At 45.7% G+C, this 141,794-nt stretch overlaps 7 protein-coding genes across 9 annotated transcripts in view; 6 read left to right on the top strand and 1 right to left on the bottom strand.

Annotated features, from left to right (window-relative positions):
• LOC136652296 (up-regulator of cell proliferation-like) overlaps positions 1 to 4,140 on the top strand; it is a 15,671-nt gene extending 11,531 nt beyond the window's left edge. Inside the window, 1 exon segment of the mRNA XM_066629225.1 lies at positions 1 to 4,140. This exon segment is cut by the window's left edge and continues 501 nt beyond it. Within this exon segment, the coding sequence (XP_066485322.1) occupies positions 1 to 3,766 (3,766 nt within the window). The 3' untranslated portion in view covers positions 3,767 to 4,140.
• A 17,036-nt stretch (positions 4,141 to 21,176) lies between these two features.
• LOC136652297 (up-regulator of cell proliferation-like) lies at positions 21,177 to 53,110 on the top strand. Of its 2 annotated transcripts, none has more exons than XM_066629228.1 (3): positions 21,177 to 21,197; positions 45,800 to 45,946; positions 47,951 to 53,110. In XM_066629228.1, exons 2-3 carry the CDS (start codon positions 45,835 to 45,837, stop codon positions 52,636 to 52,638), a joined length of 4,800 nt encoding a protein of 1,599 aa, XP_066485325.1. In that variant the 5' UTR covers positions 21,177 to 21,197; positions 45,800 to 45,834; the 3' UTR covers positions 52,639 to 53,110. The 2 variants fall into 2 exon arrangements, with proteins under 2 accessions (XP_066485325.1, XP_066485323.1); XM_066629226.1 differs by lacking the exon at positions 21,177 to 21,197 and adding an exon at positions 31,391 to 31,496.
• Positions 53,111 to 57,483: 4,373 nt separating this feature from the next.
• On the top strand, positions 57,484 to 62,838 carry VKORC1 (vitamin K epoxide reductase complex subunit 1). The gene is made up of 3 exons (XM_066629238.1): positions 57,484 to 57,683; positions 58,740 to 58,849; positions 60,263 to 62,838. The coding sequence occupies exons 1-3, from the start codon at positions 57,514 to 57,516 to the stop codon at positions 60,490 to 60,492; spliced, it is 510 nt and encodes a 169-aa protein (XP_066485335.1). The 5' UTR covers positions 57,484 to 57,513; the 3' UTR covers positions 60,493 to 62,838.
• A 6,432-nt stretch (positions 62,839 to 69,270) lies between these two features.
• LOC136653491 (interferon-induced very large GTPase 1-like) lies at positions 69,271 to 77,447 on the bottom strand. The gene is made up of 3 exons (XM_066630388.1): positions 77,012 to 77,447; positions 75,324 to 75,530; positions 69,271 to 74,053 (listed from the first exon to the last, which is right to left on the bottom strand). The coding sequence occupies exons 1-3, from the start codon at positions 77,445 to 77,447 to the stop codon at positions 69,345 to 69,347; spliced, it is 5,352 nt and encodes a 1,783-aa protein (XP_066486485.1). The 3' UTR covers positions 69,271 to 69,344.
• Positions 77,448 to 83,980: 6,533 nt separating this feature from the next.
• BCKDK (branched chain keto acid dehydrogenase kinase) lies at positions 83,981 to 106,625 on the top strand. 2 transcript variants are annotated; one of them, XM_066629233.1, is made up of 14 exons: positions 83,981 to 84,066; positions 89,913 to 89,979; positions 90,891 to 90,970; positions 91,690 to 91,905; positions 93,353 to 93,421; positions 98,418 to 98,528; positions 99,176 to 99,223; positions 99,603 to 99,722; positions 100,201 to 100,299; positions 102,390 to 102,463; positions 103,060 to 103,188; positions 103,932 to 104,021; positions 104,757 to 104,918; positions 105,527 to 106,625. In XM_066629233.1, exons 4-14 carry the CDS (start codon positions 91,708 to 91,710, stop codon positions 105,669 to 105,671), a joined length of 1,245 nt encoding a protein of 414 aa, XP_066485330.1. In that variant the 5' UTR covers positions 83,981 to 84,066; positions 89,913 to 89,979; positions 90,891 to 90,970; positions 91,690 to 91,707; the 3' UTR covers positions 105,672 to 106,625. The 2 variants fall into 2 exon arrangements, with proteins under 2 accessions (XP_066485330.1, XP_066485331.1); XM_066629234.1 differs by lacking the exon at positions 83,981 to 84,066 and adding an exon at positions 88,164 to 88,300.
• A 6,128-nt stretch (positions 106,626 to 112,753) lies between these two features.
• Positions 112,754 to 127,348, top strand: LOC136653489 (natterin-1-like). Its single transcript, XM_066630387.1, is given in 7 exon segments — positions 112,754 to 113,277; positions 115,458 to 115,531; positions 116,909 to 117,053; positions 120,433 to 120,892; positions 120,894 to 121,134; positions 121,137 to 121,268; positions 127,289 to 127,348. Coding segments are annotated over 7 exon segments (1,389 nt in total). The 5' UTR covers positions 112,754 to 113,000.
• A 4,091-nt stretch (positions 127,349 to 131,439) lies between these two features.
• On the top strand, positions 131,440 to 139,256 carry LOC136652303 (sulfotransferase 1C2-like). The gene is made up of 8 exons (XM_066629235.1): positions 131,440 to 131,586; positions 132,103 to 132,269; positions 132,797 to 132,922; positions 133,240 to 133,337; positions 134,848 to 134,974; positions 136,334 to 136,428; positions 138,467 to 138,647; positions 139,021 to 139,256. The coding sequence occupies exons 2-8, from the start codon at positions 132,113 to 132,115 to the stop codon at positions 139,131 to 139,133; spliced, it is 897 nt and encodes a 298-aa protein (XP_066485332.1). The 5' UTR covers positions 131,440 to 131,586; positions 132,103 to 132,112; the 3' UTR covers positions 139,134 to 139,256.
• The last annotated feature ends 2,538 nt before the right edge of the window (positions 139,257 to 141,794 follow it).

Genomic DNA, 141,794 nt, shown 5'->3' with positions numbered 1-141,794 from the left:
ATCAAATGAAACACTGGGGTTCCTCAACCAATTAGCTCCAGTGCTGAACATGAACAAGTCACAGCTCCTGGTGAAAGGAAGAAGCCAAAATACCACAGAATTTGTGAAGACACTTCAGTCAACTGTAAAGAACATATTGAACTCCCATCAAAAGAAGGTCAGTATGGAAGAAATGGCCAAGGTAGGCCAAGAACTGGGGATGCAGGTAGATGAGGATACAACTGGCTGTCGCAATGGGATTTCACATGCTACAGAAATTGTTGAGGAAATAGTAGATGTTCCAAGGTACAAAGAGAAAATGCTGAGACTCCAAGGGGATTTGTGGAAAAGTGTGGCCAAAGTGGAGAAAGAGCTGTGCAGGATGAAAGACCAAGCAGATACCCCAACAGAAGATTACAGGTCACAGCTTAACAAGAAAAGGATGGATTTACGAGTACAGCAGAATCAATGTGACCTTACTAATGGGATCACAAAATTTATTAATGGAATACAGAATCTTCATCAAGAGGAGAAACATTACTTCCTAAAATGGATGAAGTTCCGCTTGGATTGTATCGCTCGGGAAAACCTGTCAAGATTACGGGAAGAATATAAAGAGAAAAACAGCTGTGCTGAAACAGATCCACAGCAATTAGCAGAGTTGGATAAATTAATTTCCACTAGTTCCCTGGGGGTGGAACACTTTATGCGGGAGTTGGGGCAGTTCTATGAGGCAGAATGTGCAATGGTAAAGGAAGGCAATATATCAGAGGAGCAAAGGCAATTTGTCCACCTGCCAGGAATAGCTGCTGACCTGATGCTGGAAGGGTTCCCAGTGGAGCTCATTGATGGAGATGCATCCAACATCCCTCTGAGCTGGATAATCGATGTTATGACTGAGCTCCATAAGAAACTAGGAGGTCAGTCCAAAATGATGGTGATCACTGTGCTGGGGGTGCAGAGCACTGGGAAGTCCACCCTTCTCAATACCATGTTTGGGCTGCAGTTTGCTGTGAGCAGCGGCCGATGCACACGAGGGGCATTCATGACCCTCCTTAGAGTCACAGGGAACTTGCAGGCAGAAACTGGCTGTGATTTCATCCTGGTGATAGACACAGAAGGCTTGAAGGCCCCTGAACTGGCCAAACTGGAGGACAGCTATGAACACGACAATGAACTGGCCACCCTGGTGATTGGACTGAGTGACATAACTATCGTGAACCTGGCTATGGAGAATGCCACAGAGATGAAGGACATCCTGCAGATCGTAGTCCATGCATTTCTGAGGATGGAGGACACGGGACACAGACAGAACTGCCAGTTTGTCCACCAGAATGTCAGTGATGTGTCTGCCCATGATCAGAATATGAGAGACAGGAAACGCCTCCTGGAGCAGCTCAATGAAATGACCAAAGCTGCAGCAAGAATGGAGAAACAAGGCCGGGAAGTGACCTTTTCAGACATTATGGACTATGTTCCAGAGAAACACAACTGGTACATCCCTGGCTTGTGGCATGGAGTCCCACCCATGGCACCAGTGAATATGGGATACAGTGAAACTGTATCTGAGTTTAAGAGGTACCTATTTGAATTCATGAGAAATTCCTCTCAAAACAGACCCTCTAAAGACATCCCTCAGTTTGTTGAATGGGTCAAGAGCCTGTGGAATGCCGTGAAACATGAAAACTTCATCTTCAGCTTCCGGAATAGCCTTGTCGTGGATGCCTATAATAAACTCTCAGTGAAATATTCAGAATGGGAGTGGGATTTTCGGAAGGAGATGCATCTCTGGGTGTCCAAGGCTGAAGCCAACATTCAGAATCATTCCCTAGAAGATTTAGAAGCTGGTGCATTTGATAAGTTAAGGTGTGAAGCACAACAGAAATTGTCCAATGGAGAGCAAAAGATGTTGGCGTGCATACAGAGTTATTTTGAGAGTGGTGAAGAGAGCTTACACCTTGTAGAAAAGTACAGAGAAGACTTTATCAGAAGTGCAAAGTTGCTCCGGGACCAGCTGGAGAGCTATTCAGTGAACAAGTGTCAGGAGACAATCCTTATAATGAAGGGACAAAGTAAGGTAGATAATCTGCAAGCCAGCTACTCCAAAATTGTGGAAGGAAAGGTGAACAAGCTCTTGAAAGAGTGTAAAGAGTGTAAATGCGAGCTTAACTCTGAGGAACTCAAACAGGAATTTGAGAACATGTGGAAAGTATCCTTACTGGAATTACCGCCAAACAGTTTAACTCGTCGTGACATTCGTAGAGATATCGGCTATCAGCTTAGAAGAGATTTGAAACGTCGGGGCAGTTTGGTCAATCAGGTGTTTCAGGATTTATCCTGCACTTCAGTCACTCACAGAACCCCATTCAAAATGAAAAAGAAATATTTAAACACATCATGGTTTAAAGGTTTGTTCACAGATTATGTAAGCGTTGCACAGGAATTTGCTAATATCCTGATAGAAATTTGTAGAAGTTACGTTGAAGAGAAATGTAGTACAAAAGGGGACTATGATGAAACATATTGCCAGGAATTGCTGAATATAATCAATGATAAGCTTCAAGGAAAGGATTTTCAGAAATTTCATTTTGCCCCACACTTTGAAGTGGAACTGAAATATTACATATTGGAAGAAGCAGCTGAGAGGTTTCAGAAGATGCACAATGACTTCTTCAAGGCAAACGACCCCCGCCAGCATCTGGAAAATGTCAAGCCTCACTATTTCTCCATCTTCAAAGACCTTTATTATGAGAAGGATGCTTGTCAGAAGAGAGCCAAGGATTTTTGTGATCTGTGTCTGAAACCAGCTCTGGTGGACCACCTCAACAAGAGGCTGGGGATAGAAATAGTGGATGATTTTCTCAGCAGTGGACAGTCCATTCAGTATGGGAGTCGGAGTTTCTTTCAGTTCACTGTGCAGAAGTCATTGCTAGAGAAGGGAAACTTTAAGGATTATGTGAAGTATATAAATCAATATACAGCTTTTGTGAATTCTTGGATCCAAACACACCTGCTTGAGCATTACAGGCAGAGAGAAGACTTGGCTGTTTTGGAGAGAAGAGTCTTATCCCCTGTGATAAAGAAGACAAGAGAGGCTTTGAAGAGCCATGCAGATCAAACTTTGGCTGAATTCTTGGAGTGTTTCAGGCATGAGATGCGTGAAGAACTTGTCATTTCCAAAGAGTCTCTGGATGTTGTTCTCTTCAACAATGATGCTAAAACTGAACCTTTCTCAGAGGAGGTGCAGGCTTGTATCCCTGAGGTGAATGAGGACATTCTTTCAGAACGGTCTGAGATGAATGTGGAGACAGTTTTTTCAAACATTTCATTTAAGCCCCAGGAGGAGATCTTCAAGCGTGTTTTTGGCTGTGGGGAGCAGTGCCCCTTCTGCAAGGTCCCCTGTGAAGCTGGAGGGGGCAGTCACCAGGAACACTTTGCATCAATCCATCGACCTCAAGGATTAGGATGGTTTAGATATGATGAAACCAACAAGCTTGTGTATTCGATATGCTCTTCTGATGTCTGCTCAAATACCAGTTTTAAAAATGTGGATACTGGTGGCGAATGGCATCCCTATAAAGAGTATCGTACTTACTACCCCAACTGGCGCATCCAGCCTGATTCCAGCATCTCAGCCTCGGATTACTGGAAGTTTGTGTTCAATGAGTTCAACCAACAGTTTGCTGACAAGTATGCTGCCAAATGTGCTGACCTCCCTGATGACTGGAAGAGAATAACCAAGGAGCAAGCACTGAAGAGCGTTCAAGAGGCCTTTAATGTGAAATAATGTAATATTAAAGCTGTGCTATATCCAGCTTGGCACCCAAGTGCCTGATCAGGTTATGGAAATTCTGTCTGCCCTTAGTAAACATCAGTGTTATTGGTTAACGGTCCTGTAGACTGCCACTTTATTGACCTTGTTCATTGTGGGCTATATATCTAAAGATTTTATGGGCTAACAGCTTTGCATACTGCTTTATTATCTGCATACTGCATGAAAACCTTAAATGCATTAAGAATATACACATTAAATGTAAACTCTGCTCTCCAAAGGTGGGATGTATCTATGTTGCAAAACTTAAACTAGTTCTTTTAGAGCATTTAGTTTACAAACGTGTTTCTATGTTTGTTCTTATTCAATAAATACTCATCTAATTTGTAGAGGCTAGTCTCTTGGAAGAAGTGGCTCACATGTAATAACCTTGAGTAACCTTCCACCCCCTGCACACACAAAGAGTGAGCATGTCACCTAATAAGAGTTGTAACTGACAGCTTCCTTTGTCCAAACCCTCCCTCCTTATATGACCCTCCCTCCTTATATGACAATTGCATTCATTTTAATGAAATCCTTGGCATTCCGGAGCCCCATAAGAACTTCCTAAACAAAGTATAAAACTTGTTAAAATAACTTTCTGGCATATATTTAAAAAATTGCGAGGAATAATATTCATTTTTAATGTATTCTCTTTTCCCCATAGAGACAGATTTAGGGATGCCCATTTATCAAGATCCAGTGAGATATCAAGTATTAGCTTATCAAGATTCAATTTAATCATCTGCCTGATATCTCTGGGAATAAGAATTCCCAAATACCTAATAAACTCAGGACACCACCTAAAGTTCCATTCGCTAAATATATCTTGCAAAATACTGTCCAACTTAATTGATTCAGAGCCCAATCCTGAGGTCTGCGGCACGGCCCTGCCCTAAGGCACGTTTGCAGGGCTCACCACTGAACTCCTGCTGGAGCTAGCCCAGCTCCAGCCAGAGCTGGGCTAGCGCGCAGCGGTCGCCCGGGTTCCTCAGCTCGGCGGTCTCCTGGACCACCGGGCTGCAGAATGGGAGGCAGGGCATGGGGGAGGTGTTCCGGGGAGGGGAGAGGTGTGGCCTTTAGATCCGACCTTTTGGTCACCGCTAAAGTGAGTAGCCCCATTGCGGGGCTGCTTCCCTTACTCGGGCGAAGGGGTTGAATGTCCCCTTCTCCCAAGGAACCTCCCGCGGTTGCGCTGGAAGTGCAGGATCTGGCGGCAGCTCTCCACGGAGCCGCCGGACCTGGGCGCTGCAGGAAGCCTGCCTGCCAAGACCTGTTGTTGGTCCACATTTAATCCAGGCAGCTTCACATCTTGAAAAAAAGATTCCATATCCTCATTTGAAGCTTCCCTGTCACATCCATATAACTTAAAATAAAATTTGAAGAATTGTTTATTTATTGCTTTAGGATTAAAGCAAAGATTACCAACCTCATCCTTTATAATAGGAATATGTTTATTAAGACCTTGCTGCTTTGGTCAATTAGATAAAATCTTACCTGATCTCTCAACACTCTCCCAATACGTCTGACATAAACAAATCGTTGCACTTTCCACCTTCTCAGAAATTATCTCTTCCAATTCAATTTTCACTTTTTGTAATTGAGCATAAGTATCAGGTGAAAGCAGTGTAGCCAACTGGCAAATTAGATATTGCAGTTTGCTTTTTAATGTCTCCTCTCGCATTGCCTTTAATTTTTTCTTATAGGAAGAGTAAGAAATAATTTTACCTCTCAATGTTATCTTATATGCCTCCCACAAAGAAACTTGTGAAGAGACACTTCCTTCATTAAATTAAAAAAATTCTTTAGTTTCATTATTTATCATATATTTGAAGCTTTCATCATTTAAGGAAGATATATTTAAATGACATGGTTTGAATACCTTAGTTTCACCCGAAATTGTGAAGGATATCGAATCTGGAGAGTGGTCTGATAAAACAGCAAGGTCAGTATCAGCTTGCGTAATCTGAGATAGAAAGAACTTGGATACAAAAAAATAATCTATTCTAGAACAGATATGGTGAACCAGGGAAACAAATGTATATTCTCTATCTCAAGGATGCAATGCACGCCATGGGTCAATCAGACCTAAATCTTCAATATATATTTTAAGTGTTGACCTAACTTTAGTATTTATTCTGGAAGGGGAGGAGCGGTCAAGATAAGGATCTGAAACTTCATTGTAATCACCAGTATCTGTAGAACAGATAATGATAATTAGTATAGTATCAGTTTTGGCAACCTTCACTCTCGAAAGACTATGGTATCGCGCTCTGAAAGATGGTTCTGGCACAGCGTCTAGTGTGGCTGAAAAGGCCAATCCGGGAGTGACAATCCCTTCCACACTGGGAGCAAGTGCAGTCTGTCCCTGGCCTGTCTCCCTGCCTGTGGGCCTTCCTTCTTTGCCTCTTAGCCTCAGACTGTTGGCCAAGTGTCTCTTCAAACTGGGAAAGGCCATGCTGCACAGCCTGCCTCCAAGCGGGCCGCTCAGAGACCAGGATTTCCCACTTGTTGAGGTCCACTCCTAAGGCCTTCAGATCCCTCTTGCAGATGTCCTTGAGAGACTTGAAGTGTTACACATCAATGAATCAAAATAGCCACACCTCTGAGCTTGTAGAGTCACCTGCAACTTAAGCCTCACCCACCCATTTGTGAGTTAAGAGGTTTTCCTCTCCAGACAAAAGATGTGTCTCTTGGAGTAACACAATTCCTGGTTTCATTTCCCCAAGCCTGGAAGGTACTTTCCAACATTTACGTGTATCTCTAATGCCCTTCACGTTCCATGAGATCATTTTAAACATAACTAAGTATTACAATATCATTGATATAACCTACCTTGGAGATGCCCCTAATATTATTGTATAATAATAATTAAGGGCGCAATCCTGTCAGTTAGGCCAGCCCAAGTCCCTTGAACCGGCCTGGGAGGGTCACAAACATGCCGTAAAGCACGTTTGCGCATCCTCGAGGGGAAGCCAGGCTGGTGCTCCGAGAAGCACCGCCCTGCGGAGGCTGACAGAAGTCTCTGCACCAGGTTCCCCTCTGGTGAGGGGCTGACACAAGCAAAAAAGGTAGATGTAGGGGGGGAGGAGGGGGGAGGGAGGCATTCCTGGGCAGGGGCAGGGAGGACGATCCTGGGCAGTTATGCCAGTTATTGCAGCCTGAACTTGTGGTTGTGGCTGGAGCTGAGCTAAGGGAACTGCATATGGCCTTAGAAACAAGCCCTTGAGAGTTGGGATGGCTGAGGCAGGAGATCTTAGTGCAGAGTGCAAAAGGACCTGTGTGCAAAAAGGCTGCAGTACCATTGAAGGAAAGCAGCTCCTCGAGAGAAGGAGATTTAGCCCCGCAATGGGGCTACTCGGTTCACTGCCATCCGAAAGGTCGGTGGTGAGCCCGACATAGAGGGTCTGGATCCGGTTTAGCTTCACTCCACCAGTTCAGAACACCATCTTCTCCCTGCCTTCCCCCTCCCCGGAACACCTCCTCTCCACCCTCCGCCCGCCTCCCCAGAACACCTCCTCCCTGCCTCCCCACGCCACCTCTCCGCTGCTTGCTGGTTCGCACAACTGACAAGCGTTGGAGCTCCGGTGGATGTCCAGTGGAAGCCCAGTACTGGGCTTTCAGTAGGGCTGCAAATGTGCCTTACAGCACGTTTGCAACAGGGCTGTTGGTAAGTCGGAATGCACTGTTCAGGATTGGGCCCTTTTTCCCTTATAGTTTCCCATCTAAGACTCAACTGTATCTCTCCTCTTACCAACTTACTCCACTTCTTATTTACTCTGTATCTCCTGCTCCTGCCCAGTTCAAAGTCTGCCCAATCCACTTGTAAATGCTGTCCACCCCCCAAAACATTGTGTCTCATTACTGTTTTCGTGCATATCTGCTCCTTGTCCTTTACCTGCAGGCTGGATCCATCTTGATTCTCTTCCTCTATTCTCACACAGACGTCCAATTGCCAGTCACCTTTTTCCTGCTTGGTTTCAATTCCTTGTGTCCCCAAAATGCCCAGCTTACAATACTAAGGTACCCACAATGCCTGGCTCCCAAACTTAGGCCATTCTCGTTTAGGCCCTTCTCTCTCCCTTGCTCAGGAATGCTACTAGTCAGCACCAACCACCCTCTTCTCAGAAAGGTCTGGCCAAACAAGATAAGCCAAATACGTAAAATATGGGCCTCCAAGGAAGGACAGATGGTAAAGAACGAAAGGGTGTGAAACAGGATAGTTGGGATAAAGTGGCAATTGATTGCCAAGCCCTCGATAATGGATATCTTGTACGTAAACACCCTGTCAATACACACTGCACTGTGCTTCCTACAGAACGTTCCAAACTGATACAGATGCTGACCATGTTCTCTATCTGATTACTTGGTAATTTTCCAAGAATGTTTACCCCTCTTTCTTTATGCTCTTTGTATCCCTCCCCTATTTAGAAAACCCTATAAAAACTGTAGCATTGTAACCCATTCTTGGTCCATCATTCCTTTGTGGTGGACCCGTTTCCAAAGGTAGTAAAAGCTTTTCCCAAAGCCCTCTGAATTCTCCTGTCCTGTTTGTTTGCCTCTCCATCATCCATCGTATACTGCGCCCATTCGGGAACACTTATATCCCCTCCTTCTTGAGCTTTTCGAACTTTGTGCTTTCCTTCTTCTAAGGATGATTCCGAGTGTCTTTCCAACTCAACACTGCTGTTTTGAAGATTTTGCAACATTCCTTCAATTTTTGCTTCTATTTTTTTTATCAAATTTTGTACAAAATTCTCCAACAGCTGTTGGAAAAGTTCAAAAGTGAGAGCTGACTCCGTGGCTTCTATGTTTTAACTGAAAACTGAATATGTTTTAACTGAATTCCTGCATTTCTTCTCTTGCACCACCAAATGTCACTCTCTTCACTGTTCACTGTCTTCATACTCTGATATTTTCTCACTGGATCTTTATTCCAGAAAAAATGTTTAACATTCTGCACATTCCAGAAAGCCACAATCTCTTTAAATGTTCAGTTTGGTTTCAAATAGAATCAAAATCTTTCTTTTTTAAATCCTTTTCATTCCACTTACTGCATGCAATTCAAATCCATTATTATTCAATCGTCTTCTTAACTTCTCTTATAAAGAAAATAGTCTCTTTGCAAACTCCCTAATTCCTCTTGGTCATTAATTTTTCTTATCTTTGGAGGTCAGTTTAAGTCCTCCCTTCGTAAAAATTGTAAATCTTATCTTCACCACTTGCCTTAGAAATGTGAAATAAAGTTTGGGGGAGCCTGTGTATTCACAAAAGAATGAGCTGGTGAACACCCCTTCAAAATCACCCATCTGTGTCTCTTTTTAACAGCCTTCACTGTCAAAAGTTGACGCAGGAGTGAAAAATGAAGATTGTGGGTTGCTGCCAATTCCCCTTTTAATTCCAGAGAACATGAATTCTCTTTGGCATGGGCTGATCCAGGAATTCCTGGTTCAACCCTGTCGACCCACCATCTTCCCCTCCCATCTCCTTAGATTCATTTTCCATTACAACTGAACGCATTTTCCAGCAAAGTTTTTAAATTATAAAAAGATAGTCAGCAAACAACATGTGAAACAATTGAGCATAGAGAAATGTGAATTATTTGTTCAGCATGTACAATTTTGGACTACTGTATATAAATATGTATGCTGTGTGAACATAAACACATTGCATGTGCGCACATGCTCAGGTGTGGGGGAGAGAGAGAGATGTGTAGATACATGGGCACAAAGCAAGTTTTCTCAGTGACCTATACAGGCAGGGAAATTCCTTGCCAGCTTTGCGAACAACCCTGCACTGACACTTGCCTTTGGTATGCTCTCAGGACATCACATTCCTCAGCTCTCCCGGACAATCTCTTGACACGGGGGGGCAGGGGCACACCATCCTCTTCACAAAGGTGGTTTGTGTATTCTGAGGGACATCATAAAATAAAAAAATTTAAAAATAATTTTTTAAAAACCTGAAGTGCAGCCTTAGGAAGCTGAAATGGGCAGCCCAGTCCTAACCAGCATGGCCAGCAAGGCCAGGCAGCCCATGTTGTACCTTATGCTGCGTAGCTGCAGGTGATTTGGGGCAAGAGTACATTTGTCCCCTTACCCCAGGAGAAGCCTCATCCTTCCTAATGGAACTTCTCAGATCTGTGCTAGCCAATCGCTGGTGCAAGTCTGAGAAGCCCCATGTCAAGGGAAAAGTCTTGGAAGGAGGGATAAGATGTGCCCATGGCTTCACTGACACTGCCCCCCCTCCTGGGCCTGTTTGCCCCCTCTCTGGCCCCCTCTGCCCAGCACTACCCCATCCCCACCCTCCCTGTGCTGCACAGAGCAACTCCTACCTTCTCTGGTGGCCACATCTTTGGATCCAGCACTAGCAGGATGGCACAGCCCTTTCAGCCAATGCTCTCTACTTCCAAGTCATCAAATTATGCTTTCCTGTACTTTTGTGATGGCTAGGCCTGGCACAGCAGCCACTGCACCAGTGCTAGCAATTATTAGGATTGCACCAAAACTCATCCTCAAGAGACTAATGAATCCTGATGTCTTCCTCACATCGCTAGGCAATCACTAACACAGGGTACTGGGGCTTCAGGGGTTGGCCAGGGGCCCCTCCAAGGATGTAGGCCCTTCACCAATGCCCCATTTTGCTGACCTTGAGCAGCAATGAAATTGCTTGGACAGTAGCTGGTGGATGTATTGGAATCGTGGAAGATCTGGCAAGCAGGTAGATGTGGTGTCAGCAGTGGCCCCTTTAAGGGTAAGGCCTGGGCTTCCAGGGAGTGTGCTGCACAGCTGCAGCCACTTGAAGGCAATAGGGCCCTCAGGGATATAAGGAACACCTGAGGCAGGAAAGGTTGGTGGGCAGCAGAAGGAGGAAAGCTTGAGGACAGACTGGATTCAGGGACTGAGGAATTGATGGGTGAATGGAGGCTGCTAGAGGCATTGGAGTTCGGTGTTTGGCTGCTGTGCCCAAGACCTGCTAAGGACCAAGGGGCTGCTGTAGTGGTGGGAGGCTGCTGGCAGGAGAGAGGACCTCTGCAGGTTGAACAGGCTAGCTACCCTGGAGGTGGGGTCCAGCAGGACTGCAGGGCAGAACCAGGGTCATTTTTGAGGAAAGAAGGGGAGCTAATTAGCTAAATGTGGGCATAATTCTCCAGGCAGAGCTTGGATTGGGATTTGGCAGAACAGTGGATAAAAACATGATGAATCCAACTGAACACAGGAGAAGTCATTTTACAGCCTACTTCTTGGCAGTGATTACACAGGTACGTCATCTTGTTTAACATCTCCACTGACATTCTTGGCAGAGACCTTCAGGAGATTGGGCTGAAGTGTCAACAGAATGCAGACAACATTCAGACCCATCTCTGATTTCCACCTGAGCCCATGGGAGCCAAGGAACTCCTAATTGTATGTGCTATTGTTATTACTATTCATACCAGTAGTAGGAGTATAAATAAGTTTCAGCTGGTTTGCTAGTCACACCTCTTCCTAAATGTGATAGACCAGGCAACAAAATGAACCTGGCAGGGGAGTGCTTGGTTTTTAAAATAAGGAACTCCAAGGGTCACACCTGCTGAGAAGCTGCTCCCTAGACCAGGTTTACTAAGTGATGATGGAAAAACCATCTGCAGATGACCAGAAGCACTCTCATCTTTGTGATTACTTTTGTGTCAGTGAGAGAAATAAAAATCTTTGTGAACCATGGGTCATACCAAAAACCTTAATCAGACATATAATATACAGAGTGGGTGATAAACTTTCACACCACGTTAGATGAGGATGGACAGTGCCATTGTCAGTGTCCCATTGTCAGGTGACATAAACAGGGTTTCCAAAATTGTACATATCTGTGCCATCATGCCATAACCCTTTCCATATGCTACCACCACCAATGGCTCTATGGTTATGATGCAAGAAAGCCTATAACATTAGAGGCAAAATCCATGGCTGCAGAGAAGGTCAAGGAGACTTGTCAGCAAGTTGCACTTCCCACTTCCTCTCCATCACCCAGGGCTTTTTTGCTAATAGAATGCACAGGGATGGCATTCCGGCACCTTCTTTATGCAGTCCCCCGCACGATGGGGTCTGATGCGGCAGAGCTTGCCAGGAAACGGCAGTGAGCCACGTGCCCTCCCTGAACTTCTTCCCTTGGATGGGCCAGCAGCCCAGGCAGAGTCCTGCTGCCCTTCTGTAGCCCCCTGACCAGAGGGGGGGAGGTGGGGAAAAGGGCTCTGCAAGGAGAGCCACTGAGCTCCTGGTTTGGCCGTAAGGAAGCAGAGATGGGCAGGGAGAGCCTCCTCCCCCCCACCCCCCACCGCTGCAAGCCACGCAGTTGTCGCCCTGGTCCTCCTCCTGCTCCTGGGCTCTCCCCTTGGGGGGCTGTGAAGGCGAGGCCTCTGCTTGGCACTCATGGCAGCTGCGGAAAGCCTAACGTGGTGCTGGTGGTGAGCGAGTAAGTATTTGGGAAGGAAACCCTGTCTTGCTTCCCGGTGCATTTTCCTTCCTTCGGGGAAGGAATGTGAGGCTTTGCGTTGTAGAAAAGACGTGCCTTTTCCAGCTGGACTCTACTCCTTGCCTTCTCTAACAGCCCAGTCCTATGCAGGCTTCCTCCCAAGTAAGCCTCACTGTATTCAGTGGGATTTACTTCTATGGATTGAAGCCCAACTGCCTGAGGCTACAATCCTATCCACACTTTCCTGGCAGTAAGCCCTATTGACTATAATGGGACCTACTTCTGAGTAGGCAGGCATAGGCTTGGGCTCTTGGGCTACAATCCTATCCACACTTTCCTGGGAGTAAGCCCCCATTGACTATAATGGGACCTACTTCTGAGTAGACATATGCATAGGATTGTGCTCTGAGCCTTCTTGTCTTTACCTGGAGGTGCTGCTTGCCTGGGAACCTTGAAATGCACTCTATCCTGTTGCATTTAAAATACAACATGGTTGCTAAACTTTTCCCATCAAGTCATTCTGGGACATGTTTACATCTGATACTGAATTTGCAAGACTATCCTGGATAGAAAAGTGGGGAGGAGGAATATGTTGTTGCCCAAATCCCTTAAAGCTGCTCTGTGTACACTAGGGGTCCCACCAGGACAGCTAAAAGAATAACAGATCTGATGTGAGTTATTTTGTAACATCTCTAGCCTCACATTCATATACAAAAGCAATGACCTTTAAGCATCTTGACCAGTACATTCCAGACTGGCATGGGGCTCTTTTAGATGAGATTGTTTTTACAATCGACTCTTGCTTGCATATAGAACAGATTCTTCCTTAGAAACCTACATTAAAAGACACAGAAACCTTCAATTGAATAGAATAGGACCCACTAGTAATCTGCACTGTACATCCCACCATCTTCTCCACCAGCATTGTCACCAACAGGCAGGTCCACAAAATGGTTTCTAAACTGCTGTCAGCTTGGAATTATTTTTAAGCATCTAGTCCCTAGATCTGGAATTGCTTATGAACACTTCAAACAACTCACAAAGTTGAACTGAATTCAGAATCAAGCTACAGAGTTAGGAGGGTCACATAACATACTTGTTGATTAATTGTATCCAGACTGCAGGTTGAGAATTGTGAGTTTGAATTCTCTCACACTCCCTGTGCATAGAAAACCAAGCTAGACTAGAACCTGCTTCCCTGATATGTCCAATTAAGATCCATTCATGTCCTCCTAACACCCACTTTGCCTTTCCATTCAACATCTGATCCAATTGGCTTGTTACCTGCAGTGCTTTGTACAACACAAGTGCGAACAGTGGAAGAATAATGGGGTACAGGAATCCTTTGTGGTGGCCAGTGGCACAGCTATGCAGCTGTGTGATTTAAGGTACATCTCTTGGAAATCCAGAACATTTGAAATGGAATGTTCCGTGTTCCAAAGCTTCCATGTTTTGGTGGAAACATGATTTGTAATATTACATAGATATGTCTCAACAGTGTTGAATGCCTTTTTGTTATCCCCTCTGTACGTGTTAATCACGTGTTCTCTAGTTGTATCTTATTATTTCTCCAATAAAAAAATGGTTTAATAATTAATTAATTAGAGATTAACAGGTTGTGAGTTCCTGCACCTTTTTTTTTTTAAACAAAAAAAGCACTGCCATCACCTACTCCATCACCTACTACACCACAGGTTGCCCTGCCCAGGCAATGGTTGCATAAGTATGAATAATGAGACGTGTATGACTGTAAGAGCTATAGATAGTTGGCAACCTTCAGTCTTGAAAGACTATGGTATCGCGCTCTGAAAGGTGGTTCTGGAACAGCGTCTAGTGTGGCTGAAAAGGCCGATTCGGGAGTGACAATCCCTTCCACACTGGGAGCAAGTGCAGTCTGTCCCTGGCCTGTCTCCCTGGCTATGGGCCTTCCTTCTTTGCCTCTTAGCCTCAGACTGTTGGCCAAGTGTCTCTTCAAACTGGGAAAGGCCATGCTGCACAGCCTGCCTCCAAGCAGGCCGCTCAGAGGCCAGGGTTTCCCACTTGTTGAGGTCCACTCCTAAGGCCTTCAGATCCCTCTTGCAGATGTCCTTGTATCACAGCTGTGGTCTACCTGTAGGGTGCTTTCCTTGCACGAGTTCTCCATAGAGGAGATCCTTTGGGATCCGCCCATCATCCATTCTCACGACATGACCGAGCCAACGCAGGCGTCTCTGTTTCAGTAGTGCATACATCCTAGGGATTCCAGCACGTTCCAGGACTGTGTTGTTTGGAACTTTGTCCTGCCAGGTGATGCCGAGAATACGTCTATAGCTATTTGATTATATAGCATTCAGTGTAATGTCTAGAATTATCCTGTTCCTCAGATGTAAAGTACATTTGCATGCATTCATGGCTCATCTTTATACTCTCCCCCCTCAGGCGCCTCTTTTAAGAACTGAAGAATCCCAAACAATGTAGCCTTTCCTCATGAGGGAGGTGCCCCAGCCCAGTAATCAAAGCAAACAAAGCAAGTTTTCTCAGTGACCTATAGGGGAAGGGAAATTCCTTGCCAGCTCTGCAAGTGACCCAGCACTGGCACTTGCCTTTATTATGCTCTCAAGATAACATGTTCCTCAGTAATCTCTTGACATGGGGGGCGGGACATCATTCTCTTCACGAAGATGGTTTGTGTATTCTGAGGGGCACACAACAAATTCTTTAAATATTTTTTTAAAACTGAAGTACAGCCTTAAGAAGCTGAAATGGGCAGCCCAGTACTAACCAGCACTGGTGCAGTGAGGCCAGGCAGCCCAAGCTGCGTAGTTGCAGGCTGGAGGTTTATGTGGGGCAAGGGTACTTTTGTCCCCTTACCCCAGTCTGCCCAATAGGGCTACTCAGATTTGTGCTAGCCAAATGCTGGTGCAAGTCAGAGAAGCCCCATCTCAGTGGAAAAGTCTTGGGAGGGGGGGATAGATACGCCCAGGGCATAAGCCAGCTTCACTGACACTGTCCCCCTCCCACCATGGGCTTGATCCATCCCCTCTATGCCCAGAACTACCCCATCCCCACCCTCCCAACACCCAGATAAAATCTCCCATTTCCCTTTCAAGTGGAAACTGTGTCCTTGAGAGAGGCATGTGTCTCTTCAGCCTAGAAAAGAGGTGCCTGAGGGGGAACATGATTAAGACATATAAAATTATGCACAGGAAGGATAGAGTGGATAGAGAGATGCTCTTTACACTCTCACATAACACCAGAACCAGGGGTCATCCACTAAACTTGAGTATTGGGAGAGTTAGAACAGACAAAAGAAAATATTTCTTTACTCAGCGTGTGGTTGGTCTGTGGAACTCCTTGCCACAGGATGTGGTGATGGCATCTGGCCTGGATGCCTTTAAAAGTGGATTGGACAAATTTCTGGAGGAAAACTCCATCATGGATTACAAGCCATGATGCGTATGTGCAACCTCCTGATTTTAGAAATGGGCTATGTCAGAATGCCAGATGCAAGGGAGGGCACCAGGATGCAGGTCTCCTGTTGTCTTGTGTGCTCCCTGGGGCATTTGGTGGACCGCTGTGAGGTACAGGAAGCTGGACTATATGGGCCTATGGCCTGATTCAGCAGGGCTGTTCTTATGCATGGCCCCAGCAGACCTGAAGGAAGCTGCTCTGAGACCCCGTAAGTGATTTACTGGGACCCCCCAATCTAAGTACATTATTGGCTCTATCTTGCCTGAACATAAGAACAGCCCCAACAGGATTTTTGTTATCTGTGTCTGAGACCGGCTCTGATGGACCACCTCAACAAGAGGCTTGGGATAGAAATAGTAGATGATATTCTCAGCAGTGGGCAATCTGTTCAGTATGGGAGTCGCAGCTTCTTCAGTTCACTGTGCTGAAGTCTTTGCTAGAGAAGGGAAGCTTTAAGGATTATGTGAAGTATATAATCATTATAAAGCTTTTGTGAATTCTTGGATCCAAACACACCTGCTTGAGCATTACAGGCAGAGAGAAGAATTGGTTGTTTTGGAGAGAAGAATCCTATCCGCCATGATAAATAAGACAAAAGAGGCTTTGGAGAGCCGTGCAGATCAAACTTTGGCTGAATTCCTAGAGTGTTTCAGACACGAGTTGCGTGAAGAGCTTGTCATTTCCAAAGAGTCTCTGGATGTTGTTCTGTTCAACAATGATGCCAATGCTGGACCTTTCTCAGGAGGTCCAGGCCTGTATCTCTGAGGTGAAGGAGGACATTCTTTCAGAACAGTCTCAGATGAATGTGGAGATGGTGTTTTCAAGCATTCCATTTAAGCCGCAAGAGGAGATCTTCAAGCGTGTGTTTGGCTGTGGGAAGCAATGCCAGATCCCGTGTGAAGCTGGAGGGGACAATCATCGGGAACACTTTGCATCAGTCCATTGACCTCAAGGGTTAGGTAGGGTTAGACATCATGTAACCAACAAGCTTTTCTATTCTTTGTGCTCTTCTGGCATTTGCTCAAATACCACTTTTAGGAATCTGGAAACTGGTTATGAATGGCATCCCTATAAAGACTATCTTACTTACTACCCTGACTGGCATATCCAGCCTGATCCCAGTATCTCGGCCTCAGATTACTGGAAGCTTGTGTTCAGTGAGTTCAACCAAGAGTTTGCAGAAGAGTATTCTGCCTTGCGTGCTGACCTCCCGGACGATTGGAAGAAAATAACCAAGCGACATGCACTGGAGAGCATTCAAGAAGCCTTTAATATGGAGTAATGGTGGCTTGCTGCAATTTTCAGCTTGGTATGCAAGTGCCTAATCCGGTTATGAAAACACTGCCTGTGACAAGTAGGTTGACAGAGACTAAAAGCCCCTTGGCTGATGCCTTATTGACCTAGTATATGGTAGGCTACATATAAAGAACAAGGGAAAATGCTAGAGTCTTTGCAGACTGCTTTGTTAGAATCCGAAGTAAACCTGTTAAGTGCATTTAGAATGTAAGTGTTAAATACAAACTGTCTTCCATGTGTAGGACATAGCAATGTCACAGAATTTACATTCATAGTTCTAGAATGTTTGTTTTATGTTTGCATATTCGATTCAAGTGTTCAGTAAATACTTTTCTCTTTCCTACAGGCTACACTGTTTTGCATAAGTTGCTCAGGTATAATGCCTTTCTTCGTCAGGGTTCTGCTTGTGTGCATGTACAGTGAGGTGGTCATCTAATAGCAGGTGTAGCCTAAGGTATGGGGGGAGAGGGAGAATTTAGGGTAGAACCCAATATATTTGCACCTTGCTGGTTTACAATAGCAGCCTGCCAGCCATTGGGATACTCCCACTCCCTAGCTATAAAGAAGAGAAGATTTACTGCAGGATAAATTTATGAGGGCTAGAGAGCTTCCTTTATCAGAAACATGAAGTGTTACTGTCAGGTATGCAGGTCATGTGTCTGTGCTCCAGGAAACTGAAAACCTGTTGAAGAGAAGCTGTGGTTTTATTTTCAGTGATCCGGAATTAAAATATCTTGGTTGCCTTGAACCTATGATACAAAGTGGTGACTCAGTAAATGGGCAGAAGATGTTCTGTTTCTGAGGTGGAATACCCAGTGCTGTGCCAGCACCTGCTCTTCTCACTTCTGGACTGGAAAAGGATGCTCTACTCCACCATCCTCCTCTCCCTCACACTTCCTCTTCCACTCTTCCCCCCCCCCTTAATTTTTCATTCCAGAGCTAGGAGGAAGAGAAGCAGTGTGGGCTGTGGGTTTTCCCTCCAAGTCTGCTGCCTGAGGCAACTGCCTCATTTCAGGGATAGAAGTGTTTCATTTTGCTGTGCCCTTTTTATCCTGTTGTATGTATTCGGTTTTGCTTTCTGAATTTTAAAAATAGTTCAATAAATGTTTCTTTCAAGTGAAATAATTCCAAGTGACAAAGTTATACAGGTATTGTAAGCAGGAGAGATTGAATGGTTTGGTAGGAAATGTCTTTAAAGTGGTTCAAACTGTCAGAATCTATTTCTTGAACCATATTTTCAGGCTGGTGTTTAAACTGGAGAAAGAAAATATTGATGAGCTGAAACCAAATTGGTCTTAGTTAGGCATGGACACAAGCATGCATGCAAATACCCAGTGGAATGCATAAAATTGAAACAATTAAATTACATTCAATTAAAATTAAAATGCCAGTCTATCGTTTCAGCCGTGAACAAAATGTCTTAAGGCCCCACTGAACAGTCTCCAAGCAGAAAGCAGTTGTTAACTACTATAAGGAGAGGGAATTCCGTAATTGGGCTGCCACCAAGAAGGCCCTGTTCCTCGCCACCATCCCCCTCACTTCCATCAAGCAGCATGGTTGAAAGGGCCACCTCAAAGAACTGGTCTGATTACATGGCAAGAGGGTATTCTATGCAAAGAATAAATGACACAAATCAGATATATACAGCATAAAACACGGCAATGTTTACAACCCAGTGAAGGAACACTTCACTCTCCCTGAACACTCTACAGCTGACTGGAAAACCAAGAAAAGGGAGAATTTGGTGCAAAACTGCTGAATTAGAATCTATCTGGAAATTTGTCTCTGTTCAATCTGACCTGAACAAAGCTCAAGGTTTCCTTGCTCACGGCATGAAGTGTACTGTCATTTTTATTTAGCTCATGCTTTTAACGTCCAGAAGTGGTTCCCCCTCTGCATTTCACAAGGAAGCAGTTCATGACATTGACCTCAAAATAGCTAGGGAGCACAGCCTTATCCAACATACTGTTGTGAAGCACCACCATGCTAAGTGAGGATTCCACTTCATGCACCGGGTGGATTGCAATCCACGGAAAGCTTAGGCTGAAGTAAAGTGGCTACGCTTTGGGGTGCAAAAAGATTTTCTACCGTTTGGGTATAATCAGAAACCTCCTGAGTAAATCCCACCTCTGCCACAGGTAGCTTAAATAAGCTACTCTCCAGTGCAGGGATGGGCAAACTTGCAACTTTAGGGATCCTGGACCTTTAACAATTGTGTAGGAGAGAATTTCAGCAGATGCAGCTTGTCATGGGTGAGATGAGAAGCTGCACCTGCTGAAATTCCCTCTTCTATGCAACTGTTAAAGGTCCAGGATCCCTGAAATTGAGAGTTTGCCCATCCCTGCTCCAGCAAGCAGTCTACCTCAGTGCTCCATCCAGTAATACAGCAATCATACTCTCCTTTCAGGGTTGCCAAGGTTTACAATGAGCTAATGCATTTCTGGTGCCCTACAACCTCTGGCTGTAACACAGTACATTCTTCGGGAACCTGTATCCAGCCTACTACAGCTCTCAGCATGCCCTGCAGTGTTACTTCCTGCCCACTGCTCCCTGAATGGCAAATCTTTCTGATAGGCAGGCTCTGATAGGCAGCCAGACCAGGCTGCTAGATGCCATTTACTCCTTCCACATGGTGACTTCCAAGGAGCGGGGTGCCTCCTAGTGGGCCATGTGCGATATTGGCCTGGCTGTCAGCTGCTCCTGGAGTTTTCACCTCCAGCCACTGCTGCATCCTCTCAGCTTTTTCAACAGGAATTTGAGCCAAGGGAAAGTTAGTTTTCCTGTATATACTTGTACTTTCTGCAGTGGCTTATTGGTTCTCTTGCATTTTTAATTCCTTTGTGATTGTTTCACTCGTAGCTAATACCTTACGTTGTTACCCACCTGGAGGGTCTTCAGGCTGAAAGGCAGGGTAGAAATATTTTCTTTAAAAGTACATATACATATTGGAGAGCCTTTAGGTTGAAAGGCAGGGGAGCATATCTGCATGAAACACAAACATACCCACAGAGCAATGGACAGGTGGGAGGTGGACAGGTAACCCTTTCTCCTTTTGCCATTTGTCTGCTCAAAATCATGCCCTCCATGTAAATCTACGTGCCCCTGTAGTGAGCTGTAGTAGCTCCAGTATTGGAAGTGGATTGGGGAGAGCAAGTGTGAATCTCTACCTGGACTATGAAGGCCACGGGGTCATCTTGAGCCTGCCCTGCCCCTTTGCCTGGCCTACCTCACAGGGCTGGAATGAATAAAACAGAGTGGGTAGCCCTAGCAAGGGACATGACCCTGGGAGTCTTGGAAGAGGAGTGAGATATACACGTGTTAATAACAATAATGTTCTCCTGCGGGGGGGGGGAAGGGGGGGTGATTTGGCATGGCAAATAGTGTTTCCAGAAAGGTTGTGAAGACCAGAATTTAAAAAGTTAAAGAATAAAATAAAGAATAAAAATGTATCTTATGATCTTTTACTGTATTTTTAAAAAGTTAGGCACTTTGCAGTTATTAGGTAACAATTACTGGTAGGTTATTTTTCTGGTCTTGGGTAAAATCAGACAAAATTAGTCAGGCACCACCCTAAGTTTAACCCCTGACTTATCTGAGGGCCATAGAAAATCCCATGATTTTCTGCTCAAAACCTGCCCTCAATTTATCCGTGAGGTCGACTCAAAGGCGAGCGTCTGCGGCAGGTATCGGTGCGGTATGTACCATGTTCCTAAAAGCGCCGTTTTTTGCAGATCTGATGGCATTACTTCAGAAAGCTGCAGTTGTTTAAAATAATTCACAAAACTTTTCAAGATTGTTCCAAGTGTCCTGTCGATAACGGGGATCACTTTGACATGTTTTGTCCATTGTTGTGTGATTTCAATGACAAGGACTCAGCATTGTGTCATTTTTTCTAGTTCTTTTTCATCGACTCTGGCGTCCCCAGGAATTGCAATATCAACCAGCCAGATGTTTCAATTTTCTATTTCAGGTGTGCGTCCCTTAACAACAGGAATGTACTCCTGCACCCCTGTCATCAAGTGATGCCTGGCGCTAAATGAAACCGCCAGAGCTGAGGGATACTGTGCTCCATTTTCTGAGCCCTGTAGAGGTAGCATGTGCCCACTTCCAGGAAAACCGGAAGTGACATTTTTCCGCCTTATAACGCATTTGGAGGTCCAGGGAAGCTTCCGACTGGTGTCGCACTGTGGGAAAAGCCCCCAGAGGCAAGGTGAGCAGAGGCCTCAGTGTCAGAACTTTGTGGGGGTAGAGTGACCAGCGACGGACTGTGGCATATGCAGAATCAGAATGTTGCAAAGTGATGTTCACCTGTATTATTGTATCAGGTATATTATGTTCAAGGTGTTGGTCCATTTGAATTTTAAAGTTCCACAGGATTGTGACTTGGTCTTTCTCCAGCATCTTCTCAACCTGATGTTCCCAAACATTTTTCAATGCTGGCAAATTATACCTTCTACATAATGACCAGTGGATTAATTTTGCAACTTTATGGTGCCTGACTTTCTAATCCATCTGTGCAATCTTACTGCATTCACATATCAGAGGAGACACTGTCTCATCTTCTTCCTGGCAAAGGTTGCAGTTAGGGTTTTCACCCACTTTCTGGATTTTAACCTTCATTTTTTGCAGAGCCTGTTCTTGCGCAGTGAAAATTAGACTTTCAGTTTCTTTCTTTATGGTTCTCAGTTTCAGCCACGCCTAAGTCTAGTTGTTATCACTTTTCCCTTCAATGTTTTACAGACGTTGTCCTTGCAATGGTTTATTTTTCCAGCTACTCAACCTATTTTCAAATTGCAGCTTTTTAGATTCAGCTTTCGTGTCTGCAGGTTTTTAAATATTCTCCATTTTTACAGCCTTCAATAGTTTTTCTCTGCTTTTATCACTCAGACCTCTTTTTTCTTTTTCCACTACCTGTTGTACCTTTAGAAGTCCATGATCTCCCATTTTACATGGTCAAAAGGCAGCCACAGTATCCTGCATGCCCTGGGCAGCTGCTGCCACCTCCTCAGGAGAAAGGGACTTTTGTCCACTTCCTCTGAGTAAGGGAAGTAGCCCCACAATGGGGCTACTCGAATCAAAGAGGCCTGTGTTGGGCCGTGTGGCCCAACACAGGGCTCAGGATCTGGTAGAGCTGAGCTCCACCGGTCCCGCCCCCTGCTCCCTTCACCCGCCACGCCTCCTTCCTACCCTGGAGTGCCTCCTCCCATCCCCACTCATCTCTCAGTGGTCCAGGCGATTGCCAGGTGGTGGGATGTTGGCCCAGCACGAACTCGTGCTGGGCTAATTCCAGCACTGGGCCCATGACAAGGGCTCTGAAATGTGCCACGTTAGCAACAATACATGCCAGTGGTAAACCGGCGTGCAGGACTCAGGATTGGGCCCTAACTCACTTTGAATCCAATCAGTTATTCCAGCTATCTAGTTACTGGGATGGCCCATGTATTTATGGCTTTGTTTATATTTCCATCCTTTGACTTTAAGATTTCTCACACTCTTTTGATGAATTCTCACTGCGTCAAATCTTTCACTTTTGTATTCAAGATGTTACCTGCTTCAAAGATTCCTAAAAACTTAAAATTTTCATTTTTTCACAATGCATCAATTTCCAAATTCTATTCCATCTAGGTTCTGTATTTTTCCATGCTGCATTTCAGCATTGCATTTTTCCACGTAGATAAAAGTGCACATTTGTCCAATCCAAACTTATATTGAATTTCCCTGCTAAATATTTGCACTGTATAATAATAATAATAATAATAATAATAATAATAATAATAGCCACCTTGAGTGCCCTTTGTTGGGATAGAAAGACGGGATATAAATTCTATAAATAATAATAATAATAATAATAATTATTATTATTATTATTATTATTATTATTATTATTATTATTATTATTATTACTACAAATAAGTTTCAGCTGGTTTGCTGGTCACACCTCTTCCTAGATCTGAAAGACCCGGCAAAGAACATAAGAACATAAGAACAGCCCCACTGGATCAGGCCATAGGCCCATCTAGTCCAGCTTCCTGTATCTCACAGCGGCCCACCAAATGCCCCAGGGAGCACACCAGATAACAAGAGACCTCATCCTGGTGCTCTCCCCTACATCTGGCATTCTGACTTAACCCATTCCTAAAATCAGGAGGTTGCGCATACACATCATGGCTTGTACCCCATAATGGATTTTTCCTCCAGAAACTTGTCCAATCCCCTTTTAAAGGCGTCTAGGCTAGACGCCAGCACCACATCCTGTGGCAAGGAGTTCCACAGACCGACCACGCGCTGAGTAAAGAAATATTTTCTTTTGTCTGTCCTAACCCGCCCAACACTCAATTTTAGTGGATGTCCCCTGGTTCTGGTATTATGTGAGAGTGTAAAGAGCATCTCCCTATCCACTCTGTCCATCCCCTGCATAATTTTGTATGTCTCAATCATGTCCCCCCTCAAGCGTCTCTTTTCTAGGCTGAAGAGGCCCAAACGCCGTAGCCTTTCCTCATAAGGAAGGTGCCCCAGCCCCGTAATCATCTTAGTCACTCTCTTTTGCACCTTTTCCATTTCCACTATGTCTTTTTTGAGATGCGGCGACCAGAACTGGACACAATACTCCAGGTGTGGCCTTACCATCGATTTGTACAACGGCATTATAATACTAACCGTTTTGTTCTCAATACCCTTCCTAATGATCCCAAGCATAGAATTGGCCTTCTTCACTGCCGCCGCACATTGGGTCGACACTTTCATCGACCTGTCCACCACCACCCCAAGATCTCTCTCCTGATCTGTCACAGACAGCTCAGAACCCATCAGCCTATATCTAAAGTTTTGATTTTTTGCCCCAATGTGCATGACTTTACACTTACTGACATTGAAGCGCATCTGCCATTTTGCTGCCCATTCTGCCAGTCTGGAGAGATCCTTCTGGAGCTCCTCACAATCACTTCTGGTCTTCACCACTCGGAAAAGTTTGGTGTCATCTGCAAACTTAGCCACTTCACTGCTCAACCCTGTCTCCAGGTCATTTATGAAGAGGTTGAAAAGCACTGGTCCCAGGACAGATCCTTGGGGGACACCGCTTTTCACCTCTCTCCATTGTGAAAATTGCCCATTGACACCCACTCTCTGCTTCCTGGCCTCCAACCAGTTCTCAATCCACGAGAGGACCTGTCCTCTAATTCCCTGACTGTGGAGTTTTTTCAGTAGCCTTTGGTGAGGGACCGTGTCAAACGCCTTCTGAAAGTCCAGATATATAATGTCCACGGGTTCTCCCGTATCCACATGCCTGAGTAGCATCCAGGTTAGATCACAGTAATATTTCATGTTTCACAGTAATCATTCATGCCTGAGTAGCATCCAGGTTAGATCACAGTAATATACTCAATGTGTACTACCTTTGAAAACATGTATTAACTTCAGAGGTTTCAGAATGCATTAGCCAAGTGTTTCTCAACCAGTGGTACAGGTACCACTGGTAGTACTTGAGGTGTTGTCTGGTGGTACTCACAGGGCCCCTGGACCAGAAATGCATCACAACAAACAGGGGTAGGAGGTTCAGCTTGGCAGGCAGAGCTCCAAAGCATGCTTTTCTGCATTTGAAAAAGCCCTCCTGTCCACCCTGAGCCTCTTACTGGTGTTGATTGTGTTGCATCTGGCCTCCCAATCCAGAAGTAACTAGAGATGATGATGTCATCGCCAGTTACTTCTGGTGGTACTTCGAATAGGTGGACCATGGGAAGTAGTGCAGCAGAGGAGAAATGTTGAGAGACACTGCAGTAGCCAAATCTTTGTCTGGTCTGGTTTGCTTCAGTTATACAGCTGATCCACCCATACTGGTGCTGCCTATTCATTTCTAAGCCAGGTACTGGTTTTGACTTTTGGCCCAGGACCAGGATCCCCTGAGGGCCGCCTTTTTCCATATGAACCTGCCTGTGCATTCAGTCCATCAAATCATTTTCATTTTCATGCACTTTCATGGGAAGTTTAAAAACTTGTGGACTTCTGCATATCTGCTAAAAGGGCAGGGTAGGCTTGTTTTCTGGGACTGGAAAAGAGATCAGTGCCCAAAGAATGGTTTCCTGTTTAAAATGAAAGTTTGTTTTCTCTGAAATGAACTAGATTCTTGGAAATGAGCTAGCTTGGTTTTGGTTTCAGACTTATCCACAATATATGTCCAGGTTGATTTGTCCTTTTTCTTATTCCTGCTTTGAATGACTTCTGTATCAGTTGTTCCAGCTTCCAGAGGAAAAGGACAGTGGGGAAGACAAAAGTCAGGGAATTGTAGTTTGGAGGGGTCAGTGTCTCAAAAAACAAAATCCTACTACTGCATTCTTTATTTTCTTTTCGGATGCAAAGGCTAAACTGGGGGAGGTCTGCTCACTATCTAGCGGATCTATAATTACCTATATAGATATACTTAATGATAATATCTCCCAAATAACTAAAATACCAGAGGTTTGCAAAGGGTATTTTTTCTGACCTCTAAAGACAGCAGTCTCCCTCTTTTGGAAATATAAGGCCTAGTCACTTGAGATTGACCATTTGATTTGTTACAGTGTGTTGTATGTGAATGGGTGTGTGGTGGCTGGAGAGAGATGTGCATTCTCTCCAGAGATGCAAGTGTAGTGGTCATCATACAAAAATAAGTACTTAAACATCAGGCCCAGTGATAATAATAATTTGTTAATAATAATGGATCATAATTCTTGATAATTATTACAGAAGGTCTCTGTTTTGGGAACAGCTCATTTCCTTCAATGAGCCATTCTAGCCAGCAGGTCCCAGTCAGGTAAAAGTCCAAGTTGGGGAGAGGTTTGGCAGCCTTCTCCCAGCTGCAGGTGCATTGAACACTTTCCCTTCCCTCGAGCTACAGAAGATCTCTATCATCCGTCACAGGGAGACTTGTTAAGGCAAATGCAAAATTGTTTGCGATTACTCCACTTTCACTGCTGCTGACCTGGGAAGCCCTGCAGACCCTCATACAGGGTTCCCCTCACCCCAGGACGGCTGCTGCAGGGACTGGTAAGTGCACCCCAGTCCCTGCAGCCCCATTAGAAGTGAAAGTGGAGCGATCATGCTCCACTGCCGATTTAGCGGAGGCGGGGCGCGATTGCTCTACTTTCACTTTGGAAGCACCGGGGAGCCCTGCGGATACTCACGCAGGGCTCCCCGCACCCCCAGGAGGCTACAGGAGGCTCTGGTAGGTACAGCCAAGCCCCTGCAGCCCCCTGAGTGGCATGATCCTGGGGATTGCACCCCTGCCTCCTGGCTGCCCCCGCCCCTTAAGGGGGCAGAGGCCAGGGCCCTCGGGCTGGGGCATCGTGACGCCCTAGTCTGAAAAACTCTGCCTTAAAGGGCATTAAAATGTCACTTCCAGTTTCCCTCGTGTATTTTGGCCAGAAACAGTCATTCTGAAGCCCACAGAGGTCACAAGCAGACATACCCGGCCTCTGCAGGCTCCAGAAAGCCCTCCGGAGCGGACTCTGGTCTCCTTTGGAGGGCTTAAGCGGCCAAAAATTGCAGATTTGCTTTTCTACGATTTTCTGTATCTGCAGGGGGAGGGTGGGTGATTGACTGAGAATGGATCACCTGCGGATACCGAGGTCTCAGCTGTATACAGTAGGCAAGAGACTTGCAGTCAAAATTTTGGCTGCTAGATTCCTAGCAGATGACCTACCTGTGCACTCGAATCATGAGAAGTAGAGGATGTGCAAAAAAATGGCCTTCTTGGGCATGGCACCTAGACTGCTGAATGCCCTTCCGACTGAAACCTGCCTTTGGTGGGTAGTAAAATCTTTGCTTTTTCAACAAGAATTTGGGCCAAGGAAAATTGGTTTTGCTATCTATATTAATGCTTGTTGTACTTTGTGCAGTGGCTTGCTGGTGTTTCACATTGTAAAGAACACCTTATGTTGTTACCCCACGGGAGGGTCTTCAGGCTGAAGGGCAGGGTAGAAATGTTTTCATTATATATATTGGAGAGCGAAGGACAGGTGACGGGCAAGGCTGCTGAACCCATTCTCCTTTTGCCATTTGTCTGCTCAAAATCGTGCCTTACTTGCTGATTCAGATCCACGTGTCCCCTGTGAGAATTGCAGTGGTCACAGTACTGGGATTGGGGAAAGCATGATTATATCTCTGCCTGCGCCATGAAGAGCAATGCGTGATCTTGAGCCTGTCCCCCTCTCTCAGCCTAGCCTACCTTACAGGGTTGAACTGAATCAGAGCAGGGTAGGCGGCTCCATCAATTGATATGACCCTGGGAGTCTTGGAGGCAGCAGTGAAATGTGCAAGTATTAATAATAATACTCTCCTGCAGAGAGGAAAGCAGCTGAGGGAAAGTAGGTGATTTGGCATGGCAAAACAGCCCACAAGGAACCTCCCATTTCCTTCTCCAGTCAAATTTATTGACTTTGCAAGTACCTTCCGGTTTTAACATAACCAAGACTGCAGGCAAGCAGAAAAGGAAGTGTGATAACAAAGGGTGCGGCTGCCCTGATAAATAACAATTATCTACAGGAATTACCATGGGATCACTGCCACCTCTCCATGCCATAAAAAACTTCAGTGGTTGATTTCTGCATACCAGATATCAATGAAAAGGGTAGCGCAGGCTTGTTTTCTGGGACTGGAAGTCATCTCTAGAAGAAAGATCCACACCCTGAGGGTGGATTCCTGTTTAAATTGAAAGGTTCTCTGTCAGTTCTCTGAAATGGGCTAGTTTAGTTTTGGCTTAAAAATTTATACAAAATATATGCCCAGATTGATTTCTCCTTTTTTCTTAGTCCTGCTTTGCAGTGGCATACTGGGGGGAAGGGGTGCAAATACCCTGGGTGCCAGGCTTCAGAGGGTGGCACCACATGCCATCCACTCCTCCAGCAGTGCCTCCCCCGCAGCACTCAGTCAGTGCGCCAATATTGGTGCGTCAATCTGAGGGCCACCCCTGAGGGCTGCTGTCTAGAGGCAGTCTGAGGGCCAGGGAATGGCTCTCAGCCTCCCTGGTGCTCAGAAGGCCTTCTGGAGGCCTAAAATCGACAGTTCCGGTTTTCTGCTAAAAACCAGAAATGACTGTTTTCAGCCTTCTGAATGCCAGGGAGGCTGTGTGTGGCTTTTCTGGCCCTCAGAATGCCTTCTGGGGGCTGAAAATTGACACTTTCAGTTTTTGGCTGAAACTGGAAGACATATTTTCAGCCTCCAGAAGACCTTACAAGAACACCTGGGGAAGGAGGCAGTGACAATTTTCAACCTCCAGAAGGCCTGGGGGGGGGGGGGAGCTGGTGAGGCTGTGCACAGCTTCCCCAGTCCTCAGAACACCTTCTGGGGGCTGAAAATTGATACTTGTGGTTTTTGACTGAAAACCAGAAGTGACTATTTTTGGCCCCCAGAAGGACTTACAAGACCTTCTGAGGGCTGTGAAATCTACACGCGGTCTCCCCAGCCCCCAGAACTGGGGGAGGACACAGTGGGCACAGGGGGGTGGCACCTCCAGGTGGGGGGTGGCATCCCTGGGGGTAAACCCCAGGCAGGGCACTGGCAGGAGCACCATTGCTGCTTTGAATGACATCTGGGTAAGTTGTTCCAGCTTCCAGAGAAAAAAGGACTGGGAACACAAAGGTCAGGGAAATGTTAATTGGAGGGGTGGGATGTGGGTCTCAAAGTAACAAGATCATCACGTCCTCTAACTGTATTTCCTTTTGGGATACAAAAGTTTAATTAGTGGTTCTATTAGGTATATAGTTATACTTAATGGCAATAGCTCCCAAATAGCTGGGATACCAGAGGTTTCCCAAGCTGTTTTTTCTGGTCTCTGAAAATGGCAACTTCTCTCTTGGAAAATAAGAGCTAGAAACTTGAGATTGACTATAGCATTTTGGTGCTACTTGAGGAGCAGCTTGAGATGCTGCATTGGTGTAGCAGAGAAGCCATAACAAGAATTAGACACAGGTTTCAGAGAGGTTGAAAGTGCTGAAAGCAGGAGCAGGAATGAAATCAAGGGAGAAGTGAAGTGCAGTCTCCCAGCTCCTGACCCAGCTTTTTATTAAGTCTCAAAACACATGATATAAGGTTACGTAGTTGGGAAATTTCCACAAAGATACTTCATACTAGCTGCCTACTAGCTATTTCTGGCTTAACCGCAAACACATTCCTAGATATGACTTCACAACATCTTCTGCTCACAGGCACAGAGTTCAATAACCCAACATATTTTCAAGGTTGGTTGAGTGTGCTCAACAGCGCAGGCGTGCCTGACTGTCCTTGATGCCAAATATGCTAAGACATCTTAAACTTTAGTGCCTGTGCATGTATATTTACTACAATTGACAGCTTGGTTTTTTTTTAAATGAAGAGTGGGTTATATGTGAATAGGCATATGCTGGCTGGAGAGAGGTTGTTACTTGTTAAGGCAAAGAAAGGTGTGCGTTCTTCACACACAACTTGTTCTGGGCATGTCACTTCAGGACACTGGTGCCAAATCCATATAGTAGCAGTACAGAGTGACCAGATACAATGGAGGACTGAGAGCCTCTACTTTTAACCATTGTATAGAAGAGGGAATTTGGGCAGGTGCAGCTTTTTAAACCCTTCCATGTTGCACTGCAGCTGCCAAAATTCCCTCTTATATACAGTGGTTAAAGGTAGAGGCTCTCTGTCCTCCATTGTGTCTGGTCACTCTGCCCTGGTGCCAAATCTGTACCAAGCTCGATGTACACCCTTGCACATGCATTCTTTCTCCCTCTCTGATATACACACATGTGCATGCGTCACAAAGAATCAAACCCATTCTTATAGAGAATGTATGTGTGACACCTAATAGTAGTAAGTGTTTATTATTAGGATTAGCTCACATAAGTAGTTAAACATCAGACCAGGCTTTCTTGAGTGTAATAGAAGGTCTCTATTTTGGGGACCAGCTTATTTCCTTCAAGGAGCCATTCTAGCCAGCTGGCCCAGTCAGGTAAAGGTCCAAACTGGGGAGTAGCTTACGACGCATTCTCAGCATCACCTGGCAGGACAAAGTTCCTAACAACACAGTCCTGGAACATGCTGGAATCCCTAGCATGTATGCACTGCTGAAACAGAGACGCCTGCGTTGGCTCGGTCATGTCATGAGAATGGATGATGGCCGGATCCCAAAGGATCTCCTCTATGGAGAACTCGTGCAAGGAAAGTGCCCTACAGGTAGACCACAGCTGCGATACAAGGACATCTGCAAGAGGGATCTGAAGCCTTAGAAATGGACCTCAACAAGTGGGAAACCCTGGCCTCTGAGCGGCCTGCTTGGAGGCAGGCTGTGCAGCATGGCCTTTCCCAATTTGAAGAGACACTTGGCCAACAGTCTGAGGCAAAGATGCAAAGAAGGAAGGCCCATAGCCAGGGAGACAGACCAGGGACAGACTGCACTTGCTCCCAGTGTGGAAGGGATTGTCACTCCCGAATCGGCCTTTTCAGCCACACTAGATGCTGTGCCAGAACCACCTTTCAGAGCGCGATACCATAGTCTCAATATATAAAGTGAGGATCAGGTTGCAGCCTGAGTTGTGCTCAGTAGCAGGAGCAAGCTCCAAGAGGTCTCTTCAGCTGCTGTGTGGGATGCAAATACCAGCCCCTTTGCTGGCTGCTCCCTTGCTTGGGCTGCCTGCCTCTTCTGATCCCAGGGCACACCTGAGGCAGATTTTCACACAGTGGTTGAAAACTGCTGCTCTAATCCAACACACCTGCTCCAGGCTCCTGACTACAAGATCATTCCAACTACATTCAGCTGTTCTGCAGATGCCCCAATAATTAACCCTTCGTACACAACACCAGTAGTAGTAGTAGTAGTAGTAGAAGTAGTATAAATAAGTTTCAGATGGTTTGCTAGTCACACCTCTTCCTAGACATGACACACCAGGCAACAGTTTGAGTAATACCCAGGTTAGATCACTGTAATAGGCTCAGTGTGGGTTACCTTGGAAAACATCTGGAAACATTTTACCTTGGAAAATAGTATCTTTGGAGGTTTCAGAATGCAGTTGCCAGATCTGGGCTGGTTTGCTCCAGTTATACAACTGTTCTCCTGCTGCCTATTCATTTCCAAGCCCGGCTGAAAGTGCTGGTTTTGGCCTTACGTGGGCCAGGACCAGGATCCCCTGAGGGCTGCCTTTTTCCCCATGAACCTGCCTGTGCACTCAGTTCATCTCATGCCATGGAAAGTTAAACAACTTGCTGATTTCTGCATAAAGGGCAGAACTGACTTGTTTTCTGGGACTGGGAACAATTCCTTAGAAAGACAACAATGTCTGAAGGGTGGTTGCCTGTTTAAACTGAAAGTTTCTGTTTTATTTGAAATGAACTAGATTCTTGGAAATGAGCTAGGCTGGTTTCAGTTTCAGATTTGTACACAATATATGCCCAGGTTGGTTTCTCTGTTTTCTTATTCCTGCTTTGAATGACATCCTGGTTGGTTGTTCCAGCTTCCAGAGGAAAAAGGACTGTGGGGAAGAGAGAGGTCAGGAAAGTGTTATTTGGAGGGGTGAGTGTCTCAAAAAACAAGATCCTACTACTGCAATCTCCAACTGTATTTCTTTTGGGAAAATTGGGGGAGGTCTCCCCACTATCAAGTGGATACATAATTAGCATATATAATTAATATATAAGTATGTGTATATGTTATATGCATAGATATACTTAATGACAATATCTCCCAAATGACTAAGATAGCAGAGGCTTGCCAAGGGTGTTTTTTTTTTTTTTTTTTACCCCTAAAGACAGCAGCCTCCCTCTTTTGGAATTTTAAGGGCTAGAAACTTGAGATTGACTATTCAATTTTTTTACAGAGTGTGTTGTATGCGAATGAGTGTGCACTGACTGGAGAGAGATGTGCATTCTTGACACAGAAAGTGTAGTGGTCATGTCACCACAGGACCCTGGTGACAAATCTAAACCAAGAGAAAGCATATGCGCTCGTGCTCTCTCTCTTTCTCTCTCTCTCTCTCTCTGCATATGCATGTTTGAGTGGGTCGGGAAACCTAAATTTGTGGTAGGAGGATCCCATTGTTTTGGTGAATGTAAGTATGACATTAATAGTACTGGGTGTTCATTATTATTAATACCAATACCAAGAAGTAGTGAAATATCAGGCCAGGCTTTCTTGAGTGTAATAATTACAGAAGATCTTTCTTTTGGGACTGGCTAATTTCCCTCAAGGAGCCATTCTAGCCAGTTGTCCATGTGCAGTAAATGTCCAAGTTGGGGAGTGGCTTGGCAGCCTTCTCAGAATTGCAGGTACATGGGTATCTGCTCCCTTTCCCTCCAACTTTTGAAGGTCTGCATCATCAACAGGGCGATGCTTTTAAGGCTAATGTATAACAGAACTGGGTTTATATAGCAGGTGAGAGACTTGCAGCCAACATTGTGGCTGCAAGATTCCCAGCATATGAACCTGCCTGTGCATTCTGACCAACGGAAGCAGAGGAGGTGGGGATAAAAACAAGGCCTTTTCAGCCATGGCACCTACACTGTGGAATGCCCTCCCAAGAGCCCCTTGCCCGGACTTTTGGTGGGTAGTAAAGCTTGAACTTTTTGAACAAGAATTAAGGGATAACAATTTTGCTCTATATATTTGTGCTTTTTTTACTCTGTGCAGTACTCCTTTTGCCATTTGGTCACAATCCTGCCCTCCTTGTTGACTGAGATCCGCATGCCTCCTATGTGAGCTGTAGTGGTTGCAGTACTGGAAGTGGATTGGGGAGAGCAGGACTGAATCTCTGCCTGGGCCATGAAGGGCACTGTGTGATCTTGAGCCTGTCCCCCTCTCTCAGTCTAGCCTACCTCACAGGGTTGAAATGAATAAAAGTGGGTAGCCCTATCAAAGGACATGAGCCTGGGAGTCTTGGTGGAAGAGTGTGATATTCAAGTATTAATAATAACTATATTCTCCTGCAGGGAAGAAAGCAGCAGAGCGAGGGGGGGTGATTTGGCAGAGCAAAACAGCCCACAGGGAGTTAAGCACCCCCTCCCCATTTTCTTCTCCAGTCAGATTGGCAGACCTTGCAAGTACCTTTCAGTTTTAACAAAACCAAGAGTGCAGATAGGCAGAGAAGGAAGCATGGTGACACAGGATGCAGCTGCCCTTTTGACAGCACTTTGATCAACAGCAATTAGCAGGGCATCATCCTCACCTCTCCATGCCATGAAAAACTTCACCGGTGGATTTCTGCATGCCAGAGATCTGTGAAAAGGGCAGCACAGGCTTGTTTCCTGGGACTGGGAGGGTAGAAGCTAGATCCATGTGCTAAGGGTGAATTCCTGCTTACATTGAAAGCTTCTGTTTCAGTTCTCTGAAACGGGCTAGATTGGTTCTGGCTTCATAAGAACATAAGAACAGCCCCACTGGATCAGGCCATAGACCCATCTAGTCCAGCTTCCTGTATCTCACAGCGGCCCACCAAATGCCCCAGGGAGCACACCAGATAGCAAGAGACCTCATCCTGGTGCCCTCCCTTGCATCTGGCATTCTGACATAACCCATTTCTAAAATCAGGAGGTTGCGCATACACATCATGGCTTGTACCCCGTAATGGATTTTTCCTCCAGAAACTTGTCCAATCCCCTTTTAAAGGCGTCTAGGGTAGACACCAGCACCACATCCTGTGGCAAGGAGTTCCACAGACCGACCACACGCTGAGTAAAGAAATATTTTCTTTTGTCTGTCCTAACCCGCCCAACACTCAATTTTAGTGGATGTCCCCTGGTTCTGGTATTATGTGAGAGTGTAAAGAGCATCTCCCTATCCACTCTATCCATCCCCTGCATAATTTTGTATGTCTCAATCATATCCCCCCTCAGGGGTCTCTTTTCTAGGCTGAAGAGGCCCAAACACCGTAGCCCTTCCTCATAATTTATGAGGATTTAATACGCTTTGGATAATACGCTTCGGATTTATGCGTAACATATGCCCAGGTTAATTCTCCTTTTTCTTAGTCCTGCTTTGAATTATCTCTGGGTAACTTGTACCAGCTTCCAGAGGAAAAAGGACTGTGGGAAAACAAAGGTCAGGGAAATGCTAATTGGAGCTGTGGGGGTGGAGTCTCAAATAACAAGATCCTACTATTGCAGTGTTTCTCAACCAGTTGTACAGGTACCACCAGTGGTACTTTAGGTAGTGTCTGGTGGTACTGGTGGGACCCCTGGACACCTGCTGCCTAGCAGTGAGACCAGGAAGCAGTACAACAAACAGCAGAAGGAGGCTCAGCTTGGCGGGCAGAGCTCCAAAGCAAGCTTTCCCATGCTCAAAAAAGCCCTCACGTCCACTCTGAACTTCTTATTGGTGTTTGTCACTTGCATCTGGCCTCCCATCCCTGAAGTAACTGGCAATGATGTGGAGGACAAATGTTGAGAAACTCTGTACTATCTCATCCTCTAAATCAGGGATCTCCAAACTTTTTGGCCAGAGGGTCACATCAAATATCTGGTGTGGTGTGGAGGGCTGGAAAAAAATTTAAATATAAAATTTAAATAAATAAATTAGAAATGGAACATAGATGAGTGAATAAATGAATGAATGGGCTCATTCATTCCACCTCTCTGGCCCTCAGAAGACCCTCCAGACACAATCAGAGCACAGTTCTGGTCATGTTCAGTTGAGTGGGACAGAGGCTGACAAGCTAAGGTTGGCTGCGGGCCAGAAAGAGGCTTGCTGCGGGCCTCATCTGGCCCGCGGGCCGGGGTTTGGAGACCCCTGCTCTAACTGTATTTTCTTTTGGGATACAATTGAGGAAGGTGTCCTCAATTGAGGGGGTGTCCTCAAGCACCCCCTTAATGGATCTGTTAGGTATACAGTTATTCTTAATATCTCCAAAATAGCTGGGATACCAGAGGTTTCCCAAGTTGTTTTTCTGACCTCTAAAAGTAGCCATTTCTCTCTCTCTCAGAAAATAAGATCTAGAAACTTGAAATTGATAGCTTGATTTAAAAAAAAAAATGAAGAGTGTGTAGTATGTGAAAAGGCATATGCTGACTGGAGAGTACATAAAATAAAAACATAAGAAGACCCTGCTGGACCATACCAAAGACCCATATAGTTCAGCTTCTAGTCCAGATTCAGCTTCCTGTATCCCACAGTGGCCCACCAGATGCTTCAGGGAGCACACACAACAACAAGATACTTGGATCCTGTTGCCTCTCCTTTGCCTCTGAGATTAAAGCTATTTCTGCCCACCATTGCATATATACAACAGGAATCAAATGTGTACACCTGTGGGCTGGACAGAAATGGGTTAAGAGTTAGCCTACTTCTATAATCAGGAGGGTGCATTTACACATTATGATCACTGTGATCAGTGGCGTCACTAGGATTTGCGTCACCCAGTGCGGGAGGCCTGCGTGTCACCCCATGCAGTGGGCAGGGCAATGCCCCAGGTGGTGGGCGTGGTGATGTACCATCACCCCACCCCCACTGGTTTTTTGTCTGTACCTTTTGTTAGAACACAGATATTTCAATGCGGTTTGTTTCATTGCATTCTGCATGAAATTACGCATTGATTGATATATAACATGATGGAATTATTCCTCCAAATTCTGATTTTAGTGATTTTGAAAACTTGTTGAGTCTCACACACACACACCACCACCACCCCGTGTCAACTTACTAACACCTTATTGCAGCAGTTCTCAAACTTTTAGCACTGGGGCCCACTTTTTAGAATGACAATCTGTCCAGGACCCACTGGAAGTGATGTCATGGCCAGAAGTGACATCATCAAGCAAATTAAAATAATTATAAATAATTAAATTAAAAGAAAAGAAATAATTAAATAAGGGGGAGCCAGTCCTGTTCCACCAAGTGAATCTACTCTGAAGAAAGTCCTATTGTGGTCAATGGGGCTTACTCTCAGGAAAGTGTGGGTAAGATTGCAACCTGTGAGCCCAATCCTATGCATGTCTGCTCTGAAGTAAGTCCCATAGTGATCAATGGAGCTTACTGTGTAGTCTGCCTGCAATAACAACCCCCCAAAAGAATCAGTGAGATTTCCAGACCTCCCCAGTGCCCAGTTTAAAGTTATTCTATTTCAGGCATATCAAGATAAAGACCCACCTGGCTTTACAAGTGCAAAATAGAAAACATGCCCCTTACCAGCTCAAGCCTCTTTTTTGTCCTTCTTAGTGGGGGGGGAGGCTGCCTTCTGGAGCATTTCTGCCTTTGTTGCACTCCAGCTCCATCAGATCGGGACTGTTTTGGTGTCCTTACATTCCGCTTTGCCTGGCCTGACCACCAGCCAAGGCTTGTCCGCCTACTCATGAGTAAACGCGACGGTGAGGCTGCTTTGCTTTCCATAGGGCGCAATAGACTGCAGCTGGGAGGGAGGGACCTCCTTCTGGGATGTTTTTGGGGGCTGCATTCATTGGGTGGGGACCATTCTGGTGTTGTTGGATTCCTCTCAGCCTGCCCTTTCCGACGGCCTATGGCAGGTGTGCTACTCACGAGTAAACGCGCGATATGGCTCACTTTCCATAGGGCTCTATGCATTTTTTCTTTCCGGTTTTTTGGCCATAACTTTTGAAGGAAAGGAGCCATTTCAATTATGTTTTTTGAATTGCATTCCACTGGGAATTCCACATCCAATGGTGTATGGCATGATGCCATACAAACAGCCCACTGGAAAGAGATTTTTTCATATTTCTCCTTTTTTCAGTCCTGCGTTGAATGACATCTCAGTAAATTGTTCCGGTTTCCAGAGGAAATAGAACTGTAGGAAAACAAAGGATAGGAACTATTGCAACAAGATCCTCTAACTGTATTTTTTTTGGAATACAAAATCTAAATTGGGGGAGGTCCCACTATTAAGCCCCCCCCCCCCGTGAGTCTATTTGGTATATATACTTAGTTATCTTATCTTAAGCAGGGCATGCTGGCTCACCACTGGCACGTACAGTTGCTAACATGCTGTAAGGAAATTTGTGGGCCCTGGCACCTGTGCTCTGCCAGGGGAAGAGACATTCCGGGGCAGGGCGAGAGGAGGCATTCTGGGGGGAGGGAGGCAGGACCAGTGGAGCTTTGCTACACCAGATCCAGAGCCTCCATGTCGGGCTGGCCGCCCAACATGGAGGTTCTTGATTCTACGCTGACCCTAGGGTCTCATAGAATCAAGTAGCCCCATTGCGAGGCTACTCATTTTACCCAGGGAAAAGGGATAAAAGTCCCCTTCTCCCGAGGAGGTGAAAAGTCCACCCAAGGTGGCTGCCTGGGGTGTACTGGATGCAGCAGCAGCCATTTTCAGCACCGCTGTAGCCCCACACGCTGGGCAACTCAGAATTGGGCTGCCTGATACCAGAGGTTTGCCAAGGGTATTTTTTTCTGACCTCTAAAGACAGCAGTCTCCCTATTTTGGAAATATAAGGGCTAGAAACTTGAGATTGACCATTTGACTTTTTTACAAAGGGTGTGTTTTATGTGAATGGACATGTTCCAGCTGGAGAGATCTGCATTCTTGACACAGATATGCTCCCTTGCGCATGTGCGCTCTCTCCTTCTCTCTCTTTCTCACATGCATGCTTGAGAGAAAATCATCAACTTTGGGGTAGGACCTCATTCATTTAAAGAAGGTTTATAGGACACCTAATCCTAAATAAGTAGTGAAACATCAGGCCAGACTTTCTTGGGTGTAATAATTACAGAAGGTCTCTGTTTTGGGGACTAGCTGATTTCCTTCAAACAGCCATTCTAGCCAGTTGGACTGGTCAGGACAAGATACAAGTTGGGGAGTGGCTGGGCAGCCTTCTCAGAATTGCAGGTCCTTTGAAACCCATTCCCTTCCCCTCCAGCTACAGACACTCTGCATCATCAACAGGGAGATGCTTATTAACGCAAATGTATGATGGAATTGTGTTTATATAGTAGGCGAGAGACTTGCAGCCAAAATTTTGTCTGGTGGTTTTTGGCACACACTCACCAGTGTCAACTTACTAGCACCATATTGCAGCAGTTCTCAAACTCTTAGCACTGGGACCCATTTTTTAGAATGGCAATCTGTCCAGGACCCACTGGAAGTGATGTCATGGCTGGAAGTGACATCATCAAGCAAATTAAAATAATTATAAATAAAGTAAAACAAATAATTAAATAAGGGGAAGACAGCCCTGTTCCACTATATGAATTTTCTCAGTAGCCTGCCTGCAATACACCCACCCCCCAAAATCAGGAAGGTTTTCAGCCCTGCCCAGTTCAATTAACTTCTGTTTCAACCATATCACTGTCAGCATCCACCTGGCTTTGCAACTTGAAGGGCGCAATCCTAACCCCTTATATCAGTGCTTTCCAGCACTGGCATAGCAGTGCCAATGGGACATGTGCTGCCTCCTGCAGTTGGGTGTCACAGTGCTGGAAAGCACTGACATAAGGGGTTAGGATTGCACCCTAAAAAAGAAAAAAGTTCACCTTACCAACTGAAGCCTCTGTTTTTATTCTTGGGGGGGGGGATGCCTTCTGGAGCACTTGTTGAGCTCCACTTTTATCAGATCAGGTCCATTCTGGTGGCCTCACATTCCCCTTTGCCTGACCGGACCACAAGCCAAGGCATGTTTGCTTACTCATGAGTAAATGTGACTGTGTGGCTTAGTTTCGCTTTCCATAGTGCTCAATACATTCACCAGCTTAGAGGGAGTGACCTCCTTCTTGGGTGTTCTTGGGGCGCTACATTCATTGGATCAGGACCATTCTGGTGTTGTTGGACTCCTCTCAGCCTGCCCTTTCCAACGAACTAAGACACGTTTGCCTACACACGAGTAAATGTGCAGTATGGCTCGGTTTCATTTTCCATAGGACTCCATGTATTTTTTGTTTACTAGTGTTTTGGCCATAACTTTTGAGAGAGAGGAGATATTTCACTCCAGTTTTTTCATTGCATTCTGCTGTAAATTCCGCATCAAACGGTGTATGATATGATTCCTAACCACTGGTTATTCCTAACCACTGCGATTTTAGTATGTCACCCCCCCCAGTGCGCATCACCCCCTCCTTATATGTCACCTGGTAGCAACACCACTGCCTGGAGTGGTGTCCCTTTCTTGCCGTTTTGTCCAACACTCCTCCCTCATGCAGGCTCCATTTGTGGCTAGATTTTACTGCCACAAGTGCAATGCAATAACAAATATTAATGACCCTGACTGTGTTTCAATAGAGCTGGGATCGCAGAAAGCAGCGTTTGCTCTTCACTCCCCCATTCTCTCTTTCATGAGAAGGTGCATTTCAACAGGGAAAGCTTTCCCACTAATATGGGCCCAACCCTACCCTGGTGTGTGCACCTGCACTGCGCAGTAGACACTGCACAGTGCTAGCAGCTGTAAAAGTGCCATAATGCACTTTGTGACTCAGTCCAGTGTACTGAGGGGAATGCACACACCAGTACAAGGAGCAGCATGCACTGGATGCAGGGAGTTCTGTGCCCAACTGGACAGGGGAAGAGCAGGAAGGGGAGTGGTTGAAGCAAGGCAGGAGGGCGGCAATTGGGGTGGGGGCGGGCAGATTAAGTTACCAAAAGGGCTATTTTGTTTAGGGGAGGTATTACACTGCCCTTATTGGAACATTAGGATCGTAGGCTGGATAACAAGACGGCATAATGCAGAGAAATTCCCTTTGCTTAAAGAGGAGTCTGAGAGAAAGAACTTTCAATTAAAAGATTATGGTTTTCTTATGAAAGAACAAAGATAAAAATAATGCACATGGAGAAATGATAAAGGTCCTAAAGCTTGAATACAGTGTTCCTAGCTTTCATGGTGGTTGCGTGTGAAGAGTATTGGGTGCATCCGAGGAAAACAGAAGAGGAAGGGGGTTGTAGGGAAGGATTTTAGGGGTCCCTGCTATGCCATCCCCAGCTGCTAACTAAAGATGGGGTGAGAAGAGGAGAAAAGGGAGGGAAGGGAAAGAGTTCCCAGGCGCAAGATAGTTACCTGTCCTGTAAAGCAATTGGAGGGGGGGGGGGTAGAGTCCTGTAGAGAGGACCCTCTGACACAACACAGATGTGTTGGTCCTTGGAGAGAGAGAGAGAGGGTGAGAGTGAGAGGAAGCCCTCTCTTATGAGGGGTTGGGAGACACTGCCTACGTGCTGAGCTGGAAGGTAGTTTGATTGCTAACAATGCTGGGTGCTTGGAGTACTGCTTTCATATATATGAGAATCAGGATGTAGGTATCAGTTGTCAGCAAAATTCAATCAGGGGCTTCCTTCCTTCCATTCAATTAAATGGCTGGCTTCCCAGAAGGGGAACTTAACAAAGACTGTGTGGAAAATAATACAGGATGTAGGTACAATACAATGAATCAGAAACCGAATTTTGACACCAAAATCATGGAAGGCAGTTAGAGTTTGCATACAGTAATGTAGGAGACGCTTAAATCCAGACGCTTAATCCAGACGGTGATTGGATTAAGACACAAGAATTCCTCCCATAAGGTGTTACTATGGGGGGGGGGGGGTGCGTAACAATTAGCTTGTGGCTTGACCAAAGTCCTGGAAATGTGGGCTGTATGCTGGGAGAACAGTTTGGCTTGCATGATATTATAGTCCATAATAGCATAACTAGATACAGGGAGAGAAAATCACCGCTAAAAGGCACAAAGGGGGAATTTTCTCCTAAGGATGAGACCCAGGAGGAGGTGGGATTGGCAGTGCTGGCAATTCTGGTGCATGCCTCTCCTATCCCTCTTCCCAGGCTCAATTCAGAGCAGTGTGGACTTGTGCCAGTATTTGAGCTCGTGCATGTCTGAGTTGCCGCATTGCGACTGCTGGGGCTTCTCCTTCTCCCTTAGTCCTTAGCTGGCACTTGGGGAGCAGGTTGTCCTCTCAACTAATATGCTGCTGTAGGTGCTGCTGGGATCTGTGTGTCATTGCAGAATGTCTCTGTTTGGGGGAATGGTCTCGCCTCCATTCTTTGCTATTGTTGGCAATATTTCTAGCCTAATCTATGGTCACTCACTGGTTCCTTAGATCTTTCGCAATGTATTTGAGCCGTGTTTTCTTCGGAGCTGCCTTCTGAACCTTCCAGTGGGGAGGCTTCATGCTGGGGATTACCCTGGAGCAAATGTCCCCTTACCTCTGGAAGACCTCTTGCTTGCTAAATTCCTGCAGGCCCCCAGGATGCAGTGCAACCCATCCTGGTGCTGCTGCATCTGAGAAGGGGAATTTGTGCTGTATTGGCCTGCCCATATCCCTGTCATTGGATGGGGAACTGCCCCTGCTAATGCCATGTTATCATGCAGCTTGCTTGGATCAGAAATAGCCCATTGACACCCAGATGTTACCATTTAATATGCAAAATCCCAAGATGTCCTGGGGAAAAGCTATAGTAAAAGTTTTTGCCCACCTAAGGGCCCATCCTATCCAACTTTCCAGCACTGATGCAGCTGTGCCAGTGGGGCGTGCACTGCATTCTGTGGAGGAGAGGCAGTCATGGAGGCCTCCTCAAGATAAGGGAACATTTGTCCCTTTATCTCGGGGCTGCACTGCACAGTGGCGGACCTAGGGGGCAGGGGGTGCAAATGCCAGGCACCAGGAATTTAGACACCTGGAGGGTTGGCACTGCAACCCTGCTGTTGGCTCCACCACCAGCTGTTGAGGTGGCCAGGAACTGTGCCAAAAGTAGCTGCACTCTCGCAGCCACTGTCAGTGCAGTTCCCTGCCAATCTGAGGGCCGCTTTCCTATCCTTCCCTTTCTTTCAAGGGGAGCAGTGAGTGGCCCTCCAGTCAGTGATGAACCGCGCCTAGAGTGGCAGCGCTTCTGCAGCCACTCTAGGTGCAGTTCCCAACTGCACCTGAGGGCCGGTTTCTCCTCCTTGGAGCTTTTCCACACTGTAGGAAGGTGCCCAGGAGGAAAGCAGCACTCACCTCCTGGAAGCCGTCCAGCAGCACAAAAAAGTTCCATCAGAGTCTGGACTGCCTCCTCCCTCCCCCCCTTTATTTCAAAGAGGTAATGGAGGAGGCACCTTGCTGGAGGTAATTGCAGTGACGATGATGTCACCGGAATTACTTCTGGGTTGCGGGCAGCAGGTGGAATCATGGCCCCTGCCTGGAAAACCACCGGGAATGCCACTTGCACTGTCACTGAAAAGTTGTATAGGATTGGACTCTAAAGGCCGAATCCTATCCAATTTTCCAATGCCGGCGCAACTGTGCTAATGGGGCATGCACTGCATCTTGTAGTGGGGCAGCAGTCACAGAGGCCTCCTTAAGGTATGGGAACATTTGTTCCCTGACTATGGGGCTGCATTGTAGTTGCACTGGGGCTGGAAAATTGGATAGGATTGGGCCCTAAATGGCTCATCAGAAGTTGTTAAAACTGCCTCTCATCACTGGCGTACGAATGGGGGGCCCCCCCCCCGAGGTGTTGGGGAATAGCAACATTAAGTAGTATCCACCAGTCAAGGGAGCATTTAGTTCTAGGGGCATCTTGAGGCATCTGGGGAGAGAGGTGGCCACAACTGCTCAGCTCAGCTGCACCTGATGCCTCCAACTTGCTGCTTTTCTGTGGCTGTGAACGAGGTGGGGAGGGCTGTGAAACATGGTGGGGGGAGGTGGGGGAGCCTCCCCGCCAAACCAAGAGAAGGCTGGCTGGAAGGTGCAGAGAGAAGGCTGACTGGGAGAAGCTGCAAGGTGTGCAGCACTTTCCTCCGCTTGGGAAGGAGGGAGCCCAGCCTGCTTTTAGTGGGGGGGGGGGTGTCCAAATGCCACAGCCTGCATTCCTCCATCTTGCCTGGGGGAACAGGGGTGGCATCTGCATGTTGGGGTGTATGTGTGTGAGCAGCCCCCATCTACTTTGGGGGTGAGTTGTAATCTTGCTCTGTGTGGCTGCAATCCTAGTCTCACTTTCCTGGGAGTAAGCCCCATTGACTCAAAGGGGACTTACTGCTGAGTAGACCTACATAGGCTTGGGGTCTGTGTCAGCTTAACCCAGGATCTTCACCTTTCTCTTTTTCCTCCCCCTTCAAAAAAGAAAAAAAAGCCACTCTTGATGGCTTTGTCTCCAAAAATTGATTAAAAAATAGAAATACCCATTCCTTTTCAGGCACCCCCCTTTTTCCTCCTGCCTCCTGGGGGGGGGGGTACTTCCCATGCTGGCTGCTATTATAAGACAAAAGGCACAATCCTAGCTAGGTCTACTCAAAAGTAAGTCCTATTGTCTTCAATGGGACTTACTCCCAGGAAAGTGAGGTTAGGATTGCAGCCAAACAATCTCTGTGTCTCAGTTTGCATCAGTTTGCAATTAGCAGATACACACAAAACAGTCTTCCCCTCCCCCAGCAAATTCATCATTTCCCTCCCTCCCTTTCCAAAACCCTCCAGGTGTGCTATTAATAAACTCAGGGCAGAATCCTAACCAGGTCTACTCAGAAGTAAGTCTTATTTTGTTCACTGGGGCTTACTCTCAGGTAAGTGTGGTTAGGATTGCAGCCTCAGAGTGCTGGCAGCTGTTTTTTTGTTTCTAGTGTATAATTATAACACCTTCATCCCCATTTTAGGGGTAACTGAGGTGAGGTGTTGTAATGGGGAGCCATGGCCAATGGCCACAAGGATCAGGGGAGCCGCAGGCCAGAAAAGTTTGAGAACCACTGCTTTAATGGTCATTGTAAAGGGTGTGTCCTTTGCTGATTTCCTCTTTGTGTATTTAGTTTCCTGTTTGCTGACCTTTGTATTACCTAAGAGTGTCTCCTAATCTCTGGTTTTAGTTATTGTTTTTATTATACCTGCTTCCACCCAGGGGCAGCTACTTAGGGCTCCTGGTCTTTCAGTGTTGAGAATCTTGACATGAGTGTCTGTATGAGCTTGCACCAGACTGGAAGTAAACTTCCTTTCAGTCTTAATCTTTGGCCTAAGTTACTTTTGTGCCTTGTTTGCAAGCAGCCTGGGTAGAAGAGCAATTCTTTTGGCTGATAACCTTTTGCCCTGTTCTAACAGAGGGGGTTATAGGCCCCCAGGTGCCACCCTCAGGAAGGCTGACATCACTAGTGACCAAAATAGCTAAAATTGTGATTTGTATAATACCATCATATTATATTATATACCATTTGATGTGTATTTTACAGCAGAATGAAATGAAAAAAGAGTGAAATACCTCAATTCTATCAAAAGTTATGGCCAAAAAACTATAAAATAAAAATGCAACTGTCTTATGTAACAAAAAGTACATTTCTGTAACTCAAAATGGATCAACGAGACTGAGTGTTTGAAGAGCTAACGAGATGTTATGATACAGCATAGAACCAATAAGATGTTATTATGCATCAACTTCCTTTTCCATGTATCAGGGCCAATACTAGAACTCCTATTCGGTGTCAATGACCACTGAATGACACTATTCAGAGTGTCAATGACCACTTTTTGAAAAGTTGACCACTTTTTGTCAATGACCACTTTTTTTGTTGGTTTAGTTGGGTAACCTATACTGCTCTATAATAAAATAAATAAATTTAATGGGTATGACATTATGAGTTATCAGACCAGGTGACACCAACCCTAGTGATGCCATTGGTGGGAAAGTTGGGTGTTGTTATACACTGGTTTAGCTGACTGTTGGATGCACAGGGTAAGCCATATTCTTACTCATATTCTCTGAGTAAGAATATGATGTTTCAAGTAACCTGCTGAACCCAAAGATGTGCAAACTCTAACTCCCTCCACCTCAACTCAAAACAAGTGGTTGCCTCAGGCAACTGATTAATGGGGGTGCACCCTTCTCTGTCTGCCGAGTTACCTCTGTTGTTCCTCTCCCTTGATTGGAAAAGAGGGGGACAGAAAGGAAGTGTGGAGGGAAGGGGAGGCCTGAGCTATAAAGGTAGAGAGTGGGAGGAGGCTGGCCCTTCTTTGGGTAAGGAGGGCAGCATTTGTTAGGCTGCCTCAGCGGGTCTTGAGTTGGCCCTGAATTAGATGAAATAATTAAAATATTTTGATCAATATAAAAGGCATCCACATATCAATTGGGCAGCAGGATTTTATATGTGTTAGTATAAATGCTTACAAAAAGTATGGGAGGCAAGCATCATTCAGCAAAGATATTCCCCACCTCTTTGAAGTACGAAGAGATGCCTCTACTGCAATGAGGCCTGTTGCAACAGGAACACACATACTCTAAAAACAAAGCAAGTCTCCCTTTTATACTTACTGATGTATCTGATCATCATGTGATCTGACAATTTCTTTAATGAGAGCAGTGGCGTACAAAGGTCATTTGGCACCTGGGGTCCATAAATTTTTGACATCCCACCATATGACAAAATTACTCTGGGCTGCAAGTCCAGGTGGGAGCCCAGGTCTACCTGCCCAGCAAACCTTGGCCATAGAGGCCAAAGTTCAACCCAGAGCCCAGGTCTACCCACCTGGAAGCGGCAACTCCAGAGGGCAGTCAGAGTGGGGGTCCAGGTCTATTCAGCAGGTAGATCTGGGCTCCAAGTTCAACCGGGAGCCCAGGTCTACCTGCCTGGTCGACCTGGGCTCGAAAGTTAACTCATGCCACCACCCCAACACAAATGCTGGATCTGTCCCTGACTCAGTGACATACTACTCCTGCATCTGGAGGCTCAATGTAACTATCATTGTTAATAATCACTGATAGACAATAATCTACCATCAATGTTAGAAGAGAAGGGTGTGCCCCCATTAATCATTTGCTTGAGGTGACTACCTGTTTTGTCATCATAGATGGGCTGGCCGTCTAATCTCCCTGTTACAACATTACAGTGCTTTAAAAAAAAAAATAGATCGCTTCCTGTCAATGTGCACACATGTGGCTTGTTCATGCAGGAAATTGGTGTTATGTGTTGGAATTTTAATATCTGTTATTGTGTTGAAGGCTTTTCTCCAGGATAGCTACGACTGTCTACACCCATGGCCTCTGATGCTTTCCAGTGGAGCGGTGGAAAGATAAAACCTCCTGATCCCAACTTGGATGATATGGCTGCCCAGGATGTCATCTTTGAGGAAGAAAATGATGCTTCAGGTAAGCTGCTGAACCCAAAGATGTGCAAATTCTTGGTAAAGATACAGGAACAGGAAAGCCAGCAGTTTTTGGAAAGTATAAGGAGCCTCCTCCAAGATTTGTCACTGGATTTTTTACGTCCAACAAGTGGTGAATTAGCAAGAATGCTACTGTTCAGGAGAATCTCTCCCCCCCCCCCCTTTTTAATGTACTATAGTTATCCAAGACCAGATTAAGCGGATGCAGGCCTGTAGCATTTAATAAAAACAAAAAATACATAAACACTCTTTGCTCAAGAACTGACTATAGTTCTCTATATATTTAAGCAACTGGCACTGCTCCCTGGAATTTAACAAAGAGCTCAGGTTTAGACTAAGGGTAAGGAATGCAGAAGAAAGAAAGGCTGCAGGAGCGTGAAAAATGCCACAAAATGCTTATTCTGGGTAGGATTTCAGTGGATTTGCCCCCCACCCCCCACCTTAAGGGTAAAGCACAGAAAAAGAGACCAAAGAAGGTGCAACTTATCATTTAATTGTGCAGAATTTAGAGATTTTGTGGGTGCAGAAGCCCCCCCCCGACTTAATTGTAGAGCCCCCTGCTGGTGACACCAATTAGTGTGGGGCCCTCAGAAATGTTGAGCCCATAGCATTTGCTACTTTCGCTATTATGTTAATCCAGCCTTGTCAAGCTCTCATGATTTACTGCCTCCCTTACAGGATCCATGTCCATAAATAATCTTTAAATCAATCAGTCCAAGTCGACAGTCTCCAAGCCATGGTCCAGTCTTCCCAATCCAGTCTTCTGCAGCAGTGTGTGTCCTCTAGCAGGGTCCTGGCAGTGCCCTCCTCTGTGTATCCTCCAGCAGACTCCTGGCAGTCATCTTCTCCCTATATGTGTCGGTCCATCTGTGTCCCATAGGTCTGGGGTCCTTGCGCCTTCTGAAGCTGCCTTTTATTACTTGTTTGTCCCTTTATCCAAAATGCAGCTCAGCTGTGAGCTATCTCCTTAGCCTATGCATAGCCCTATCAAGGTCAAATGAAGTTCAGGTGTCCATCAGTCTCCATTGGCCTTGATTGTTTACAGCTGTGGAGCCAGCCCTGCCCTTCCCAGAGTTGTCAACCAGCTGTCAAAAATGGGAATCACTGTCAACACCACATCATCCACCTGAAGATCTTCTGATCTTCCATTACACATGCCTCATGCACAGTACTACAAGTGCTTCTCTCACTACAGCTCTCTGGTGAGTGAGGGGGCTGGGGGAAGGGGGCCCCCACAGGAATTCCCTACATTGAGCCCCACTGCTTCTAGGGTCTGCCCAGGGTGCCAGTGCTAGAAGTCTTATTTGTTTGGAGCAGTGGTTCCCAACCTGTGGTCCGGGGATCACAGGTGGTCCGTGAGACCCTGAGAAGTGGTCCGCGAGGTCTCAGGAAAAAAAAAAAAGATGATCACCTTTGATGACTTCCAGTGTCTCTCCAAGTGAACACTCCCCCATGGACCACTTAAATGTCAGCTGTAGCTGTAGGTAGTCCATTCTCCTCCCTCTCTGGTGGTCCAGCACTTGCTGATATGCCAGCTGCAGGACAGTCCATTCTCCACCCTTTCTTGTCATTTGTGGAGGAGCACTCACTCAGTGAGATGCTTTCCCATGGACCACCAGATGGCGAATGGGCTCCCCATTTACAGCTGGCATTTACAGTGACTCACTGACCGCTCCCCCATGACCTACCAAACTGAATTGTAGTTTTCAGTGTGGTGGGGATGGAGGTGGTTGCTTGTGGTACTCAACAATTCCAATGTTGCCTCAGTGATCTGCGGGCTCCTAAAGGTAGGGAACCTCTGGTTTGGAGAAATGATGCACCCCATCTATGAAGACTCCTTGATCCTCGTCCCCAAATCCCACCAAGCTCTGCTTTGCCCTGGAGAAAGACTGTGGTTGTGGAAGGTCTCTCTCCTAGGAAACTTCCCTACTTCTTCCAACATTTGACACACTTCATGGGAGTGATTGTTTCCTTTTTTTTCCCACAGAAAGAGTTGCAAGATTCCTAATGAAGTTGGGTCTTAACAAGAGAAACAGCAAGAAACTCACTATGGGAGAAGTCCTGGAAATCAACTCGGAAACACTGAAGACTCTAGCCCCTCAGACATTACAAGATCTACCTTGGCACTTCTTGAGAAAAGTGATGGCCCTCAATAGCACAGCCAGAAACACTGGCGTGGTGCAGGAAGATTCATGTGGGGATGAGGAGGTTGAAGTGGAAAGTGAGATGTTTTGTCTGAAGGAAGAAGACTCAGCAGATTCTGTCAACCCCCTTGATGTCCTCTGTGCCATCCTGCTTTGCTCAGACAGCTTCCTTCAGCAGGAGATCTTCCTCAAAATGTCCATGTGCCAGTTTGCTTTACCATTGATTCTCCCCCCCCTTGATGTTCCCAAATGCACATTCATCCTATGGGGCATGAGGGACATAGTGAAAAAATGGAGGCCCCACTCCCTTGCAGAGAGCAGAGGCTTCCGAGAGGAGAGCCTGGTGCTGACCTCCATGCCAACCATTTCCTTTGTGCGAATGGGAAGCTGCAGTCTCTCCAAATCTAAACTCCTCAATGAGGTCCTCAGTCCCCCTCAACAGCACCATGATTTCTTTGTACACCGTGATATGGAGTGTGGGAATGTCCCTCGAGAGATCAGTGACGGCTTGGTAGAAATCTCCTGGTACTTTCCTGGTGGGAGGGAAATCTCAGATCTTTTTCCAGAGCCTGTTGCAGTTCTAAACCTCCGTGGAGATGCCGAGTCACATTGGACACAGTTTAGCTTTTTAACAGAAATATCTTCAGTTGTGTTTATTGTAATTGAGAATATTTGTGACAAAGAATATGAAACACTATTGAAATTTGGGAAATCGGCATGTAAATACTATTTTATCTTGAACGCTGAAGGTGGAAAATCAAAAGAAACAGTAGGCTTTCTTAACAAACTTGGTCCAGCGTTGAACATGAACAAGTCACAGCTGCTGGTGAAAGGAAGAAGTCAAAATATCACAGAATTTGTAAAGAAGCTTTGGTCAACTATGAAGAACATATTGAACTCCCATCAGAAGAAGGTCAGTATGGAAGAAATGGCCAAGGTAGGCCAAGAACTGGGGATGCAGGTAGATGAGGATACACCTGGCTGTCGCAATGGGATTTTTCATGCTAGACAAATTGTTGAAGAAATAGAGGATGTTCCAAGGTACAAAAAGGAAATGCTGAGACTCCAAGGGGATTTGTGGAAAAGTGTGGCCAAAGTGGAGAAAGAGCTGTGCAGGATGAAGGGGCAAGCAGATACCCCAACAGAAGATTACAAGTCACAACTTATTAAGAAAAGGATGGATTTACGAGTACAGCAGAATCACTGTGACATTACTGATGGAACAGAACAATTTATTAATGGAATAAAGAATCTGCACCAAGAGGAGAAACATTACTTTCTGAAATGGATGAAGTTCCACTTGGATTGTATTGCTAGGAAAAACCTGTCAAGATTACGGGAGGAATATAAAGAGAAAAACAGCATTGCTGGAACTGATCCACAGCAATTAGCAAAGCTGGATAAATTAATCTCCACTAGTTCCCTGGGGGTGGAGCACTTTATGCGGGAGTTGGGGCAGTTCTATGAGGCAGAATGTGCAATGGTAAAGGAAGGCAATATATCAGAAGAGCAAAGGCAATTTGTCCACCTGCCAGGGATAGCTGCTGACCTGATGCTGGAAGGCTTCCCAGTGGAGCTCATTGATGGAGATGCATCCAACATCCCTCTGAGCTGGATAATCGATGTTATGACTGAGCTCCATAAGAAACTAAGAGGCCACTCCATAATGATGGTGATCACTGTGCTGGGGGTGCAGAGCACTGGGAAGTCCACCCTTCTCAATACCATGTTTGGGCTGCAGTTTGCTGTGAGCAGCGGCCGATGCACACGAGGGGCATTCATGACCCTCCTTAGAGTCACAGGGAACTTGCAGGCAGAAACTGGCTGTGATTTCATCCTGGTGATAGACACAGAAGGCTTGAAGGCCCAAGAGCTGGCCAAACTGGAGGACAGCTATGAACACGACAATGAACTGGCCACCCTGGTGATTGGGCTGAGTGACATAACTATCGTGAACCTGGCTATGGAGAATGCCACAGAGATGAAGGACATCCTGCAGATTGTAGTCCATGCATTTCTGAGGATGCAGGACACAGGACACAGACCCAACTGCCAGTTTGTCCACCAGAATGTCAGTGATGTGTCTGCCCATGATCAGAATATGAGAGACAGGAAACGCCTCCTGGAGCAGCTCAATGAAATGACCAAAGCTGCAGCTAAAATGGAGAAACAACGCCAGGAAGTGACATTTTCAGACATTATGGACTATGATCCAGAGAAACACAACTGGTACATCCCTGGCTTGTGGCATGGAGTTCCACCCATGGCGCCAGTGAATCTGGGATACAGTGAATCTGTATCTGAGTTTAAGAGGTACCTATTTGAATTCATGAGAAACCGTTCTCAAAAAAGACCTTATAATGACATCCCTCGGTTTGTTGAATGGCTCAAGAACCTGTGGAATGCCATTAAACATGAAAACTTCATCTTCAGCTTCCGGAATAGCCTTGTCGTGGATGCCTATAATAAACTCTCAGTGAAATATTCAGAATGGGAGTGGGATTTTCGGAAGGAGATGCATCTCTGGGTGTCCAAGGCTGAAGCCAGCATTCAGAATCATTCTGTAGAAGATATAGAAGCTGGTGCTTTCGATAAGTTAAGGTGTGAAGCGCAACAGAAATTGTATAATGGAGAGCAAAAGATGTTGGCATGCATACAGAGCTATTTTGAGAGTGGTGAAGAGAGCTTACACCTTATAGAAAAGTACAGAGAAGACTTTATCAGAAGTGCAAAGTTGCTCCGGGACCAGCTGGAGAGCTATTCAATGAAAAAGTGTCAGGAGACAATCCTTATAAGGAAGGGGCAAAGTAAGGTGGATAATCTGCAAGCCAGATATTCAAAAACCATGGAAAGAAAGGTGAACAAGCTCTTGAAAGAGTGTAAAGAGCGGAAATGCCAGCTGAACTCCGAGGAACTCAAACAGGAATTTGAGAAAATGTGGAAAGAATCCTTATTGGAATTACCACCCAACAGTGTAACTCATCGTGACACTCGTAAAGATATTGACTATCAGCTTAGAAGAGATTTGGAACGTCGGGGCAGTTTGGTCAATCAGGTGTTCCAGGATTTATCCTGCACTTCAGTCACTCACAGAACCCCATTCAAAATGGAAAAGAAATATTTAGACACATCATGGATAAGAAAATTTACAGGTTTGTTCACAGATTATGTAAGAGGTGCACAGGAATTTGCTAATATCCTGATAGAAGCTTGTAGAAGTTACGTTGAAGAGAAATGTAGTACAAAAGGGGACTATGATGAAACATATTGCTGGGAATTGCTCAATATAATCAATGATAAGCTTCAAGGAAAGGATTTTCAGAAACTTCATTTTGCCCCACATTTTGAAGTGGAACTGAAATATTACATATTGGAAGAAGCAGCTGAGAGGTTTCAGAAGATGCATGATGACTTCCTTAAGGCAAATGACCCCCACCAGCATCTGGAAAACCTCAAACCTTGGTATTTCTCCATCTTCAAAGACCTTTATCACAAGAAGGATGCTTGTCAGAAGAGAGCTGAGGACTTTTGTGATCTGTGTCTGAAACCTGCTCTGTTGGATCACCTCAACAAGAGGCTGGGGATAGAAATAGTAGATGATTTTCTCAGCAGTGGACAGTACATTCAGTATGGGAGTCGGAGTTTCTTTCAGTTCACTGTGCAGAAGTTGTTGCTAGAGAAGGAAAAGTTTGATGATTATGTGAATTATATAGATCACTATAGAGATTTTGTGAATTCTTGGATCCAGACACAACTGCTTGAGCATTACAGGCAGAGAGAAGACTTGGCTGTTTTGGAGAGAAGAGTCTTATCCCCTGTGATAAAGAAGACAAGAGAGGCTTTGAAGAGCCGTGCAGATCAAACTTTGGCTGAATTCCTGGAGCGTTTCAGGCATGAGATGCGTGAAGAGCTTGTCATTTCCAAAGAGTCTCTGGATGTTGTTCTGTTCAACAATGATGCCAAAGCTGAACCTTTTTCAGTGGATGTCCAGGCCTGTATCTCTGAAGTGAATGAGGACATTCTTTCAGAATGGTCTCAGATGAATGTGGAGACAGTTCTTTCAAGCATTCCATTTAAGCCCCAGGAGGAGATCTTCAAGCGTGTGTTTGGCTGTGGGAAGCAGTGCCCCTTCTGCAAGGTCCCCTGTGAAGCCGGAGGGGGCAGTCACCGGGAACACTTTGCATCAGTTCATCGTCCTCAAGGGTTAGGAAGTTTTAGAGATGATGAAACAAACAAGCTTGTGTGTTCCATATGCTCCTCTGATGTCTGCTCAAATTCCACTTTTAAAAATGTGGATACTGGTGGCAAATGGCATCCCTATAAAGAGTATCGTACTTACTACCCCGACTGGCGCATCCAGCCTGATCCCAGCATCACAGCCTCTGATTACTGGAAGTTTGTGTTCAAAGAGTTCAACCAACAGTTTGCTGTCGAGTATGATGCCAAATGTGCTGACCTCCCTGACGCCTGGAAGAGAATAACCAAGCAGCAAGCACTGGAGAGCATCCAAGAAGCCTTTAATATGAAATAATGGCAGCTGTGTTATTTCCAGCTTGGCACCCAAGTGCCTGATCAGGTTATGGAAATTCTGTCTGCCTTAGTAAACATCAGTGTTATTTGTTAACGGTCCTGTAGACTGCCACTTTATTGACCTTGTTCATTGTGGGCTATATATCTAAAGACTTTATGGGCTAACAGCTTTGCACACTGCTTTGTTTATTATCTGCATACTGCATGTAAACCTTAAATGCAGTAAGAATATGCACATTAAATGTAAACTGTGCTCTCCAAAGGTGGGATGTACCAATGTTGCAAAATTCAGGGCATAACTCTGGAAATGATTTAGGCTGGCGCAAGTCCCTTAGGAGCAAGCCGTGTTGGCGCACTGAGATGCGCTGACACACAGAGGCTGAATCCAGCCTCCGTGGCTGTTTCCTCGCCAAGGTTTGCGTCGGTCCAGCTGAGCTGATGCAAGCAGAAAAGGTAGGTGGGGGGAGGCGGGAAGTGGGCGGGAGTGAAGCAGGGGGAGGGCAGGCTGTGGGCAGTCCTGGGGGCGGGTGGGAGGACGGGGAGTTATGCCGGATTCCAACCCCCATTTCTGGGGAGAACGGACTGGCTCCAAGCCACTCCACTCTCCTCAGTCTTGTGCCACCTCAAGAGGTGACACGAGTTTGAGGAGACCCATAGGGGCCAGCAGCCCTTACCCAGAGGTAAGGGGAATAGTTTCCCCTTGTCTCTGGCTGAGCCACATGGCCCCTATCCTGCGCTGGATACAGTGCAAGCCTCCTGGCTTGCCTGTTCCAACGCAGGATAGGATTGCACCCTTTAACTAGTACTTTCAGAGCATTTTGTTTATAAATGTGTTTATTCAATAAATACTCATCTAATCTGTAGAGGCTAGTCTGCTTGGAAGAAGTTGCTCACATGTCATAACCTTGAGTAAGCTTGCACCCCCTGCACACACAAAGAGTGAGCACACCATCAAGTAAGAGTTGTAAGTTTTTTCCTCGGGGATGGGGGTGGGCGACTTTAGGATACAACCCAAAGAATTTGTGCCTTGCTGGTTCACATTAACCAGCCTCTGTGATGGTTTCAATACCTATCTTTAAAGAAAAGTTCTTCTTCAGCATTTGTCCCATATGTTGGTGGTGTCAGCTATTCTGAATCAGAGTCACCATTTCTCTTAGTCACTGGCTTGGTCCAGGTGTAGGCAGGTGATTTTCATGTCGCCATGCAATGTGCATGCAAAGTCATGTGCCATGTAAAGTCAGCGCTGCTTCTGTTGACCACTTAGTCATTTGCCATTGACCTCCAACTGAAGGCCCTTCTGCACCAGTACTTACTTTATCAGAAACATGGAGCATTACCTGAACAGCCATATAAAAGGGGCTGCCTTTTTGTTTGCCTTGAATTGAACCTGTAGACACAAAATGGTAACTGGTTCACTAAGAAGACACTAAGATTCAGCAGGTCCAGGGCCTTATGTATCTGAGACAGTGTGCCAGATGTGCCCCCCTTACCCTATGAGGTGACAGCCTCTGCTCCTCCTGCTCCCTTGCTTGGAAAAGGATGCTAATTGACCTTCCTTGTGGTTGCTTTGTTAGAATCTGCATGCTGCATATACACCTTAACTGCATTTAGAATATACATGTTAAATGCAAACTGTTTTCCAGCAGTAGGACATACCAATGTTCCAAAACTTACAACAGTATTTCTAGACTGCTTGTTTTATAAATGTGTTTACCTGCTTGCTTCTATTCAATAAATACTTTTCGAATTCATACTGGCTACTATGTTTGCATAAGTTACTCACATACAATGCCTTCAGAATTCTTCCACGCCACATGCACACGCACAATGAACCTGACATTAAAAAAGAGTTGTGGCCTAAGGTTTCCTTAGTCCAAAGCACAGAATTCTTCCACAGAAGAAAGTTCTTTCCACATTTTTTTTTTTTTTGGGGGGGGGGGGGGAAGACGACTGAAGGATACCACACATTTGTGCCTTGCTGGTTCACGACAGCCTGCCAGTCCCTGGGATGCTCCCAATCCTTGCCTTTAAAGAATAGTAACATTGCTGGCAGGATAAATTTATGAGGGCTAGGGCTTCCTTTATCAGAAACATGACGTTTTACTCTCAGGTACGTGGGCATGCCCCAGGGAACTGAAAAGCAATTTAAGAAGGGATTTTTTCTTTCTTTCTTTTAAGTGATCCAGAGCTAAAATATCTTGGTGGCCTTAAACCTATAGATACAAAGTGGTAATTGTTTCAGTAATTAAGTACAAGTCCTTCTGCACCTGAGACATCAAACCAAATGCTGCTCCTCCCCCCCCTTACTCAGTGCTCTGCCAACACCTTCTCTTCCTGCTTCCTGGACTGGAAAAGGATGCTCTAGTACTGCCATTCTCTACTCCCCCTCACACTTCCTCTTCCACTCTGTCCCCCTCCTACTATTAAAAGCCAGAGCATGGAGGAAGAGGAAGAGAAGTACTGTGTTGGCAAGGTAGTCCATGCCAATCTGCTGCCTCAAGTCAGCCTCATGCCCCTGCACTTGAAAGCTAAGTGTTTCATGAGTGTTTCATTCTCCTATGCCTTTTTTTATCCTGGTGTGTGGATTTTCTTTGGAATTTTTAAAAAGGTTTTTTAAATGATTCCAAAAATGTTTATCTCAAGTTAAAAACAGTAGTTATCATTTATGGGTCTATTTGACAAAATTATTTTGTAACTGAGAATTTGAATGGCTGTAAATGTCTTTAAGCTGCCTCAAACTGTCCCAAACCAGTTCCTGAACTACTTTTTCAGGCTGGTAATTGAACTGGAGAGAGAAAATATTGATGGTTTGGTTGGCAACCTTCAGTCTCGAAAGACTATGGTATAACAAAATTTGTCATAGTTAGGCATGGATATGTGCATGTGTGCAGACAGTGGGTGTGTGTAAAGACCATAAACTGCCAGAAGTGACAAAAGAACTAGCAGACAGTCCAGGCTTCTGCCAACAGAGTCAGGATTTCTCTTTGCATACTGCCACCTACGGTCAGGCAGTGCTCCTTCCCATCTTGCCAGAGGGGATATGACTGCACTTGAATCATTTCACATGGGATATGCTATGGGCTCTATAAACCAGAAGGCTCCCTCAAATTAGGATCTCATACTAGAAATATTCCAAGATATTTTACCTGTTGCATTATGTAGAGTCAAAAAGTAGAAGAGTTCCTGGATCTAGATGCAGACCCAGCAATCACAGGGGTGGGTGCAGGGGTGAGGAGGGACCATTACTCTCCCCCTGCTAAATATAAGAGGAGTATCACTCAAAAAAGTTCCTCTTGTGCAGTTAGCAGGGCTTACATTCCATATTTGATGGGTCTTTAACCATAAAGATACCAGCATGCAAATATACTCATGAATTGTCCCATAGATTATAGTGAGTCTTACTGCTTGATCTGGGCCATGTGAGCAAGAGTCTCCTCCTGGTGACAAATTGCACCATACAGATTCCACTTGAAATATATTAAGGTACAACTCTGCATCTCAGTGGCGTCGCTAAGGGGGTGTGGGCCGCACCAGGTGACGCGCACATGGGGGGTGACGCACACGGGGAGGTTGACATGCTAAAATTGCGGTGGTTAGGAGTAACCCCATCATATTATATACCGTTGGATGTGGAATTTTGAGCGGAATGCAATGCAAAAATCCGGAGTGAAATATCTCCTTTCTATCAAAAGTTATGGCCAAAAACCTGGAGAATAAAAAATGCATGGATCCCTATGGAAAGTGAGCCGTATCATGTGTTTACTCAGTCTGTCGGAAAGGGCAGGCTGAGAGGAATCCAACAACACTGGAATGGTCCTTATCCAATGAATGCAGCCCCCAAAACCACCTGAGAAGGAAGTCCCTCCCGCCAAGCAGATGAATGTATTGAGCCCTATGGAAAGCGAAACTAAGCCTTGCGGTTGTGTCTACTCATGAGTAAGCAAACGTGTCTTGGCTGGTGCGGAAGATTGGGTGAAGGAGAGTCCAAGGCTACCAAAATGGTCCTGATCCTATGCACCTGGAGCTAAGTGCATTCCACTGTAAATTCTGCATCCAAAGGTATATAGCATGATGGGGTTATTCCTAACCTAGCCTTGGCTCCTGGTTGTATTAGCCTCCCCTCCTCATCCACCTTTCCTGTCGAATCATAGCACACCCCTCCTGGCTTCCTGAAACAGAACCAATGGGGGACCTCACCTGCTGTTCCTCAGTCACACACGCACTGGATGTGTGTGAACTTGAAGACAAGACGGCCTCTTCCCGGTGGGGTCCATATCCTCCTGCCATGCTCTGTGCGGTGGTGCCACAGGCCTTGGGCCCTCAGCGTGATTGTCTGCCCACCTCATCGACCCTTTCCTTCCCGGCGTATCATTTCAAATCATAGCACATCGATGGTAAGGCCACACCTGGAGCATTGTGTCCAGTTCTGGTCGATGCATCCCAAAAAAGGCATAGTGGAAATGGTAAAGTGCAAAAGAGAGCTCGCTGCTGTGTGAGCCCCACCTGTCCGGGACCCACTGGACCACTGCCTGTCAGCCTCTGGGCCACACCAGCTCCGGACCCTGGTGCAGCCCTTCCTTTGTAGCTGAGGTTGCAGCGGTAAGCAACCCTATCTGCAGGCATTTTGGAGTGGCTCATGAAAGTCAATGGAGTTTACTCCCAGGAAAGTGCGGGTGGCAGTGCAGTGTCAGATTCCAATCCTGTGCATGTCTACTCAGAAGCGAACTACAGCTCCCAGCACGCCCTGCCGCGCTTGCTCCCGCCCTCTGCTCGCTGAATGGCTGGCGACTCTGATTGGCAGCCTCCGCGCGCAATCAGGGGCGGCCTGGTGTCCGGAGCAGGCAGGAAGCGTCCGCGCTGCGCTGCTGGCTGCAGGATGGCAGTGCCCGGCTGGGAGCGCGGCGCGCGGCTGCTGCTGTGCGCCCTGGGCCTGGCGCTGTCCGTCTACGCCTTCCACGTGGAGACCTCCAAGGAGCGCGACGCCTCCTACCGCGCCGCCTGCGACATCAACTCGGCCGTCAGCTGCTCCCGGGTCTTCACCTCCAGGTGCGCGGGTGTCCTGGGTGGCCGCGCTGCAGCCTCTGCCCCGTTGCGCCTCCAAGCCTGATCCCATATGCATATACATGCCTGATCCTTTATGCATGGATCCTATATATGCCTGATGCTATATGCAGATACACAAAAGTCTGTCCTGTTGAGTGCAATGGGATTCCTGTTGAGTGTAATGGGCATTGCTGCCCAAGGCTGCAGTCCTATGCACACTTTCCTGAGAGTAAGTCCCACTGAAGACAATGGGACTTACTTCTGAGTAGACAAGCATAGAATTGAACGCTGAGCCTACTATGTATATTTACTCAGATGTAAGCCACCTTTACTTCCATGCAACATACTCATGGAAGCAAGTCCTCATTACATGCATTGTAATGCATTCTGTTACTCAGCACGTGCAAAGGATTGCAGCCATAAGCTCTCTTTTCACCAACAGACTTCGGGACTTGCATCCCTTGACAAGAATCTGGGCTTGGTTTTGGCCCAAGTTCAGGTGTAGAGCTTATTTGGAGCTCTGGGAATAAGTGAACTAACTGAGGACCATAAGCTTAGAAGGCATTAAAAAGCAAAGGGGGGAAGGACTGGGAAGAAATCCATGGAGGGGTAAATCTGTCACATGGCAGATAGCTGAATGGACCCACCAGGTAATTTGGCCTCCTGGTAATAATATACATCTCTGAGTCCTTGCCTAGGGACAGGCAAGAGGGGGAGGCTGTTCAAATCCTAATGTGAGGTTATCTGAGAGACATCTGGCTGCCCCCCCCGCCCAGTTGCACCCTCTCCCAGCCCTCCCCCCCACTCCAAAAAAAGCCTCCCCAGTGCTCAGCAGGCACACCTACCACCCGGCAGTCATCTGTGCCATCTTCCAAGCGCACTGGCCTTTCTGCTGGTGCTGTGTGTCAACTGCCAGCAAGAAACACACCCAGTGTTTGTGACACCCAGCGCTGGTGGTGCAAGCGCACTGCCAGTGCTGGGGGGGGAGGGTAGGTTCAGGTCCTATGTGTTTTGGTTGTTGTTATTCTCCAACCCCCCCTCCCAATTCTCTTCTTGCAGGTGGGGCTGTGGTTTTGGTTTAGTGGCAGGCCTCTTGGGACCTCACAGTGTGTTCAACCAGCCTAATAGTATCTTTGGGATTGCCTTCTACATCCTGCAAATCTTTCTGGGTAAGCAATTTACTATATTTATTTCTGTATTTATATACAGCCTTTCTCATCAGGTATTTCTCAGTTTATTTGGAAGATATATTTTAAATTATTATTTAAAAGAATGATTAAAACAGCAAAGAAACCACTTTCTGAGTTTGGGAGTATATAAAGTATTCACGTGGAACCATGAGGACAGTAGAGTAGGTGCCAGGTGAGCCTTTGCAAAGAGAATTCCATAGTCAAAGCACTGCAAAGGAGAATATCCTCTTTCCCTCATCATCCCTGCGGTGCTTCAGATTGCAGGTTCCCCCGTGGAGATCTTCCTGCACAGGAAAACTGAAGTGTGAGCAGGTGTTTCTTCAAGTACCAGGTCCCAAGCTATGCAGGGCTTGACAGTTAAACTCCAGCACATGGGATCATGCTTGGAAACTAAGAGCCAATGAAACTCTTTTTAAGCACCATCACCTTCGCAGTGTGTCCCAGGTGGTGACCTTGCTGCCGTATTTGGAACTAACTGATTTCCAAACAGGCTTCAAAGGCAGCTTGACTTGCAGCATGCTGAAGAAGCCTAACCTGGGGGTTCACAGGGCATGCACAAGTCAGGCCAAGGCATCTGTTCAGGAGACTCCAAAGCTGTCATGCTAGCCTTAGCTAATGAAAAGTGCTCCATGTAGCAGAGGCCATTTGGGCCCATGGTGCCAACACTGCACCACCTACCAGCAGCACTTCCATCATATCAGGACTGAGCTTCAGTTTGTTGGCTCCCATCTGGCCTTTTCCCCATTCAGTGGTTCTAACATCTCACCTGGTTCCAGTGTCAAGGAGAAACAGGATTTGGTTTCATCAACATTCTGATAACACCTTGCCCTTAAGGGAGTTGTAGGTAGTGGATTGTCATCTGTTGATGCTTCATCAGGGTCAGCTGGTTTAGTTCTTTGACAAGGTATGGAAGGAAATTTGATCATCCCTTGAAAGAGCTAAATGATTGTCAACATAACCAACAGTCAATAGACTTAAAACACATGACCAGTAATCCTTCTGCTGTTCATCTTTGAGTTCTCTCTCCATTCCTGCTCTTGATACCTTCCCATCTTTCCTAATCCATCTTTCCTAATCCAAGAATCAGTCTGACACTGATTCTTTAATTTTTCACTGCTTCTCAGTGCAGGAAGATTGTGTCCATTTTGCCCCTTCAGATGGCGTGTCCCACCATGGTTTTTTCATCAGGTATTAAGAGCATTGTATCGCCAAGTGCATTGTTCTCTGTGGAAAATTCAAACATGCCTCATATTCTTGGCTGGGGATTAGGAATTCATTGTGGGGGGTGCACAAGGGTAAGTTAGGGGGCTGTATGTGCTTCCATGAAATTTTAGCATCATTGCCCCTTCTGCAGTTGAACACAAGTTAACACAGTCCTCTTTTTCCTCACAGGCTTTTCCAGCAGTGGCCTGGCAGCCATTACTCTACTGGGCTCCTCCATGGTCTCCATTGTTGGTTCGCTTTACCTGGCCTACATCCTCTTCTCTGTGCTCCATGATTTCTGTGTGGTCTGTGTCAGCACCTACGTCCTCAACTTTGCCCTCTTATTTCTCAATTACAAGCGCCTTGGCTACCTTAACCAGTTCTGGCAGCGCCGTACAACCAAAGCCAAACAAAAGTGAGGAGAGGGCCTCTTGACCTGGACAGTCCTGAAGAGGCGAAGCTTCTCATGGGTCTTGTGGTCTTATAAGTGTCCTATGTTTCCTACAACACTAGCATTCTCATCCAGACTAGAAGACCCCTCCCTTACCTCAGATCATTGACAGGGGGTCACACTTTGCAGCATCCCTAATGCATGACCCTTTTGATTCCTGTCAGTACCAAGATCATGCAGCCTGCCCTCCATTTTGGACCTATAATGGATGCCCCTTTCATTTGTGGTAGCCTTTCTACCTGTGAATCAAGCTTGTCCCTTTTGTTTTGTTTTTCTTTTGTTTTTATAATGCTTAGCATTTAAAAAATGTTTTTATACAAACCAATTTTGTACAAGTGTAGCTCTTCTGATAACTTTTAAAATTTGTAAGGTGTTGAAGTGAGGGCTCTTCTTGCTATTTTTAGTTGTGGCTATAGATACAAAATAGCACATGCTATAACGCAGTTGTACTGAGGAACAATTGAGCTTTCCTTTCTCCTGGTTAACATTTACCTGAACTTCAGACCTGCTGTGCTATAGAGGGCTATAAAAACATAAGACGTAGATGGCTGCTGAATTGTCTTTTGCCTTGGCTAGTGATTGCTCAATACAGCTTTGGGGCCTGATGCAGAAAATTCAAGTCTCCTGTTAATTGATATAATAGCATCGGTATACATAACTGGAAGTCAGACTGATGCACCCTTGGGCAGACTAAGGGAACCAGCCTTGAGGCCAAATTGCACACCATATTTAAAGCTCTGCGTAGGCTTAGATTTTTTTTCTGTAAATAGCTAACTGCTTGGGGGTTTCCATTGATCATGACCATGGTTGTGGTATGATGGGTGCTTTAACATTGCCTCCCTCCACTGTTTGCATGATTCATGCAGGTTCCCAATGTGGGTGCTGTTGACCCCAGAAAAGAGCTTCAACTAGCAAAAATGAGAGCTTTTTTTGTTGATAAATAGTGGTTTGTTCAGATCTCCCCTCCCCATCAATCATAATGATAACAGTGGAGTAGGTTTCCCTGCCATGGTCACAGTCCAATTGATTTTAACCAGGGATGGGCCAAGACTCGGCTGACTCGGAGTCAAGTCACAAAAACACAAGTTTTTTGCTACTTGTATGGACTCCTGTCATGCGTGTCAAAACTTGGGCACTGACTCAGGGTTTTACACTAAAAATGAAAAGACTCAAATAGACTCAAGACTGGCTTTTGTGTGTGCTTGTGACTGTTTTGTGTGTGTGTACTTGCTTGCTTTTTTCCCCCCATCACTTCCACGACTCATTTCTCAAAATGACTAGAAAAAGGCTCTGGACAAGTCGCAACAGGCACTGTTGTGACTTTTGGGCAACTTGAGTCAAAAGGGCAGAGACTTGGAACCGTGAGGAAGTTGCTCTTGCACATCCCTGTTTTTAACTAACTAACTAACAGGAAGTGCTGCATGATATTTGGACCTCAGGCTGCATATCTTAGGATCTAATTTAAAGGCAGCAAATTATATTTCAGAGAAGTTCTGAGTGCAGCAAAAGTAGGACAGCTCTGCCTGCAGGCTCACCACCTAAATGGGGTTACTTTATAGTTATGGTTTCACCACAGCGGTGAGGTTAGAGATTTGCATTTTCTGCAGCAGGCACCAGAAGTTCTGACTTCAGCAAAAGACCCTGGAGCAACCATCAACCTGCTACCTTTGGGGGGGGGGGGGAGAGCAGAGTGGCAGGCTCTCTCTAGAACAGGTATTAATTGGGTATGCCTGAATTTGGAAGGGGAGGGCGGCAGGGGAAGGAGACAAACAATCCTAATTCCCGTTCTTTTTCAAGATGGAATGAAAGGCTCGTGTCTGGGCAAATGTTCCAAGTCACCAGCAGGGGCTGCCATTTATCCACCAGTTGAGTAGGCCAAGCACTGAAAGTGAGAAGTGATATTCTCTGTGGAAGACATGATGAAGGCAGAAATCGGGGCTTGTCCATAACATAGGAGACCATAGTGGATTGATTATATGAGCCTTAATCAATTTTTAATATCCATGTATCGTTTTTAATTCAGATACAGTTACTTTTGTTTAGAGATCCACACATCTCATTGAGTGGAATGACAAGGCATTCCCTCTTGTATGAGAGAGAAGGGGGAAAGCTGCCATCTGTATTTGTGCAGCCACCCCCAGTTTTGTAAGTACATGTACTTGTATTTTTTTAAATATAAGTGCCTGATTCCAGATTTATTAGGGACATTTAAAAAAAAAATCAAGTCAAAGGTCTTTAAATACTTAAAGTCATAGCTGCAGTAGACTGAAAAACATCTTTACCTAAAAGTAATCTGAAATAAATATTGTTTGGAGAAAGCACCACCTGGTATCCCTTTCTTAATTTTGGACCCTCTGCATTTACTTTAAGGTGGGGTACTGTTTTGCCAGATTCCAAGGCCAAGCTCTGCCTGGAGAATTATGCCCACTTTAAGCAAATTAGCTCCCTTTCTTTCCCCCAACAAATGACCCTGGTTCTGTCCTGCTGGACCCCACCTCCAGGGTAGCTCGCCTGTTCAACCTGCAGAGGTCCCCTCTCCTGCCAGCAGCCTCCCGCCACTACAGCAGACCTTGGTCCTCAGCAGGTCTTGGGCACAGCAGCCACACACCAAACTCGTGCCTCCAGCAGTCTGTTCCAGCAGTCCCTTAGTCACAAAGTCAGTCAGAGTATCCAGGGCAAAGTCAATAAACCAAGTCACAGTCCAAGGTCAGATTCCAAAGTAAGTCAATAAGCCAAGTCAGTCTCCTCTCCAACCTGCACTCCTTCTACAATCCACCAACCCTTCCTGCCTCAGCTGCTCTGTGACTGCTGCCCCATTACAAGATGCAGTGCATGCCCCATTGGCACAGCAGCACCAGTACTGGAAAATTGGATAGGATTGGGCCCTCAATCAGGCTTTGGGACTCTAAGGGCACAATCCTAACCCCTTATGTCAGTGCTTTCCAGCACTAACATAAGGCCAATGCAGCTCTGAGGTAAGGGAACAAACATTCCCTTATTTTGGGTGACACCCAACTTCAGGATGCAGCACACGTCCCATTGGCACCGCTATGCCAGTGCTGGAAAGTACTGACATAAGGGGTTAGGATTGCACCCTAAGTCTACAGAGGTGTGAAGTTCTAGTTTGTTGCTCACAGATCACTCACTCAGTTGGAGCCACTCAGAATTGTGGAGAAGCTGCAAGAACATAAAAGGGTAGAAAAATTTCTAAGGTTTTCCTGGTTGAACACTTGAGGCTTTGTACATCAGCCATAAATTCTGGTCCCCTCAGGGAGCAGCCTGACTTCCACCTTCCATTCCATCAGTTCTTATAAAGAAGAGGATTCTGATGGTTGGCCCTGTTGTAAAGAGGGTTAATCCTTTGAGTTGAGCCTGTCAGAAATGGAACAACACTACAGCAGAGGAAGGGTGACAAATAAATGCCCTTGGAATGTCCCAATTAGCCAGCATGGTAGGGGAGCCCCAATGTTCCTTTACAAGAACTTCTTCCCACCACTGAAAATGGTTGTCAAAGTATGTAGACTCCACTTAGGCATCTTGGGCCTCATTCACCTATTTTCCATATAGGAAGCACTTCTCCGGAGGATGAAACAGGCAGTCTGTAGGTTGATCACACCAATGCAGGAGTGTAGATGACTTCTTTGATTGCCCTATCATAGCCCAAAATGGTACTGTGATGACTCCGTATTTCTGCATTTCAGTAAGATAAAGCCCACAATCGTTGACTAATGTTGGTAACTAATTATGTCGGTGCAAACCACGATGCTTCAGTTGGCAACTTACAGCCCAATCCTGACTTGTGCTGGAACAGGCAGACCAAGTGGCCTGTGCTATATCCAGCACAAGGTGGGTACCAGGTAGAGTGCAACTCAAGTTCAGGGATATTTTTCTCCTTACCCCATGTCATGTACCAGCTACCCCTATGGGGATCTGCACCAGTGAATTTGCTGCACAAATCCAAGTGGCCCATGAAAGTCTGATTGGGCTGGGAGTGGCTGATCCCACCTCCTTCTCTGGCCTGATCTGCCTCCTGGGCTGCGCACTCCCTGCCCCAAAACACCCCCTCCTCACCCCTGGCACACCCTCCTGCTACCCTCTCCAACCCCCTGTGCTGGCCTGCTTCACCTGGTCCTGGTTGGAATCTGGCTCACATCTTCATGCTAGCATAGCCTGCTCTTAAGGAGGCTGAACATGCTTTACTTGCAACAACTCCTGTGCTGGCAGAGGGGATTTGCACCAGCTAAAATACATATAAGGATTGCACTCTTATCATGAGGGGGGGGGGCTATCAAGCTGTACTCCAAACTAGTTAATATGTTAAAGCTGGAGAGGGTAACAGAAAAGAGGTTCTCAGGGAGGCAATTTCACACCTACCCACATCCAAATTAAAAAGTTCAACTTATTTACTTCTCCGCCTTATATTTTATAGAAATAAGAAAGGCTAGGGTAGGAAAGGCAAGTAAAATACACAACCTTACTATGATCTCCGAGCTGATAAACTCTTAGATCAGATTTAGCAAGGAAGCTGGCTCTTTTCTACACCAATAGCTCTATTTCTTATATTACCATTGTTCTCACTCCCCAAATAACTTCACATCCATGTTTCATATGAGTTTTTATTAGACTTTACCATTGCCCCTGGGGGCTGGGGGCCAAGAATAGGCCCTCAGTTTGGCTGTACTTGTCGTAAGAGGCGACTAAACAGCCACCGGGTAGATGGGACTCGTCAGCCTAGGAAGGCAGCTCATCTAAGAGAAGGAAACTCTGATCCCAAACCTCCACTGCCTTGTGGCTACATCCAGTTCTGGAAAAGGCTTCAGGAGTCAACCTCGAGGCAAAATCAGGAGCCGGAGTCCCTTAGGCAGTTCATGGCTGAACATAGTCACGTTCTGGCAACTCCTGCGACGCCGCTGGAACCAACCGTATTGGCTTCTGCCTTTCCATTGGACCATTCCAGCGACGTGGAGAGGGGGGATTTGCTGCATGGGTAACAGCCTATCCTCCATACCTTCTTTACCCAGGCTTCGCGCACTGGAGAGGACACTCCAACTGCGTCATACGGCGTCGGCACAACACGGGAAGCAGCAGTTTACCGGTTATAAGTCTTTGCTCGATTGGCGTAGAGCATGACGCCAGGGGCTGCTTCCGACGGTGGGAGAGATCATTGCATCTCATTGGGCAGCTACCGCCCGCCTTAAGCTGGGCAGTCCCCAGCCAGTAAGGTGTTGCCTCGCCACGGTCCGTTAACCTCATGGGGTGCGTGGGGTTTAGGGTGAAAACCGACAAGCGGATCGACAACTCTGCACCATGCAACAGAAAACAGAAAACTACTGCCCTAAAGCTGGGCACCTGGAACGTTAGGACAATGACACCTGGCTTCTCTGATGACCTGCAAGAAATAGACGACGCACGCAAAACAGCTGTCATCGACATGGAGCTGAGCAGACTGCAGATGGACATCGTCGCCCTTCAAGAGACTAGGCTGCCAGATTCCGGATCTGTCAAGGAGAGAAATTTCTCATTTTTCTGGCAGGGAAAACCACCAAACGAAACCAGGGAACATGGCGTTGGCTTTGCGGTCAGAAATACCCTGCTGAAATCCATCATCCCACCTACTGTGGGAAGTGAAAGAATTTTGTCCCTGCAGCTCCAGTCATCAGCAGGACCTATCACTCTCATCAGTGCTTATGCACCGACTCTGTCGTCTCCAGCAGAAGCCAAAGACAAATTCTATGATGACCTGGCCACCACTGTCAAGAAAATCCCTGTAAAAGAGCCATTGTTCATCCTCGGCGATTTCAATGCTAGAGTTGGTGCTGATAACAGTTCATGGCCCACTTGCTTAGGTCAGTTTGGCACTGGGAGGATGAACGAAAATGGCCAACGCCTGCTAGAGTTTTGCTGTCATCACGGTCTCTGTGTCAGCAACACGTTCTTCAACACAAAGCCCCAACATAGAGTCTCTTGGAGACATCCAAGATCAAAGCACTGGCACCAGCTCGACCTGATCCTCACCAGACGCTCCAGCCTTCCCAGCATCAAGATCACACGCAGTTATCATGGTGCTGCCTGCGACACTGACCACTCTCTGGTGTGCAGCAGAGTGAAACTGCAAACAAAGCGACTGTATCACACGAAAAAGGAAGGAAGACCTCGCATTGATACCAGCAAGACCCGGGATCAGAGAAAAGTGGAGGAATTTGCACAAGCGCTTGAGGAATCTCTTCCAGGCCCGGCCGACGCAAACGCATCCAGCAGATGGGAACATTTCAAGAATACCGTTTACAACACCGCCTTGTCCATATTCGGCAAGAAGACCAACAAGGCGGCAGACTGGTTTGAAGCCCACTCTGAGGAGTTGACACCAGTCATTGAGGAAAAGAGGAGAGCTCAAGCAGCATACAAGGTCTGTCCCAGTGAGCGCAACCTGCAGGTCCTCCGAACTGCTCGCAGCAAAGTCCAACAGACTGCCAGGAGATGTGCTAACGACTACTGGCTCCAGCTCTGTTCCGAGATACAGATAGCAGCTGACACGGGCAACATCAAGGGGATGTATGATGGTATCAAGCAGGCCCTAGGTCCAACACAGAAGAAAATTGCCCCTCTGAAGTCTGCCACAGGCGAGGTCATCCAGGATCGGGCGCAGCAGATGGAACGCTGGGTGCAGCACTACTCTGAGCTATATTCCAGAGAAAATGTAGTCACCGAAGAAGCACTGAACAACATTGAGTGCCTGCCTGTGCTGGAAGAGCTTGACAGTGAACCAACCCTAGAAGAACTTCACGTGGCCCTGGACTCCCTTGCCTTTGGCAAGGCACCTGGAAAAGACAGCATCCCTGCTGAAGTCCTAAAATGCTGCAAAGAGATCATCGTCACTGAGCTGCATGAAATCCTCTGTCTCTGCTGGAGAGAAGGTGGAGTACCTCAAGACATGAGGGATGCAAACATCATCACGCTGTACAAGAACAAAGGTGACAGGGGTGACTGCAACAACTACCGCGGCATCTCTCTCCTTAGCGTTGTAGGAAAGCTGTTTGCCCGAGTTGTACTAAAGAGGCTCCAGGTACTTGCAGAGAGCGTCTATCCAGAATCGCAGTGTGGATTCCGAGCCAACAGGTCCACCACTGATATGGTATTCTCCCTTAGACAACTGCAGGAGAAATGCAGGGAACAACGACAGCCACTCTTTATAGCCTTCATAGATCTCACAAAGGCTTTCGACCTGGTCAGCAGAGACGGCCTCTTCAAGATTCTCCCCAAGATTGGATGTCCACCCAGGCTCCTCAGCATCATCAGATCCTTCCACAAGGACATGAAGGGCACTGTTGTCTTCGATGGCTCCACATCAGACCCTTTTGACATCCGAAGCGGAGTGAAGCAGGGCTGTGTTCTTGCACCAACCTTGTTTGGGATTTTCTTCGCTGTCCTGCTGAAGCAGGCCTTTGGAACTGCAACAGAAGGCATCTATCTCCGGACCAGATCAGACGGAAAGCTCTTCAACCTCTCCAGACTGAGAGCAAAATCCAAAGTCCAGCTGAAATGTCTGCGTGACTTCCTCTTTGCCGACGATGCAGCTGTCACTACCCACTCTGCCAAAGATCTCCAGCAGCTCATGGATCGTTTTAGCAAGGCCTGCCAAGATTTTGGACTGACAATCAGCCTGAAGAAAACACAGGTCATGGTTCAGGATGTGGACTCACCTCCCTGCATTACAATCTCTGAGCATGAACTGGAGGTTGTCCATGACTTTGTGTACCTTGGCTCAACGATCTCCGACACTCATTCTCTCGATGCCGAGCTAAACAGGCGCATCGGTAAAGCAGCTACCACGTTTTCCAGACTCACAAAGAGAGTCTGGTCCAACAAGAAGCTGACGGAACATACCAAGATCCAGGTCTACAGAGCTTGCGTCCTGAGTACACTTCTGTACTGCAGCGAGTCATGGACTCTTCGCCCACAACAGGAGAGGAAACTGAGCGCTTTCCACATGCGCTGCCTCCGACGCATCCTCGGCATCACCTGGCAGGACAAAGTTCCAAACAACACAGTCCTGGAACGTGCTGGAATCCCTAGCATGTATTCACTGCTGAAACAGAGACGCCTGCGTTGGCTTGGTCATGTCGTGAGAATGGATGATGGCCGGATCCCAAAGGATCTCCTCTATGGAGAACTCGTGCAAGGAAAGCGCCCTACAGGTAGACCACAGCTGCGATACAAGGACATCTGCAAGAGGGATCTGAAGGCCTTAGGGATGGACCTCAACAAGTGGGAAACCCTGGCCTCTGAGCGGCCCGCTTGGAGGCAGGCTGTGCAGCATGGCCTTTCCCAGTTTGAAGAGACACTTTGCCAACAGTCTGAGGCTAAGAGGCAAAGAAGGAAGGCCCATAGCCAGGGAGACAGACCAGGGACAGACTGCACTTGCTCCCGGTGTGGAAGGGATTGTCACTCGCGGATTGGCCTTTTCAGCCACACTAGACGCTGTGCCAGAACCACCTTTCAGAGCGCGATACCATAGTCTTTCGAGACTGAAGGTTGCCAATATAATATACCATTGAAAATGATACAAAGAACAACAAAACAGTCAGTGCCTGTATCAGTTCTTCTAAATGGCACATTCAGAACTGGTTATGTTTGCTTTCGAAGTGAAAGACAGAACAGAGGCAATTTTATGCTCATTCAACTCAAACAAGGAGAAAAATGTCCAACAGTAAACTAAAAAGAAAAGAACTGTAAGTAAGATGCTGTATTTCACCACGATCCCTCAGAGTCAATGACAAGGTTGTCAAGCACATTATAGAACAACTGGATCTTCCATGAAGTCTATTTCACATTGAAAACCTCCTGGATGCTAGCAAGTGCTTGCAGCTTGGATATCTCCTGCCAGTCAGAGGGCAGAGCAGCTGGGAGGACAGAATATTTATCTGCAAACTGCTGGTTGAACTCTTTGAAAATGAACTTCCAGTAGTCAGAGCTTCTGATGCTGGGGTCCGGTTGGATACACCAGTCTGGGTAAACTTGACGATAATCTTTGTAGAAAACCCATTGCCAGGCAGTGGTACGGTTTCGGAATTTCTTCTGTGAAGCTATAGCAGAGGAACACAGGGCGTATGAGAGTTTTTTTGATTCAGCCCATATCAGTTGACTTAGACCCTGAGGCCAGTGGACCGAGGCAAAATGTTTCTTATGGCTACCACCTCCAGCTTCACACGGAACCTTACAGAAAGGGCATTGCTGGCCACAGCCAAACACACGCTTGAAGATCTCATCCTGGGGGTGGACCTGCAAGTTGGAAAGAGTTGTTTCTATGTCCATTTCCACCATTCTTAGGATGTCTTCCTCTATTTTCAACAGGCAAGTTTGGATGTTCCTTACAAAATGTTCAACATTAGCCGTGTTTTTGAAGAGAATAACATCCAAGCCATCTTTGGAAATTGCCAGGTCTCCGTTTAGCTTTTGACAGAATGAATCTAAAAAATTTCGAACTGTGCTAGAATGTCCCTCTTGTAGAAGACTGAGCAAAGTGTCTTTCACTTTCTGCAGAATTGTTGAAAGAACCTCTCTCACCAGACCATCCAAATGCTTACCTTCCCTGCAGTAATCCAACAAATGTTTCTGGATCCAAGATTGTACAAAGCCTTTGTAGTTTGTGATATACTCCATATATGCATCAAAATTCATCTCCTCCAGCAATTTCTTCTGTACTGCAAACTGGAAGAAGGCCCGACTGCCATACTGCATGGACTGTTTACCACTGAGGAAGTCATCCGCTATTTTAATCCCAAGTCTCTTATTGATATAATCAACCAGTGCTGGTCTGAGACACTGATGGCAGAAATCCATGGCTCTCTTCTGACAGGCATCCTTCTCATAGTAAACAGCTTTGAAGCTGGAGAGATAATGAGGTTTCAGCTTCTCTAAGCACCGAGTAGGATCATTTGCCATGATGAAACTTTGGTGCATGTCCTGAAATGCGCCAATCGCCTTGCCCAAAATGTGCAGTTTCAGGTCTGTCTCGAAGCAAGCAGTGATTGGAAGGTGCTGGTCAGCTTGTTCTTGAAGTTTGTCATTGATGAACTGTAGCAATTCCCTGCAAAAGGTTTCATCATAATCACCTTCAGTTTGGACTTTCTTTGCAACATAACTCTCACACTCCTCCATCAGAGATGTGGCTAGTTCCTCCACTGCCTGCCAATATTCATTTTTAAAATAGTCCTTTTTTTCACAAGAGGGGGGCAAATCCAAGTACTCCTTTTTCATCTGGAAGGGATTGGTTTGGTAGCTCTGTAATGACTGGGCTTGCTGTAGCATTTGCTTGATGAAACTCCCCCTGGTCTCCAAATCCTTGTGCAACTGATAATGGACACTTTGAGCAATATTCTGCCAGGGTATGCTATTAAGAGGTAGCTCTGCAATCATTCTGGCCCACATTTTTTCAAATTCCTCCTCTAAATCTTCTTCACCCAGTTCTTGGGCTCTCTCTCTACAGTCTGCTAAGAGGTTATCCACCTTGTTTTTGATAGTTTTCATATACTCAGCCTGCAGGTGATTAATCTTGCTTCTGTTCTTCTGAATGAGAAGAAACTCCTCATACTTACCCATAACATAACATTCCAGCTCCATTCGGAGAGATGTGGTACTCCTGGCAAAATCCTCTCTGTATTTTTCTATCAAGTGTAGATTGTCTAGCCTGCTCTCAAAGTAGCTTTTTAAGGAAGACAACATCTTCTGTTCTCCGTCATAAAGCTTCTGGTGAGATTCCACCCTGAGTTTAATAGACAGGTCAGGACTAATCTCATCTGCCCAATTGTTCTTGATCATCATTTCAGCTTTGGATACCCACAAATGCATCTCTTTGCGGAAATCCCATTCCCACTCAGAATACTTTACAATCAGCTGGTTGTATGCCATGGCAACAAGGCTATTCCTGAAACTGAAGATGAAATGTTCGTGTTTCACAGCATTCCACAGACTCCGTACCCATTCAATAAAGTGGGGGATGTTCTTAGGAGCCCTGTTGTGGCAGTGAGACTTCATCCATTCAAAGAGATATTTCTTCAAGTCATACACACACTCACTGTATCCAGTGTTAACTGGAGCCATGGGTGGGATTCCGTGCCACAAGCCAGGGATGTACCAGTTGTGTTTCTCTGGATCATAGTCCATAATATCCGAAAAGGCCACTTCCCGGCCATGTTTCTCCATTCTTGCTGCAGCCTTGGTCATTTCATTGAGCTGTTCCAGGAGGCGTTTCCTGTCTCTCATATTCTGATCATGGGCAGACACATCACCAACATTCTGGTGGACAAACTGGCAGTTGGGTTTGTGCCCTGTTTCCTCCATCCTCAGAAATGCATGGACTACAATTTGCAAAATGTCCTTCATTTCAGTGATGTTCTCCACAGCCAGGTTCACAATAGTTATGTCACTCAGGCCAATCACCAGGGTGGCCAGTTCATTGTCGTGTTCATAGCTGTCCTCCAGTTTGGCCAGTTCCGGGGCTTTCAAGCCTTCTGTGTCTATCACCAGAATGAAATCACAACCAAGTTCTTGTTGGAAGCCCTTTGCAACTCTTAGGAGTGTCATGAAAGCACCTCGTGTACATCGGCCACTGCCAACAGCATACTGTAGCCCAAACATGGTATTGAGAAGAGTGGATTTCCCAGTGCTCTGTATTCCCAGAACAGTAATAACCTGCATCCTGGATTTGCCTCCTAGCTTGGAATGGAGCTCAGTCAGAACATCGGTGACCCACTGTAATGGGATATTGGATGCATCTCCATCCACCAACTCTATTGGAAAGCCCCCGAGCATCAGGTCAGCAGCTAGCCCTGGGAGAAGAGTGAACTGTCGCTTGCTCTTTGCCATTTTGCCTTCTTTAATCAAGGAACTCTCTGCCTCATAGAACTGGCCCATCTCACGCATGAAGTGCTCAACTCCTAAGGAGCTGGCAGGGATCAGTTTGTCTAGCTTTCTGAGCCTCTCCGCATCTTCTCCAGCAGTGTGGCATTTTGCCTTATACTCATCTCGGAGCTTAGAAAGGCTCCCCCTTGCCACATGATCAAGACGGTATTTCAGCCATTTCAGGAAATAACGTTTCTCAGCTTGGGGCAACTGGGATATTGCGCTAATGAATTTAACCATCCCATCTGACAGATCACATGTGTACTGCTCCTGTCGCAGCTGAAAGAGTTTCTTCTTCAGCTGAGATTTATAGTCCTCTGCAGGAGCATCTCCCTGGTCTTTCATTCTGCACAGTTCCTTCTCAGTCTTCCCGATGCTCTTCCAGAGGTCCCCCTGCAGTCTCAGAACATTCCTTTTGTAATTTACCACTTCTTTTATTTCTGCAGTAATTGCCATGGCCTGCCTGCTTCCAACACAGCATTCTTCCTCATCCTCATCTACACAGATTCCTAAGAATCGAGACTTCACAGCCATGTCTACCACATCTACCATTCTATGATGCAAATTCATGATGTTCCCCATGGCCAAACGAAGTTTTTTCACCAGTTCTGCATTATTTTGACTCTTTTCTTTTACCAGCAGCTGTGATTTGTTCATATTCAACATTGGAGCTAGCTTATTAAGGAACCCCAGTGTTTCCCTTGACTTCCTGCCTTCATTATTCAAGATAATGTAATATTTAAGTGCTGCACCTTGGAGAGTCAACATCTTACTGTATTCTTTCTCATGGAGGCATTCCACAAAGATGAAAATAGCCGAGGAGACCTCTAATAAAAACCGAAACTGCATCCAATGTGATACAGTATCTCCACGGAGGTTTAGAACTGCAACTGGGTCTGGAAAAAGATCTGAATTTTCCCTCCCACCAGGAAAGTACCAGGAGATTTCTACCAAGCCATCACTGATCTCTCGAGGGACATTCCCACACTCCATATCACGGTGTACAAAGAAATCATGGTGCTGTTGAGGGGGGCTGAGGACTTCATTGAGGAGTTTAGATTTGGAGAGACTGCAGCTTCCCATTCGCACAAAGGAAATGGTCAGCATGGAGGTCTGTACCAGGCTCTCCTCTTGGAAGCCTCTGCTCTCAGAAAGGGAGTGGGGTCTCCATTTTTTCACTATGTCCCTCATGGCCCAGAGGATGAAAGTGCACTTGGGAGCATCAAGGGGAGGGAGGATCAAAGGAAGTGCAAATTGGCACATGGACATTTTGAGCAGGATCTCCTGCTGAAGGAAGCTGTCTGAGCAAATCAGGATGGCACAGAGGACATCGAGGGGGTTGACAGAAACTGCCGAGTCCATTTCCCACAGACAAAACATCTCGCTTTCCACATCAGCCTCCTCATCACCACATGAATTTTCCTCAGTCTTGAGCACCAGGCCAGTGTTCCTGGCTGTGCCATTGAGGGCCATCAGTTTTCTCAAGAAGTACCAAGGTAGATCTTGTAATGTTCGAGCAGCTTCACTCTTCAGCATTTCCAGGTTGACTTCCAGGACTTCCTCCAGGGTAAGTTTATTGCTCTTTCGTCCATTGAGCCCCAGCTGCATCAAAATCCTCTTAACTCTGTCTGTAGAAAAAAAAGGAAACAATTTTTTTTTAATGAAATGTGGAAAGGATTGAAGAACTAGACATATTTGTCTAGGATGTAATGGGAAGGCAAGACACAGGGGACACTACTAGTAACATCTTCCAAATATGACCAAGGGAATCTGGTATTAAGTCAACAAAGAATTTGCCTAAAGTTAAACGTTTGGCTACCCCTGACTTAGATGGATTACCAACTTCAGCAGTTTTGTAAGCCACTCTCCTATTAAGACAACTATTTGGAATTAGGAAGTGGTCAGCTCCAAAACAAACTGAAAAACCAGAAAAATAGGGGAAAAGGTAAATAACCCTGACTAGTGCTATAAAAAATTCAGTGCTTCAGTGTGCCTAACATAAACCAATGAAAAAAATATAAAAGACTAATACTCAAGCACTTTGTGGATCTCATCACAACTCATTGTCTTAGTAAAGTAACATTTCAGATCTTTATTGTTTGATAAACTCACAAATAAGAAACAGATGCAATAGCCCTCCATTGAGGACTTCTAGTTCAAAATAACTTGGAACTTGTACTACACTCAGGCCCAAATCCTAACCAACTTTCCAGCACTGGCAATGGGGCATGTGCTGCGTCCTGCAGTTGGGTGGCACTCATGGAAGCCTCTTCAAAGTAAGGGAATGTTAGTTCCCTTCCCTATGAGCTGCATTGCCCTTATGTCAGTGCTGGAAAGCCAGTTAGAATTGCACCCTCATTCACATCTTACAACATTTACTCCAAACAAGAATAATTGCTAACCTTGAATATTTCTGGAATATAAACTTCATGGAAATGATTGTCTGAGCTGTGTAGATCTACCTGTGGTCCAGTGGAATGAGTGTAGAATCTGCTTTTATTGCTCAAAATTCAGGAATGCTTTCCGAAATTAATTAGCATCATAGGGAATTATATTACAGCACATGAAAATTTTGTATTAGATATTCATGCATTTTGTTTCACTCTCACAGGTATTCTTGTATGCATGCATCTGTCCTACATCATGCTTTATGTTTCATTTTTAATTGGTTTCTGATATCTGCCCCATAGTCTGTCTTGTTGCACCAGCTCTGTTACAAATTCTGGGACTTCCCAGTCATAAAGCTTTGCAGTTATGCAACCCATGTGCTCAGGCACAACACTCACATACAGCATTTGAAAGAGAGAGAGTGCACACATACAGAATCTCTTTTTCTCACAAAGTGAAAGGAGTCTGAGAGGTCAACCAGGCCTGATCATTTCCTGGCTGACAAGTTACCTGGATTGCCATTTGCAAGTGCTGCTCCAGATTCTTGAGGCCCATTTTCTTCCTCATCATCTTCAATCACAATTACAACATCCTCTGATCTCCCTCTATTGTGGTTCAGGGAATTGGCAGCTTTTGTGCCCAAGACTTCAGCTGATGGAATCTGAACCCCACTATCTTCCAGAGAGATGGTATATTTGTCTACGTCTATTACAGACTCTGTAGGGGAAGATATTGAGGTTGTGGAAGAAACAAAAGAAAAAGAAAAAAGAACCACACTGCTTAAGACTTCACAAATGCCTGTATCCTAAGAAAGTCCGTTATGACTAACAATGCTATTCAGTGCATATCTGCTCAGAAGTAAACCTAACTGAGTTTAATGGGGCTTACTCTCAGATAAGCATGTTTAGGGTTGCAGCCCTAGTCCCTGTAAAATTAATGGGACTTAAATAAGTCCCAACTAACTTAACTCCCATTGATTTCAAGAGGATTACTCATTAGTAATCTTTGAATATAACCCACTATATTCAATTGATATGGACATAAGAAAGCCCTGCTGGATTAGATCAAGTACACGTAACTGGATTATACGTAGCCCAGTATTCTACATCCAACAATGACTATACCCTCCTGAAATCCAACATCCAGAGCTATTGGAAACTGAATAGAATAACTGATGTTCAAGAGCTCAGGTAAACAGAACCAATTGCTTCAGTCTTTCTGACCACTTAGTTTCTCAGCTGAGACGGTACCAAGATTCAAAACTGCCCGAAAGTCCTTTCTATGTCTGTGCATCAGAAGAAAAGTAAAGACACTCCATACATACTGAGAGGCATGTATTCAAAGACTGGTCTTTGGAATCAGAGAGGGGCGGGAGAACCAAGGCAAACTCCAGGCAAAAATAATTGCACGCCAACTCCAATTTCCCCCTGAATCCTCCATATTTGGCTAATGGCCTTCTTAAATCCCCATACCAAAAATAACATGCCAATGAAAACCTAGCAACAGCAGCAGTAAATTTCTTTCTCTATAATTCACTAAGCAAAGCAAAGTTCTTAGAATAACTTGCTTGTTCAATATTCTCTGTTTATTTGTAACAAAATATTTCTCTTGAATTTTAAGATATCACAGTGAAGGTTGGAATGTATATTTGTGAAATAACTCTTTGCCTGAAATTTGAATATTGTACAAGTTTGACACCCCCACCCACTTGGTTTTAAGAGGCCTGAGGAAAGAAAGTCACAGAACATATATTAGTGCAATGTCTGACTTGAAGATGGGATTAGCAGAACAAAAGTTGGTGTGTATGTTGAAGTCCCAATTCTGTGCATGAAGTTCAAATATTACCTCCACTCACACACTTGTGTTTCCTAAGTGGGCAGGGGGGAAAAGATGCATATGCATTGCCATGTGATACATGTGAGGCTATTGAGCAATGTGATTTATTCGTTATGGGGGAGAGCATTTCCCAATGTAGCACAGAGAAACACGGGTTATAGTTATAGACTGGTGTACAGCACAAGCTGTGAATGTAGAAGTTCTCATGTTCAGTTGCTAGCATCTCCAGTTAAAATGGTAGCAAAGTCTGCCATTGACCCTGGAGAGATACCTTTGGTCTGCAATTGTTTGATGGTCTTCATTAAAGGAAGAGCAGAAAATATGAGTAACCAAGGCTCCAACCCATTATTCCCACTGCTCACCTCTCACTGTTGTCTCCTCTGTGTTGCATCTCATGCGCTTCCGTCCACGTTCATATGTAGAAGGGCTCATACGCTTTGTCTCACACTTTCTGAGGTTCTTGAGAGACGGAGGTTGACAAACCACTGATATGTTGGCACACTGAGACATATGGTGTCTCCCTTGTGGTATCACCATCTCTTTTTCCTCCTCTTTCTTAATCACCATCTCTTTTTCCTCCTCTTTCTTAATTACAACAGGGGAAATAAGAGTTCCATCACACTTATGCTTGATTCTGTCCACCCCTGGGTTGAGAGGATGAAAGCCACAAAGCTGGGAGTTGTGATTACTGTTATGGACCAATTGTTCCTCTCCCAATATCATCATTTCCTCTTTCTCTACCTTCATCATCACATCAGAAGGTGCAGGAGCTTGCTGCAAGGGTCTCCTCTCTGTCATAGTGCAGGGTAGACTGGCAGAAGTTCTTTGGGATTTTGGCATCTTAGTTCTCAGCTATGTGAATTTTAGAGGGAAGATCACAATGCAAATTAAAGTCAAAGTCAAGTTGAGTTTAGAGCATTTACCAACAAGGATTGGAGGGCATTTTCATGAACAAGTGCATTCAGGTGGCATTAGTTTGTATGTGTGAATCAGAACTGGCATCTTATGCCAATCTGTGGCATAAGATGGGGGGGACAAGGCCATCAAACATGGATGGTAGCTGTACATGTGGTTACAGGACAGTCACATCTCATAGAAGTCAATGGAACACACTAGTATTTTGCTGGTCACATTATATCTTGCTGGTGGCCACATTTAAGAAGCCTGCCATATGGCATCACAAGATGAGGGCCTGTAAAATATTGTGGTATGCACCAGCGTGGCACTGTAAGGTACGCTGGGTTTGCCTTAAAGTATTCTTGCTAAAAAAGGGTTGGCAACCACTGCCAAAAAGGAACTGGAGACAAAACCCAGGAATCTGAATGTCCAAGTTGCTGCTGGCGAAATACCAAACTAGTATCCTAGCGTTTAATATTCTATTGCAGAGGTGCCCAAACCCCAGCCCGGGGGCCACTTGCAGCCCTCGAGGACTCCCAACGTGGCCCTCAGGGAGCTCCAAGTCTCTAATGAGCCTCTGGCCCTCCAGAGACTTGCTGGAGCCCACACTGGCCCGACGCAACTGCTTTCAGCATGAGGGCGACTGTTTGTCCTCTCGTGTGAGCTGTGGGATGAGAGATCCCTCCACTGCTTGCTGTTTCACGTCTGTGATGCAGCAGCGGCAGCGAAGTGCAAGCCCTTTTATAGGCCTTGAGCTATTGCAAGACCATCATTCATTCATATAAGTTCATCTTTAGTATATTCATATATGTAAATTTATTCAAATTTTAAATGAAAAGTTATTCTTTTTTTTCTCCGGCCCCCAACACAGTGTCTGAGAGATGATGTGGCCCTCCTGCCAAAAACTTTGGACACCCCTGTTCTACAGCAGTGATTCTCACACATTTAGAACCAGGACCCACTTTTTAGAATGAGAATCTTGTCAGAAACCCACTGGAAGTGATATAATGACTGGAAGACATCATCAAGCAGGAACTTTTTTAACAACCCTAGGCTGCAATCCTACCCACACTTACCCAGGAGTAAGTCCCATTGACTATCATTGTTAAGAGAATATACATAGTAGCTTGTTAAAAGTACAGGTCTGTAACATTTCCCCAAATGCAGTCACAAACCATGGTAGCATCAAGTCTAATATATTGAAAATAAAATATTGAAATGAATGGGGACCCACCTGAAATTGGCTCGCGACCCACCTAGATGGTCCTGACCCACAGTTTGAGAAACACTGTTCTACAGTCACTGACAAGAGTTTCAGTCTCAAGAACCACATGTTCCCAACCTCCCCCACAATTAACCTCCTTTTCAGGTTTTGGGACTAGACTTTCCTCAACTCATCACAGACAGCAAGATCTCAAACCCAGCCTTTAAAGCAGTAAATACCAAACTGTAAGCTTGAGAGAACTGGTAGCATGATTATGAAAATAGTTTAACATTGCTAAACTATTGTTAGGGGTTTAATGTTATTAAACTATGTTAGGGGTGACCAATGCATGGCACAGTTACCACTAGTGGCATGCGGACACTTTCCAAGTGGCGCATGCAGCAAAGCCTGCCCCCCACCCGCCATTCAGCAATCTGGGTGAAGCCTCTGGTGGGGTCCCAGCTGCTTGTGGTTTGGCCAGGATGCCCTGCACTGCTGAGAGGGGATAGGAACTGATGCTGCTTGCCTACAGCAGCAGTCAGGCAGCAGCAGTCAGTGTGCTTCATCGTGCCATGCTAAACACTTGCTGCATCAAAGGCCCTGTCAGTGACCTGGGTGAAGCCTCCAAGCCTGACCACATAGACTGGCTCAGCGCAAAGGCCGCCACTGAGCACAGGCTGCTCCACCACCAATTGCTCATGCATGCTGGGGTACTAACTCCTGGCTTGGTGTTTGGCAGACAACTGGTGGCCAAATGACCTGGACTAGCCCCAGCTTGGCAGCAGCCTTTGCATTGAGCTGGTCTATGCAGTCAGGCACAGAGGCTTTGCCCAGGTTGCTGACTGGGCCTTTGGCACAGCAGGGCAAGATGAGATGCAGCAGGTTGGGATGCTGCTGGAGGCAGAGTCGGTTGCTAGCCCCCTCAACAGCATGATACGTCCTGCATAAGCCACGCACAGCTGGGATGCCACCAGAGGCAGGTATTGTGGCACATTCAAAGATCCTGTGCATTAAAAGTGCCATATTGCATGCTGCAGGTTGGCCACCCCTGCTATAAACCAAAGAACCCACTCACAAAAAAGCATAATTCCTTAGTCTTCCCTTGCCTTTTCCTTGTCAGACTGTTGGGGCAGGGGAATTCCAGTGCAGTGCATATAATCAGATCATTCAGTTAACCAAAATTTAGGTTGCACACCTAGTGTGTGTTTTTGCCTGGTGTCCCGTCCAATAAACACGAAGGAGGAGTATCAACACAACTGGAATTCTATTGATCAATAAAGAGAACAGCATGTGTGGTTAATGCCTTGAACAGCGCAATTACTCTGCCATTACAGTCTCTGACCACCCCTTATATACTTACTGTGTTACAGAACATTCTATGCTTATGCCCAGAGATGGATACAGTGTTGCTTGGCCCAGGTGTTCACCTCAGGCTCAACTGTCATAACTGTCACTTAGGGCGCAATCCTATCCTGCGCTAGAACAGGCAAGCCAAGAGGCTTGCGCTGTATCCAGCGCAGGATAGGGGCCATAAGCGGAACAGCCAGAGGCAAGGGGAAACATTTCCCCTTACCTCCAGGTAAGGGCCGCTGGCCCCTATGGGTCTCCTCAGACTTGCGCACCTCTTGAAGTGGCACAAGTCCAAGGAGAGCGGAGCAGCTTGAAGCCGCTTCGTTCTCCCAGGGAATGGGGGTTGGCCACCTCCCGCTCCCGGGGCCGCCCACCGCCCACCCTCCCCCCGCCCAGGAAACTCTCCCTCCCGCCCCGCCTACCTCAGAGCCTTGCATCAGCACAGCCATGCCAACGCAAGGCACTTGGAGGAAGCCAGCACAGAGGCTTCCATCAGCCTCTGCAGGCTGGCACTTCTCTGAGCGTTGGCGCAGCTTCCTCCCGAGGAGGCACAAACATGTCTTACAGCATGTTTATGACCCTCCTGGGCTGCCGCAAGGGACTTGTGCCAGCCCAAGTCAAGGGCAGGATTGTGCCCTTAGTGTCTTTCCTGCCAAAATACATTGTACCTGTTAACATCCTTTAAGGCAGTGTTTCTCAAACTGTGGGTCGAAACCCAGTAAGTGGGTCATGTAGCACCTAGCTCAGCCACCACTGAAAATATAGAGCTGCTGAGCAGGGTGGGCTCCTGGTGGGAGAGAGGCATGGTGTTTTTACCCTGAATAGGTGGGAAGATGAGAGGCTGGATGGGGGGAGCACTGTGTGGTTGGAGAAGGATCCAAGTCTGCTTTGACTTCCAAGCTGGAAGTTAGAATTCTGAGGTAAGCAAAATAACAGCATGTAAAATGGGACCTTTGGCTGATTGTGACTTTGGTTTGAAGCCTAAATTGATTATGCCACTTCGGACCATAACATCACTTCCAGATAAATGACATCACTTCCTGTGGGTACCAACAGACTATAATTCTAAAAAGTGGGTCCAGTGCTAAGATGTTTGAGAACCATTGCTTTAAGGTATGCTGTAACCATCAATATATTCACATAGTTTATATCCCTCAAGATGTTTTTAGCCACTAATAATATCCTTTTAAATGTATACTGTTTAAGATGGAAAAAACTTTGTTTATAATTCAATCATGACATAATCTACTGCCCCTATAGGGAGCTGCCTGTGGTCTCTCTGCATGATTCTTTCCCTCAGCTTGCCTCCTTGCAGACTAGAGGTATGCCCAGCTGAGCAATTCACACAGTTGCGTTTCTCAGAGAGTCAGTCATTCTTACTCTCATGTTCTAATAAAGTCTCCCATGTTAATTCAGAAAGTATGAAGTTTGAGAAGCATTGCTTGAAAGCAGAGTTTATACCTATCCCCTGAAATCTGTCCAGAAGCTATCACCACATGGCAAGGGATGGACCATCAGCTTCCTGGCCTGCTTCTGACTTTCCAGAGCCATGTATCCAGTTCAGAGCCACATGAAAGAGAACACTGAACCAGTGAAACCTTTGGTCTGATGCACCAAAACCATTCCTACATCCTTACACATCCAACACTATCACGAGAGGAGTATCTGTTGGGGCAATATGAAATTTGTTGATGCTCCCTGTTGGTGTGAGGTGAATTGTGACACAGCCCCTTGAGGCAAAGGACCTACTTGGTGTGGCTTCTCTTTTTGCTCTTGGCAGCACTTGGCCAGGAAAAAGTGTGATAACTTATGAATGTTTGTATTAGTTTACCTCAGAAGTTCAAAAAGGGGAGGTAATTGGTTGGGAAAGGGTTGAATTCCCGCCAAAATGCCCTATCCGAGGGAAGACTTCCCTCCTGAGGGAGGACAGGACAGGACTGCATGCCACATAAGGAGTCAGTTCTAAAAACTTCTCCCTCTCTGGTATATAAGGAGAAAGGAATTGTGGCTCCGGGCTCAGTCCCATGGACAAGCCTATTGAGGAAGCTTGGGTCCAAATGGAGACACACACAGACCATTATACTGCTCCACAGCTTGTTTATGGTTCTAGAAAGATGATTGAATGGAGTGAGGCTGCAATCCTATGTACACTAACCTGGGTGTAAGCACCACTGAACACAGTGGGACTAAAATCTGAGTAGACATGCATAGGATTGGGCTCTAAGGCTGTAACTCACCATATTCAGTCATATCTTACTAATATTCTGTTTATATGAGGATAAATGTTGCTAGTTTCTACTGAAGCTGGTCCTGGTCTAAGTGCTATTCCTTCTGAGCCCCCCTCCCCCCTCCTCACTGAGGGGAAACCTACCTGTGAGGTCATTTTTCCAACAGGGGTCAAGAAAAGCCCTGTTTGGGGTTCCCTCACCTAGTCATACCTGTGGAATTAGTGCTATGTTTCCTTGGCAAGCAAAACAAATGCCCTGCGGTGCACCACCCCCAGGTTGGCCAGTCTGACCAAGACCTTCCTTGCTGGAGCAGGGTCAGCTACACCACCAGCTCAGAGCACCCACCTGGGGCACAGGGAGGAAAACCCTTTGTGGTGGTGGGGGAGGGAGAAGGGAAGGACATTTCCCAGTGCTGCTATCACATGCCCTTCACCACCACACCCCCTAGTGGTGCAGGAACACCAGGCCTGAGCCAAACCATTAAAGGGGCAACGGCCTGGCTCTCTGTTAACAGTCAGGCCAAAGCAGGAGGGGGATTTGGGAAGGAAAACGCATTCTGGTTGTGGCACAAGGCGTGACAGTCTGCAAACATTTCCTCTGGCACTGGCTTTCTCTAAGGGCTGGATATGGTGTCCTTGGCCATGGGGGGGAAGCCAGGGCATGTGGCAGGCAGCTTGCTGGTGGTGCAGATACCGATATCCTGAGATGTAAACGTGGGACAGAAAAACAGCAACTTTGCGCCACCCTCACTGCATTCTGGAGTTCCACAGCCCAATCTTAGGCATGTCTACTCAGAAGTGAGTCTCACTATAGTCTATAGTCCCAGAAAAGTGTGAATGGGATTGCAGCCTCTGAACCCAATCCTATGCATGTCTACTCAGAAGTCCCATTATAGCCAATGGGTCTCACTCCCAGGAAAGTGTGGATGGGATTGCAGCCTCTGAACCCAATCCTATGCATGTCTACTCAGAAGTCCCATTATAGCCAATGGGTCTCACTCCCAGGAAAGTGTGGATGGGATTGCCTTAGAGCCCAATCCTAGGCATATCTACTCAGAAGTAAGTCCCATTATAGTCTATGGGGTTTACTCTCAGGAAAGTGTGGATGGGATTGCAGCCTCAAAGCCCAATCCTATGCATGTCTACTCAGAAGTCACTCCCATTAGAGTGAGTGGGGCTCGCTCCCAGGAAAGTGGCTGTGCTTGCAGTCTCAATCCGTAGTAGTGAAAACTAACCAGGAGTCTTGTGGCACCTTGTGAAGCCACGTGTGTTGCAACGCCTGCTTTCCTGGGCACCTGCAAGCCTCCTGGGGCACACTTTGCCCACGTGGAAATTAAACTGTGCCTCAATTACTGCCCTTTCCCACGTGCAATGCCTCTCATGTCTCTCCCTGAACCCCAGAGCCTGTCTTCAGAGCAACACACTGCTCTGACTTTCCCCCCACCCTGACTGCCATGCATGAAGCATCTTCTCCTTTAAACTCATTTATCATCTGAAGACTACATTTCCCATGCAACGCGCTCCGGAGCCGCTCCACCGTCCCGCGGTGCCTTCTGGGCATGGTAGTTCTTCCAACGCGCTTTATGCTGGGAAAGCACCTTGGTGGGACTACATTTCCCATGCGACACCGCTCTGTCATTTTGTCTGTCGTCAGCGCCTGCTCCCACCCCCCAACTGAAGAAGCAGCTGGTTTAGTCCGGTCCCCGAGCGTGGAACCTGCAGCGGTGGTTGACTTGGCGGTAAGGCCCCCCCCCCACCTCCGTCCCCTGTACTGTTGTGTGTCAGGGGTGAGATGCTGTACGCCTGGGTTCTCTAGCAAGGGAGCAGTGGGCAGAGGAGGGGGCTGGGGGAGCCAGGACTCCTGGGTTCCCCTCTCAGCGCAGGGAGGAGTCTGCTGGGTTGAAGGCGGGAGGGGTCAGAGCAGGGAACCCTGCAGGGAGCCAGAACTCCTGGGTCCCCTGCAAGAGAAGGTTGTGTGAAGAGTACATGGGGTCTGGGTTCCCTGTTTGTCTCCCTTGATGAACAGGGAGGAGAGGACTGTGTTGTGATGGGGAGGGACTGCAGCAGGAGTTGAAGCTCATAGAGCCCAATCCTGTGCATGTCTACTCAGAAGTAAGCCCCATTACAGTCAATGGGGCTTACTCCCAGGTAAGTAGGGATAGGATTGCAGCTTCAGAGTCCAATCCTTTGCATGTCTACTCAGAAGTAACCCCCTTGGTGTCAATGGGGCTTACTTCCAGGAAAGTGTCTATAGGATTGCACCCTCAGAGCCCAAACCTATGTATGTTTACTCAGAAGTGCATCCCATTAGAGTGGGGGCTTACTCCAGGAAAGTGTGGCTAGGATTGCTGCCTCAGAGCCCAAGCCTAGGCATGTCTACTCAGAAGTAAGCCCCATTATAGTCAATTGGGCTTACTCCCAGGAAAGTGTGAATAGGCTTGGGCTGTGAGGTCCATTGAGGTAAAGCAGTAGAACAAATGGTCAGAATTTTTGGGCTTCTAGCAACCCAAGTGTGTCAGGTATCCTCCAGCTGTTTTTCCTACCCCATACTCACCTACCCTATCAAAGACTGTCAGCTCTTTTGGAAAACATCTGGAGTTTTGTTGCTCAGGTGGCTCTGTGGAGTTGTTCAGTTACAGCTATAGAAATAACATTTTCCTAACTGCAAGGAGGATAAATGTGGGTTAGAACTGAGGCTTGGGCATTAGTACCGGTTTTCAGAAGGAGCTAAGTAGGTTAAAGCAACAAAACTCCAGGGCCCTTGAAGGATAGGGCAGCCAGTGGCAGAGACTGATCCTGTTCTTTGTTCAGGCTGTTAGGCAAGGTAGACTCAGGCTGTAGCTGAAAATGGCCTGTGCTGTTCCTTTCCCCTTAGCTTGCTGTAACCTGGGGGAATGTAAACAACTGGACTTGGCAAGGAAGATGTAATTATTGTGAAACTCTTGGCAGGAGGCAGCAGTTCCTCTAAATGCGCATTTGAAGAAGGCATAAAACTGAGCTGTGGTGTGGAGTTACTACTGAGGAGAGCTGTTAGCCCTGCTCTTCACTCCACAGCTGGGGATTTGCTTTTCATGTGGATGTTCTGCAAAGCGAGTGCACATTGATGGCAGTGTATGAAGATTCCAACAAATGATAACTGCTGAGAGAGCTCTGGTGTCCTTGGATCTGTTTTGAGGCTAGTAACTTGAAAATATTACATGATAGGATTGCAGTGTATTTGTTTAAAAAAATGTTTTGCACTGAGATCTGTTATTTTACATTTGTGTAAGAAGTCAGATGTGTCTACAAAATTATGTAATGCCAATGAACAGAACTATAAACAAAGCACTCAAAAAAAACCAGTAAATGATACTGAACTTTTACCGGAATTGGTTCTGTTTAAGAATCACTGAACTAACGCAATGGCCTTAGAACTGTTTTCCAAAGGACGTTAGGAGCTTAGTCTTCAACTCAGGAGCAATAAACAATTGCCCAGCACAACTGGACTTTGTTGAAAATGTGTAGTAATAATAATAATAATAATAGGTATTTATATACCACCTTTCTTGGTCTTTATTCAAGGTGGTTTACATAGGCAGGCTTTTATTAAATCCCTATTAAATAGGGATTTTTACAATTTCAAAGAAGGTTCTTTCTTTCAAGAATGACTACATTCAAGGTGTTTCATTCCAATCTGGCTTCACATTCTGGCCTCCATCCTCCCACGCTCAGAGCAGATGGAATTGCTCGGCTTCAGCTTGTAAGCTGCTCCAAGGTCGCACGGTGCCGGTAGCCTCGAACTGGCGACCTTGTGGGTGTTATCTTCAGACAGAGGAGGCTCTACCCTCTAGACCAGACCTCCTGCCCAGTTTACCCAGTTTGGGGCATGCACTCAGCTCACAATGGCCAAGGATGAGGCCCAACAAAGTGCTCCCAGAATCCTTTACAATACACTAAGGTTTCCTGGTTTGTTATGAAGATGAAAAAGAGAATGGGTTTTAAAATATTCTGCACACTGAGAGTAATCACTTGTTAAACAGTAACCATCATGTAAACCATCTGCTTCTTAATCTGTTATCAAAAGTTGACCTGTTAGCCTTTCTTTAACAGCCTTTCAGGTGTTAGCAAATACCTGACTTGTATAGTAAAGTGGCTTAAAACAAACTTTGAAGATCAGGGTGAACTTCTCTGCTAAAGGGTATTTTGCATGTGAGACTTAATGGAGGTTGGAAGTCAGATTAGAGGTACAACAAGCCCAAGGGCCCCCATACCCTGGGGAATTCCACAAGCAAGCAAAGATAATGATGACCATCCTCTGTCATAGACCAAACATATTGAAATTGGAAACATATTCTGAACACTGGAAGCGTAAGGCTCTTTTAATAATAACTTAGCATTTATTTAGTGTTTTTTTTTTCTCCAAAGCAGTGAGAAATGTGATCTCAGTAACCCAAACAACAACCCTATGAGGTAGGCCAGTGTTGTTTTCTGATTATAGGTAGGGCTTGGGGCTTGTGTAGGCAGTCTGGTGCATTCATGCCCAAACTGAGATTTGAACCAGTTACTTTCCAGCTAGTTGCTTATTCCCCAATCCTCCCCATATCCCTATAATCCTGTTGTGTTGAGCACGGTAGTGTTAAGTGGCAATAAGCAACAGTTTACACAGTACTGTTACAAGAGTAACTCCTGCTAATTGGGTAAGAGGCACTTTTTCAAGTGGGTGCTCCTTTTTTTAGCAGGGGGAGAGTAACTGGCCCACCTCACCCCAGCACTGTCTGCTCTAGTGGCTGTCTACTGGTATTCATTTGCATCTTTTTAGATTGTGAGCCCTTTTGGGACAGGGAGCCATTTAGTTATTTGATTTTTCTCTGTAAACCGCTTTGTGAACTTTTAGTTGAAAAGAGGTATATAAATACTGTTAATAATAATAATTAATAATTATTATTACAAGAGTAATACATGGACTGCATGTCTTAGAGTTAGTTGTTGCCTGCTTTGAGTGTTTGTGAGGGGACAAATATATCTGAATATTTTTGTGCGGAAGCTGGCTGAAATCATTGTGGGGTGGGGGTACAGTACTGCCTGACCTGGCAAGGCTGCTCTGATGTTCTTAAGGAAGGTCAGTTGTAAACTTTAAGAAGGGAGATATGCTCTGGTAGTTTGGGAATAACAGAAGTGTGCTTGAAGGTGAACTTTTGTTTTTTTCTTATGTGAAAGAAAACCTTACATGGCTATGAACCTTCAGGAAAATGGGAAATGTCATATGTTAGGAACATGCAAAAAAACCTTTAGAAACAAAATATAGAAAGATAAAAAATATACACATGAAAGCTCAGAATAGTTCTGATCCTACCTATGCATGTGTACTTTGGTCCTGCTGCTTTCAGTGAGGCTTACTCTTCAGTGAGTGTGTTTAGGATTCCTGCCTTAATGTCTGTCTTGAAGTTGCATTGTTTTTACAACCTGCTTTTGAAAAAGAAACTTCTGGCCTGTGCTCTTCTCTTCCTGGATTTGTTTGCATCGAGGTCTGGATTCTTGCAGTTTCTTGAGTTATGACTTGTTTGTTTTTTCCCTGCCCCTTTTCTGTGCACCTTTCAAATTGCTGATTGGCTATAATCTCAAAGGAGCTTGAAGCCAAGTTTCCAGGGATGCATAGATAAATGTAGGTTCAGTGCCTCTGCCCTTATCTTTGAATCTCTAAAAGGTGCCTGGCTGTTCCAGAGCCTCTCAGGCCAGTTCTCCAGGCTCAGTCTTGCCTCTGCTCCCAGTTCCCCCTCCCGGCAGGTTTCAGTTGCTCAGGGTGAAATGAGGTTGCAAGCTTAGGGAGGGGCCAGCCAGGCTGCTGCGTCTGGCTATGTACACAGTGCCAAGAGTCTTTGACTCTGAGCAGAAAACGACTGACAAACAGGGCTGTGGCGTCTTTATTCTTGTGGCATCGCCTGTGTGGAATCGGTGAACTGCGTGGGAAGGAACTGCAAATTGCTTGGGCAAGAGGTGGGTGAATTGTTTTCAGGACTTCTAAGAGACCCCACTGCCCCCTCCCTGCTGAAATTGCCCTTGGGAACTCTGGTTTCTAGTTCTCACCAAGTCACAAGGCCTTGCTCTGCTACCAGAGCTGGAAATCAAACCAGGTTCCTGGCTCTCAGGCTCCCTTGCTTTAGCCCCTAGAGAGGACCCAGGAGCCATGGCTTTCAGCCCCCCCCCCTTTTTAATAAAGAACATCGGGCTCCTGGTTCTTAGCATTTTTGTGCCATTAACCTCCGAGGCATGCCTGCCCTTCCAGTCTAAGGAAGCAGGTGGGAGTCCTTACTTGCACAGGTCTCTCTGCCTGGATTCACTAGGGCCTATTTATCACTGAAGTGATAAACCTGTGTTTGGGCTGTATATTGTCAGCCCTCAGGTGGGCACTCCCAAGATTTAAGGCTTCTCTGTAAGGAAAAAAAAAAAAAGTTACTTGCACATGGAAACCAGCATGTCCAAGAGAAGACCAGATGGGAGTCTCCAGTGTTGTTGCTTTCCCCTCCTCACCTTCCTTGTTTTCCTATCATATGTATACCTTTTCCCCTGTCATATGAAGGATGTAGAAGGCCTGACCTGAGGCTCCTATTTTTCCCCACATGCTTCTCATGAGTTAGAAGTCTTACTGGCCGAAGGAATGGCTGCACAAAAGGGAGAACTTTCCTGGCAAAGCAGGCAACATCCCTGGCAGTGGCTGTTTTGATGTGGTGTGTACTGGAAGGAATGCTGGGTGTCTGGGTTTTATCCCAAGCTGTGGGAGGGTAATGAAACATAGTAGTTAAGGTGGGGAGTTTGGAAGCCAAGGCTTTTGGAGGAGAGAAGGGCCATGGATCATGGTGCCACACATCCCTTGCTGGTCACTCTTTTTTTCACAAACTTAGCTGTGCTGCTTTTCTGGTGGTGATGCTGCAAGTGGAATCCATTAATAAGCCAGGAAAGGTTTGCTTATAAAAACTTGGAGAAAGAGGGGAGGTGCAGACATTTTAGACAATTACATAACATTTCAGGTACCTGAACTTGCACCCATGCTTGCTTCTGTAGTGCTGTTGAGAGTGGAGGGAGAACAAGTGGGTTGGTTGGGTTCTAAGGGAGGAAGTGTGACTTCTTGAAACAGTGGGGAGAGGGAACTCATGGATATTGCCCTCTAAGAAAATTTGTGAACTAGAAGTTAGTATGTGTGATGCATCAAATACATAGGAAGGAGGTGGTATCTTTGGGAAGCTTCCAGAGTGCAAGTGAGAAGAACATTGTCTAAGCAATGAAGCTCAGTTCTACGGAAAGTGGAATGGGTAGTACTTGTTTTATCATGCTGTCAATTTTCATAATCTGGAGGAAAAACACAGTTAATATTCATATTGACATTATTTCTGTAACTTTTTCCATGTTTTCCTGACTGTGGTTAGCAGTTTGTTAAGGAATACAGTAACGTCAGGGTAAGCAGCAGAATAATAGTTAACAACACTCCTGCATTTGAAATATGTGACATCTGAATCAAGTGCTTTATCTTGGCATTGGGTAAATTGAAAACTTCCCCTCTGTATTCCAACATCTTTAGATTAACTGGATTTTTTTTCCACTTCTGTTCTAGATGGAAACAGAGCTACGTCTCTTTGTTGATCCAGGAAGTTGGCATACGATAACCAAGTTCACTTGAGGTAAGTAGGCTTTTGTTGGAGTTGACTGAGACCTTCCTTCTCAGTTTTTCCTCTTGCTGCCAAATCATGCAAAGTTGATTCTCCTAAATTTATGCTCTTATCCCCAAGTTAGCAAAGAGTTGTTAACCTGGCACATATAACTGTTGGTTCAAAAGCAAGAGACAGTACTGTGGTATCTGTAAATTTGCTTTGTCCACTGCTCACCAGTTAAAATATTTACAGGGAATTTACAAGTTAAAAGAATAAAACACAATAAAAGCAATGAGATATCTTTACCACCTTGAGAAGGTGATGTAATTGATATAATTGTAATTGTAATATATCAGTTGTGTAATTGATATAATTACAGCTACTCCATTTGGTTGACAGACCTGCTGTAGCAAGTGTGATTGTCTTGGCTCACAATCTGAAGGCCTCTTGGCATGTTCAGGCATTCCACGTGGCTTTTGCTGTGAGGTGATTGAAGGGAGGAAAAAAGTCTCAGTTTTTCTCTCACTATCACCTTAGTGAATGTTGCTGTGTTTCAAATCTATGGGGTTTGAAGGAGGCATTGTATCCCTGCTCCTTCATTCCACATGGCTGGGATGAAAATGCATTAGGTCTCTTCTGTGAGTTGGAACTTCTTTTAGGCTGCAAACCTATCCACACTTACCTGGGAGTAAACCCCATGGACTATACTATGACTTACTTCTGAGTAGACATACATAGGATTGAGCTTTTAGTTGTTTCACCTGTGTATGATGTTCCTGTAACAATTTGCTTGTTAAACGGACTGTCACAGTTATAACACCTGAGACAGAATTTTTCGATTATCTCACATCACTTGGAGTGCAGTGGTGTTTGATGCATCTGTTTTCATGTTCACCAGCATGCTAAGTGTGTGAACAAGGTGTGTGTTCTTCTCCTATTAGGGAATGTATGAGGGCTTTGCCCAAAGCGATAGTGCCCAAACCTGGGGGAAGTGGACGCATCCCTGTAACTTATCTTAGGGGTAAGTATAAGATCTTGCAATCAGAGGGTGGGCAGGGTGGAGAGGGTTAGGTGTCCCTCTTCTGCTAATCCATTGTAAGTATGAACCCAGACACTTTGAGAGAATCTGCCCTCAGCCCTAACTTGGCTGGATTACTTTAATTTCTTGCCCTATTTATGTGTGCCTTGTTTGTCTCATCTAACTGCCCTGCTAGCTATATATGTGCCATTTAGGGCCCAATCCTGTCCAACTTTCCAGTGCCACTGCAATGCAGCCCTGAGGTACAGATGTTCCCTTACCTTGAGGAGGCCTCCGTGACTGCTCCCCCACCACAGGATGTCGTGCATGCCCTGTTGGCACTGCTGCATCAGTGCTAGAAAGTTGGATTGGGCCCTTACTTTGTATCTACTGATTTGTATCTATATGTATGCCTTACCCCAAAGCTACTCGCAGCCTACTACCCTTGACTGCAAAGTCGAGAAAGGAGCTGTGACGATGAAGCCACTGCCCGTCAGTGTAGGTGATTCTGACCTAGATGATAGCACGAGGTGGGATGTGCACTTGGACTTAAAGAACTGCCCTGCTGGGTAACTGCAGTGCTGTCTCAGTATCAGTTCATTGTTTGGACACAGCCAGATGCCCCTTGAAGATCTTCCGATGCAGGGTGGAACTGCATTCAGATAGAGCCATCCTTGGTATAGCACTGCTGTCCTAGTATCATCCTTCTGTCTTGACTCCAGGTGTCTCTGGAAGAGAGAATGATGTGGAAAAAACTGCTGATGGTGGAACTGGGAGGAGCAGGGGGCCGGACTCCCTTGGTGCTCCCTCTCTTCCCCCCGGCCCTCCGGTACCGGTCCTCTTCAGCTATCGATCAACACCATGAGCTGGCCCGGGAGCGATCCAAGACGGTTACTTCCTTCTACAACCAGTCGGCCATTGATGTAGCAGCTGAGAAGGTGAGCAGCAGCTTCTGCAGCCTCGCGTCCCTTCGTGGCTCAAATTTAACATGCTGTATGCATAACAGTGTAGAGCAACATTCCTATTTCTCAACCTTCCCCTTGGCAGGTTTCACCTTGCCTGTAATGAATCTGTAGGAAAAGAGCCAGGAGCAGGTCTAGGCTCTCCCAACTTCTGCTCCTTGGCAGCAAGAGGAGCGTTCTTCTTGCAGCTCTCTGTCTGGAAACATGATGGAAAGGCAGGTCTGAGCAGGCAGGTTGTATTCCTTGGTGCTGGTTTCTGACCTTGCTGCAAAACAGATAGATTGCTTCCGTTAGGCCCATGTCTGTTGCCTTTGACATGGCCTGTGCTACTTCAGTGCTTGTGGCAGGTGGGAACACGAATTTCTCCTTCCAGAAATTGCCCCTTCTTCTGTTCCTTCGAACAGAACTATCACTCAGCCCTTTGGTCCCAGTCTGCTAATCACCGCAGTTTAATAAGCTCCCTTAACAACTTGGCATGATCTCTGGGGAGACAGGAGTCTCGCTTCCACCATCTGGAACTGCCCTTGGGGAAACACTGGTTAATTAAATAAACCATCCATCCACCATTATGCAGAGGCCTTTCAAGAGAGGTTCCTGTAATCCCTTGCAATGTTAACACGTTATCTGCTTTCATTTTTGACAAACCACATATGAGCATAGCATGTGGTTGCTTTTACAGGGTTGTGTGGCCACAGTTTTTCTCCTCCATGCCTATATCACTGCAGGCATAATTTGTCTGGGGTTCCCAGGAATAAACACATCTTATTCCTGTGCCTTGTAGATGTGTTTCAGATACAGCTTTTCCCATCACATTGACTCTGTGCTGTGGAAAAGTGGCAATTGTGACATTTCTTGCTGGATGTTCAGCTCTTAAAGACAAAAGACACCTGGTAGAAAATAAGGCATTAACTTATTAACAGAAACCACTTGCTACCAGACAAATAAGAAAAACCCATTCCATAAGTCTGCTTACATTGTGTGTACTTTTATGCTGTCACTTGCTGTCAGGGATAGGGACAAAGATCAATGTGGGGCGCTGGCCCCTGATAGCTGGAAATCTTGTTCCCCTTGTTCTGGTTCCTGAGATATTATCAGCTGCATCTTCTAAGCAGTGTGCGGGGAAGGGCTATGAAGGTGAGAAGGACACACAGCAGTATTGGCTACCTTTATTTTTTCCTGCAGGAGGTTTGTTGGACCTGACTCCTCGTAATCTCCTTTCAGGAGAGTGTCTATGGAAACCATCCTTGAGGAGTTGTGTGTTTCGGAAGGGCTGGCCTTCTCACCATAGGGAAGAGAGGCAGACATTAAGTAATTCTAAAGGAGATGGTTTTATGATTGGGAATGCTCAGGGCTTGTTCTCTATGTTGCTCTTCTTCAGGTGTCCTGGAGGCTTGTTAACCTTTGTCCTCTGTTCTCTTCCCAGCCCTCTGTGAGGTTGACTCCCACCACCATGTTGTATTCTGGACGTTCTCAGGATGGGAGCCACCTACTGGTAGGTCTGGGACTAACATCATCTCTCAAATGGCTGGGGTTGCAAATAGAACCCTGGAGTCCAAACTCTCAACCTTCTGTTTCTGTATATTAATTTCTGTTAATTAACAGACCTGATTATTGTTGTTGCACCATTCCTTTTTCAGAGCTGAGAGCAGAATCCAGAAGTCTCCAGTTCTAGACTTCCAGCTTTCTAAGTGCAGGAAAGCTTTTTGTTTGTTTTTTAGGGGAAAGGGAAGGCAGCCATTCAAACATGAAATCCTTTCTTGCAGTCTGCAGTGGTACAGTCTGGAAAAGCTGGCACCACACAATTCAGCTGAATGTAGTTGATGCAAATATGCCGTGTTGGATTTGGTACGGTGGTCTGATGAGACTGTGCAATTTCAGAATTGACATGACAAGTTTATTGGAAAGCAGACAGCCTTGCAAAAAGAACTTACCCTGTGCCAGAGCTGCAAGAGACTTGGCTTTTGTGCAAGAGCCGTCACCTCTGGTTCTGTACATTGCATAGCATTGGGTAACCTTGAGCCAGTCATGACCCCTGGCTACAGTGCTGGGTCATGTGAGAATAAACTGGGTGGTATACCTTCTTCCTTTGAAGAACCTGGATGACTAGTGTGTATGTAGTAAAAGTAATAAAATTTTTGCTAGAGTGGGAAGTTTGTTAATGTTTACCCCACTGTGTACTATCCCATTTGTCCTCCCCCTGTTTTTAGTATCTTTTTTTAATTCAGAGCGCAATTCTAACCCCTTATGTCAGTGCTTTCCAGCACTGACATAAGGGCAATGAAGCTCCGGGGTAAGGGAACAAACATTCCCTTACTTTGAGGAAGCCTCTGTGAGTGACACCCTACTGCAGGATGCAGCACACGTTCCATTGGCACCACTATGCCAGTGCTGGAAAGCACTGACATAAGGGGTTAGGATTGCACCCTTAGTTAAGTTGGCCAGGTTTTGTTTTAATTATGTTTTATAATTGCATTCTACTTTTTAAAAATGGCACACCGCAGATATGTGCCTATAAGTCGATCTCACAGATAGACGAGGGCAGATTTTGAGCCAAAATCATGGAATTTTCTATGGCCCTTGGTTAAGTTGGGTTAGGGAGGGGTATCTGACCATAGTTTTGTCTGATTTTAGCTGAGACCAGATCCTGAAAAAAACCTACAAGTAATTGTTACCTAAGAACTGTACAGTCTCTAATTTACTAAAAATATAGTAAAATACCCTAAGATACATTATATTCATTAACTTCTTAAATTCTGATTGTCACAACTTTTTTGTAAACACTACCAGAGTAAGTGCACTGTAAACAACATACCAGTAGAACCATTAATCAAATCCTTCTTTAAGGTGCCTGGTGTGTTAAGCCAGAGGTTCTGCATATAACACCTAACTGGGAATATGCAATTCAATTCACAGCAGAGAGACAAGCAACAAGGAATGGCTGTGAGCAAGTGCATCTGCGCATAGTTACAACCCTATTTACTCAGAAGTAGACCCATAGCTTTCCATGGGTGTTATTCTTAAGTAATGGTGCCCTGAATTGTAGCCTGGGACTTTGTTTCAGATGGAAACGAGGATTATATCCTGATGTTTAAAAAAACAGACCCCTAAACTTAGGGGTGTGCGACATTCTTTGAAAATGGCTTGCCAGGAATTGTTCTGAGGCAGCAGCAAAAAGAAAAAAGAGGCAGTTTACCATCTTCTCCAAACTGGAAGGGAGTTGAAGGTGCTTATGTCAGTTGTAAGTTTTGTGGGGAGAACAGTGCTGCACTTCCATATCTGCAACCCTCATACAATTCCCATAAGCGTCTTCACTTCTCTTCCACTTTGGCTGCCTCTGAATACCGTATCTAGTAGTAAAGTTTCTTCTTTTTTCTCCACCCCTTGTGTCCTTCTCAGCCCAAACCCTCCTGCCCCCACTTCACCAGACAGCCACTAAGCTTCTCAGAAGCTTCGCAAAAACTCCAATTTACTTCACTGACCCATGTATAAGTTGACTCAGGTTTTTAGGGTCAATTGTTAGACATAAATTTTTTGACTTATTCACAAGTATATATGGTGAGCTGCCTTGAAGGCCTTTTCAGAAGCAAAAGGGCACAATATAAATGCCTAGATAAATAAAAAATACACAGCCCTGAGCTCCTTTGAGGAAGAGCAAGAAAAAAAATAATATTTCTTCTAAGAAACCCTAGGAATTGCAGAATCATATTGGTGACGAGCAGAGAGAATCCATCTACTCCGGACTCCTTTATGAGGCTGGTTTGTTTGCACATGAGATTCTTGCAGATCTATCTATAGTGCCATGAGAAGGATTCTGAAACAAGTTTACAAAACTACAATGGTTAGTTTCTTGTTCCATGATATTTAAACTAGTTTCAAACAAATTCGGGGTGTTGCTGTATAGGAGTCCAAGAATCCAGCATCCTAATGTCCCCAGTTCCATTTGCATGTCATAGTAATCTTCCTGTGTCAAAGTTGGTCATAATATAAATTCAGAGGTGGGTAGCCTGTTCATCTTCCCCTTTCCAGTCCAATACAGAATTCACTATATGAACATAAGAAGAGCCTTGCTGGAACAGGCCAAAGGCCCATCTAGTCCAGCTTCCTGTGTCGTAAAATGGCCCACCAGATGCATCTGGTAGCACACAAGACAACAGTTACCCTGCTGCCACTCTGTTGCATCTGGCATTCAGAGACAGGCAATCTCTAAAACTTGGAGGTTGCATTCAGTCATCATGACTTCCTCGATGAATCTGTCTAATCCCCTTTTAAAAGCATCTAGGCAAGGTGCCATCACAACATCCAGTGGGAAGGAGTTCCAGAGATTAATTACACACTGAGTAAAGCAATATTTTCTTTTGTTTTTTTATTTGCCCATAAGCCAGCTTTCATGGCTGTACCACAGTTCTTGTACTGTGCAAGAGGGAAAAGAACTTCCCTCTATCTGTCCCAGTCATAATTTTATGCCTTATTCATGTTTGCCTTCAGGCACCTTTTTCTTCCATTGAAGAGTACAAATGCTGTAGTCTTTTCTTGTAAGGGAGGTGCCCTAGCCCTCTAATCATTCTGTTTGTTCTCTTTGGCATCTCTTCCAGTTACACCTTATGTCCTTTTGAGATGTAGCAACCAGAACTGGGCACAGTTTTTCAGGTGTGGCCTTGCCATTGACTTATACAATGGCATAATAATGTTGGCTGTTTTATTCTCAGTCCATTTCCTAATGATCCCCAGCATGGAACTGGGTGCCTTCATGGCTGCAGCACACAGGGCTGGCACTCCAAGTGTCCAGGCTGGTTCCTCCCTGTAAGGTCTTGTTAATCTGCAGATTTTGCTGATGGCAGGCCCTTTTGTCATGCCCTTTGATTTGCCACCTCATCTTGCCTTTTCAGAGGCACAACCACTAATATACATTAGCCTTGGAATTCATTACTTTTCTGAAAATGGGAGACTCCACCCTTGTTGTAAGTATTCTGCAGCAAGAACAGCAAATCCAGACAAGTGGCCCAAGCATTCATCTTGCCAGTAATAGCTTCAGGGCCCCACCATACAGTTCCATTCCTGGTTCAGAGCTGAATTTCTTTCCCTGCTGCTCCTTGAGATTGGCATCTGTATCCACAGCAATCTCCTCTTAATTGCAATCTTGATCTTAATTGCTTCGCCAAATACCCACCCTTTGAGAAGGTGTGGTTTCTTTCCAGGTGCCATCCTAGCCTGCCTGGCCAGCACCAGCTTCATCTTTGCATGATGCTGCAGCCTTAAAAATAAAGACTCAAAAGTTCTTGCTTGCTTACCTGGCTGCTGCTATTTGCCTCAGAAGACAAACATAGAGACTCTTCTAGTTCACAGAAGCATCTCATGGAAGAGACTCTTTCACTCAGGGCAGGTGGTCATGTAAATATAATCGTAGTTACAAGCATGAAATAAGAATGGGAAAGCTTCCCCCCACCTTAATCACAATGCAGTGCTGATCTTACTGGGTGCCACTGTCTGTCCGCCCTCCTTCCCAGTCAATAATGGGTGGTGATGGTAATACCTGCCAACATTATGGAGCCATTGTATTTATGGGATAGTATATGCATGTGCAAAGCTCTGTACATGTAGTTTTTCCTGGTGGTTATGTTGTTGGTACCTTGCTAAGTGGGAAGGAGGCAAAAGGCTATGGGTTGTATGCAAATGAAGTCATTATGATTAATGAAGCCCCACTGAAATTAAAGGGGCTCAAATTAGTCATAACCAGCTTGTATTATTTTCAGGGGTATATAGTCATTGACAAACTAGCCTCTACAGAAGCCATCCTACCCTTTTCTCTTTACCAAACCCCTCAAAAGCCACTGCTCAGCCAAACCTTCTGCAGCAACTTTTAAGGGGATTTGATAAGGACGAGAGGCTTTAAGCACTGTGCTCTGAATGTTATTTGGATACAAGGCTATAGCTTTATTTATTCCCTCCCTCTTTCTGGGAATTTCAGGATGCTTATATCTAGTTCTCAAGTGGTGTCTCATCCAGGCAGAGACCCAACCCAGACCTGCTTAGCCTTAGTAAGTTTGCAATATTAGATGCCTTCATGCCTTTTAGTTCAAGGCAATGCTATCCTTCCTATTGACCCATGTGATGTATGGTACAGATACAGGCCTAAAGTAAGTACCTTACTGAAGTTGTAACTTAGTAAATGGGTGCTCTTGAGGCCAAACCACATGTGGAAGAAAATAAGGAAAACTTCTCAAGGAGGCTAGTAGCCACTTTAACCTTGGAGAGGGGTGGGGGTTTGAATTCCTCCTTTAACCCAAGTCATTCGGACCTCTCAGACTCAGTTATGCAGCAAGACTTTATTTTTCTCCAAGAACTGAGGACAAGCCGAGTAGCACCATTACGTTCCTGTTAAGATCCACAGCACTTGGATGCTTCAAAAACTCAGGACAGTATCCAGTCGTGCCTACTTCTTAACCTTCAAGGCTATACAGTAAATGTCAACTGCTTGTGCTTTGTTACAGAAAAGTGCCCGCTACCTGCACCATGAACTGCCTGTCCGCATTGCTCACCGGATCAAAGGATTTCGGAGCCTACCCTTTATTATCGGCTGCAATCCCACCATTCTTCATGTGGTATGTGTGCTGAAGCACCCATCAATGAGACTGCCAAGGGTTTTCAAGGCAGCATGCATTTAAATAATGCAACAAAAAGGCAGAATAATCAGTGCCTTTACAGTGGACGGAGACTGTATCATATGATGCTGGCAAGAATCATAATTCTTGCCAGCAAAAGTAGGTGTCATTTCAGAACTAACCACTAGTTCCCGCTGTCCTCCCATAATAGAAATTAGAATCAGGAATCTTGACTTGAAGTTGCCTTTTCTTTAATACACCAGATCCCACGACTGTTTCTTAGTGGTTAAGAGAATGAGCTGTGAGCCCAGATGTTACTGGTTCAAATCTCAACTTGATCTTAGGCAAGCCACCATATCAGCCCCTATAATGGTGTTGATAATACTTTATGACTATCTTGTAATGTAGGCCACGAAGAATTGCTGAGATCTTCTTGTGGAATAATTAGAAAAAGTTTTCTGTATATCCTATTCTGGGATTATTAGAATTTAGGAGTTCTGACTCCCACTGTCTCTTGTTAAAGCCCATTAGATCCACCTTTCCCTGAAGCTAGTAAGAGGGTCCAAGAATTTGGTGGCTTAGCTACCTAATGGTTTTGCAGCCTACACCTCTGTTTTAGTCAATTCTTTTCTCTTTGCTTCATTCAGCATGAGCTTTACATCCGAGCCTTCCAGAAACTGAGTGAATTTCCCCCGGTAAGTATGCGTTGAATCTTGGAACATGAAAAGATTAAAAGCATCTTGACAGGTTTGAAAGGGGTCACAGGATCCAGTTCCAAGGGAATGAAGGGCTGCGCATGGAGCTGTGATAGCACAACACAATGCTCTTTCTGGCCTGGGCCTATTGCACCAGGGCAAAGGGAGCAGCGATGTGTGGAGCTCAGATCAGGTGGGCATGATGAGATTTTTCTTGCTGTGCTGGAGCTCTGTAGGTTAAATTGTGAGACTGCTACAGAATGTAATGCTCTCCTAATTTGTATGCTCCTAATTTGTAAGCTCTTTCCATCCCCACCTCCTACTGCCCCACATGCCTCCCTTTTTAATGTGCCTTTCCATTTTCCATCCCTGTTCAAAGATCAAGGACCAAGATCAAGAGGCCCAGTACTGCAAACTGGTCCGTCAGCTCCTAGATGACCATAAGGATGTGGTGACCCTTTTGGCTGAGGGCTTACGGGAATGTCGCAAGCACATACAGGTATGCAGTCCCCTTGGGCAAGCTGTGGGATGGGATTTACAAGCTCTGGTGGTTTAAGGCCCACTGTAGGTCTGAGAAGGAGAGGCTACTGGAACAGGGTAGGTGAGCAAAGCTGCTAGGAAAGGATTTTGAGAGCCTGGGATCCCTGAACTCTTAGGTTGTTTTCCCATCCCTGCCACCACTTCTGAGTCCAACCTTGTCCAAGAGGTGTCCCTTCACCTCTGCTACCTTCAGTATACTTCCCAGATTCCTGTCCCTGCGCTTTTTTGGGGCTAACATGACATGGGGAGATGACATGGGGAGGTCAATCCATCTTCACATCCAGGCTGGGAGAGGACAAAATTACATCCCCATTGCTTGTAAAGTTTCACCTTCTTCCAGTCCCACTTCACCTGTTAGTATTCATTTCTAAGTGGCTATTGGCAGCTGTATGTGGATCCCTGAGTTTGTTCTGCAGCTTTTCTTATTGCTTTTCCAGGATGAGAAGCTGATTCGATCTTTTCTGGACAAGACCCTCACTTCCCGCTTGGGTATCCGGATGCTGGCTACTCACCACCTTGCCTTGCACGAGGACAAGGTACAATTTTTCTTTAACTGGGCTGAAATTTGGTGACTGGTGTTGTGATCCAGCAATAGGGTGTAGATTTTATTTTTGTTCGCCATTTGGTTTTCTCTACAGAGAGCGAGCAAGTGCGTGTGTTTATATATGAAGCTTTCTTATGCTGTGTCAGACCACATACAGTGTTCCTGTAAGACAACCCTCTTGCAAATTTAACATGTAAGGGGCTCAGCTGAGTCATTCTAGGCCCTCTACCTTTCAAGCTGGCTTCATGGTCAGTCTCTGCTAGCTATTTTGCATGTTATTATTTTGATTATTTTTATTATAATATAATTATAATTTGATTACTGTATTATTATTAACAGTATTTATATATTGCTTTTCAACAAAAAAGTTCACAAAGTGGTTTACAGAGAAAAATCAAATAACTAATAGCTCCCTGTCCCAAAAGGCTTACAATCTTAAAAAAAAAAAAAAAAAGTATTAGTCATCTTTTACAGCTTACCTGGTTGTGGTTCTGACATGGAGCATTATTGTCAAATACGTACAAGGAACAGCGTTATAACATGAAGAACAGTATGTGCCAGCCTAGTCAATGTTTTATAGTTTTTTTAAGTTCTGTTTCATAACAGCAGCAAAATAAACAAATCACTTTTTTCCCTCAGGTACCCATTTGTACCCATTTTTATTTTATACCTGCGCTTCTATTTAAAAAATGTTAATGGTAGCTTTCAAAAACCAACCAATTAAAACAGTAAAATAGCAATAGAAATTGAATTATAAGCCATATGAAAAACCAGAGACAAGCAGCAGATAAAGGGTTTCAAATTTCAGTCCAACACACTGCCCATCAGGGTGAAATTCTGATTAAAGCCATATGGCAGAAAGCCAGCAAAGAGGCACAACAGGCCTTCCTAGCTAAGGAGTTCCAAAGACAAGGTACAAACCAGTGTGCCTAAGTTGTCAGTGGGACATAAAGAAAGATCTGTATAAAATAATTCTATGCATGAAAGGCACAGCTTGCAAAACAAACTTAACAAATGAAGCCAGCACAAAATTTACATTAACATCAGTTCAGTCTGTCAGTCAGTTAAAAGGTAGTTTTAGAAGTTTTTGAAATTAGCCAAATTCGTGGGGGGGGGGGAGAGAGAGAGAGAGATTTGATGAGTTCCCAAGGTAGGGCATTCCTCTGCTGCAACACCACCACAGACAGAGACCTTGTTCCTGGTTATTGCCAACTGAGGGCCCAATCCTATCCAATTTGCAGCCCCGCGGTAAAGGAACAAATGTTCCCATACCTTAAGGAGGCCTTCGTGACGTGACTGCTGCCCCACCACAAGATGCAGTGCATGCCCCATTGGCATAGCTGCACTGGCACTGGAAAATTGTGTAGGATTGGGTCCTGAGTTTGTACAAGGGACATGTCAGAGAGCATGGGGTTGTGCATGTGTGTCATTTACATAAGAACCTTGATGGATCAAGCCAAAGGCCCATCTAGTCCAGCTTCCTGTATCTCATAGTTGCCTACCAGATGCCTCTGGGAGCACATGAGACAACAAGAGACCTGCATCCTGTTGCCACTCCCTTGCATCTGGCATTCAGAGATGGAATACCTCTAAAACCCAGAGTTGTATACAGTCATCATGACTGTGATGGAGTTTTCCTCCATAAATCTGTACATACTCCTTTTAAAGGCAAGGAGGCCAGGTGCCATCACAACATTCTGTGGCAGAGAGTTTTGCATATTAATTACACACTGCGTAAAGAAACACTTCCTTTTGTCAGTTCTGACTCTCCCACCAATCTAGTGGCTGTCCCTGGTTCTGGTAGAGCCAGTTTACATTTTAATATGCAACTCATAGCTGAAAGATTTTGCACCTTTCACTGAGCTTTGCTGTAATGTGTACTTTTTTGAGTGGTCTAAGAGTAACCAGCCAAAATTAATTGATCAGCTGAAATGATATTTAATTGATGGTTAGTTCTGTGAGTGGGTGGAGAGGAGAAGGTGATGTAAAGAATACCCTTAGTTTGTGTGGAACAGGAGCGAGCAGGCTCTAGCCCTACACTGACATTTTAATCTCTCTTTTTTGTAATGCATTATTCTGCAGCCAGACTTTGTTGGGATCATCTGCACTCGCCTGTCCCCAAAGAAAATAATCGAGAAATGGGTGGATTTCGCCAGGTATTTCTTGTGGGGAAAGGGATCTGTTGTCATGCACAGGCTGTGAAATCTGTTATAGTCTGTGAGCTCCCCTTTGGGGCCATGTTGTGCAGTTGCACCTTTTTTCATTCTGCTAAATTTTTGGAGTGGTGATGCCATATTCATTTTTAATAACCACTGTTTTATTGTCTGGTACATCCATTGGAGTCATGCCAGTGAGGTACAACATTAAATACATTTTATAAATGGTTATTAAATATGTATTTAGAAGACCAACTCTTAGCTTTGCTGCAGTAAATATGTATTGTAAGACTGTAGCTGAGAAGTCTTGCTAAATAAGGCCTTGTCTCTGAATAACTGTAAGTCTGCCCTTTGAGAGAGGTTCAGTCGAGGAGTTGTGCTTATGCTAAAGTAACTATACAGCTTAGAGTTTTCCCAGTGTCATTTCTGCACTTCCAATTAATGCCTACATACGAATTTGGAGCAAATCAACCAAGCTCAGGTGGGTGAGGCTGTGCTTCACACTGCAGTTTCTGACTAAGGCAGCCTGTTCCTGAGTAAGTTACCCAGAGTGGAACTGGGTCCATACTTCATCCTGTTGCCTTGTTGCCCTATAGACGCCTTTGTGAACATAAGTACGGGAACGCCCCTCGGGTGCGGATTAATGGGCACGTGGCTGCCCGCTTTCCTTTCATCCCCATGCCTCTCGACTACATCCTTCCAGAACTCCTCAAGAACGCCATGCGGTGAGCACCCCTTTTCCTCTCTGAAATGGTGAACCACAAGCAGGATCCATGGATACAATGGGATATGGTACAGTTCCCTCTGAAGATCCATAGCTCCACCCCAATCTTAATGTGTTCAAAGGAGCAACTGGGAACCAAGTTTTCCAGCTTTGCGGGTCATGTGTGGGAGAGAGTGTGTGCTTCCCACTGAATTTGCTCTGACAGAATAGACAATCCTGAAGCAGGGAAACAGTTGTCTTATTGAAAAGAAGGGGCCACCCTGCTGAGTTAGGTATTCTGTCCTGATTGCAAAATTGATTGTAAAGTCAATACTGTAATGTGCTAAAGGGATTTGGTGGTGGTGGTGATGACTGGTTTGGCTGCCCCCTGTCACAGAAGGGGCTCTCATTGCTGTTGACCGAGCTGCTTAGATCCTGCATGGGGGCCAGGCACAGCACAACTGGCAGTGCTCCAGGAGAATGTGGGAAGGAGGAAGGGAGGTGAAGACAAAAGCCACTGGTATGAGAGAAAAGAAGACTGGGGAAGGGAGTGATACATGTAACCGGGATCTTGCAGAGTTTAAGGAGTACAGAAGTTGGCATGCTAACTTGAATGAATCTTCCTGAACTTTGGTTTCAGGCTTCTGGTGTAGAATAATAGGCTGCATAATGGGTGGGGGTTAGAATAACACCAAGTAGAGAGGTGTTGAGATGCTGCTGAGAACAGGGTTCACCTTTATCCCTTTGCTGTTCCCTTTGTTTCAGAGCCACTATGGAGTCTCACTTGGATACACCCTACAATGTGCCAGACATTGTCATCACCATCGCCAACAATGATATTGATCTGATCATAAGGTACAACCGGACATCAGCTTCTTTAGATACACCAGTTGTATCTTGGCTATAGGGTTAGGGCTGCTACCACTGCTGTTTTCTTGCCACTGCTTGCCTGAATTTTATTCCTTCAAGTTTTCCTCATATTTCTTATGTTTTTAAAAGCCTCTATTTCACTTTTCTCTAAGAAGACACAAAGAGAACAAGTTTTATTATAATTGAGAAAAACACATCATACAGTACAATGTTCTGCAGTTCTAGTTGGTCTTAGTGGGAATTTGGTTTCTATTTTCACCACCTGCTCTCCTGCTCCTTCAGCCTTGCAGCCTCTTGTGCTTGGAACACCTATGGGATACTTTCCTCAAATCCCTTCTGAAAACCCACTTTTCCCACGAAGCCTTTGGCACTGTGCCTTAATCCCTATTTCCATACTGTAACTAACAGCATAAACTATTCAGAAGTAAGCCCTGTTGAGTAAGTAGTATTATCCCCATATTGGGAGCTGAGGCAAGGTTTGCCTATTGACCTGCTGGGGTCAATAGCAGAGGTTGACATTCAGGCTAGGGAGACCCTGATTTGCAGTTGTCTCTTGGCCGCTATGCCACCCCAGCTCTCTGTGGTAGCCTCTGTCCTGCTTGGGTAGAACACCAGAGATGTCCTTCCTCTGGTGGGAGAGGGATGTGATGGAAAGTGGGAAGGAAAGAAATGAATTGTCATGTGTGGGTCTTTGTGTTACGCATTTCTATCTCCCAACAGGATTTCAGACCGAGGTGCTGGAATCCCTCATGACCATGTTGACAAGGTGACTGATTATCACTTTACCACAGCTGAGGCAAGCACCCAGGACCCTCGCATGAACACCCTCTTTGGGAACATGGTGGAAATGGGGAACAGTGCCCAGTCGGGGCCCATGCATGGGTGAGAATGAATTTCCCAGCGGCCACTGCTCAGAGGGTGTGGGTGTACTGAGGAAAGAAATAGCTGAAATTCTCATGACTTTTAAAAGCATCAGGAAGCAAGATGGAGGGAATCACTGATGTTCCCACAATATTAGTGGTTCCAGCTGAACCAGCTTCTCATTTCACCAGGCATTGTTTACATGCTCTGCATCCTTAAAGGGTAAAATTTGCCTTTTAAAAAAATGTCAAACATTTTAAGCAGATTCTGTTCTTACACTGCAATAACAGATCACATACTCCTCTGGCTAAGTCTTTTAAAATTGCCAGTGTACATTGGGTTAACTTGCAATTATTCTTTGATCACCAGGTGACTGAGCCTTCTTCAGGCAGTGGCCCTCCATGTGGCATCCCATATTCTTGTTTTGTTTATTCCCATTACATGGCAATAGCAGTCTGTCCATGGAGCAAATGCCCAAAAGTAATGAGTGAAAATCCACAAATAGTGAGGTTGTCCCCATAAGAATATGTGTTTACTCGCTTAGAACCTCACTCCTCTGTGCTGCCTGTTTCCAGTTTAGCTGTAACAATTCCCACCTTCTGTCCCTTTTTTATCTTTCTCTTCCCCAGGTTTGGATTTGGATTGCCCACCTCCCGTGCCTATGCCGAATATCTGGGTGGCTCCCTGACTCTCCAGTCCCTGCAGGGTATAGGCACAGATGTTTACCTCCGCCTCAAGCACATTGATGGCAAAGAAGAGAGTTTCCGTGTCTAGAAAGGTCTCTTATGGTCTGAGTGCTTCTTGGCTGCTGGAGGAAGCTTAATACATTCTCAGCTCAGTTCTGCATGGATACACACTCATTTACCTATGGATTCCTAAAGATGTGCTTTGTTATCCTACTGAAGCTCCTCTCCTCCCCTGGATGCAGTGAGAATGGAGTAGGGAGGTTTCTCTTTTTCTTGTGCAATTGCTGATGGGACATTGTCTCCTCTTGGTTATTCCAGTACTTTCTTTGGTCATGCTCTGTGGTTAATAACTCCAGATTACTGAGAGGGCCTGTGAACAAATCCATTCCCTCTCCTAAATGGGAGTTTTTAAACCTCAAAATGGCACTGGGAAAAGCAGTCATTGTTTTGATTTCCCCTCCTGTACACTGCCAGCCACACCAGACTCTCTTTCAGCCTACATCTTGTTCCTTTCTGCAAACGGATACAAAGACATCAGGTGAGGGGAAAGATTTCGCTGTCACATGAACTGGTCCCAACTGGCCTTCCCAGGCACTCTTGATCTGAAAGGAAAGACTTTCATTGCAGCATGTGGCACCAAAACTGTCCCCCTTGCTACCTAACTTTCAGGGAAGAACTTCTTGCACCCTGTTTAGGGAACCAAAATCAACACAACAGTCTTCAGCAAGGGAAGACTTTTTTGTGTCTTACACACAGTATCCAAATGCCCTCGTCTTGAGAAGAGAAGCTGTTGCAATACCAGTGTGGCATGTGTGCTGCACATGGTGTGAATTCCAAAACTTGCTCCCTTTTCCCTACGTTATCTATTTTATTTCCGCCCTCCCTCTCTCCACCAAATCTTTCTGTCACCATTAATTGATATATTTTTTATTTCAAGAAACGGGATGAGGGTTTGCCCCACCCCCAGAGGGCAGGGAAAACAGACATTCAGGTGTTTTTCTTTTGCTGTGGTACTCCAATAAACAACGCATAGGTTCCAGCATCTGTTTACCTGTCTCGTGGGAGGGAAATATGTGGAATGGGATGGTAACAGCTCAGCAAATAGGGTGTGTGTGTGTGTGTGTTACGGAATGCAGACTTGTGTGTGGTGTGAATGTCTGCTGATGGGTGTGTAGGTGGAACTACTCAGGTGGAAGAAACCTGAGTAATGATTTGTGTTTCCTGAAAGACATGTACATAGGAGACGGGTCTTTTTGTCCCTCTTAAATGGTGAGGGGAGCAATGCAGTGCAGCGCAGCTTTGGTGAAATGGGTATTGTGTTGCACTGCTTCTGTGAGCAAGTATTTGGAACAATTTGTTTTGTTTCTAAGTGAAACTGCACCCAAACGGTGTCACCGTATGTCTTAATATTGGTGGGGCCATTGTGGGGCTGGGTGAAGTTGGTACCAGACCTGCTTTCACAAATAATTCAGGAAGGATTCAGATTGGACAGTGGATCTCTCCATGGCTTCAAATATTGAGTGACCAAGCAAAATTTGTATTAATCAGTGCCTCTGAACCTTAATGAACAATAATCCATAACAGAGAAGGCTCTTTATATTTTTACACACACACACAGAGACACGTGTTTGCTGAACTGTTGCAACACATTTTGTTTGCAGGCAGGTGTCTCCTTATGAATGCCCCTTTTTACGACCTTGCCAATTCATACAAGGCATATGAAGAAACCTGGGTATGAAACCCAGCCCCACAATGGCCCCACCAACAGTGACACCATTTGGGTGCAGTTTCACTTAGAAACAAAAATTGTTTCAAATACCTGCTCACAGAAGCAGTGCAACACCACACCCATTTCACCAAAGTTGCACTGCATTGCTCCCCTCACCATTTAAGAGGGACAAAAAGACCCGTCTCTCTCCTGCGTAACTCTTTCAGGAAACACAAATCATTACTCAGGTTTCTTCCACCTACACACCCATCAGCAGACATTCAGATTATCAACAGATTATAACTCAGCATTGTGTGGCCATGCATCTCCTTCTGTGTACCTGTGTCATAAAGCACAGATTGAGAGAGGTGACTGCTAATGGCTGTCTTCCTAGAAAGAACTGTGAGGCTACCTAACCTGCATTCCATTTGCTAGAGGTATGCCCGACAGCAAGTGTTGCTAAATGACTAAGGCTGCAATCCTAACCACACTTTCCTGAGTCAGCCCCATTGAACAAAATAGGATTTTCTTCTGAGTAGACATGGTTAGGATTGTGCCCTAAGTGTCAGCTGCAAATCAGGCCTTCTTTGCTTCAAATTTTGCCTCTCCCATGAATTCATTTACCCTGAGCACCCAGTAAGAGTAAGACTCGCCTCCTTACTCAGTAACCCTGAGCACCTCCGCTAACCAAGCACTTCTCAACCATCCCATTCAGAAAGAGCTGGCTGTTCTGCCATGATGCATGGGAGGAGCTGGAGAAAATGGTCTGTTTACAAAGAATTCCACATATGGTTGTGTTTCCTGACACACGTATTGCGATTTGTCACTTTAAAAAAAGTTCTCTCTTTCTGCACGTTTATTGTCACTTTCATATTTGATCACCCCCTCACTTCTGAACCATGAGCTTCTACAACTGCCTTTTTATTCTTGTAACCAAGTCACCTATCTGAAATCCAGGTCCTATCCAGTGGTTCTGAAAAGTTTTGGCACCGAGACTTACTTTTTAAAATGACACACTGTCAGGATCCACCTAGCTTTACAAGACTTTTAAAAAAGGTGGTCTAGAAAGAAATAATTTATAAGTAGTAATTTATTTGCAAAAAAACCTGTCCATTTCTTGCAATGAGGCAGCCCTAATGAACAGCCTTAAGCCTTGAGGGGTGGGGCAACACAATCCTAACTTGTGCTGGAACAGGCTGGCTGGTGGGCCTGCACTATATCCAGCGCAAGTTTGGGGTTGATTGTGGGCCAGCCTAGGGCAAGGTCACAACCTACAGTTTGAGAAACACTGTCTTATATTAATAGATCACAACTTGGAACACACTGTTTAATACTAGTAATGTTAACAGCCCAATCCTATCCTTCTCCCCCCCCCCCATTGTGCCAAGAAGGCACACGCTGTATCCATTGGGGGGGGGGGGTAGGCTTCAGAAAGTAAAGGGAATTTTCCTTACCTCTTTGTAAGCCTACCATTGTGCAGTGGGTCTTCTCAAACCTGAACCTGTGATTTTGCTAGCGCAAGTTCAAGGACAGAAAAGTGGTAGTGAGGCTGCTGCAGAAGGGGATAGGATCCAATCTTTGCCACTGCCGCTTAATCCACCCCTTCTGCCGCCTCCCCAGCCATTTGCCCCCTTCCAATCCCCATTCTGCCCTCTACACACCCTCTCCTGCTTTCTTACCTGCTCCAGCAGGGGGCCAGTGATGTGCATGGGAAGGCTCCAGCCTTCCCTCCAGCACCTGGCAGTGCACTACTCTGCAAGCTGTCAGAGCATGCTTTATGGCTGCAGCTATCAGTACTGGCAGAACACGTGTTCTGCCAGAGGGGCTGTCTAATAGGTTTGGGCTGTAAGATTAATTAATTCCTTTAGCATGTCTGCTCAGAACTAAATCCCACTCAATTCAATGGAACTCACACCCAGGTAATGTGCCTTGTAGGTTCAGATGTCTTGGACTATCACTGCCAGAAATTAAGTGCAAATTCAGAAGACTGGCATGATCTTTCTAGATTGTGATTGATTATTCAAAGGGGAAAGGGAAAAGTTAAAAGAGATTCCTGTTTGTGCACAGCTGAACTAAAGGGCTGAAAGCCAAAGCACATCTGCCCTAACTTGGATAGTGACTGTGTATATAACAGTTGAGTCTGATTTTCAAGAAATCATGTGACTTTTTTTTACTTCCTTGTACAAGGAAGGCAGGTTGTTTATGAGAGGAAAGCAGCAAAAAGAAAGATATGATGCATTTAAATCCTGGCTGAATTTCTATTAAACTGGAGGGGGCAATAGATGGGCCTTTGCACAATTCAATATGAAAATAGGATTACATTTTAACAAACCAAAGGGCAAATGAACAATGTATACAGAGAGAGGAGCTGAAGCTTAAACCTGCTTGGAGGTTGTTTCACCTGGTCTGGAAAACATATTCCTCTATGATAAATAGTCAAATATTGCACATTGTACGTGCCCAGAGGCACTCTTACTAGCAAACAGCATGCAGAGTTAGGTAAAGATTCCCATCCATTTTTCATTTTCATCCCATGATTATGTGAGAAATGAGACTGGGGCTGGGAAAAAAAAATGGTTCTGAGGCTAAACTCAAATAATCCTTGACTCAGATCTCCAGAGGCAGAACATGTGTTCTAGAACTGTCAGTTGCATGTGGACATGAGAGCAAACCCTCCAGTGTTACATCTGTGCTGCATTTGGGGAAACTTCAGAATATATGTATAGTATGTACAAAGCAGAGGAAGAAGCTCCCACTCCCTAAACATGCACAATAAATGTGCTTCCAGGATGGTAACTCCAGTATCAAAGTACCAAAATTATTTCACTAAAGATCCTGAGATTGTTTTCAAGTGCTAATCTTGGTATTTTGGTGGGTCTGGCTTATTATCTTGCCTGTGACGATGAATATATTATCACTAGCAATATTTACATTCTGTTTTTCAACCAAGGTAGTTCACAAAGCACATTACATAGCAAAAAAGTAGAATCATTTGCATGCTACAAATGTGGAATGGAGTAAGTTAACTAAGACTAAACAACAAATGAACAGTAGAAGCAATCTTTGAACCCAGATCATCCACATGGAAGCCCAACACTTCATGCTGGCAGCACATTGGCTTTTTGCAGTTGTGATGGTGAAGGCAATTCATATATGCTCAGTGGAATTTTTATCACATTACATGATCCAGTGCATGACACCAGTCTCAAAAGTTCTTGACTAGGTCTAAACAGAATCCTCACCACTGTTTTAAGGGAGAGGGAGTTATGATCAATGCACAATTATTGGATTTGCACTGCTCCTTTGGTGTAATGGTTAGGTATGTTGTGCATAGAAAGATAAATACCTGTGTGCAAGGCATGAGTCCTGAGATGAGACATAGTGCCAGGAAGAGGCATTACCTTGAGGAAACCCAGATCATGAAGCTCAAGAATGGGAAAAACTAAATTAGAAAGCTAAATAAAAGGCAGGTTTGCAAACTTAGTTTTCTGGCTAGCCACAGTGGACAAAAATGTCCCTGCAGCTCTCATGTGAACCATGGCTATCTCCAACATAGAAGAAAGGCAAATTTATGCATGAGAAGCAGGAGCCGACGGAACTGTAAAGTGTCCCAGTTTCCATACCCCTTCTTTGGAGGCTGGAATTGGTTAAGTCTGCACTTTACAGAATTTGTATCCCAAGCTTCAGTATAAATATTACTTAGGCCGCAGTCCTAACCAACTTTCCAGCACTGATGTAAGGGCAATGCAGCTCTGAAGTAAGAGAACAAACATTGCCTAACCTTGAGGAGGCCTCCGTGACTGCCCCCCCAACTGTAGGATGTAGCATATGCCCCACTGGCACAGCTATGCCAGTGCTAGCAAGTTGGTTAGGATTGCACCTTTACTTACACACACACACACACAAGCTTCTCTTCAAAGCTGGCTCAAGACCTTTTGTCACCTGAAGCAGCCTGCCAAATGCCATCCCTCTTTACCTGGTTATGTGCCAGCCTCTGCTCCTCCCACTTCCTAGGGGCAGGGTCTAAAAGTGCAAAAGGCTTCCTGTGATAAAGCGCCTCATTGGGACAAAGTGCCAAGACAAGCAAATTAACTCATTTCTGCCCAATGTTGCATATACGCCACAGGGATCAAATGTGTACACCTGTGGGCTGGGCAGAAATGGGTTAAAAACATGTATGAAGCGAAGGAGAAGGTAAGTGTACTCTTGTTTAACATTTGTCTAAACTTTAAATCTACATTTGTGAGTAACAGTGGAGGCAGGACTGAGCACGTGTATATGTTTGTGAGATTACAGCCACCACAGCGGCAGTGGAGGCACTTTTTAAGGAACTCTGGTGGGGCAGTTGTGCCTCACCTTCTGCCCACACACAGCTTGTCTCTGGTACATACATATTAAAGGGAGCAAGGCAGAAACTGGACAGGGAACCGATTCTGAAAAGAATTATAGCTCAAGTCTATAAAGAAGGGGAGTCCTTTTGCGATGTGGCCCTAATGGGAAGCCATGGCCAATGGCCCTGTAGGTCAGGGGAGCCACCAGTCCAAAAAGTTTGGGAACCACTGAGCTAATGGGTTCTGAGCTGTCTCTGATGGATCAATGAAAGCGTTGACCCACTGTGTGGTGGCAGTGAAGAAGGCCAATTCCATGCTCAGGATCATTTAAAAGGAATTGAGATTAAAACAGCCAATATTATTATGCCATTGTACAAATCAGTGGTTAGGCCACATCTGGAGTATTGCATGCAGTTCTGATTTCCAAATCTCAAAAAAGTTACAGTGGAACTGGAGAAGGTGTAGAAGAGAGCGACCAAAATGATTACTGGGCTGTGGCACCTCCCTTATGAGGAAAGGCTACAGTTTTGGGGGCTCTTCAGGCTAGAAAAAAGGTGCCTGAGGGGGAGCATGATTGAGATGTACAAAATTACACGGGATGGAGAAAGGGGATAGAGGAGTATTCTTTTATCTCACACATACCACCAGAACAAGAAGACATCCACTAAAATTGTGTTGAGAGAGTTAGAACAGGCAAGAGAAAATATTTCTTTACCCAGCATCCACTTAATCTTTGGAACTCCTTGACACAGGATGTGATGGCTTTAAAAAGAGATTGGACACATTTATGGAGGAAAAGTCCATCAGGATCAAGTTACAAGCCACAATGTGCAACCTTCTGCTTTTAGAAGTTGGGTACCTCAGCAGGCCAGATTCAGGGGCGGGCACCAGGATGCAGGTTGTGTCTTGTTGTCCTGTGTGCTCCCTGAGGCATCTGGTGGGCCACTGTGAGATGCAGGAAGCTGGCCCAGATGGGCCTTGGGCCTGATCAGCAGGACGCTTTTGAAGTTCCTCTCCCCCCCCCTTTCCCAGTGCGGGGAGTGGAAGGAGAAGGGGCTGCAGAGGAGGCAAGCCGGTGATCAGAGCTGCGCCTGGAGCAGCTACCTCAGCTGGCCTCTTGCGCGGGACGGCCCTGGGTGGGCCAGTCTCCACTGGCTTACGAAGCTCCTTCCTCCTCCCCGGGACCCGTGGGAGGGACGTCTTTCCGCCCGCTCCTCTCCTCCTCCAGCTGCTGCGAGCCGTGTGCGCAGCGGAACCGCCAGCCGGAGAGGGACGCGGAGCCAGGAAGCGCCTCGGCTGGACGAGGAGGAGCCGAGAGCCAGGCGAAGGGCTCTCTCTGGGTCGCAGGTGGCTGCAGCTGGGCTAGGGAAGCGGTGCGATGGCGAGGACGGCGCGGGACCGGCTGCTGGGCGCGCTGGAGGACCTGCGGGAGCAGGAGCTGAAGCGCTTCAGGATGAAGCTGAGCGAGATCCCCCTGACGGAGGGCTACGCGAACATCCCCCGGGGGAGGCTGGAGAAGGCGGACGCCCTGGACCTCTGCGACCTGCTCCTGGGCTACTACACCGAGGACTACGCCCTGGAGCTGACCGCGGAGGTGCTGGAGGCTGTGAACTGCAGGGATCAGACGGAGAAGCTCCGCAAAGACGCCGGGATCGGTAAGGGGAGGGGAGTCCCGGAGCTGGGCGGGAGGAGCAGGCTGCAGCCTGGCCGTCCTGGGGGGATAAGAGGAGAACTTCCCCGGGCGGGTCCCACTCCCCTGCAGCTTTACCTGCTGTAGGTGCATCCGAGATCCTTCCTGCCATGGGGCGGGAACTCTGGACAACATGGGAGGGAGGCTCACCCTGCACAGCCGGCCCTCTCCCCCTCTGCCCCCATTATTTTATTGCACAAACAGAACCTGGGCACTTTCTCTGCTGATCACCCTGTTTATCCAGCAGAGCAGTTTTCTTTTCCTTCTAACATATTTTAGTTGACCAAGAAGCTGCTACACTGAAAACGAAACCAAAACCCAGCAAATCTGAACAAGATCAGAAGAGTCCCACTGGATCAGGCCCAAGGCCCATCCGCTTCCGGTACCTCACAGTGGCCCACCAGGTGCCTCAGGGAGCAGGCTTGCAGTTTTGTCCAGACTTACACTTTCCCTCTGATTAAAAGCTGGTGTTTTATTTTTAATAATCTTTTAATTAGCCTTTTAACACTTGGAAATCCCACTTTGGCATAAATAGAAATAATCTCATTAAAACAATCATATGCCAAAATAGCTGGAATATGGGGAAGCCCAGTGTGAGAGGCAAGAGCCAAGAACCAGGCAAAGGGCTATCTCTCGGGCCGCCCCTGTGGCATCAGTCACTTTTGGCTGGTTTATTCAAGCACATTTATTCTTATGGTGTCCTGGGTGTGCACAAAAATGCCACGCAAGCTTCTTGTTGTGAATTTCAAAGTTTTTCTTTCTTTTGAAAAAAATAAAAATGCATTCATGTTTCTTCAAATCCCTAATTGCCTAATGTTGCAGTCCTTTACATATGTACCTAACATATCTACCTAACACTTAGGGCGCAATCCTAACCCACTTTCCAGCACCAACATAAGGGCAATGCAGCTCCAAAGTAAGGGAATAAACATTCCCTTACTTTGAGGAGATCTCCATGAGTGCCACCCAGCTGCAGGATGCAGCACATGCCCCAATGGTACAGCTATGCCAGTGCTGGAAAGTTGGTTAGGATTTGGGCCTTAAGAACTCAACAGCGGAAAATGCCAAAAGAGAAAACAAGCAAATCTTGATCAAATTTTCAAGATATATGAGAGCCCAGTTATCACACTGGCCACCCTATCAGCAGTGCAGCTTCTGCCATGGCAGTACTTCACAGCTCACAACTGAGAGGTGCTCTGCAAAGTAACAGCTCAGCAGAAGCAGCACTGCTGAAAGTGTGACCTATGTGATAATTGGGCTCTTCCAGAGCATCCACAGCTTCTCCCTTTCTCATCTTAGTCTGCCTCTTCTCCCCTACTATTCCGTGCCTTGTGAGGACTCCTTCCATCTCTCCCTCCCAGTCCCTCAGCAGAAGTGGCACAGCTGAAAGGGAGAGAGTCCAATTATCCTATGGGCCACCCTCTCAGTGCTGACACCTCAGGACTCCTGAAAGGATGGCCTCATGATAACTGGGCTCCCCCAAATGCTGCCCTTTCAGCAGTGCTACTTCTGCCACTACGTCACTTTGCAGCTCAGTAGCTGAGAGCAACTGATGGTGGTGTTGGGACAGCCCAACTATTATGTATGCCCAATAGAGAGCTTCCACAGGCTGCATCAGACTGTGGGTCTTATGTTTGACATTCCTGGCCTACACCTTTCCAGGGGCACTCATTTTCATGCTTTGTATAGTTGAAGGTGACCCCTATCACCAGCATCAGTTGGTGCCCTCATGATTCCTACCTTGCATTAATTGTTCTTTTGCTTCACTTGATATCCTTGGGTTTGGGTTGCTTCTGAGAACCCAACTTGCAGGTCTTCATTTTCTCTGAGATTTGAGGCTGGTTGGAACCTATATTAATACCACCAGGAAAACACTCATACAGTTAAGGGCTTCAGCAGTGCCTATGCTGAAGAGTGGTAGCATATGACCTGGACTATAATGAGGACAGGAGGAGAAGTGCATAAATGCTTTCACAAGTGCCATTAAAAGTGCCTTTTGGCATCCCTTGCACTCTTTAAGTGGATGTTTGAATGACCAGCTATGGCACAATCTTGAATACCAAGAGACCCATTTGTAAATGGACATAGGTCAATGCAGTAAGTTGGGTGCACAATTGCCTCATTTTCTTTATCCACTTTGCTCAGTCCACAGACAAGAAACAGAGGATATGTTTTTCCGTGGCAGTGCACCTGTCCTTCATGACATCCAGGATATTTTGGTAAGAAAGAAAAGGAACAGCTTCATTTCAGCTACACTCTCACAGGCATCCCATGAGCTAGTACTTCCACCTACACTCTTAAGAGGAGAGATCCTTGTTTTGGGGGCCAACATCAGGTTGTGTTCTTTCATGGGCTACCTGGAAGGAAGCCCAGTAGCTGCTATGCAAGTCTTGGCAACACAGAACCAGCATGGTGTATGAATTTATAGAAATTTTTATGGATTTGTGCTGATATTTAAGGTTTTATGGGCTGTGTTCTTTTTATGGGCAGAATGGGGTGGGAGGGGAGGAACTGGCCCAGGAGGAGGGTGGGACTGGCAGATGCCCACAAAGGCTCTCAAATCTGCACCAGCAAAATAGCCAGCACAGACTTGAGAAGCCCCATTGCATGGGCCTGGCGCTTTTCAGGGGATGAAGATCCCTTTCCCCCAAGGAGATCTCTGGCAGCCTCATTGGTGCGGCTGGATGCAGTGGTAGCCATTTTGGCAGCACTGCACCTGGCAAAGCAGGGATAGGATTGGGCTGTCAATCAATCAATCAATCATAGCAACATCATAATTTTCTCACCTGCATGTGTGAGTTGTATATAGATGTAAGAAGACATAGAGTCATCAGGCAGTTCTGTATTTTCTTACAACACACCGGCTCTATGTTGCCAAGGTTGGCATGGCAGCTTCCCCAGAGCTGGAGGTGCTCTGGGTGGGCTTTGGGTCTGTGCCCATCTGAGTCTCTTCCCACTGTTCTATTAGATGAGTGAGGCCATGTAGATGCCCACTTTGCCATCTGCTTTGCTGCACATTTCACCACACTTCTGTACCTGGCGAATGGTAAAGCAGAGCCCTTATAAATGACCATACTACCCCGGGGAAGTTTGATTGTCTACAAGAGCTCAATATAGGAGAATTACAGCAGGGGACTAAGGCTCCCTCCTTGCTCTTCAGGCCTCTGGGCACCATTGCTCACTATAGCATTATTTTCACAGTCATTGCATATGACACATCTGATGACACAAGACTGCTTGGCCACATGGTCTTTCTGCAGTGGCACCAATTTCAAAGTGTCTCAGGAAAGCCTGTTTCCTACTGAACCTGAAGTTGATGCTTTCCTTAAGGGAATCAGTGGAAGGAGTAGACGGGAGCAAGGAGTGCTCAGTCCTCACGCAAGCATAGGATTGCATCCATTGCAGCTCTCATTAAGTGATGCTGTGTTTTAAAAGAGGCTTTTGCTTTGCTCTGAGGATCCTCAGGAAGCCCCCAGTCTGAGGTTCGGCACTGTGTATAATTATCTTATTGAACAGAATCTGTTCAAAGCCAGTAAACCAATCTTGACAGTAATGGGCTTCTCCACTCAAGTGTTTTATTCTGTTTTTTCCTGCAGGCGGGCAGGCCTGCCCCAAAGAGATCTAGTCCTCCCTCAGATCCACCTCCAAAGGAAGACAGTTCCATCCCCTCACAAGCTGCAGACACCCAGTTCCAGCCCCCTGCAATCTCTTCCTTGCACATATCCCTCCCTGGACAAAATGGTGAGTGGAACATGCCTCAAATGCAATCCAGGCCCTTCTGGTTTGTTTGTTTGTTTGTTTGTTTGTTTGTTTGTTTGTTTGTTTGTTTGTTTGTTTGTTTGTTTGTTTGTTTGTTTGTTTTAAAGGGTCGTATTTATTTATTTATTTATTTATTTATTTAAAAGGTTTATACTCTTATATTTTATAAAAAAATAGCCTCTAAAGCTATTTTTAGCCCTGAAAGATACACTTCAGCGTTGCGTGGAGGTTCCTTTCTCCTCCCAGTGTCACCCCAGAATGCACTGTGAAAAATAGCTCTACAGCCCTGGGATACAGTGCAGTTTGGCTGCACAGCATTAGGAAACATGATTTTGGTGCATTTTGCTTGTTTTTAAAGTGCTTTAAATGTGGACCTTGGTATCTGCTGACATCCTTGCTGAGTCAAATCCGTGGATGCTGGTTTCACGGAAACCAAAGGCCCACTGTATATGTTAGAGGAACATTGTTATTGTTAACCGTATTTTTTATATTGTTTTTCAAAGTTCAAAGAGGTTTACAGAGAATATCAAGTAACTAAATGGCTCTCTGTCCCAAAACAATATTATTTCCCACAATCTGAGAGATGCAGATCTCACAATCTAAGAGATGCAGAACACCAGCAAACAAACACTAGAAAAGACACTATGCTGGGGTGAGGAGGGACAGTTACTCTCCCCCTGCTAAATATAAGAGGAGTATCACTCAAAAAAGTTCCTTTTGCCCAGTTAGCAGGGCTTGCATTCCATATTTGATGGGTCTCTGACCATAAGGATACCAGCATGCAAATACAGTGATGCCTCGCAAGACGAATGCCTCGCGCAACGAAAAACTCGCAAGACGAAAGTGTTTTGCGATTTTTTTGGTGACTCGCAAGACAAATTTTTCTATGGCCGTGCTTCGCAAGCCTAATTTTTTTGCATATTTTTTTTTGGTTTGTTTGCAGTTTGCAGTGTTGCCTCGCAAGACGAAATTTTCGCAATACGAAACGACTCGCGGAACGAATTAATTTCGTCTTGCGAGGCATCACTGTATACTCATGAATTGTTCCATAGATTATAACGAGTCTTACTGCTTGAACTGGGCCATGTGAGTAAGAGTCTCCTCCTGGTGACAAATTGCATCATGCAGATTCCACTTGAAATATATTAAGGTACAAGTCTGCATCGATAGGCTGTGTCCAGCCCCAGGCACCATTGGGGAGCTTCAGTATGAACTTGTTAACACAGATCCAGACCCCATTCCATGCCATCCAACTTTTTGATTGGTCCTAACAAAGGTGCTGTCCTGTCAGCATTTGTGGTTTTTTTGTTCTAATGGCTCACTGCAGCTGCAAATACTTTTAAAAAATAGAACAATTCATGTGACATTCTAATATTTTGGCCCTCTTCATTGCAAAATCATGAGTAATTTCTCCAGCTTGCTGAAACGTCTTTCAGATACCACTGCAGTCATTGGCAGAGTGCAAAAAAGTCTATAGAGCAATGCATACTTCACTGTAGGGCAGTGGTTTTCAAACTGGGGCATCGACACCCCAGCCAGAGAGCCCTGGCCACTTCCGATTTTGCTCAGGCAGGATGCGATCAGTCCGCTCTCACTTTTTAAGACCTGTGGAGCCCCGCGGATGCTCGGGCAGGGCTCCTCACACCCCCGGGAGGCTGCTTCAGGGACTGGTAAGTGAATGCCAGTCCCTGCAGTCCCTGCAGCCCCCTTAGTGACGTGATCCTGGGGATCGCATCACTGCCTCCCCCCTGCCCCTGCAAGAATTTACTGCAGCTCAGACTCTCCTAGAGTTTGAGAACTGCTGGGATATGCTCATATCTGAGCACTACCTGTGTCTGTCCTACAGCATGTTGGGACTATGAGATGCCCAGAGAGATTGTGTATGTGAGTGTGTGCAGGTGAGTTTAGACTGCAGAATACACTTCTACTGCTTGCTCACATTTCTCAGGAACAGAGCTTGCCCACCCTCCTTACAGGAAATGAATCAATGGAAGCTATATGCAGGCCTGGGTGAGAACGGTGCACACAGCAGAGTTATTTTTGTTTCTGAAGCCTCCAGCTGCATGCAGTGCTGAAGAAGCAACCCCCCAAGGCAGTCTCACAGTGCCTCTGGGGTCACAACCTCCTAATGAGGGATGATGGGCTTAAAATTGGACCAACCGAAATTTGGACTGACCCTTGGGACGAAATGACTGCTTGTGACCATGAAAGGACTGCTATTGTTTATATTTGGAATTGTCCTTTTGAAGGGTGGACAAAACCTTTCTCTTATCCCTGTTCTCAACGAGAAAGGGATCTAGTGCCTTCCTGAAAAGTTTATTCCCCTCAAAGGGGAGGGTGACCAATCTGGCCTGGGAGCCTGCCTCAACATCCCAGTGTTGGAGCCAGACTTTTCTCCTGGCCACTAAGGCAGAGGCCATGGATCTTGCGGTAAATTGAAAAGAAACAAGAGAGGCCTGCAGAAAAGGCTGCTGACAAAGCAGTTTTCTTCAGCGTATCCTTGGCACTCTTGGATAGGTCTTGGCCAGCTCTTCTGCCCAAAAAATAGGTAGCTAAGGCTCCTCCTGTTCCTCAGGTGTGGACCTGGCAGGGATGGTGAGCTGAACCGGGATTGCAGGGGCTGCCACTTTCTTTGAATGGACACTGGGGCAGCTGCTATGCAGGAGGAGACACTTGCCTGAATGATATTTTTGATAGTGCTGGCTAACTCCTCCCAATCAGTGGTGACAGAATCAGGCGAGGGACAGGCGCATCAATGGGCTCTCCTGCAGGGTTGGGCATTAGGGAGAGACAGAGCTGAAGGAAAAACAGGGACTGGGGAAGACTGTCCAACTCCCTCATCGACTCCTGTGCTGCACACTGTCAGAAACTGGAGACCTGGATCCTGGATCTGGTACTTGTGAGGAACAGACCCCAGTCATGGCCATGCCTTCCTTCAGACTTGTGCAGCATGCCCCTCGCTGCTGAGGTGCTTTCATTGGGCAGGCTAAAGATGTGGCAGGAGAATGCACTGCCACACTGTTGCCTGATCTCCACCAAGCCCTGTTGCCTATCTGAGTATGCATGACAACATAGAGAAGTCCGAAATGTCCCATCTTGTCCTCCGTCGTCGTCCCCCCAACATAAGGCCTGCTAACCTTGGCTGTGGGGTTTCTACTCCTTTGTATAAAAAGCTAGTGCTGATGCCTCACCCCAGTGTTCAACCACTGTTTCAACCACTGTTCCTTTTTGGTAAGAGATATGAAGAAATAGCAGACAGAGCGGGACAAGCCAACCACGAAACTATAGGCAGTCAAGAAGACTATTTCCCCTCATTCTCATGTTTGTTCTTTTCTCTTTCAATTTGTTGTTTCCGTTCCAGACAACGAAGACAGCAGCGCATCAGTGAACCCAAAAGTTTTTAATGGTACAAGTCTGAAGTGGGTTAAGTTCCGAGGATCTATCCCATATGGAGCTGTGCACTTCTGGAACAGTCATGCTAACAGAGATGAATATCCTTCTTGCATATCCAACGGTCATATTGGATACTACTCAGAAAAACGCGGCCCATACTGTTTTTACCCTTTTAGAAAGATAGAAGCAAAATCCTCTGAGTTTTGGCTTTTGGTGAATGAAAAAAATCTGGAATCGTTGGGATGGGAACCTGTTTTGTTTGGTAATGCTCCACTGAATGCTGTTAGTACCTGCTCAGGAGACAGGTTTTACGTAGGGAGAAGTGAGCATGGCATTGGGAAGATTGATCGCGAGAACAGGGCTTTTTTTGTAGTGGTTGATGGTAAAGAGTACAACTATGTGTATTCCGATGTCCTAGTCATTAAAAAAAAAAAATCAGAGAATTGAGAATGTCATCTACATGATTGCAAATGCAACGTGCAACAATGAGGCTATTACTTTAGTCACCCACACAGTCATCAACAAAGACTGCATCCCAGTGAGGAAGAGCACCATCTTATCACAGACAGTAACTTGTGGGTATCAGTGGAATCTTAGTGCTTCCTCCTCAGAGCATGCAAGCATTACCGTGACAGCTGGGATATAAGACGTCATTGGGATACAATGGAGAACCCTTTCTCTGCAGAGAAACCCTTTTCCTGGAATCAGGGTTTCACTCAGAGCAAATCAAGCACACCTTCTGTGACAGTAGACATAGAAGTCCAACCCTGCCAAAGCTATGAAGTTGCAGATCTCTTGACTAAGGTATGCAACTTGTCCCTCAAAACGGCCACAGTGCCAGAAGATTGGAGGATAGCAAATGTCACGCCTATTTTTAAAAAGGGAAAGAGGGGGGACCCGGGAAACTATAGGCCGGTCAGCCTAACATCCATACCGGGTAAGATGGTGGAATGCCTCATCAAAGATAGGATCTCAAAACACATAGACGAACAGGCCTTGCTGAGGGAGAGTCAGCATGGCTTCTGTAAGGGTAAGTCTTGCCTCACAAACCTTATAGAATTCTTTGAAAAGGTCAACAGGCATGTGGATGCGGGAGAACCCGTGGACATTATAAATCTGGACTTTCAGAAGGCGTTTGACACGGTCCCTCACCAAAGGCTACTGAAAAAACTCCACAGTCAGGGAATTAGAGGACAGGTCCTCTCGTGGATTGAGAACTGGTTGGAGGCCAGGAAGCAGAGAGTGGGTGTCAATGGGCAATTTTCACAATGGAGAGAGGTGAAAAGCGGTGTGCCCCAAGGATCTGTCCTGGGACCGGTGCTTTTCAACCTCTTCATAAATGACCTGGAGACAGGGTTGAGCAGTGAAGTGGCTAAGTTTGCAGACGACACCAAACTTTTCCGAGTGGTGAAGACCAGAAGTGATTGTGAGGAGCTCCAGAAGGATCTCTCCAGACTGGCAGAATGGGCAGCAAAATGGCAGATGCGCTTCAATGTCAGTAAGTGTAAAGTCATGCACATTGGGGCAAAAAATCAAAACTTTAGATATAGGCTGATGGGTTCTGAGCTGTCTGTGACAGATCAGGAGAGAGATCTTGGGGTGGTGGTGGACAGGTCGATGAAAGTGTCGACCCAATGTGCGGCGGCAGTGAAGAAGGCCAATTCTATGCTTGGGATCATTAGGAAGGGTATTGAGAACAAAACAGTTAGTATTATAATGCCGTTGTACAAATCGATTGTAAGGCCACACCTGGAGTATTGTGTCCAGTTCTGGTCGCTGCATCTCAAAAAAGACATAGTGGAAATGGAAAAGGTGCAAAAGAGAGCGACTAAGATGATTACGGGGCTGGGGCACCTTCCTTATGAGGAAAGGCTACGGCGTTTGGGCCTCTTCAGCCTAGAAAAGAGACGCTTGAGGGGGGACATGATTGAGACATACAAAATTATGCAGGGGATGGACAGAGTGGATAGGGAGATGCTCTTTACACTCTCACATAATACCAGAACCAGGGGACATCCACTAAAATTGAGTGTTGGGCGGGTTAGGACAGACAAAAGAAAATATTTCTTTACTCAGCGCGTGGTCGGTCTGTGGAACTCCTTGCCACAGGATGTGGTGCTGGCATCTAGCCTAGACGCCTTTAAAAGGGGATTGGACGAGTTTCTGGAGGAAAAATCCATTATGGGGTACAAGCCATGATGTGTATGCGCAACCTCCTGATTTTAGGAATGGGTTAAGTCAGAATGCCAGATGTAGGGGAGAGCACCAGGATGAGGTCTCTTGTTATCTGGTGTGCTCCCTGGGGCATTTGGTGGGCCGCTGTGAGATACAGGAAGCTGGACTAGATGGGCCTATGGCCTGATCCAGTGGGGCTGTTCTTATGTTCTTATGAAGTGCCAATGGAAGGCCCAAGAACGACAGCATTTATTCCCTTCACCAAGACTAACTTGCTGCTACCGCAGTGGGGAAGAAATGAAGCACCGCAGTGCAAGGACTCAGCAAAAGAGTGAAAGTCACTTTTGCTGTCATGGTGGGCTCCACACGGCAGCCCAGTTCTCAGTAGGACTGGGCTGTGAGTTAAAGGGTTTTTATTCCTCCTACAGTCTTTCCTTTTTAGTTTTTTTTTTCTCCTCTTAGAACAAGTTTTTCCATCATTTTAATGACCTAATTTTTAACTTCACAAGGATGTTTTTTTTTTCAGTTGCCTCCAATCAGGTTATTAGGGAACTAATGCAATCCATAGTGGCTCAGGGATAAAAATTTATCTGTGTTCAGTGAGTCTTGATCTCCAAGGAATATATTTAGAATTGCAGCCTTAAAGTATGTTCACATGCTGTGACTTTAAGTAAAGGCCTTGAGGAGTTTGAGCGTTCATTTGCTAAAGAGTATTATCATTATGTTTTATTATCCAGTGTATTTTGTATTAGTAACTATAGAAAGTATTAATATTTTGTATTCATTTGCTGATTTGTTGCTTTATATTAATCCTTGCTATTTAGTATAATTTGCATTCTTACTTAGATAATTATCTTATGCTTTATTGTGGTCCTTGTTTATGTATCCTGTGTTGGTTGCATTGTCAATTTTCTTTTTCTTTCATATTTATTCCATATCCATATGTGCCTTATTATCATTTTTATAACTGATAAACCATTTTATTTGTTCCAGTAACAATTTTGGGTCTGTGGTATATTTAGCTGCCTCAGCTTTTGTCCACTGGTGTGTGTGAACCAGCCAGGATATTGAGAACTAACCAGGCTATTGCTGACAGGTGGGCAGAGGAGGTGGGGTAGGGGAAGGAGCAAGTATGCATAGACTCAGAGGTGGGGCTTCCAGTCACATTTTCCACCCAACAAACTTTTGTTTGTTGTCTGAACAGTTACACCTGGCATTTTGTCAGAGCTTTGTCTTCTCTTTTTGTCCAATAAGTTTTCTGAAGTTTCTGATAAAGGAGAAGAACTCTGTTTGGTTTATGAAAGTTTTTCCTTTATTTGGGCAATTCTGAATCAATTTTGCTCAAGATTAATTAAATAGTTGATGACGAGGTGTAAGAAAATTTTAATCTGCATGGCTGCAAGTTAAGGATGTAGCAGTGTTTTTTTTTCCACATCTTGCATTGTTCAGGTGAGTTACAACCCAATCCAACCTAAATCCTCCTCAGCCCTGTGGCTTTCAGTTCCATCTGTATGCTGACAACACCCAACCTCTATCTCTGTCTCTGAAATCCATTCTCTTTCTATTCTCACATCTCTCTCTGACATGCCTGCTTTCTCATCATCTAAAACTCTGAGTGCCCAAGACAGAACTTCCCTTCCAAGCCCACCGTTCTTGACATGCTCAGCTTCTCCATAGACAATGACACCATCCACATGCTCAAAGCTTCAGATTTATCTTTGGCTCCTCTTTCTCCTTCATTCTCCATATCCAGTCTTAGCAAATCATGCTATTTCTCACTTTACAACATCACAAAAATACTGTATGGCCATTCCTTTCTGTTCCCTTAGCAAAAATTCTAGTTCATCTCTTGCCTTGATGCAGTCTTTTCAACCGTAATCTTCTGTCACCTCTCCCCAGCTCCTTCACCTCCATCCAGTATCCTGCCATCAAAATCATTCTTGTTGCTCTGATCACATCATACTGCTCCTTAAATTCCAGTATTGCTTCTGGTTCATATTTACCTTCAAAGGTCTCTGTGGTCTCATCCCCTGCCCCACTTCTCAGCTCTCAAATCCCACTACACTCCTGCCTCTGAGACCTCCAGTCTTCCGGCTCCACCACCTTCAGCCATGCAGAGATCACCTACTCACTCAAATGGCTCCTCTCTGCTGCTCCTTATGTCTGGAACTTCCTCCCAGGTCACCTGCATGATGTCTCCTTGCTTACTTCCTTCAAATCCCTCTTTAAAAAACCTGCCTTTGAGCCATCCCCGGGGCAAAGGTCCACGAGCCTTGCATAGTTCCAGGACTGACCAAGGAAGCAGTCTGAGGCTTCCCCGCAGTCTTAAACTGTATTTCCAGAACAGTTTCCGACTGCTTCGCATCAGGAGCCTCAGAAAGCTTCCCGTGCGGTCCTAGAGACACACACCCAGGGCATTTGCCCTATTCACTTAATGGTAGGTCCACTGCTGTAAAAAAAAAACCACCTTTACAGTGAAGACTTTCTCACTACCTTGTATTGTAAAGCATCAAACAGGTCGATGACTGTGGTGGCTGGCGTTTCAGAAGACAACTGTCATTTCAAGGAATTCTAATGAATCTTTGCAATCTGACCTGTCTGCCAGCCCAGTAAGGTCTAGAGCAGGGGTGTCCAAACCCCAGCCCTGCAGCCACTTGTGGCCCTTGAGGACTCCCAATGTGGCCCTCAGGGAGCCCCCAGTCTCCAATGAGCTTCTGGCCCTCCAGAGACTTGCTGGAGCCCGCACTGGCCCGACGCAACTGCTCTCAGCGTGAGGGCAACTTTTGACCTCTCGTGAGCTGTGGGATGAGGGCTCCCTCCACTGCTTGCTGTTTCATGTCTATGATGCAGTAGCGGCAGCAAAGGAAAGGCCGGCCTTGCTTTGTGCAAGGCCTTTTATAGGTCTTGAGCTATTGCAAGACCTTCAGTCATTCATATAAGTTCATCTTTAATATGTTCATTTATGTCAACTTATGTAAATTTATTCAAATTTTAATTGTAAATTACTACTTCCCCCCCCCCCCGACACAGTGTCAGAGAGATGATGTGGCCCTCCTGCCAAAAACTTTGGACACCCCTGGTCTAGAGTTACTGCTGATTGTTCATTACCAGTACAGAGCAGTGCCTAGCACTGCGTATTTTAGATAAAGCAATGCCTAGATGGAGACTTAACTGCCTATGTAGGAAAAGTTCTGCATGAGAAGCCAAGCCTCTGAGAGTATGTGAGATTCAAAAATGCCCCTGCTCCTCTGACAAGGACTGCATAGCGGTGCCCTGGAACCTGCTGCATTTCAGTCTATCTGTGGCCATCAGGAATCCCTGGTCAGTTGAAGGGACACTGGCAGCATTGTAATTGTGGTAAGCTGTCTTGCCGTATATGCTTTCTTTTACTTATTGCATCTTCAATACAGCAACTGTTACCCTGCACATGCCTGATCTCGGAAGCTAAGCAGGGTCAGGCCTGGTTAGTACTTGGATGGGAGACCGCCTGGGAATACTGGGTGCTGTAGGCTTATACCATAGTCTTTCGAGACTGAAGGTTGCCAACCCTTCAATATAGAACCTCTTTTCTTTCTCTATATGGTGAGCCTTTGGTATCTGTGGGGGTTCTGTTCACAGAACCCCTGCAGATGCTGAAATGTGCGGATACCCACAGCCGCAAATGATGAAATCCGCAACTTTGGGAACCTGAGTATTTCAGGTCATGTCCAGAGGACCTTCTAAGGGCTGGAGATGCTTCCCCAGCCCCCAGAAGGTTGAAAATTGAGACTTCCAGTTTTCGACTGAAAACGGAAGTTGCTATTTTCTGCCTTCCAGAGGCCCTAGAAGGCCTTCTGAGACCTGTGGAAGCCGTGTGCAGCCTCTGTGGGTGTCAGAACACCCACCAGAGGCAACAGGAGCATAGCTTCCATCATTTCCAGAGGGTACAGGTTGGACCCACCCTGTGGGTTTGGAACCCGCGGATAATCAAATTAGCAGGTAAGGAGGGCTGCCTGTAGCTAGAAATCTTATTCTTTTTAGTGTACACTGTGATCCAGATTTCCTTGGCTACCCTCTAAACCTGGGGAAAACAGTCTGACAGGACCAGTCTCTGGAACTCAAAATAATGATGCAATATAATAGCAACAACAGCGACCATTTCAGTTTTTGAAACCAGGATTTTTCTTTCTTTCTTTCTTAAAGAATCACAGTGCACATATCTGAGACAAATAGCTGAATCACAAAGGCACAACTTTCATGAATGCAGAGACAAAAGATCCAGAGACCTTTGAAACTCAGGCCAATTCAAAGCTAAACTGGATAACTTTCTTTGACAGATTCCAGACTAAAAATTCCTCAGGGGCTGGGTTGATACTATTCTTTACCATATCACTGATTAAACTAACAAAACAGTGGACTTTGGTCCTCGATATAAGCTTGTGAAGGCTGTGTTGCTCTCCTCTTGGATGGCAAAAAGGTTGGTGATTGGGTTGGGGCACCATCAATCAAGTTGTGCAGGGGCGTTTGATTATAAAAGAGCAGGTGAGTTATTGGGGCCATGCCCAGCTGGACTACCATTGCCAAGTGATCCAAGAGTCCATGTAAGTAGCTATGTCTAAGGACCCCTTTCTCCCTCTCCTTTCTGTCCTCTGTTAGTCTTGCACTTTTAGCGAAGGGTGTGGGAAACTAACAATGGCACTGGCAAACTGAAAGACCATCGGGAGAGCTGATGGTTGAGGAAGTTTTGTGGAGGTTGCATTAGGCTGGTGAATTCTGAACTGTGACAAGGAGCAACAAAAGAGGGAGTCGGGATAAGAGGCAAATAATCTACCCAGAGTCAGCCTACTGGGCATAAAATGGCATAAAATGAGGCATTAGTTTTGGGCTACTATTAAAAGTGGCAGAGTAGAAGACAGATGAACCTGACCCGTGGAGCACAGGTTTTTCTGGGTAAACCTCGCTGCAACAAATAGGTCCTGTACAAGTTGCAAGAGTATCATGTCTTTGCATAAGTCTTATTCATTGCAGAAGAACTCCCCAGCAGACAATGGCCCGTCTTAATTCGGAGAAAGGGGGACAGTATTTGGATGTTGAATTTCAAGCATCTAAAGGGCTTGGGCTGGCCAAACCCACCTCAGCCTGAGGCAGAATACCCTCTGCCAAGTGGGACACCACTGCTGGCCCATCCATGCAGCCACCCTCACGTGGGTTGCATCAGCGGCAGATTGCAAGGGGCCTGGAGGGCAGATTCTGGGCACCTTTCACCCCAAGGCCGCTGCTGCTGCTGCCATCTCCCACCATTCTGCCACCAGTGCTCCTCACTTCAGTTAGAAACAGATCATCCCCCTATTTACCATGCTCCTCCTGTGCTGCCGTGAAACATGGAAGTGCTGGACTTCCAATTCCCACACTTCCAGGTTTCAGGGCAGTGCATGAGAAAATGGTAAGGATTTCAGGAGGTGGGTTTTTTTTAACCCATTTCTGCCCAGCCCACAAGTGTATCATTTGATCCCTGTTGTGTATATGCGGTGATGGGCAGAAATGGCTTAAGCACAGAGGCCGCAGTCCTGAGGTGGCATCAGGCAGTGTTCCAGGTTACACTTCCCTTGTGGGACACCGCCAGTTTTTTGCCTCCTAGGGACAAACCTGATGAGATTAGGATTGACCTGGGATTAATCAAGGAAGCCATCAAAGACTGGACAGGTTGGATACTGACTGAGGGCCCACACTGACTGGAAGGCCCACCTGGACAGGCCAACCCTTAAATTGCCCTAGCTTTGGTAGTAACAGTGACAAAAGTCAACCAAGAGACTCGCATCACTGCTGTGCCCAGCACCCCATCTGCAGGGCCTCTGGGCAATGTTTCCACTGACTGGTGGGGAGGGTGGCGGGGCAGCCATTGCCCAGCACACAGCACCTGTAAGGGCCTATGTAACAGTGTAGGACTCTGCCCTAGGGCCCTCAGCAACCTGGCACTGAGCCTCATCATGCATAAAGTTGTTGAGTAGGTATACAGATGGGGGGCTGCATCTGCCCCACACCTGACGTATTCTTCTCCACAGCCTATTGCCACAACTGCTTTTCTACCAGCTACGCTCACTTCCTGAATTGGAGATCAGTTCAAGAGAAATGAGTGTGAGGGGAGGGATCCAACTGCAAGAAGGGATACTGCTGGTGGAGGCACAGCTGGACACCTCCGACATCTTTTCCTCTTAAGTCAAATCCCTGTTTCACTTTATACATGATTGAGCACAGAGTCTCTGAGAGGAATTTTATCAGGGGGTACAAAGTTTCTTTTGGGCCCCTTTGCAAAGGGGGAGAGGTGAAACAGTGGGGGAGGGTGTTGACAGGTGAGCAGAATGGGGGCAGGGAGGGGTGAAACAAGGTGGGGCGACGGTAGCGACAGCTGGAAAAGTCTCTGGGGTTCAGGTCTACTAACCCATATGGCATCAGTAGTGTCCCCAGCATCCCTTGCGGGCAACAAGTCTGAGTAGATAGGAAAACGTAAGATCCCAGGAAATTTCTGGGGCCCCTCCTTTGGCTCCTGGGCCCCCCTGTTGATCCTGGGCCCAGGTACAAATTACCCCCTTTACCCCCTCTCCTAGGCCCTGGTTGAGCAGGCCCAAATGTAAGTATATTTTTCTCCATCATGTCTAACTTAGCCCACATAGAGTACTTGACCTCTTCTTCCTTCTATTTAAAAAAAAGACTTTTAAAATGTCCTGGTATGAAAGAGCTCCATTTCTGGCCTCTTTCTCTAGAGCCCAATCCTTTCTCCTGGGGAAGATTTGTTTTTCCAAGTGCCATCCATCAGGCCCTTTATTGGTGTTTTAGAACACAAGCCTATGCATACCTACTCAGAAGTAAGTCCCATTGTATTCAATGGTACTTCTCCCCAGAAAGTGTGTTTAACACTGTATCCTTAATGCTTAGCAATCCTTTAAACCCGAGTCCTTCCATCTCAGACAAAAACCTTCCTCTTAAAGCTACTTTTTCCTCCATGGAGAAAAGAAAGAGGTACCTGCATTTTAAGTATTTTTTAAAAATGCAGGGCTACTGCTAACAATTCCCTTCCCTGCTGCACCTGCATTTTGCTGCAGATTTTACTCTCCACAAACACATTTTTTTTTTAATTGGGGAAGGCTAACTCCTGACTGAGTGCTGTAGTTTGGCTCTAAGTACAGTATTGTATTGGCAACCTTCAGTCTCGAAAGACTATGGTATCGCGCTCTGAAAGGTGGTTCTGGCACAGCGTCTAGTGTGGCAAACAAAGATTGGAAAGGTTCTCTGTGCCTTTCCCCATCCTTAATTCTCTTCTGCTACCACTTGGCAGCAGCACTTCTCCCTCTTGAGCAGCTGTTCCAACTCTGCCCTACTGCAGTGGGAAGACCAGCCCAGGCTCCCTGCTCAGTCTAATTCTTGCTGTGCAGTTCTTCGCAGCTCCCGGGATGGAAAGGAACTTCTCCTGCAAGTAGATAACCTGTGTTGCAGAATTTTGATCTTTAAAAAGTCAAAGCAAACACCTGCCTGTTGAAGAGGAGAATTTGCTTTGTCACAATGCCTCCTTTATAATTCCAAAATTTTAACTATCAATGTACCTATCAGACCTGTGCAAGAAGAAACCTTTGATCCTTTCCTTTGGGAGGGGCCAATTTTCAGATTAAGAACCAGTTATATACAGCTTCCTTTCCGGTAGTGACTGCCTCACGGAAGAAGCTATCAGGAAAACTCTGAAACTGAAAATAAAATCCTCAAGGACAAAAGGTATAAATATAAATCCAGGTCTCTGATGCAATCAGGGATACTTGAGATTGCTGATTTAGGACTGTAATCAGGAATAAATATTCCTTTCAAATACAGGCAACAAATTCTAGGACTTTTTGGCCCTACAACCTTGCTCATTCTCCGGAGGCATTCTCCAACATGCGTGGGCCTTTACTCACATTAATCAATGGGAATTTTGGCTCTCTCTCTCTCTCTCTCTCTCTCTCTCTCTCTCTCTCTCTCTCTGTGTACATACACACACACACACACACATTATATAATAAACATATTTGCCTTTAGATACTGTACATAATTTACATCTTCAACTGTACACTTCAAACAGCTTTCTGTGTTTTTATAGTTCCATCTATGTACATTGCTTTATAAGCAATGAAAGAATAGGTCCCTGCCCTGAGTGGCTTACATTCTAGATATCAGTGGAAGGGAGAGGAAACAGAGATGAGGTAAATGCAAAGAACATGCAGTTGTTTCATTCATGGGTTCTTCAGCACAGTTGCAGTAAGGTATAGGGGCCTGATCCTATTCAACTTTCCAGGGCTGATGCAGCCATCACATCATCCTGATGTAAGTGATGTAAGTGAATAAATATTCCCTTATGTAGAGGAGGTCCCCATGACTGCCCCCCACTGCAGAATGCAGCATGCAATCCACTGGCACAGCTGCATTGGTGTTGAAAAGCTGGATGAGATTGGACCCCTCTGAAGTTGTGCCAAAATCTTAATGGAAAAGGTGGGTTTTTAACAAGGATTTTAAGGAAATGAGAGGTATCCTGCACATGTTCTGGGAGACAGTTCCAAGTATAAGTGGCAGCAAGTGAGTATGAGCAGAGTTGTCTGAGAGAGCAAGGGAAACAGATCTCATGCCCAGTGTGTGCCCCTCCTGTTTGTCTCCACTCATGCTCTTCTACTATATCTGCCAAGCAAACAAATATCTGTCAATACCACAAATCTACAATGATCCAAAGGAAACTAAATTGTGCAGAGCCCTAGCCCAGAACCTGTGAATTAGTCTTTCCTCTACTAGGAAGTTCAGTTATTTGCTTATCTCTGTTCAGGAGACATAACAAACCTACTTTGGTTCGCAGGAGTGAAGAGAGCTGATCTGACAGAGAATCACTGACTTATCCCCAGCACATTTGATTTCAGCTTTTGGTTCACCCTGTGGACTCATCAATAAATCAGAGGTAAATGTTAGTTGGGGAATTGTTATGCAGTGTTTTCATAATTACAAGGAAGATGCCCTGCCTCACGCATCCATCACAAAGCCGTTTTGTCCAAAACTATGCACTTAAATTAGCCAACTCTGCAAAGGAGTGGAGAGAAAATGATTAGGCCTACACCTGGAAGCAGTCAGAAATGTGGATGGTGGCTAATGGTGTGACTCCACTCTTCTGTACCCTCTCCCCCCTCCCATCAAGCATCTTTTACTTATGCACAGGCAGAAATTCAATTGATGAGGCATCACATTATCGTGATTCCATGTGAGAAAAGCTGCCCTGAACATGTTGCGTACATGACACAACTTGTTAAAGGGACAAGACTCCTGCCAGGAAAAAAAGTGGCAGTTCTGACACACCATCTGCCACAGTGAAAGCTTTATTGTCCTGGTCATCAGAGTAACAGCACAGCTCACTTCCCTGATTCCCACACCCATCAGCCTGTTTGTCTCAGCTGTTTGCTTTTCCTGTCTTATCTCCCAGGCTATCAACAATGGCCCCAGAGAAAGCGCTCAAGCCTGAGGGACGCCCAGAGCTGGGTGAAGTGGATGGAATTCCTCTGCCAAAGACTGCTTGTCATGAATGGAACCGGATCCAGAACTTCCAAGCAAAACCAGATGATCTGCTAATTTGCACCTACCCCAAATCAGGTAGACTGGAGGTGCCCTGCTGATAAGTGTTTGCAGAAGAAAACGACTCCTAATGAGATCACTGGCTTCAGACAGAGAGTTTCATTGGATAGCCATTGTGTATTGTTTAAAGTTTTAAAGTACAGTATTTGCTTACTGCCTTCCTATCTCATTGAAGGTATATTTAAGGTGGCTTACACAATCAAAAACAGAATTTTAAATCAATAGCTTGACAGTATATAATTCTGATTAACAAAACACAGAGCAGCAACCAAAGCCATGCAAAACATAACACCAAAGGACATCCCAGCATAGTTGTAAATAAGCAGCCAAATAGAACAGAAAGGTCTTGGCTGGTCTTTTAAAAACAGGCAGTGGTGGAGCCAATTGAGCCTCATGGGAGAGAGAACCACAGCCTGCGAATTCTCCTCTGTGGGGTGGCGATCAGGCTGTGTTTGTTATGCTATCAGAATATATGCAGAGCTGTGAATATCTGGTGCCTGATTTTGATTCATTCTTTTCCTCACACTTTCCTCTTCTCCTGCAAGGTACCACATGGATTCAAGAGATTGTGGACATGATTCAACAAGAAGGTGACCTGAAGAAATGCCAGCGGGCCCCTCTGCATCACCGGCACCCCTTTATTGAGTGGGCACGGCCTCCCCAGCCTTCAGGTGACATTCAAGGCATTGTCTAGGGGGCTGCAGACCCAAACTGGCTAATCTGCCTTGCCCTATCCCCAAGGAATCCTGGGAAGTGTGGCTTAGCAAAAAGGGGAAGAAAGGCCAAGGACTCCTAACGCAGGATTTTCAAGGAGCATCACTCTCTGAGGGAGAGCTCAGATAAATCCTGATATAAAACATGGGTTCATGTACTCACTATTAAATGTGAACATTAGTGTGGATTTTCACAGTGTTTTCCCCTCAGGGATGGGATGGGATGGGATGATCTCCATTCTTGCCCTGACGCTAATGCCTCACTTCTTTGGCAGGAGTGGACCAGGCGGAAGCAATGCCCTCTCCACGGACTCTGAAAACCCATCTCCCTGTCCAATTGCTCCCACAATCCTTTTGGGACCAGAACTGCAAGGTAAGGAAAGATCCTCTAAACCAGTTACTTTTAATCTTCATCTCATGGCACACTAAGAAGGTACTAAAATTGTCAAGGCACACCATCAATTTTTTGACAACTGACAAGATACACTGCACTGCTGGCCAGAGGCTCACATCCCCCAGCGGCCCTACAAATATATGACCCTCCCCCTAACTCTCATGGCACACCTGCAGATCATTTGTGGCACCCCAATGTGCCGTGGCACAGTGGTTGAAAACCACTGCTCTAAACCAGGGGTGCCCAAACCCCGGCCCGGGGGCCACTTGTGACCCTTGGGGACTCCCAATGCGGCCCGCAGGGAGCCCCCTGTCTCCAATGAGCCTCTGGAGATTTGCTGGAGCCTGTGCTGGCCCAACGCAACTGCTCTCAGCAAGAGGGTGACCGTTTGACCTCTTGCATGAGCTGTGGGAAGAGGGCTCTCTCCACTGCTTGCTGTTTCACATGTGTGATGCAGCAGAGAAGGAAAGGCTGGCCATGCTTTGTGCAAGTCCTTTTATAGGCCTTGAGCGACTTTAATATATTCATTTATGTAAATTTATTCAAATTTGAAATGTAAATTAATTCTTTTTTTTCCTTGACACAGTGTCAGAGAGATGATGTGGCCCTCTTGCCTAAAGGTTTGGACACCCCTGCTCTAAACCAACAACCTTTGAAAATAAAGCAGGCACTTTGCTAAGGCTTGGATATTCTAGGATAGCCTTTGGACAATTCTTCATCATGTGACTTGTGAATCAGATTCAGTTTCTGTGGTGGAGCAGCTACTTCACATTCTCAGTGTTTGTTAGGAAGAGATGAAATGACCCTTGATACTTGTCCCTACACTGCGAACAGCTGATTTCTCACATTATGGCATAAAAGACTGTCATTGGGGGTCAATCAACTGAAATGCTGACTGGGGGCCATCAAAGGGTCTACTATTAACCCCTGATACTCAGGTGAAAAAAATTGGCTGCCATTAATGCAGCCTTTGAGCTGCTGCTGCCATCACCACTGCTGCTAAGGTTTGCCTCCACTGAACCCTTGTGAGGGGTGTACCTTAGTGACAGGGTGCTCTTCAGCAGCCATACTGCTGGGGTCTGCCACCTTTCTTTACCATAAATGCAAAGCTGCCGTTTCATCTCTGCTCGTGATGCTAGATGAGCACACTGCATTATAGGTAAACAAAGATGGTAGAGCCAGATGCCAGATGCCAGAAAGGGGCACAATGGCACTTGACAAAAGGACCACATTGAGCTGATGCTGGGAGAGATTGCACACCTACTGTTGTAAGTGACCAAATAGCCATTCAGTACTTGGTACGTTGGAGGGGCTGAATCTCTGCAGCTTGTTACCTTCTGCCCTTTGGAGCCCATGAGTTGGTTGCAGGGGCACATGGTGTTCCTGCATTGCTTATGTTAAGCAGGTTTCAACCTGGTTGCCCTTGAAAGCTCTGTGGCAAGGTGGAGGTAAATCAGTTAATGCTTCTTCTGTTTGTGTATCCCAACAGTTCCTGTATGTGGCAAGGAATGCCAAAGACTGCATGGTGTCCTATTTCCACTTCCAAAGGATGAGCAAAGTGATCCCTGACCCTGGAACCTGGCAGGAATATTTTGAGACATTCATGGCAGGCAAAGGTGAGCAAAGCAGTTCCCTCCTCATATTATTTCTTAATATCACAAGAAGTAACACAGAGAACTGGAAAGAAGTAACAACAGAGAAAAGTCTAAGTTCAGTTCATGAAACATTTACACACTACATTCAGGGACCAATCTTACCCCCTCCCCCACTATAGTATGCAGTCGGATCAAAAAGTTGCATGCTGTATGCTATAGTAGGGGGTGACCTGATGGCAAACCAGAAGTAAGTAAAAAGCATTTTTACTTACCTCCAAGTAAGCCCTCAGAGTGCCTATGGCTTCAGACATACACCACCTATTTTGATGGGAAAAGGGACAGGGAGATCTTTAAAAGAAAGGATAAGATCCTAGGTGTGCATCTGCTACTGGAATTACCCCTCCCCCCCATTTATCTGCAAAAACAGATAAATAGACTTGCAAATGGCAGGGCTATGGGGTGCAAGAGGTCAAGTCAGTGACCAAATATACGAGGATATACCTTCCAACTGAGGATTCCATGCATCTGATGAAATGGACTAGGCCATGAAAGCTTCTGCTGAAATAAACTGGTTAGTCTGGAAGGCACTGCAAGACATCTTGTTTTTGCTGCAACAGATTAAACCAGTGACTCCTCTGGAAGTTGCCAAAGTTTCAGAAAGCCTACTCTGAGGAGAAAATGCTGTGAATGCAGGCCTGGAAATATGAAGAGCTGGAAGCAGGAAGTGGGGTTTCTGCACTCTAAGTGGCCCCTATTCTCTTCTCTCCTATGCTTTCTCACAAACTACTCTCCCTTTCCTGCCCACGAAATCTTGTGCTACTTTATTTCACCCACTGCTTTTCAAGGAGGCATGAAAATTGAGATGGGCAGATTCTTAGTTTGCACTAAACTTCTTTCAGCTGTCAGTCATTCAGTCATCTCAGGCCAGCCAAACTTTCCTGGCCAGCACACTTTCCAGGGAATAAGCCCCACTGAACATAATGGGACTTAACATCTGAATGGCATACATAGGATTGTGCGGATAATTAAGTAGCCCTGAAAGCAACAGGATTTAAGTGAGACCTGAGCTAACTTCTTCATTGGCTTCAGTGAGATCAACAGTGCAATTTTGTGCATGTGTATTCAGAGGTAAATCCCAGTGAGTTCAATGAGCTTCACTCCCAGGGAAACTATAGGATTGCAGCCTTAGTCATGACTAGCTTCAGCTGGATCAGAGTTCGTGCAGTTTTTCAGTCACGTGTGGAAGATAGCAGGGGTCATGTGGACACCTGCAGTTAGTCCAGCAATGTTGGGAATCCTTTTTTCCTTTCTGAGTGTACCCTCTGCTGGTAATTTGTCACTGTGCATCTCACCATGCACCTGCTGCACTGTGTCTTCCAGTGAGCTGGGGGCCATGGTATGATCATGTAAAAGGCTGGTGGAAGGCCAAGGACAATCACCGTGTTCTCTTTCTCTTCTACGAAGACATCAAAAAGGTGAGCAGGGTGGATGCAATCTCTTCCAATATTGTATCTTCGTTCCTTTTCAAAGATGTGGGGAGGGGTAAGGTAAGGTCTCCCTGAATCTTAGCAGAAGGTGTAAGGTTGACTGAATACATAGTGATCATGAAAGAATCCAGAGTTCTCTATCATCAGCCTCTCTTTCTTGCAATAAAACACTGGGAAGGGATTTGGCTCCTTGCAGGGGACATATTATTGATAAACTAGGTGCTTGGGCTCCGATTTGACTTGCCTGAGCCCAGCCTTGAGGCATGGTGAGCGTCTCCCTAAATTCTGACCCACTAACTTGAGCACTCATACATCCTCTAAAAGAGCACAATTAAAAACCACCTATGTACCTAAAAAGATTCCTGCCTATATAAATTAGCACAATCACCTAACATGCTCACACAGAACATGAAAACAAAGGGTCACCTAACTAGAGAGTCTGGAATTGCTATGGGAACAAGGAGGGAAGAGAAAAGACTGACAGCCTGCTAGGGAATCACAAGACAAGACAGACCTGGAGCAGAGGAAGAGGAGAGATCAGGAAGTTAGTTATCAAAGAAATATTTCCTCTAGGAGAAGGTGTGATTTTTAGATACATGGCAGTAAAGTCCTAGAAAGAAGAAGAAGATGAAAGAAACCCACAGTGTCAAAATCAGGGATTGTTACATGATCCTGAAGGAGTCAGGTCCAGGAGGATAGTGTTCTTTGAGACGGAGATAACTATCAGTTACTGTTCAATTCAAGGGGCTGATTTCCTAATCCCACCCTACACAGCCTGTAATGGCCTCTGCAGAGGGAGCATCAGAGGGTCTTTTGAAATTCCCTTCCAAATTTAAAAGTAGGAATTCACCAAGGCTTCCTCCTGTAGGACCCTCCGGGGTCTCCAAGAGGATTTTGAGCAAGGGAGAAGGTGACATCAGGAAAGTGAAGCAATTCCCTCACTCACTGTCCCCTTTTATAGGGTTTTAGGGGCTACCTGAGTAGGGGAAGATCAAAGCCTACACAGACTTTGAGGGCTTGCAATTAAAATTTCACTAACTAGGGGAAGACAATGCTTAATTGACCTATCCTCTATCTCGAATTCAAGGGGGCATCAAACTATACCATAAATCATGCTTGAGGATAGGGCTGGCCACTTAGGGCCTGATCCTATTGAGCTCTAGCATTGGTGGTAAACTTATACTGCCGGCACCATTGTTCCAAAAGTGCCAGAAGACAATTTTGTGCCAGCACTAGGGCAGTAATGCCAGCGCTGGGCCTCAGCACTAGAAAACGCCATTGGAGAATGGCCAGCAGTAAGATAACCCACCGGCCAGGGCATTTTGGAGCTGGGGGAGGGCAGGGGGAGGGCAGAACAGAGCGGGAGGAGGGTGGGGGAGGAAAGAATCAGGCCCAGAGACAGCGGTAGGCTCTGCCACCTTACCCTATCCTCCCTCCTGACCCAAGCAGCCCAACATGGGGCTCCTTGGTTCTGCACCCATTTGATAACTGGCTCAGATCCAAGGAGATCTATTGGGGCTACGGTGCCATTACCCAGGTAAGGGAGCAAACACTCCCTTATCCTGAGGATACTTTGGCGGCTACCCAGTGCCCATATGATACAGTGGGCACCATTTTGGTACCGCTGTTCCTCTGGGCACCGAGGCCCCATAAGATTGGGTTGCCCACTGAAAGAAGCACCCCAATTATTTCTAGCTATTATAGAATATTAGATAAAAAGTTCATTCTGACCTAAGTATCAGTCACACTCCAGAGGCCCAACTTAGAGGTGACACTTTATTGCAACTTGGCTGTTTTTGGCAGAAGAACATACAGTTTCAAAGGGCCATGAAAATGCCAATTCTTGGAGCATAGGCCTATTTTGAAAGAACACCCAATTTCCCTGTCTTTTGAAGTATAGAGAGGGCTAAGCTTTCCTGCTAGCAGAGACCATGCTTCCCATGAGCCATTGCAAGAAACCAATGTTTGGTTCTGGGGATCCAGCAGTCCATGTGGGATTTACATCTGCTAAACTCTATCATTGCAGAACCCAAAGCATGAAATTCGGAAAGTGATGCAATTTGTAGGGAAGCAACTAGATGAGGCAACACTGGACAAAATTGTCCACCATACCTCATTTGAAGTCATGAAGGACAACCCATTGGCCAACAGGGCTGGTGTTCCGCTCTCAGTCATGGACCAGTCAATTTCCGCATTCATGCGCAAAGGTAAGACTTCTCCCTACACCTCTTTAGTTGGGGCAAAATCAACCCCACACACCAGGTAATTCAAAGGAAATGTCTTCTTTGCTTCTCCAAAATGTCAAGGAACTGAAATTAGTAGTGGAAATTGGGTAGACTTTTCTCCATATTGAGCAGGTACAACCCCCAAGGCTTCTGGTAGGCATAGGCTTCCTATTTGGGGATTTCTAGGACCTCCCAATACAACACTCACAGTGTTTGAAGTGGAGGGAAAACTCATACACTATGTCCCAAGCAACATCTTGCCCACAGTGGGATTTTCCAGGGATCAATAAGCAAATAACCTAAAACTCCTTCCTGTAGCATTCTTTTGTGGACTGTGTGCATGGTTATCTTACAGGGACAGTTGGTGATTGGAAAAACCACTTCACTGTGGCTCAGAATGAGCGTTTTAATGAGGATTACCAACGGAAGATGGCTGATACTACCTTGACTTTCTCCATGGAGCTCTGAGAGCCAAAAGCAGTTCTGGAAACCCTGAAGTGGATTTCCAGGGAAGGGGAGAGTCATCTCAGCTGGTGCCCTCAGGTACTTGACTTTCTCAGGCTGAGCTCTGTACATTCTTATTAAACTTAGTAAGAGGTCTTTATCAGGTCACATTAAAAACAATTTATAATCTTGGAGGTTCTGTATTTGCATTCTGGTTGATGGACACACAATGTGGTATTGGCATGGTTGCATTTGCTTCTGTGAATTGTTTGGTTTAGCTTTTGACACAGAACCTGTTCCACCCATTGACCATCAGGCCCCTGAGTAACCCAGCTTTTCCTAGTTTCAGAGAAGAACTTTAAAATGTGATGAAAATCTCTGCTGCTTGTTTTGAGGTTTGGGGATGTGGGCAAAACGTCCATTGGCCAGGGGAAGGAACGCTTTGCGCAGTTCCTCCCAGTTTCCTCCTTCCGTTTCAATCTGCTGCTCATCAACACTTCTTCCTTTCTAGCATTTCAGGGTTATACAAGGGGAAGAGAAAGAGGAACTATGCAAAGTACTGAAGCCCTATCCTCTGATTGCCCCAAATCCTGCTCATCCCAGTCTAGATCCTGAGATGACACAAAGTGTTATCAAATATATTTGCATAGACACGTGGGCTAGTTAAATATTTTTTTTACCAAACAGAGCTGCATGACACCTAAGATTCTCTGGCCTGCCAGATACTGATTTTGCACTTGTTTGGTAAGATTGAAGAGGGCAGAAGGCACCTAACCCTGGCTATGGCTTCCACATAGGCCTGAGTGCTGGAGGACTGGAATGAGCCAATAATGCAGCTATATGGAGAAAAAGTGGTAATATTTTATTACATTCTCACTACACAGAATAACAGAATTCCATTTTTGTCTATCCTGTGATATTATTTCAGTGGTATCCGAAGAATCCCGTCATCCTCTGGCTTCAAAATTCAGTCCCTCTGGGGCTGGGTCAAGAGCATTACTTCTAAAGGCTGCTGCAGCATCTTGGCTGATTACCGTACTAGGTGTCTTCTCCCTGTCCTCCTTCTCTCTTGCCCACTTCTCTAATATTTCTTGTGGCCAGTTGATTTGGCAAAAGTACTGCGGAACTTCAGGAGCAGGTGGGCACTCTCTTTTGTGGTGAACACCTGCTGGCGATTTGTTCAGAGATACCTTAGGAAGACAGTTGGCTTTCTGATTCTGGGCTCCTGGGCTGCCTTTTTTAGGCTCTATTGCAAGGCTCTCGGCTGTGTCTTTGGGGGGAACTGGTGTCAGGCTGCTGACATCTGCATCTATTGTTGGGTTCAGACCAGGAGAACATAATCGCTGCCCTGACTCCAAAGGAGCAATATCCATGATGCAGGCTGCAGTGGGAGCAGGAGGCAACTCTGGCCCTTTTTCTCCAGGCTGCGTCATCAAACGTTTGGGACTGGATGCTCTCTGGTTATTCTTCTGCATAGTGGTCAGGAGAGCTGAGGTCAAGGTGAGATCTCTATCTTTGGCACTGGACTGTACAATTGGCATCACACTAGCAGGTGGTAAACTTCTGAAATAGAATTAAGGAGGGGAGAAGTTGCCTTTGAAACCCAGGGACGAAAATGAGCAAAGATTCAGGCAATGACTAAGTAATAAAACTTAGTAAAAAAACCTGAGTAATTTTTAACTCTTTTATTTATTTATTTAAAGGGTTTTTGTACCGCATTTCTAAAAACCCAAAGTGGTTTAGAAGAAGTCTTTCAACTTCTAAACTTTGTAACTTTTAAAATTGTTTTTATGGTTTTGATGGTTTTTAAAAATCTTAATATTGTATTTTGCTGTTTTAATGGGATTTATTGTTTTGTTGTACACCGCTTTGGGTATTAGAAAAACGATATAGAAATCCTTTAAATAAAAAAAGAAATAAACTTATCACACAGAAGGTCTAGGAGACATTTCCTATATTCCCTTTAGGACTGCTTCATTCCTCCCTCTCTCAGTTAGCCCTTTGGGTGGGAAATTCAAAACCAAGTACCTTTCCCACCTTTTTTTCAAACTGAAAGGTTTTGGAGGGAAAACCCAAATAGCTGGATTTCTGACCATTCTTTAACCTTACCCAGGACATAGCCACAGTTCACAGCCTGCCCTATGAAAGAGCCAGAACTCTGTACCTGTAGTCTACTCAAGGATACAAGATCTCCTCCCAATATTTTTACAATGATGTCTCATTGACCAGTATTATCTAAGGGAGTCCCTAACCAGATGCACGTACCTATGTTAAATGTTTTGCCAACAAAGTGATGTCTAGCACCCCGGATGCCATCCAGTTGCCTTCCCAGCGTCCTTTTGAAAGCCTAAATGGAAGAGGAGGGGCGTTGCTAAGATCTGGAATCTTGTTATTACTATGACAACTAGAACTCCCCCACCTGTTACCAACTGGAATTCACCTGGGGATGAAGATTCCGCCTGACTGGATCTGTTTGCAGCTAAAAATCTAAGGAGCCTTTTGCCAGATAACTAAGTTTTTCCCATTTTTTGTGTGGCAATTTTGTCTTTTAAAGTTTATTGGGGAATATTAACATTGCTTCTGCATCATTTAAATGGAATCAAATATTAAATTTTTTGGGATGCACTGCCTTGGACAAATGTGGGAAGATGACTAATGAATGAGAAATAAATTAGAATAACAAGG

This window comes from Tiliqua scincoides, chromosome 5 (assembly GCF_035046505.1).
Source record: "Tiliqua scincoides isolate rTilSci1 chromosome 5, rTilSci1.hap2, whole genome shotgun sequence".
Classification (NCBI taxonomy): Eukaryota; Metazoa; Chordata; class Lepidosauria; order Squamata; family Scincidae; genus Tiliqua; species Tiliqua scincoides.
The sequence above is the reverse complement of the archived record's forward strand: the minus strand, read 5'-3'. Positions and strand labels throughout refer to the sequence as shown.

Excerpts from the sequence above, each read along its gene's own strand:
- LOC136652297 (XM_066629228.1), top strand. The coding sequence starts at position 45,835 with ATGGCCTCTGATGCTTTCCAGTGGAGCGGTGGAAAGATAAAACCTCCT. Across the intron at positions 45,947-47,950 it reads GGAAGAAAATGATGCTTCAG|AAAGAGTTGCAAGATTCCTA; the intron begins GTAAGCTGCTGA and ends TTTTTCCCACAG.
- VKORC1 (XM_066629238.1), top strand. The coding sequence starts at position 57,514 with ATGGCAGTGCCCGGCTGGGAGCGCGGCGCGCGGCTGCTGCTGTGCGCC. Across the intron at positions 57,684-58,739 it reads TCCCGGGTCTTCACCTCCAG|GTGGGGCTGTGGTTTTGGTT; the intron begins GTGCGCGGGTGT and ends CTCTTCTTGCAG. Across the intron at positions 58,850-60,262 it reads CATCCTGCAAATCTTTCTGG|GCTTTTCCAGCAGTGGCCTG; the intron begins GTAAGCAATTTA and ends TTTTCCTCACAG.
- LOC136653491 (XM_066630388.1), bottom strand. The coding sequence starts at position 77,447 with ATGACAGAGAGGAGACCCTTGCAGCAAGCTCCTGCACCTTCTGATGTG. Across the intron at positions 75,531-77,011 it reads AGAGGAGACAACAGTGAGAG|AGTCTGTAATAGACGTAGAC; the intron begins GTGAGCAGTGGG and ends CTTCCCCTACAG. Across the intron at positions 74,054-75,323 it reads ACTTGCAAATGGCAATCCAG|ACAGAGTTAAGAGGATTTTG; the intron begins GTAACTTGTCAG and ends TTTTTTCTACAG.
- LOC136652303 (XM_066629235.1), top strand. The coding sequence starts at position 132,113 with ATGGCCCCAGAGAAAGCGCTCAAGCCTGAGGGACGCCCAGAGCTGGGT. Across the intron at positions 132,270-132,796 it reads TTGCACCTACCCCAAATCAG|GTACCACATGGATTCAAGAG; the intron begins GTAGACTGGAGG and ends TTCTCCTGCAAG. Across the intron at positions 136,429-138,466 it reads TCTACGAAGACATCAAAAAG|AACCCAAAGCATGAAATTCG; the intron begins GTGAGCAGGGTG and ends CTATCATTGCAG.
- BCKDK (XM_066629233.1), top strand. The coding sequence starts at position 91,708 with ATGATGTGGAAAAAACTGCTGATGGTGGAACTGGGAGGAGCAGGGGGC. Across the intron at positions 91,906-93,352 it reads TTGATGTAGCAGCTGAGAAG|CCCTCTGTGAGGTTGACTCC; the intron begins GTGAGCAGCAGC and ends TTCTCTTCCCAG. Across the intron at positions 104,022-104,756 it reads GATATTGATCTGATCATAAG|GATTTCAGACCGAGGTGCTG; the intron begins GTACAACCGGAC and ends ATCTCCCAACAG.